We start from the raw sequence: 138,600 nt of genomic DNA, 5'->3' as shown, positions 1-138,600 counted from the left end.
GGAAGGGAAGGAGGTAAGGCGGGGGGATGGAGAGGGGGATGAGGGGAAGGGGAAGGAGGGGGCTCAGTGTGGGAAGGCCTCCTGGAGGAGGTGAGCTCTCAGTAGGGCCTTGAAGGGAGGAAGAGAGCTAGCTTGGCGGATGGGCAGAGGGAGCAGGGCATTCCAGGCCCGGGGGAGGACGTGGGCCGGGGGTTGATGGCGGGACGGGCGAGAACGAGGCACGGTGAGGAGATTAGTGGCAGAGGAGTGGAGGATGTGGGCTGGGCTGGAGAAGGAGAGAAGGGTGGTGAGGTGGGAGGGGGCGAGGTGATGGACAGCCTTGAAGCCCAGGGTGAGGAGTTTCTGCCTGATTGATTGAATATGATTGAATGATTAAATATGATTGAATGAATTCCCAAGCCTGTGCTCTGTCCTCTAGTCCAGGCTGCTAGTGGGTGCAGAGCACTGTACTAAGCGCTTGGGAACCAGAGTCAGCGTGTGGGGGGTTGGAGCGCTCTGAGGGGAGGAATCTTTCATTTGAGGGGGTAGTTTGGACTTGTTCCAGAGCGTAGCCCGGCCTCTCCCAAATGCTACGAGGCAGAGCTGTGCCCTCTACACCCCATCAGGGTCTGGGTACGGCCCCTCCAGAGAGCATAGCGAGAACACCCAGTCCCAGCCAACACCGGGGCAGGAACTGGCGACCCTTCTGTTCCCTAGCGCACGGAGGACTTCGTGGCAGGACAGCAGGTGACTGGAGATGATAGAGTTAACTCTGGCTCTTATTGACTGGCTCTTTTAGACTGTGAGCCCACTGTTGGGTAGGGACTGTCTATATGTTGCCAACTTGTACTTCCCAAGTGCTTAGTACAGTGCTCTGCACACAGTAAGCGCTCAATAAATACGATTGACTGATTGATTATTGGGTCAGAAACAGTGTGGTTTAGTCTTCGTGGAAAGAGCCTCGGCTTAGGAGTCAGAGGTCGTGGGTTCTAATCCGAGCTCCACCACCTGTCAGCTGTGTGACTTTGGGCAAGTCACGTCTCTGGGCCCCCGTTATCTCATCTGTAAAAATGAGGATTAAGACTGTGAGCCCCCCGCGTAACAACCTGGTTACCTTGTATCTACCCCAGGGCTTAGAACAGTGCTTGGCACATAGTAAGCGCTTAACAAATACCATCATTATTAGAAGCAGCGTAGCTCAGTGGAAAGAGCACGGGCTTGGGAGCCAGAGGTCACTGGTTCTAATCCCGGCTACTCCACTTGTCAGCTGGGTGACTTCGGGCAAGTCACTTCACTTCTCTGGGCCTCAGTTGCCTCATCTGTAAAATGGGGATTAAGACTGTGAGCCCCATGTGGGACAACCTGATCACCTTGTATCCCCCACAGCGCTTAGAACAGTGCTTTGCACATAGTAAGCGCTTAACAAATACCATCATTAGTATTATTATTATTATTCTCTGTGCCTCACTTACCTCATCTGGAAAACGGGGATTAAAAGTGCGAGCCCCATGTGGGACAACCTGATTACTTTGTATTCATTCAATCGTATTTATTGAGCGCTTACTGTGTGCTGAGCACTGTACTAAGCGCTTGGGAAGTACAAGTTGGCAACATATAGAGGCAGTCCCTAACCAACAACAGGCTCACAGTCTAGAAAGGGGACTGTACTCCAGCGCTTAGTACAGTGCCTAAGAGTAAGTGATTAAGAAATACCATCATCACCATCTTAAGATCCACGGTGCCAGCCGGGCAAAGCTTGGCAGCCTTCAAAGGCCGGCCCAGCCAGAGAGGCTGCTCCCGCATCTCACCTCACCTGCTTGGCAGGGACATGTGTGTCCGGGATTAGTGCACCCCATCAAGAAGCAAGCGGGCAAATTCCAATTCTCGGATGACTAAATTGGATGCCCATTCCAGCCCTGCCCAACCCAGCCCAGCCGGGCCCTCGACTGGAGAGGCACGATAATCTCGGGGAAGGGCCACTGGGTTAGACATCACAATAACAATAGTAATAATAATGGAATTTGTTAAGCGCTTACTCTGTGCCAAGCACTTTTCTAAGTGCTGGGGTAGATACAAGGCAATCAGGTGTCCCACGTGGGGCTCACAGCCTTCATAAATAAATAAATAAATTCTATTTATCCTGACGACTTGACGCCTATCCACATGTTTTGTTTTGTTGTCTGTCTCCCCCTTCTAGACTGCGAGCCCGTTGTTGGGTAGGGACCATCTCTATATGTCGCCAACTTGTACTTCCCAAGCAGTGCACACAGTATGCACTCCATAAATACGATTAAATGAATGAATGAATGAATCCCCATTTTGCAGATGTGGTAACTGAGGCACAGGGAAGCGAAGTGACTTGCCCAAGGTCACCCAGCAGACAAATGGCGGAGCTGGGATTAGAACCCATGACCGCTAACTCCCAAGCCCGGGCTCTCTCCACTGAACCACATTGCTTCTCATAAGGTCTGGAGAAGTCCTGGCTAGGCCAGTCCTCTGATCCTGGAGGAGAATCTCAGCTCTGCACCTGGAAAATGGAAGGACCGATTCCCATCTTTGTTCACTCACTCATTCGCTCGTATTTATTCAGCGTTTACTGTGTGCAAAGCACTGTCTTAAGCACTTGGGAGAGTACAAAATAACAATAAAAAGGCACATTCCCCACCCACAGTGAGCCTCCAGTCTAGAGAGGGGCTTACAGTTTGACATGGACATACCATGGGGATTGTGTGTCTGGACATGCTGAATCGCTTTCTCTATTTATTTTAACTGTACATATTTACTATTCTATTTATTTTGTTAATGATGTGCATCTAGCCTTAATTCTTGGTTCTGATGATTTTGACACCTGTCTACAAGTTTTGTTTTGTTGTCTGTCTCCCCTTTCTAGCCTGTGAGCCCGTTGTTGGGTAGGGACCATCTCTATATGTTGCCGACTTGTACTTCCCAAGTGCTTAGTACAGTGCTCTGCACACAGTAAGTGCTCAATGAATACAATTGAATGAATGAATGAATGAATGAATGTTCTCAAGAGAAGCAGTGTTGCCTAGTGGAAGGAGCCCGGGCCTGAGTTCTAAGCCCAGCTCCACCACTTGCTTGTTGTCTGACCTTGGTCAAGTCACTTAATTTCTCTGTGTCTTAATTCCCTCATCTGCAATAGGAACCCTCGTTCCCCCTCTCCATCCCCCCATCTTACCTCCTTCCCTTCCCCACAGCACCTGTATATATGTATATATGTTTGTACATATGTATTACTCTATTTATTTATTTATTTATTTTACTTGTACATATCTATTCTATTTATTTTATTTTGTTAGTATGTTTGGTTTTGTTCTCTGTCTCCCCCTTTTAGACTGTGAGCCCACTGTTGGGTAGGGACTGTCTCTATGTGTAGCCAATTTGTACTTCCCAAGCGCTTAGTACAGTGCTCTGCACATAGTAAGCGCTCAGTAAATACGATTGATTGATTGATTGATTGATTCCCAAGCGCTTAGTACAGTGCTCTGCACACAGTAAGCGCTCAATAAATACGATTGATTGATTGATTGATTGATTGAATTCAGTACCTGGGCTCCTTCCTACTTAGAATATGAGCCCCATGTGGGACCTGATGATCTTGTATCTACCCCAGCGCTTAATACAGTGCTTGACACATAGTAAGCGCTTAACAAATACTATTATAAAGATGATGATTATGATGATGAGCCCGTTGGATCAAGGCCCCACTGTGGGCGAACCGAGTGGTGTTGTTTCCCACCTTCTCGCCTCATCCTCCCCCTCATCTCCATCGCTATTTATTGAGCATCTTCAAGCGGAAGAGGGAGCCTTGGGAGACACCCTTCCAATCCATCTCGGGGGGGATGGAAGCAGAACAGCGACACAACCCTTTCCACATGAAGTGGCTTCAAAGATGCTTTGCTGTTGAAGTTATTTTTGCTTCAGTAACTTAGCCCAGAGGGAACAAATGCAGAATGGAGATCAAAGGCCTGGCCAGTGCCCATGGCAAAGAAAGCGCAGTGGAGAAGGAAGGGAGAGGGAACAGGGAGGGCAGGAAGACGAAAAGGGCAGAGAAAGATTCCTGGGAAGAAAGAGGAAAATGGCGGGTGGACAGCACTGCTGTGCAATGAAAATTAGTTGGTTTGTTGGTTTTCCTCAGTGGATCAACCGATCAATCACATTTATTCCCCTCCCTTCCCCACAGCACCTGTATATATGTTTGTACATATTTATTACTCTATTTATTTATTTATTTATTTATTTGTTTTACTCGTACATATCTATTCTATTCATTTTATTTTGTTAGCATGTTTGGTTTTGTTCTCTGTCTCCCCCTTTTATTCATTCATTCATTCATTCATTCAATCGTATTTATTGAGCGCTTACTGTGTGCAGAGCACTGTACTAAGCGCTTGGGAAGTCCAAGTTGGCAACATAGAGAGACGGTCCCTACCCAACAGTGGGCTCACAGTCTAGAAGGGGGAGGCAGACAACAAAACAAAACATATTAACAAAATAAAATAAATAGAATAAATATGTACAAGTAAAATAAATAGAGTAATAAATATGTACAAACATATATACAGGTGCTGTGGGAGGTCGGGTGGAATAGTAATAACAATAATATTCATTCACTCATTCAATCGCATTTATTGAGCGCTTACTGTGTGCAGAGCACTGTACTAAGCGCTTGGGAAGTCCAAGTTGGCAACATAGAGAGACAGGCCACAGGGAAAAGCCAACTGATTTTATCCAAGCTACTCACTGATTCATTCTTTTAGACTGTGAGCCCATTGTTGGGTAGGGACTGTCTCTACATGTTGCCAACTTGTGCTTCCCAAGCGCTTAGTCCAGTGCTCTGCACACAGTAAGCGCTCGATAAATACGATTGATTGATTGATTGATTGAGTGCTTACTGCATGCAGAGCTCTGTATGGAGCAGTTGGGACAGTGCAATGTAATAGAGTTGGTGGACACTTCCCCGGCCCACAAGGAGATTGCAGCCTAGGAGGGGTGAGTTCTAATCTCTAAACCTTACTGCTTCTCTGAGAATCAAAATCTGATCTGTTGCCAATTTGTACTTCCCAAGCGCTTAGTACAGTGCTCTGCACATAGTAAGCGCTCAATAAATACGATTGATGATGATGATGATGATTGCCGTGCATATGCAGGAGGGGTCTCTGACACCTCTCGAACCCCTCCTGCCCCCTCCTTTGCAGTGCGGTGGGTCAAATCAAACCAAATCAAAAATCAAATCAAAATCAAATCAAACATCTCCCGCCTCTCTGAGGAGGAAATATTCCCACATCCTAAAATTCCCCCAAGCAGCCGACAGCGTGGACTCCCCGTTTGCATTTCACTTTGCTGGGAAAGCTGAACTTTGGCGTTATAAGGGCATTTAAAGGCGTGGTGGGCGTTTGCTTCTAAAACGTTTGCTGCAAAAATGATGAAATTGTTTAGCGGCTTTCACGGAAGCTCGCGGAAAGTGGTGGTGCAGCGGTTTGTAGGAAAAGAACCACTGAGGTGTTTGCTGTTTCTTGCCTTGCTGTTCCTATCATCATCATCATCATCATCAATCGTATTTATTGAGCGCTTACTGAGTGCAGAGCACTGTACTAGGCGCTTGGGAAGTACAAATTGACAACATATAGAGACAGTCCCTACCCAACAGTGGGCTCACAGTCTAAAAAGGGGAGACAGAGAACAAAACCAAACATACTAACAAAATAAAATAAATAGAATAGATATGTACAAGTAAAATAAATAAATAAATAAATAAATAGAGTAATGAATATGTACAAACATATATACATATGTACAGGTTCCTAAGAAAAGCAGAGCTGATTAAGTTAATTTATGGGCCAATGAAAGAGGGGAGCATAAGTATTAAGATGTCGCAGAGAAGCAGTGTTGCCTGGTGCATAGAGCCACGGGCCTGGGATTCAAAAGGACCTGGGTTCTAATCCTAGCTGTGTGACCTTGGGCAAGTTACTTCACTTCTCTGGGCTTCAGTTCCCTCATCTGTAAAATGGAGATGAAGACTGTGAGCCCTGTGTGGGACAGGGACTGTGTCCATCCTAATTATATCTACACCAGTGCTTAGTACAGTGCCCGGCATATAGTAAGTGCTTAACAAATGCCATTAAGAAAAAAAAATTGTGTTCTAGAAGACTAAACCTCAAAGCACCAAATTACGAAAATCTTTTTTCTCTCTCTGTTCATTTAGTTCTCACTCGGAAACCTGCAACCCTTGGGAAGCCAGGGCTAGAGGTTATAGGGCTGGACTTATTCTCAGGTTATTTAGTTGTTTTTTATGTCTGAAGTTTTAGTAGTGGTAATATTCAATGATATTTATTGAGCTCTTTCTGTGTGCAGAACACTGTACTGAACACTTAGGAGAGTCCAACAGACAGCCCCTGCCCACGAGTCTAGAGGGAACACAGTAGTAACAAAATTATTGAGCTCCCATTAGGCATGCAGCACTGTATTGAGCGCTAGGTAAAGTACATCACAAGTATGACATATAATAATAATTATTAATAATTGTGGTATTTCATTCCATTATATTTATTGAGCTCTTACTGTATGCAGAGCACTATACTAAGTGCGTGGAGAGTACAATTCAGCAACAGAGACAATTCATTCATTCATTCATTGTCATATTTATTGAGCACTGACTGTGTGCAGAGCACTGTACTAAGCGCTTGGAAAGTACAATTCAGCAATAAAGAGAGACAATCCCTGTCCACACAGGGCTTACGGTCTGGAAGGGGGAAGACAGAATCAAAACAGGTAAGCAGGCATCAATATAAATAAATAAAATTATAGATATGTGTACATCAAAACAAGTACACAGACATCAATATAAATAAATAATTATACATATATACATAAATACATAAGTGCTGTGGGGTGGGGAGTAGGGGGGAAGAGCAAAGGGAGTGAGTTGAGGTGATGCGGACGGAAGGGAGAGTTTAGGAGACAATCCCTACCCAATAATGGGCACACAGACTAGAATAATAATGGCATTTGTTAAGCACTTACTATGTGCCAGGCACTGTACTAACCGCTGGGGTGAATGGAAACAAATCAAGTTGGACACGTTCCCTGTCTCACGTGGGGCTCCCAGTCTCAATCCCCACTTTCCAGATGAGGTAACTGAGGCCCAGAGAAGTGAAGTGCCATGCCCGAGGTCACACAGCAGACAGGTGGAGGAGCTGGGATTAGTACTCACGACCTTTTGACTCCGAGACTCGTGCTCTTCCCCCCAGGAGCTTACACGGTTGCCACTGATCCTGGGGTTCACTTACGAATTAGTATGTGACTGAACAGGTAGCTGTGAAACTCACTGTGCTCCCCGTACTGTTTGCGAACAAAGACAGATGGCCTGGGGGAGAGAGCACGGACCTGGGTTCGAATCCAGCTCTGTCACTTGCCTGCTGTATGACTTTGCGCAGGTCGCTTAACTTCTCTGGGCCTTGGTTCCCTCTGCTGTAAAATGGGGATTAAAGACCTGTTAATAATAATAATAACAATAATAATGGCATTTATTAAACACAAAGCACTGTTCTAAGCACTGGAGAGGTTACAAGGTGATCAGGTTGTTCCACAGGGGACTCACAGTCTTAATCCCCATTTTCCAGATGAGGTAACTGAGGCACAGAGAAGTGAAGTGACTTGCCCAAGGTCACACAGCAGACATGTGGGGGAGCCGGGATTTGAACCCATGACCTCTGACTCCAAAGCCCGTGCTCTTTCCATTGAGCCACGCTGCTTCTCAATACCTCTTCTCCCTCCTACTTAGACTGTGAGCCCTGTGTGGGAAAGGAACTGTATTTGCCATCACTTAGTATAATAACCGACATAGATTCAGAGTTTAGAACAGTGCTCAGTGCTTAGAACAGTGCTCAGCGCTTAAGACAGTGCTTGGGACATAGTAAGTGCTTAACAAGTGCCACAATTATTATTATTATTATTATTACTCTAATAATAATTGTGGCAATTATTATTATTATTATTATTACTCTATAATAATAATAATAATAATTGTGGCATTTGTTAAGCACTTACTAAGTTCCGAGCACTGTTCTAAGTATTCTAATCCCTGGGGTAGATGTAATAATAATGATGGCATTTATTAAGCCCTTACTATGTGCAAAGCACTGTTCTAAGCGTTGGGGAGGATACAAGGTGGTAAGGTTGCCCCACGGCGGGCTCACAGTCTTAATCCCCATTTTACAGATGAGGTAACTGTCAGCACTTAGAACAGTGCTCAGCGCTTAGAACAGTGCTTGGCACATAGTAAGTGCTTAACAAATCAATCAATCAATCAATCAATCATATTTATTGAGCGCTTACTGTGTGCAGAGCACTGTACTAAACGCTTGGGAAGTACAAGTTGGCAACATATAGAGATGGTCCCTACCCAACAGAGGGCACACAGTCTAAAAGGGGGAGACAGAGAACAAAACCAAACATACTAACAAAATAAAATAAATGGAATAGATAGGTACAGGTAAAATAAATAAATAAATAAATAAATAAATGGAGTAATAAATCTGTACAAACATATATACACATATACAAATGCCATCATTATTATTGTTATCGAGTAGTAATAATAATAATAATAATTGTGGCATTTGTTAAACACTTACTAAGTGCCGAGCACTGTTCAAAGCATTCTAAGCCCTGGGGTAGATGTAATAATAATGATGACATTTATTAAGCCCTTACTATGTGCAAAGCACTGTTCTAAGCACTGGGGAGGATACAAGGTGATAAGGTTGTCCCATGGGGGGCTCACAGTCTTAATCCCCATTTTACAGATGAGGTAACTGTCAGCGCTTAGAACAGTGCTCAGCACTTAGAACAGTGCTTGGCACATAGTAAGTGCTTAACAAATGCCATCATTATTATTATTATCGAGTAGTAATAATAATAATAATAATAATTGTGGCATTTGTTAAGCTCTTACTAAGTGCCAAGCACTGTTCTAAGCATTCTAAGCCCTGGGGTAGATGTAATAATAATGATGGTATTTATTAAGCACTTAGTACAGTGCTCTGCACATAGTAAGCACTCAATAAATACGATTGATGATGATGATTAAGCCCTTAGTAGGTGCAAAGTACTGTTCTAAGCGCTGGGGAGGATACAAGGTGATCAGGTTGTCCCACGGGGGGCTCACAGTCTTGATCCCCATTTTACAGATGAGGTAACTGAGGCACAGAGAAGTGAAGTGACTTGTCCAAAGTCACACAGCTGACAAGTGGCGGAGCCGGGATTTGACCCTCCGACTCCAAAGCCCATGCTCTTACCACTGAGCCACGCTGCTTCTCTCTCTATAGATATCTAGATATAAGGTAATTAGGTTGGACAGAGCCCCTGACCCACGTGGGGCTCACAGTCTTGACCCCCATTTCACAGATGAGGTCACCGAGACCTAGAGAAGAGAAGTGACTTCAAATCACACAGCAGACGTGGCGGAGCGGGGATCAGAACCCCCATCCTCTCACTCCCAGGCGCTTGCACTTAACAAGGATGATGATTCTTATTATTGTCGTGTTGAGTCTGTTGTGTGAACATCCCTGTTGTTGATTTCAGTTTGCTTCATGATCATCATCATCAATCGTATTTATTGAGCGCTTACTATGTGCAGAGCACTGTACTAAGCGCTTGGGAAGTACAAATTGGCAACATATAGAGACAGTCCCTACCCAACAGTGGGCTCACTGTCTAAAAGGGGGAGACAGAGAACAAAACCAAACATACTAACAAAATAAAATAAATAGAATAGATAGGTACAAATAAAATAGAGTAAAAAATATGTACAAACATATATACAGGTGCTGTGGGGAAGGGAAGGAGGTAAGATGGGGGGGATGGAGAGGGGGACGAGGGGGAGAGGAAGGAAGGGGCTCAGTCTGGGAAGGCCTCCTGAAGGAGGTGAGCTCTCAGCAGGGCCTTCATGATGCGGTCGGAGCTTAGAAAATGATGCCCCTTTCTCAATCGGCCAGTCAGTCAGTGGTATTTATTGGATGCTTACTAGGCCTTGCTTGGGCGAGTACAATGGAGTAAGTAGACACGAACCCTGTCCTCAAGGAGTTTACAATTAAGTGGGAGAGACAGACGTGAAGATAAATTCCGGGTAGGGGAAGTAACCGGGCAGAAAGATTTCCACGCCAGTGAGGTGGAGGTGGGCGGGAGGGTGAGTACTAGGGGGTGTGGAGGACTCAGTTGCATCCGTGACACAGTGGGGCAGGAAAATAGGGTGGGGAAATGAGAGATTAGTCAGGGAAGACTTCCTCTTTGGCTTGCTGCATGCCAGGCTGGCCTGTCTGCTGCCAGGAAAACCCATTTTACAAATGAGGTAACAGGGACAGAGAAATTAAGTGACTTGCCCAAGGTCACACAGCAGACGAATGGTGGAGCTGGAATTAGAACCCAGGTCCTCTGTCTCCCAGGCCTGGTCAAGCAAGCAGCGTGGCTTAGTGGAAAGAGCCCGGGCTTGGGAGCCAGAGGACATAATAATAATAACAACAATAATAATGATAATAATAATAATAATAATAATAATAATAATAATAATGACGGCATTTGTTAAGCACACCCGCCTCTTCCCTCCACCCCGGCCTCTTCCTCCTCCTCCTCTTTCTCTTCCTTCTCCTCCTCTTTCTCTTCCTTCTCCTCCTCCCTCCTCCCCTTCCTCCTTCTCCTCCCCATCCTGATCTTCCTCCTCTTCTTTCTCCTCTTCCTCCGTGCTCCCGCCTCCTCTACTTCTTCCTGATCTTCTTCCTCCTCTTTCCTTTCCTTCTCCTCTTCCCCCTTTCCTGATCTTCCTCCTCCTTTCTCCTCTTCCTCCCTCTCCCTCCCTCCCTCCCCTCCTCTTCCTGTTCTTCCTCCTCTTCTTTCTCGCCAACTTGTACTTCCCAAGCGCTTAGTACAGTGCTCTGCACACAGTAAGTGCTCAATAAATACGATTGATTGATTGATTGATATGTGCAAAGCACTGTACTAAGTGCTGGGGGGATACAAGATGATCAGGTTGTCCCACATGGGGCTCACGGTCTTAATCCCCATTTTACAGATGAGGTAACTGAGGCTCAGAGAAGTTAAGTGACTTGCCCAAGGTCACATAGCAGACGTGTGACAGAGCCGGGATTCGAACCCATGACCTTTGACTCCAAAGCCCGTGCTCTTTCCACTGAGCCACGCTGCTTGGCTCTGCCACTCGTCTGCTGTGTGACTTTGGACAAGTCACTTCACTTCTCTGGGCCTCAGTTACCCCATCTGTAAAATGGGAATGAAGACTGAGCCCCAGGTGGGACAATCTGATTACCTTGTACTTACCTCAGTGCTTAGAACAGTGCTTGGCACATAGTAAGTGCTTAGCAAATACCATAATAATAATTTTATATTTTATCTTTAATTACGGATCATCTATTGCTTGGAAAAAGAAATGTGGACATATTATTGTATGCAGAAACTAGAAATGGATGAACTTCGTTTGAACAAAATCACTAAAAGATGCCGAGCAGCTGAATCTAATTTATTAAGTTTCTATTAATCAGAAACAATCAGAGACGAGGTTATATTAGTTGGGGAACTGAAATTTGGTTAACGAGTTTTAAATAAGGAAATGTAATAGTACAGTGAAAATGAAATGATATTAAATCGCTAAAATTTGACAGCAGCAGTTATCAGTCACAACGGCGTCTTGCCATTTAAAAAACGTGATAGTGTTGAAAAGGATATAAGCAGTTTTCACCAGTTTGTCACTGCAAAAGGAATTCAGGAACCAAAACGAGTGATGTTTATAATTAACTAAAAATAGTAAAAGCACATTGGAACAAGTTAAGTAAACAAGAAAGCTACTGTGTAATTATGATAGGAAATATGTCTTGTTAAACACATTGTTTAACTCTGCATCTTCTTTATAGCCAGTTTTTTAATTCAGAATCTTGTTATTCCCCCTTATTCTTTATTTCTCTTCAGCTGGATAGCTGTAATAATAATAGTAACAATAATAACGATTACAGTATTTGTTAAGCGCTCACTATGCGCAAGGCACTCTACTAAGCCCTGGAGTTGACATAAGCAAGTCATGTTAGTTACAATCCGTGTCTTACATGGGACTCACAGTCTCAATCTCCATTTTACAGATGAGGTAACTGAGGCCCAGAGAAGTCAAGCGTCTTGCCCAAGGTTACACAGCAGACAAATGGCGGAGCAGGGATTAGAACTTCAAGCGATACACCTACAAGGAAGTGAATGGGAACAGACTAGATTGGAGTATAAAGTAGGTACTAAATGTTTTTGCCGACATAAGTGTCCGAGTAATATTTTGCTGTAACAGGCTCCTATCTGAACGAAATTCCACAAATGTTATCTAGAAGATAGGCATCAAAAGGTATTTGAAAGGACAGAGAAGTTATATATAGCAATCAAATTGAGCTTGAGAAATATTACATTTCAGTGATAAATATTCCAATAAGTGTACAATGAACTTTAAGGAAGAACATTCCTACAATTTGCCGGAATCAAAGCTGGATGATGCAGTTTGGGTGTTCAGTGGAAAAAAACAAGAGGATAAAGGGGTTAGGTGGGAAGTTATATTCCCACACTCCCTATCCACAATGAGCTTATAGTATAGAGGGGGAGACACAGAGTTATATAAACCGATAATTTATTTCAAAAGAGTACAATAAAACATACCCCCTATCCACAATGAGCTTACAGTCTAGAGGGGGAGACAGACAGTTATATAAACCAATCATTTATTTCAAAAGAGTACAATAAAACATACTCCCTATCCACAATGAGGTTACAGTCTAGAGGGGGAGACAGACTTTTATATAAACCAATAATTTATTTCAGAAAAGTACAATAAAACATACTCCCTATTCACAGTGAGCTTACAGTCTAGAGGGGGAGACAGACAGTTATATAAATCAATGATTTATTTCAAAAGAGTACAATAAAACATACTCCCTATCCACAAGGAGCTTACAGTCTAGAGGGGGAGACAGACTTTTATATAAACCAATAATTTATTTCAAAAAAGTACAATAAAACATACTCCCTATCCACAATGAGCTTACAGTCTAGGGGGGAGACAGACAGTTATATAAATCAATAATTTATTTCAAAAGAGTACAATAAAACATACTCCCTATCCACAAGGAGCTTGCAGTCTAGAGGGGGAGACAGACATTTATATAAACCAATCATTTATTTCAAAAAAGTACAATAAAACATACTCCCTATCCACAAGGAGCTTACAGTCTAGAGGGGGAGACAGACAGTTATATAAACCAATCATTTATTTCAAGAGTACAATAAAACATACTCCCTATCTACAATGAGCTTACAGTCCAGAGGGGGAGACAGACAGTTATATAAACCAATAATTTATTTCAAAAGAGTACAATAAAACATACTCCCAATCCACAATGAGCTTACAGTCTAGAGGGGGAGACAGACAGTTATATAAACGAATAATTTATTTCAAAAGAGTACAATAAAGCATACTCCCTATCCACAATGAGCTTACAGTCTAGAGGGGGAGACAGACAGTTATATAAACCAATCATTTATTTCAAAAGAGTACAATAAGACATATTCCCTATCCACAATGAGCTTACAGTCTAGAGGGGGAGACAGACATTTATATAAACCAATCATTTATTTCAAAAGAGTACAATAAAACATACTTCCTATCCACAATGAGCTTACAGTCTAGAGGGGGAGACAGACAGTTATATAAACCAATCATTTATTTCAAAAGAGTACAATAAAGCACACTCCCTATCCACAATGAGCTTACAGTCTAGAGGGGGAGACAGACATTTATATAAACCAATCATTTATTTCAAAAGAGTACAATAAAACATACTCCCTATCCACAGTGAGCTTACAGTCTAGAGGGGGAGACAGACATTTATATAAACCAATCATTTATTTCTAAATAGTACAATAAGACATACTCCCTATCCACAATGAGCTTACAGTCTAGAGGGGGAGACAGACAGTTATATAAACCAATAATTTGATTCAAAAGAGTACAATAAAACATACTCCCTATCCACAATGAGCTTACAGTCTAGAGGGGGAGACAGACATTTATATAAACCAATAATTTATTTCAAAAGAGTACAATAAGACATACTCCCTATCCAGAAGGAGCTTACAGTCTAGAGGGGGAGACAGACATTTATATAAACCAATCATTTATTTCAAAAGAGTACAATAAGACATACTCCCTATCCACATTGAGCTTACAGCCTAGAGGGGGAGACAGACATTTATATAAACCAATCATTTATTTCAAAAGAGTACAATAAGACACATTCCCTATCCACAGTGAACTTACAGTCTAGAGGGGGAGACAGGCATTTATATAAACCAATAATTTATTTCAAAAGAGTACAATAAAACATACTCCCTATCCACAATGAGCTTACAGTCTAGAGGGGGAGACTGACATTTATATAAACCAATCATTTATTTCAAAAGGGTACAATAAAACATACTCCCTATCCACAAGGAGCTTACAGTCTAGAGGGGGAGACAGACAGTTATATAAACCAATAATTTATTTCAAAAGAGTACAATAAGACATACTCCCTATCCAGAAGGAGCTTACAGTCTAGAGGGGGAGACAGACATTTGTATAAACCAATAATTTATTTCAAAAGAGTACAATAACACATACTCCCTATCCACAATGAGCTTACAGTCTAGAGGGGGAGAAAGACATTTATATAAACCAATAATTTATTTCAAAAGAGTACAATAAAACATACTCCCTATCCACAATGAGCTTACAGTCTAGAGGGGAAGACAGACATTTATATAAACAAATAATTTATTACAATAGAGTACAATGCAAGACACTCCCTATCCACCATGAGCTTACAGTCTAGAGGGGGAGACAAACATTTATATAAACAAATAATTTATTTCAGTAGAAGCAGCGTGGCTCAGTGGAAAGAGCACAAGCTTTGGAGTCAGAGGTCATGGGTTCGAATCCTGGCTCCGCCACATGTCTGCTGTATGACCTTGGGCAAGTCACTTAACTTCTCTGAGCCTCAGTTACCTCATCTGTAAAATGGGGATTAAGACTGTGAGCCCCCCGTGGGACAACCTGATCACTTTGTAGCCTCCCCCAGTGCTCAGAACAGTGCTTTGCACATAATAAGTGCTTAACAAATGCCTACATTATTATTATTAACACACTCCCTACCCACAATGAGCTTACAATCTAGAGGGGGAGACAAACATTTATATAAACCAATCATTTATTTCAAAAGAGTACAATAAAACATACTCCCTATCCACAATGAGCTTACAGTCTAGCGGGGAAGACAGACATAATTTAGAATGAACAACTAATAGATGTGCACATAAGCGCCATGGGGTTGAGGGGGAGGAGAATATCAAATGCTCAAACGTTACAGATCCTAAGAGGACAAATCAATCAATCAATCAATCAATCGTATTTATTGAGCGCTTACTGTGTGCAGAGCACTGTACTAAGCGCTTGGGGAGTACAAGTTGGCAACACATAGAGACAGTCCCTACCCAACAGCGGGCTCACAGTCTAAAAGGGGGGGGACAGAGAACAAAACCAAACATACTAACAAAATAAAATAAATAGAATAGATATGTACAAGTAAAATGAATAAATAAATAAATAAATAGAGTAATAAATATGTACAAACATATATACAGGTATATACAGATGATACAGAAGAGAGATGGAACCGGTTGAATGAAGGCATAATCGGGGAAGGCCTCTTGAAGGAGATGCGGCTTAATAAGGTATTGAAAGTGGGAAGTGTGGTGGTCTGCCATATATGAAGGGAAAAGGGGTTTCAGGCCAGGGAGAATATGGGAAAGGAATCAGCGCTGAGATAGGGACAATTAATTAATTCATTCAGTCGAGCGCTTACTGTGTGCAGAGCACTGGACTAAGCGCTCGGGAAGTACAAGTTACAAGTACAAGTGACCAATCCCCCTCGTTCCCCTCTCTATCCCCCCATCTTAACTCCTTCCCTTCCCCACAGCACCTGTGTATATGTATATATGTTTGTACATATTTATTACTCTATTTATTTATTTTACCTGTACATATCTATTCTATTTATTTTATTTTGTTAGTATGTTTGGTTTTGTTCTCTGTCACCCTCTTTTAGACTGTGAGCCCACTGTTGGGTAGGGACCGTCTCTATATGTTGCCAACTTGGACTTCCCAAGCGCTCAGTACAGTGTTCTGCACACAGTAAGTGCTCAATAAATACGATTGATTGATCCCAGTGAAAGCCGATGGGTCTGAAATGAACAAAACGGCCTCAGGATCTCAAACCGACGGGCCCACCAATACTTCCTCCCCAACCCCGAAGGGAAGGCGCAGCCCTTCTCCCAGTGGCTCGTCCTCGGTTCCGTCCCGAACCCTTAAATCAGAATCTCCAGGAGTCAGAGGAAAAAGAGTCTCTCCCGTCCCCGCAAGTTCCACATCCTCCTTCAGATCATTCCGTATCGTTGGCTTTTGGCTCCCTTTTTAAAAGCTGAAGATGATCGGTGGTCAAAGAAACAAAATGACGTTTTAAAGAGGTCAAGAATGTTATGGTAGAACTACATCAAGTCTGCGGGTGAAGCTAGAACTCTGATTTCTAGTATGTATCCTTGTATGTAGTATGCATTGCTGTATCCCCCCAGCGCTTAGAATGGTGCTTTGCACATAGTAAGTGCTTAACTTACTTATTAACTTACTAAATACTACTCTATTTATTTATTACTCTATTTATTATTACTCTATTTATTTATTTATTACTCTATTTATTTATTTATTACTCTATTTATTTATTATTACTCTATTTATTACTCTATTTATTTATTATTACTCTATTTCTCTATTTATTTATTATTACTCTATTTATTTATTTATTTATTTATTTATTGCTCTATTTATTTATTTATTTATCAGTCTATTGATTTATTTATTTATCTTACTGGTACATATCTATTCTATTTATTTTATTTCGTTAGTATGTCAGGTTTTGTTCTCTGTCTCCCCCTTCTAGACTGTGAGCCCGCTGTTGGGTAGGGACTGTCTCTATGTGTTGCCGACTTGGACTTCCCAAGCGCTTAGTACAGTGCTCTGCACACAGTAAGCGCTCAATAAATACGATTGATTGATTGATTCGCAAGAAGCAGTGAAGGAGAAGAAAGGTCAGCGGCAGCCAGGCCGTGGGGAATGGAAAGGCGCAGTCATATTGAGAAATAAAACAAATCGGTGTCAGAGTCCACCGGATGCTCCGATGCACGTGCGGAAAGCGACACGTACAAAAGCTGAAATGCGAGAGTTGAACTAATTCAGAAAAAGATGAACAGCTTCCGCAAGCAGGAGCGGAGAATGGGATTTGTGTCGGGGAAATTGCTCCCTCGGCTTTGGACAAGTGGCCTGTCTTTTTCCAGGAAAGGTAGTTCTGTGTTGGCCTTCTCTGCACCACGTTTGACTTTTTAAACTTCAATCCAGGGTCGTTCAACCTTCTGGACTGAAGAGGCCTGTTCTTTTCAGTTGATTTTCGTGTAGACGCTGTTCCATCATTCTGGTTATTTCAGGAGCCCTTCTCTAAACCTTCTTTAGCTCTATTGTGTCCTACTTGTGAATACACACAGACACACAAACACACACTCACATATATGTACATATCCACTTATGTATATAAAGAAAAGAGCACGAGTGGAAAGAGCACGAGCCTGGGATTCTGAAGGACCTGGGTTCTAATCCTGCCTCCACCGCTCGTCTGGTTTGTGATCTTGGGCAAGTCACTTTACTTCTCAGTGGCTCAGTGGAAAGAGCCCGGGCTTTGGAGTCAAAAGGCCAAGGGCTCTAATCCTGGCTCCACCACTCGTCTGCTGTGTGACCTTGGACAAGTCACTTTTCTGTGCCTCATCTGTAAAATGGAGATTGAGACTGTGAGCCCGCTGTGGGACAGGGGCTGTGTCCAACACGATTTGCTTGTATCCACCCCGACGCTTAGTACAGTGCCTGGCACATAGTAAGTGCTTAACAAATACCACGATTATATTATTATTATTATTATTATTATTATTATTATTATTATTTAAGGGTCAGCAGCCAAAGGGAGCTTCTAACTCCTTTCTGTGTTCCCATTCATTGAGGAGGGAAAGGGAAGACACGTTCCCCAAGAGATCGCTTCATCGTCCCCCGAATACCCATGCAAGACCCTGTGACTTAGGTCTCTGTATTAGTGTTTACGTGCATCCAATAATAATAATGATGGTATTTCTTAAGCGCTTACTATGTGCAAAGCACTGTTCTAAGCGCTGGGGGGATACAAGGTGATCAGGTTGTCCCATGTGGGGCTCTCAGTCAATCCCCATTTTACAGAAATACATGTCTACTCACCAGTGTGGGATCTGAGCTGTCTCTGATGTTGGAATTTTGGATGAGGTCAAGCGCTTAGTACAGTGCTCTGCACACAGTAAGCGCTCAATAAATACGATTGATGAAGGGAGAGCATATTATGGGTAGGGCCAAGTTTAGCCTGCACGGGGTCCTGAAAGCTAGATTAATTGTTTTTTAATGAGTTTGGACTAGTCTAGAGCCAGTGCTGAAAGTTAAAAAAAATAATTCAAACCAGAACCTTGGCAACACACATAAAAATAATAATAATGGTGGCATTTGTTAAGTGCTTACTATGTGCAAAGCACTGTTCTAAGCACCGGGGAGGATATAAGGTGATCAGGTTGTCCCACGTGGTCTTAATCCCCATTTTACAGATGAGGTAACTGAGGCACAGAGAAGTTAAGTGACTTGCCCAAAGTTACACAGCTGACTTTGAGCCGGGATTAGAACCCATGACCTCTGACTCCCAAGCCCGGACTCTTTCCACCGAGCCATGCATACCCGCCAGTCAAGTGACTGGTGGGTTTTCAAAAGTGGCAGGGTGGCAATCAGCCATTAAAGATGGAGGGAGAGGAATAGAAAAAAAAAAAGGATTCAAATACCATAAATCTCGGCCAAGGACAGTGTTTGTTTATTGAAACCGTCTGTACCACACTAAGCGATTCGATGTACTTGAAATAATCACGATCTCTCTTAATTGTGACCACACGAAGCCATAATTTGTGATCTCTCTGAATGCTACAATTACTGCAAATGCTGCAAATGTTTCCAAACTGCTACCCTGAAAAGCGTTCGCAGTTTTATCTTTCTGGCTGGAACGAATTCTATGAAGGGATGTAAAAATCATCTTAGTCAGTGTGTTTTCTTCTCTGGTTATTTTTAATTTTTTTATGGTATTTGTTAATTAATCATATTTAGTGAGAGATTACTGTGCGCATAACACTGTACTAAGAGCTTGGGGGAGTTACAATGTCAAGGAGTTGGTAGAAATGTTTCCGGCCCACAGCGAGTTAGCGTTTACTATGTGTCAGACACTGTTCTAAACTTTGGGGGAGATACGAGTCAATTAGGTTGGACACAGTCCCTGTCCCCTATGAGGCTCCCAGTCTGAGAAGAAGGGAGAACAAACGAGGAAACTGAGGCATAGAAAAGTTAAAGCGACTTGCCCAAGGTCACCCAGCAGGCAAGTATTGTAGCCGGGATTAGAACCCAGGTCTTCTGACTCGTCCCGCTGTTGGGTAGGGACCATCTCTCTATGTTGCCAACTTGGACTTCCCAAGCGCTCAGTACAGTGCTCTGCACACAGTAAGCGCTCAATAAATACGATTGAATGAATGAATGAATGACTCCTAGGCCTGCCTTCTTTCCACCAGGCCAGGCTGCTTCTGTAAATTGAAGAATATTTTTCTCATCGTCACCATCGTTATCAGTATTTATTGAGTTCTTCTGCGAGCAGAGAGCAGCAAGTACTTTGTAACTTACGATAAAAATAGAAGACACTGTCCCTGTCTTGGAGGAACTGACAATCGAATATGGAAACAGAGGGCGACAAGTGCTAACCACAAAAGAAGCAAAAAATAAATGGAAAAATGACTAAACAGACTAAATTAACTGTGAGATATATATCAGTTATATATATATATCATATATATATATATGAGTACTAAGTGTGGGGAAGGGGATGACCTCCAACTTGTAATAATTGTAATAATAATAATGACATTTATTAAACGCTTACTATGTGCAAAGCACTGTTCTAAGCACTGGGGGGGTTACAAGGTGATCAGGTTGTCCCACGGGGGGCTCACAGTCTTAATCCCCATTTTACAGATGGGGTAACTGAGGCCCAGGGAAGTTAAGTGACTTGCCCAAAGTCACACAGCTAACAAGTGGTGGAGCCGTGATTTGAACTCATGACCTCTGACTCCAAAGCCCGGGCTCTTCCCACTGAGCCGTGCCCTTCAAGGCCCTACTGAGAGCTCACCTCGTCCAGGAGGCCTTCCCAGACTGAGCCCCGTCTCTATATGTTGCCAACTTGTACTTCCCAAGCGCTTAGTACAGTGCTCTGCACACAGTAAGCACTCAATAAATACGATTGATTGATTGATTGCTCTCCCCCTCCTCCCCCTCTCCATCCCCCCACCTTACCTCCTTCCCTTCCCCACAGCACCTGTATATATGTATATATGTTTGTACGTATTTATTACTCTATTTATTTTACTTGTACATATCTATTCTATTTATTTTATTTTGTTAATATGTTTTGTTTTGTTGTCTGTCTCCCCCTTCTAGGCTGTAAGCCCGCCGTTGGGTAGGGACCGTCTGTATATGTTGCCAACTTATACTTCCCAAGCGCTTAGTACAGTGCTCTGCACACAGTAAGTGCTCAATAAGTACGATTGATTGATTGATTGATTAATCCCGGCTCCGCCACATGTCTGCTGTGTGACCTTGGGCAAGTCACTTGATTTCTCCGGGCCTCAGTTCCCTCATCTGTAAAATGGAGATTGAAGCAGTGAGCCCCATGTGGGACAGGGACTGTGTCCAACCTGATTGTCTTGTATCTACTTTAGCACTTAGAACAGTGCTTGGCACATAGTAAGTGCTTAACAAATACCATAACTATTATTATTATTATTATAGATTAGCAGATTTGCTTGGGAGGAGTAACGTGTGCGAGTTTGTGCCTCAGTTACCTCATCTGTAAAATGGGGATCAGGACTGTGAGCCCCAAACGGGACAATCAGTCAATCAATCAATCAATCAATCAATCGTATTTATTGAGTGCTTACTGTGTGCAGATTGCTGTACTAAGCGCTTGGGAAATACAAGTTGGCAACATATAGAGACGGTCCCTACCCAACAGTGGGCTCACAGTCTAGGAGGGGGAGACAGAGAACAAAACAAAACATATTAACAAAATAAAATAAATAGAATAGATATGTACAAGTAGAGTAATAAATAAATAAATAGAGTAATATATGAGAGTCTCTATATGTAATATCATCATCAATCGTATTTATTGAGAGCTTACTGTGTGCAGAACACTGTACTAAGCGCTTGATAATATAATACAATATAATATATAATACAATACAATATAATATATAATATAATATAATACAATATAATATAATATACAATATAATATAATATAATACAATACAATACAATATAATATAATATAACATAACATAATAATGTAATATGTATAATAATGTATATATAATATGTATAATACTATAATATGTATATGTATAATAATGTAATATATAATATAATATAATGTAATATAATATAATATAATATAATATATAATATAATATAATATATACAAATATGTAAATATAATAAATATGTAAAAATAATATATGTAAATGTGTAAATATGTATTATAATATCAGTCTCTATATGTTGCCAACTTGTACTTCCCAAATGCTTAGTACAGTGCTCTGCACACAGTAAGCGCTCAATAAATACGATTGATCGATTGATTGATTGATTAATAGAGATCGTGTCCAACCCAATTTGCTTTTATCCACCCCAGCGCTTAGTACAGTGCCTGGCACATAGTAAGCACTTAACAAATACCATCATCATCATCATCATCATCAATTCAAAAATCAGGGGGGACCATCCCCCACCATGGGCCCTGGTCTCTAGAGAGAATGTTGGAGATGTTGGAGGGTCTAATCCAACCCTGAGCGTCGATATCTGGTAGGGGCAACCATCACATAGTACCACTTTGGGAGACGGAGTCCTGGGCAGAATGACCAGTAACAGTACTTTTTATGTTCTTAGGATAAGTCGAGGGGAAAAAAGAAAAGTGGAATACCAAATTTAGGCAGGTGTCACTAGGGCTCCTTGGGAAATGATAGGCAAAGAAATAAATAATAAATACCTGAGAAATTGCTGCTCAAATACCTTCCCAATTTAAGAAGATAATTAGAGCACCACAAAGTGAAAATATTAATCTTTCAACCCTCTTGCATTCTTCATTGGCCACATGAAGACGTGCTACAGAATTTTGTCATCTCAATTTGTAAAATCATCAGCAGCCAAAAGGATCCAATCTCGGGAAACGGATTGCCTTTTCCTTTGGGCGTGGAGGTTGTCGGGTAATTTCAGTTAGTTCATTTCTCCATCCAATTATTGAACTGAGAGAGCAGTTGTTTATCTGTTCATCTCATTAACCCTGGAGTTTCCGCCAGATTTTCATCCCTCCCCCTTCTAGACTGTGAGCCCGTTGTTGGGTAGGGCCCGTCTCTATATGTTGCCGACTTGGACTTCCCAAGCGCTTAGGACAGTGCTCAGCGTGGTTCATCATCATCATCATCAATCGTATTTATTGAGCGCTTACTATGTGCAGAGCACTGTACTAAGCGCTTGGGAAGTACAAATTGGCAACACATAGAGACAGTCCCAACCCAACAGTGGGCTCACAGTCTAAAAGGGGGAGACAGAGAACAAAACCAAACATACGAACAAAATAAAATAAATAGAATAGATATGTACAAATAAAATAAGTAAATAAATAAATAGAGTAAAAAAACATGTACAAACATATATACATATATACAGGTGCTGTGGGGAAGGGAAGGAGGTAAGACGGGGGGGATGGAGAAGGGAACGAGGGGGAGAGGAAGGAGGGGGCTCAGTCTGGGAAGGCCTCCTGGAGGAGGTGAGCTCTCAGCAGGTTCAGTGGGAAGAGCCCGGGCTTTGGAGTCAGAGGTCATGGGTTCAAATCCCGGCTCCGCCACTTGTCAGCTGTGTGACTTTGGGCAAGTCACTTCACTTCTCTGGGCCTCAGTTCCCTCATCTGTAAAATGGGGATTAAAACTGTGAGCCCCCCACCGTGGGACAACCTGATCACCTTGTAACCTCCCCAGTGCTTAGAACAGTGCTTTGCACTTAGTAAGCACTTAATAAATGCCATAAAAAAAATACGATTGATTGAATGAATGAATGAATGAATGAATGAATGAATCTCCACTGACCCTGGTTGGTTATTTGGTAATTAAAATGATGCTTCCCCTCCTCTTGGGAAGAGGGCAAGGCCAAGGGATTAGAGCAGTAGGGGGGGGAACCAGGATGGCATGGCCTAGTGGGAATAAAGCACAGGTCTGGAAGTTAGAAGAACTATTTTCTAGACTGTGAGCCCGTTGTTGGGTGTGGACCATCTCTACATGTTGCCTATTTGTACTTCCCAAGCGCTTAGTACAGTGCTCTGCACACAGTAAGTGCTCAATAAATACCACTGAATGACTGAATTTAGTCAGGGAAGGCCTCCTGGAGGAGATGTGCCTTGAATAAGGCTTTGAAGGTGCGAAGAGTGATGTCTGTCAGATACTGAGGGTGGTCCAGGCCAGAGGCAAGACTTTCCAAGCGCTCAGTACAGTGCTCTGCACAGTAAGCGCTCAATAAATACAACTGAATGAATGAGTAGCCAGCGAGATTGAGCTCCAGTGAGTAGGCTGGTTGCTTCTCTTCCGCGGCCGGACTTTCTGGGCTTCTGGGGTTTTCGCAGCTTGTTCGTTAAACGCCTTCACCCGTGGGGAGGCAGGAATGGCCGGCAAGAGGAAATGAAAATCAAATCAGACCCCGCGTGGGTGGGACTCGTTAAGCGTTCTAGGAAAAAGCTTGTGATCGTAAAAAGCTTGAGAGGGATGAGGTTGAAACCAGGAGCAAAAATGTGGTTTCTGAAATTTGCGGTGACTTTCCTTTATCCTTAACTTCTCTGTGTCTCTGTTACCTCATCTGGAAAGTGGGTATGAAGACTGTGAGCCCCCCTCCACCCCATGGGACAACCTGATCACCTTGTAACTTTCCTCAGCACTTAGAACAGTGCTTTGAACATAGTAAGCGCTTAATAAATGCCATTATTATTATTATTATTATTATGATGATGATGATGATGATGATGATCCCTGTCCCTCCTTGGCAGCACTGACGGTTGGTTACCATTTTCTTCAGTGATACCCAAGACCACGTTAACGAAGCCCATTCCAAACCTACAACAGTTGTACCGTTGTGGTGCTATCCTTGTGTAGTTAGTTCATTCATTCATTCAATCAATCGTATTTATTGAGCGCTTACTGCATGCAGGGCACTGTAGAAAACACTTGGGAAGCACATATCGGCAACATATAGGCAAACCGGCTAGTACAGTCGTGCCCTGGTTAGGACAACCCTGAAGCAGCGTAGACTAATAGAACAATCTCCAGCCTAGGAGTCTGAGAACCTGGGTTCTCACCCCACCTTGGGTGAGTCACTTAACTTCTCTGTGCCTCAGTTTCCTCAACTGTAAAATGGGGATTTGATACCTGTTCGCCCTCCTAGACTGTGTGCCCTAGGTGGGACAAGGGACTGGGTCCATTATGAGAAATTTCGATCTACCTCAGCGTTTAGTACAGTGTTTGACACAAAATAAGCACTTACATATCATCATCATCATCATTAATCGCATTTATTGAGCGCTTACTGTGTGCAGAGCACTGTACTAAGCGCTTGGGAAGTACAAATTGGCAACAGATAGAGACAGCCCCTACCCAACAGTGGGCTCACAGTCTAAACGGGGGAGACAAAACCAAACATACTAACGAAATAAAATAAATAGAATAGATATGTACAAGTAAAATAAATAAATAAATAGAATAATAAATATGTACAAACATATATACATATGTACAGGCACTCAAAGAGTTTTCTACACTGAGAAGGCAAGATTATTTGTGAATTTTAAAATGTGACACATGGCTATTTTCCAGGATTCAAGTTTAAAAATGGAAAATATCATAATTATTAGTAGCATTCTCCCACGAGGGATGGAGGCCAGGTGCTGAAATTGCCTTCCTTATGTTCAAGTCAGAGCTTGGTTTTTTTTTTTTTTGTGCTTGGCTTAATGGATAGAGCCAGGGCTTGGGAGTCCGAGGTCGTGGGTTCTAATCCCGGCTCCGTCACTTGTCAGCTGTGTGACCTTGGGCAAGTCACTTCACTTCTCTGTGCCTCGGTTACCTCATCCGCAAAATGGGGATGAAGACTGTGAGCCCCACGTGGGACAACCTGATCACCTTGTATCCCCCCAGTGCTTAGAACAGTGCTTGGCACAGAGTAAGCGCTTAACAAATACAAACATTATTTTATTATTTTAAATGGTATTTCTTAAGTACTTACTGTATGTCAAACGCTGTTCTAAGAGCAGGGGTAGGTGTGCGGTAATTTGGTAGGTTGCACGAAGTCATCATCAATCATATTTATTGAGCGCTTACTGTGTGCAGAGCACTGTACTAAGCGCTTGGGAAGTACAAATTGGCAACATATAGAGACAGTTCCTACCCAACAGTGGGCTCACAGTCTAAAAAAGTCTACGAAGTCCCCGTCCCATAAAGGGCTCACAGTCTAAGTAGGAGGAGGGGAAAAGTATTTAATCTCCATTTTAATCTCAAGGCCCTACTGAGAGCTCACCTCCTCCAGGAGGCCTTCCCAGACTGAGCCCCTTCCTTCCTCCCCCCCTCGTCCCCCTCTCCATCCCCCTCATCTTACCTCCTTCCCTTCCCCACAGCACCTGTATATATGTATATATGTTTGTACATATTTATTACTCTATTTATTTATTTTACTTGTACATATCTATTCTATTTATTTTATTTTGTTAGTATGTTTGGTTTTGTTCTCTGTCTCCCCCTTCTAGACTGTGAGCCCACTGTTGGGTAGGGACCGTCTCTATATGCTGCCAAATTGTACTTCCCAAGCGCTTAGTACAGTGCTCTGCACACAGTAAGCACTCAATAAATACCATTGATTGATTGATTGATTGATTTTACAGTTGAGGAAACCGAGGTTCAGAGACGATAAGTGACCTGCCCAAGGTCATACAGCAAGCAATTGGCAGAGCTGGAATTAGAACCCAGGTCATCATCAATCGTATTTATTGAGCGCTTACTGTGTGCAGAGCACTGTACTAAGTGCTTGGAAAGTACAAGTTGGAAAGCACTGGGGAGGTCACAAGGGGCTCACAGTCTTCATCCCCATTTTACAGATGAGGTCACTGAGGCCCAGAGGAGTGAAATGACTTCCCCAAAGTCACCCAGCTGACAAGTGGCGGAGCCGGGATTTGAACCCGTGACCTCTCACTCCAAAGCCCGGGCTCTTTCCACTGAGCCACAAGTCCTTCAGCTCCCAGCCCCGCACTCTGCCCACTAGGCCACAATGCTTCCTAGCTTAGTGCTATTGTTTACACGATAAAAGAGCTTAACAAATGACTGCCCCGATAATAAGGAAGCCGAGTTGAGTCAGCGGCCGGGAAATTTTAAGAGCAGGGAGGAAGTGAGTATTTTCAAAAAAGGGGAGAGGGGAGGAGGTTCACGGGGCAGACAGAGGGATGAGATTTCAAGAGCATCATCATCATCATCATCAATTGTATTTATTGAGCGCTTACTGTGTGCAGAGCACTGTACTAAGCACTTGGGAAGTCCAAGTTGGCAACATATAGAGACAGTCCCTACCCAACAGTGGGCTCACAGTCTAATAGGGGGAGACAGGGAACAAAACCAAACATACTAACAGAATAAAATAGATAGAATAGATATGTACAAGTAAAATAGAGTAATAAATATGTACAGACATATATACATATATACAGGTGCTGTGGGGAAGGGAAGGAGGTAAGATGGGGGGATGGGATGATGATGATGATGATCATCATCAATCGTATTTATTGAGAGCTTACTGTGTACAGAGCACTGTACTAAGCGCTTGGGAAGTCCAAGTTGGCAACATATAGAGACATATAGAAATGGAATAGATATGTACAAGTAAAATAAATAAATAGAGTAATAAATATGTACAAACATATATACACATATACAGGTGCTGTGGGGAAGGGAAGGAGGTAAGATGGGGGGATGGGATGATGATGATGATCATCATCTACACTCTGCTGCCCGGATTATCTTTGTCCAGAAACGCTCTGGACATATCACTCCCCTCCTCAAAAACCTCCAATGGCTACCGATCAATCTGCGCATCAGGCAGAAACTCCTCACCCTGGGCTTCAAGGCTGTCCATCACCTCGCCCCCTCCTACCTCACCTCCCTTCTCTCCTTCTACTGCCCAGCCCGCACCCTCCGCTCCTCCACCACTAATCTCCTCACCGTACCTCGCTCTCGCCTGTCCCGCCGTCGACCCCCGGCCCACGTCCTCCCCCTGGCCTGGAATGCCCTGCTCCCTCTGCCCATCCGCCAAGCTCGCTCTCTTCCTCCCTTCAAGGCCCTGCTGAGAGCTCACCTCCTCCAGGAGGCCTTCCCAGACTGAGCCCCTTCTTTCCTCTCCCCTCGTCCCCCTCTCCATCCCCCCGTCTTACCTCCTTCCCTTCCCCACAGCACCTGTATATATGTATATATGGTTGTACATATTTATTACTCTGTTTATTTATTTATTTATTTTACTTGTACATTTCTATCCTACTTATTTTATTTTGTTGGTATGTTTGGTTCTGTTCTCTGTCTCCCCCTTTTAGACTGTGAGCCCACTATCGGGTAGGGACTGTCTCTATGTGATGCCAATTTGTACTTCCCAAGCGCTTAGTACAGTGCTCTGCACATAGTAAGCGCTCAATAAATACGATTGATTGATTGATTGATTGATCATCATCAATCGTATTTATTGAGCGCTTACTGTGTGCAGAGCACTGTACTAAGCACTTGGGAAGTCCAAGTTGGCAACATATAGAGACATATAGAAATGGAATAGATATGTACAAGTAAAATAAATAGAGTAATAAATATGTACAAACATATATACAGGTGCTGTGGGGAAGGGAAGGAGGTAAGATGGGGGGATGAGTAATAAATAGTACAAACATATATACATATATACAGGTGCTGTGGGGAAGGGAAGGAGGTAAGATGGGGGATGGGATGATGATGATGATGATGATCATCAATCGTATTTATTGAGCACTTACTGTGTGCAGAGCACTGTACTAAGCGCTTGGGAAGTCCAAGTTGGCAACATATACTTTACTGTGTGCAGTAAATATGTACAAACATATATACATATATACAGGTGCTGTGGGGAAGGGAAGGAGGTAAGATGGGGGGACGGGGAGGGGGACGAGGGGGAGAGGAAGGAAGGGGCTCAGTCTGGGAAGGCCTCCTGGAGGAGGTGAGCTCTCAGTAGAGCAGATGGGAGACCTTATCTCGAGAGACAGCCAAGGAGGAGAGGTTTGACGGGGAGGCAGGAGAACGTAGAGAAGGCACAGGTTGTCTCTTGGGGGGAAAACTTCCCATCCGAAGGCCTCGTCTCGCCAACGAAATAACAAGCGAAGTCATTGCGGGTTAGAGAGGGAGGAAGTTGGGACACCAAAGGCTTCAGAAGGGAATTGAACGTTTGGAGCCAGCGGTGGGGGTGTTGGCAAGACAATCAGCGACAGAGAAGTAGCTTCATGTTCAAACGGATCAGACGGCGACAGAGAAAGAAAAGGCAAGGAACCACACAGATCTCCTACCAAGCCGAGAGAAGAGACGCCACCAAAAACCACAACAACAGTTGACTCAACCACCCACCCAACCCAGAAGGAGGAGAGCCCACTGCGAGCTCTCCTCACAGTTCGACTGTGAGCCCACTGTTGGGTAGGGACCGTCTCTCTATGTTGCCAACTTGTACTTCCCAAGCGCTTAGTCCAGTGCTCTGCACACAGTAAGCGCTCAATAAATACGATTGATTGATTGATTGATTGAGAGCCTCTCCCCGTCCAGTTGGCCTATGAACGGATCATATGAGCAGCAGCGTGATGTGCATATAGCTATAATTAATAATAATAATAATAATAATGTTGGTATTTGTTAAGCGCTTACTATGTGCCAAGCACTGTTCTAAGCGCCGGGGTAGATACAAGGTGATCAAGTTGTCCCACGTGGGGCTCACAGCCTTAATCCCCATTTTACAGATGGGGTAACTGAGGCCCAGAGAAGTTAAGGGAGTTGCCCAAAGTCACACAGCTGGCAACTGGCAGAGCCGGGGTTTGAACCCATGACCTCTGACTCCAAAGCCTGTGCTCTTTCCACCGAGCCACGCTGCTTCTCTATAATTCTGTTTGTTCTGACGATTTTGACACCTGTCTACAGGTTTTGTTGTCTGTCTCCCCCTTCTAGACTGTGAGCCTGTTGTTGGGTACGGACCGTCTCTATATCAATCAATCAATCATATTTATTGAGCGCTTATTGTGTGCAGAGCACTGTACTAAGCGCTTGGGAAGTCCAAGTTGGCAACATAGAGAGACAGTCCCTACCCAACAGTGGGCTCACAGTCTAGAAGGGGGAGACAGAGAACAAAACCAAACATATTAACAAAATAAAATAAATAGAATAGATATGTACAAGTAAAATAAATAAATAAATAGAGTAATAAATCTGTACAAACATATATACATATATACAGGTGCTGTGGGGAAGGGAAGGAGGTTAGATGGGGGGGATGGAGAGGGGGACGAGGGAGAGAGGAAGGAGGAGGCTCAGTTATATGATGCCGACTTGTACTTCCCAAGCGCTTAGTACAGTGCTCTGCACCCAGTAAGCGCTCAATAAATACGACTGAATGAATGAATGATGTTGTGCAGGTCATCATCATCATCATGAGAAGCAGCGTGGCTCAGTGGAAAGAGCCCGGGCTTTGGAGTCAGAGGTCATGGGTTCAAATCCCAGCTCTGCCAATTGTCAGCTGTGTGACTCTGGGCAAGTCACTTCACTTCTCTGGGCCTCAGTTCCCTACCCAGAGACAGTCCCTACCCAACAATGGGTTCACAGTCTAGAAGGGGGAGACAGACGATAAAACAAGTAGACAACAAGTAGACAATAGTCGATACTACCAGAATAAATAGAATTATAGCTATATACACCTCATTAATGTTTCCTAAGGCCTGGGGACTTTCCATAGTCTTCTTTAATGGGTTCTCCCCTCTAAATGGCTGCAGAAAAAGGAAGGGGTTGGCTGCCTTCACCCGAATATTTGTGGAAGGGGAAAAAGATGGAATCCTTATCCACAGTTGCCACCAAGAGATGATGGCAACTCTAAATCCTAAATCCTGGCAAGACTAAATCCTCATTCCCTCCTCTCTCACTCCCTCCTGCATCACCTCTGCTCTTGGATTTGCACTCTTTATTCATCCCATCCTCAGTCCCACCGCATTTCCATACATCACCGTAATTTATTTATTTAAATTAACGTCCGTCTCCCTCTCTGGATTGTAAACTCACTGTGGGCAGGGAACGTGGCTACCAACTCTGCTATAATGGAATCTCCCAAGCGTTTAGTACAGTGTTCTGCACACAGGAAGCACCGAATAAATATGGTTGATTGATCGATTGAAAGAACCCTGTCTACAAAGGAATCAATCAAAGAATCTGGTCCTGCAAAATTGAGCCTCCCAGAGGCTTGAGATGGATTGAGGTTTAATCACCTAAAAATGGTGTTAAACAAAATTAGGCGTTATTACCACCCGTGCGTTCCTTTTTTTCCTCGAAAAGAGGTTGGGATTACATGTTTTTTTCATTTTCTGATGATCTCCTTTCTCATGCTTTCATCCAGTTGTATCAGCTAATGAATCTCTTTTGTCAGGATGTAATTTTTCCACAATCGGGCTTTTAAAAACCTGTTATTTTGGCAAGATGACGAAGATGTGTGAAAATTTCTCATTTAAAATTTCTCCCAAGTCTACGTCACCCCCAATCCTCACAGCCCAAAGGAACTTGAGCAGGTAAAGGGAAATAAGGCAGTGCGACCCAATGAAAGCCATCTGCGGACCCTAAGCGATGACTAAAATCCTCAGCCTCACCTGTTTATTCCGTTTCTTCGGCTGTGGGTGTCGAGTAGAAATAATGATGGCATTTATTAAGCGCTTACTATGTGCAAAGCACTGTTCTAAGCGCTGGGGAGGTTACAAAGTGATCAGGTTGACGTAGCAGATGACGTAACTGAGGCCCAGAGAAGTGAAGTGACTTGCCCAAAGTCACACAGCTGACAAGTGGCGGAGCCGGGATTTGAACCCATGACCTCCGACTCCAAAGCCCGGGGTCTTTCCACCGAGCCACGCTGTTTCTCTACTGTACTAAGCACTCAGTAGGGGTGAAGGACATGATTTCTTCCCTCATGGAGCTTATAGTCTAATTTAGTAGACCCAAGCTGGCCTCTGGCTCTTGGAAGGGAAAGTGTTTGGAGACCACATAAGGAACTTTGAGAATAATAATAATAACGGTGATATTTGTTAGTGCTTCTTGTGTGTCAAGCATTGTACTAAGCACTAGTACACAGTAGGTGCTCAATAAATATCACTGAATGATTGATTGATTGACTGTGAGCTCGTTGTAGGCAGGGAATGTTTTTGTCGTTGAATTGAACTCTCCCAAGCGCTTAGTACTGTGCTTTGACCGTAGTAAGCGCTCAGTAAATATCATTGAGTAACTGATGGCTGTGAGCTCGTTGTGGCCAAGGAATGTGTCTGTTCAATCACATCAATCAATCAATCGCATTTATTGAGCGCTTACTGTGTGCAGAGCACTGTACTAAGCGCTTGGGAAGTCCAAGTTGGCAACATCTAGAGACGGCCCCTACCCAACAGCGGGCTCACAGTCTAGAAGGGGGAGACAGACAACAAAACAAAACATATTAACAAAATAAAATAAATAGAATAGATATGTACAAGTAAAATAGAGTAATCAATACGTACAAACATATATACAAATATACAGGTTGTCTGTTGTCTCTCCCACGAACTTAGTACAGTGCTCTGCACATAGTAAGCTCTCAATATTCATTCATTCATTCAATCGTATTTATTGAGCCCTGACTGTGATGATGAGGATGGTATTTGTTAAGCGCTTACTATGTGCAAAGCACTGTTCTAAGCAATGGGGAGGTTACAAGGTGATCAGGTTGTCCCACGTGGGGCTCACAGCCTTAATCCCCATTTTACAGATGAGGGAACTGGGGCGCAGAGAAGTGAAGTGACTTGCCCAAAGTCACCCAGCTGACAGTTGGCGGAGTCGGGATTTGAACCCATGACCTCTGACTCCAAAGCCCGGGCTCTTTCCACTGAGCTGTGTGCAGAGCACTGTACTAATCAATCAATTGTATTTATTGAGCGCTTACTGTGTGCAGAGCACCGTACTAAGCACTTGGGAAGTACAAGTTGGCAACATATAGAGACGGTCCCTACCCAACAGCGGGCTCACAGTCTAGAAGGGGGAGACAGATAACAAAACAAAACATATTAACAAAATAAAATAAATAGAATAGATATGTACAAGCAAAATAGAGTAATAAATACGTACAAATATATACATATATACAGGTGCTGTGGGGAAGGGAAGGAGGTAAGGCGGAGGGATGGGGAGGGGGAGAGGAAGGAGGGGACTCAGTGTGGGAAGGCCTCCTGGAGGAGGTGAGCTCTCAGCAGGGCCTTGAAGGGAGGAAGAGAGCTAGCTTGGCGGAGGGGCAGAGGGAAGGAGGGCATTCCAGGCCCGGGGGAGGATGTGGGCCGGGGGTCGACGGCCGGACAGGCGAGAACGAGGTACGGTGAGGAGATTAGTGGTGGAGGAGCGGAGGGTGCGGGCTGGGCTGGACAAGGAGAGAAGGGAGGTGAGGTAGGAGGGGGCCAGGGGATGGATGGACAGCCTGGAAGCCCAGGGTGAGGAGTTTCTGCCTGATGCGCAGATTGACTGGTAGCCACTGGAGATTTTTGAGGAGGGGAGTAATATGCCCAGAGCGTTTCTGGACAAAGATAATCCGGGCAGCAGCATGAAGTATGGATGGAAGTGGGGAGAGACACGAGGATGGGAGATCAGAGAGAAGGCTGGTGCAGTAGTCCAGGCGGGATAGGATGAGAGCTTGAACGAGCAGGGTACTGGTTTGGATGGAGAGGAAAGGGCGGATCTTGGCAATGTTGCGGAGCTGAGACCGGCAGGTTTTGGTGACGGCTTGGATGTGAGGGGTGAACGAGAGAGCGGAGTCGAGGATGACACCAAGGTTGCGGGCTTGTGAGACGGGAAGGATGGTAGTGCCGTCAACAGAGATGGGAAAGTCAGGGAGAGGCTGCAGATTCGTTCATTCATTCAATCGTACTTATCGAGTGTTTACTGTGTGCAGGGCACTGTGCTAAGCTCTTGGGAAGTACAAATCAGCAACATGTAGAGACGGTCCCTACCCAAGAACTGGCTCACAGTCTAGATCTTGGCACATAGTAGGCCCTCAATAAATTCAATGGAGTGAATGAATGAATGCAGAGCTTTGCACCCACCAGCTGCGCAATAAATACGGAGGAGCAGCGTGGCTCAGTGGAAAGAGCCCGGGCTCTGGAGTCAGAGGTCATGGGTTCAAATCCTGACTCTGCCAATTGTCAGCTGTGTGACTTTGGGCAAGTCACTTCACTTCTCTGTGCCTCAGTTACCTCATCTGTAAAATGGGGATTAGGACTGTGAGCCCCTGTGGGACAACCTGATCACCTTGTAACCACCCCAGCGCTTAGAACAGTGATTTGCACATAATAAGTGCTTAATAAATGCCATTATTATTATTATTATTATTATGAATGAATGCAAAGCTTGGCACCCAGAAGGAGCTCAATAAATACGATTGAATGAATGAATGCAGAGCCTTGCACCCAGCAGGCGCTCAATAAATACGGTTGAACGAATGAATGAATACAGAGCTTGGCACCCAGCAGGTGCTCAATAAATACAGTTGAATGAATGAATACAGAGCTTGGCACCCAGCAGGCGCTCAATAAATACGGTTGAATGAATGAATGAATGCTGAGCTTTGCACACAATAGATGCTTAATAAATACGGTTGAATGAATAAATGAATGAATGCAGATCCTCGCACACAGTAGGTGCTTAATAAATACGGTTGAATGAATGAACACAGAGCAAATACGATAGAATGAATGAATACAGAGCTTGGCACCCAGCAGGCGCTCGATAAATATGATTGAATGAATGAATGAAGGCAGAGCTTGGCATCCAGCAGGAGCTCGATCAATAGGATTGAATGAATGAATGCAGAGCTTGGCACCCAGCAGGCGCTCAATAAATACGGTTGAATGAATAAATGAATGAATACAGAGCTTGGCACACAGTAGGTGCTTAATAAATACAGTTAATGAATGAATGAATGAAGAGCTTGGCACCCAGCAGGCGTTCAATAAATACGGTTGAATGAATGAATACAGAGCTGGGCACCCAGCAGGTGCTCAATAAATACAATAGAATGAATGAATACAGAGCTTGGCACCCAGTAGGTGCTCAATAAATACGGTTGAATGAATAAATGAATGAATGCAGAGCTTGGCACACAGTAGGTGCTTAATAAATACGGTTGAATGAATGAATACAGAGCTTGGCACTGAGCAGGTGCTCAATAAATACGGTTGAATGAATTAATACAGAGCTTGGCACCCAGCAGGCGCTCAATAAATATAACAGAATGAATGAATACAGAGCTTGGCACCCAGCAGGCATTCAATAAATACGGTTGAATGAATGAATGAATGCTGAGCTTGGCACCCAGCAGGTGCTCGATAAATACGGTTGAATGAATAAATGAATGAATGCAGATCCTGGCACACAGTAGGTGCTCAATAAATACGGTTGAATGAATGAATGCCGAGCTTGACACCCAGCAGGTGCTCGATAAATACGGTTGAATGAATAAATGAATGAATGCAGATCCTGGCACATAGTAGGTGCTTAATAAATACGGTTGAATGAATGAATACAGAGCTTGGCACCCAGCAGGCGTTCAATAAATATGATAGAATGAATTAATGCAGAGCTTGGCACCCAGCAGGCGTTCGATAAATACGGTTGAATGAATGAATACAGAGCTTGGCACCCAGCAGGCGTTCAATAAATATGATAGGATGAATGAATACAGAGCTTGGCACCCAGCAGGTGCTCAATAAATACGGTTGAATGAATGAATGAATGAATGAATGCCGAGCTTGACACCCAGCAGGCGCTCGATAAATACGGTTGAATGAATGAATGAATGAATGCAGATCCTGGCACACAGTAAGTGCTTAATAAATACGGTTGAATGAATGAATACAGAGCTTGGCACCCAGCAGGCGTTCAATAAATACGATAGAATGAATTAATGCAGAGCTTGGCACCCAGCAGGTGCTCAATAAATACGGTTGAATGAATGAATGCTGAGCTTGGCACCCAGCAGGCATTCAATAAATACGATAGACTGAATGAATGCAGAGCTTGGCACCCAGCAGGCGCTCGATAAATACGGTTGAATGAATGAATGAATGAATGAATGCAGATCTTGGCACACAGTAGGCGTTTAATAAATACGGTTGAATGAATGAGTACAGAGCTTGGCACCCAGCAGGCATTCAATAAATGCGGTTGAATGAATGAATACAGAACTTGGCACCCAGCAGGCGTTCAATAAATACGATAGGATGAATGAATGCAGAGCTTGGCACCCAGTAGGCACCCAATAAATATGGTTGAATGAATGAATGCCGAGCTTGGCACCCAGCAGGCGCTCGATAAATACGGTTGAATGAATGAATGAATGAATGCAGATCCTGGCACACAGTAAGTGCTTAATAAATACGGTTGAATGAATGAATACAGAGCTTGGCACCCAGCAGGCGTTCAATAAATACGATAGAATGAATTAATGCAGAGCTTGGCACCCAGCAGGCGTTCGATAAATACGGTTGAATGAATGAATACAGAGCTTGGCACCCAGCAGGCGTTCAATAAATACGATAGACTGAATGAATGCAGAGCTTGGCACCCAGCAGGCGCTCGATAAATACGGTTGAATGAATGAATGAATGAATGCAGATCCTGGCACACAGTAAGTGCTTAATAAATACGGTTGAATGAATGAATACAGAGCTTGGCACCCAGCAGGCGTTCAATAAATACGATAGAATGAATGAGTGCAGAGCTTGGCACCCAGCAGGCGCTCAATAAATACGGTTGAATGAATGAATGCCGAGCTTGGCACCCAGCAGGTGCTCGATAAATACGGTTGAATACGGGGGAGCACTGTACTAAGCGCTTGGGAAGTACAAGTTGGCAACATATAGAGACGGTCCTTACCCAACAGTGGGCTCACAGTCTAACAGAGTTACAGGGTGATCAGGTTGTCCACGTGGGGCTCCCAGTCTTGATCCCCATTTTGCTGATGAGGTAACTGAGGCCCAGAGAAGTTTAGTGACTTGCCCAAAGTCACACAGCTGACAAGTGGCAGAGCCTGGATTTGAACCCATGACCTCCGACTCCAAAGGCCTGGCTCTTTTCGCTGAGCCACACTGCTTCCCCACCTGATTCTTCTATCTCAGTTCTAGACTGTGAGCCCACTGTCGGGTAGGGACCGTCTCTCTATGTTGCCAAGCGCTTAGTCCAGTGCTCTGCACACAGTAAGCGCTCAATAAATACGATTGAATGAATGAATGAATCTACCTGGGGGAGAACTGCCGAGAACCAGGGACGGGAAAGGCAGCGGAAATCACCCCAGGACCTGACTTGACAGGGAGCACTGAGCTAGAAACTGGCAAGATTCTCTAGTGTGATTCCTCCAAGGTGAAGGCACCTGTATATATGTATATATGTTTGTACATATTTATTACTCTCTTAATTTATTTATTTTACTTGTACATATGTATTCTATTTATTTTATTTTGTTAATATGTTTGGTTTTGTTGTCTGTCTCCCCCTTCTAGACAGTGAGCCCACTGTTGGGTGGGGACTGTCTCTAGATGTTGCCAACTTGTACTTCCCAAGAGCTTAGTACAGTGCTCTGCACACAGTAAGCGCTCAATAAATACGATTGATTGATTGATTGATTGAATGAATGAATGAACGAATGCAGATCTTGGCACACAGTAGACACTTAATAAATACGGTTGAATGAATGAATACAGAACTTGACACCCAGCAGGCGTTCAATAAATACGATAGAATGAATGAGTGCAGAGCTTGGCACCCAGCAGGCGCTCAATAAATACGGTTGAATGAATGAATGTCGAGCTTGGCACCCAGCAGGCGCTCGATAAATACGGTTGAATGAATAAATGAATGAATGCAGATCTTGGCACACAGTAGACGCTTAGTAAATACGGTTGAATGAATGAATGCATGCACGCAGAGCTTGGCACCCAGCAGGCGCTCGATAAATACGGTTGAATGAATGAATGCCGAGCTTGGCACCCAGCAGGCGTTCAATAAATACGATAGAATGAATGAGTGCAGAGCTTGGCACCCAGCAGGCGCTCAATAAATACAGTTGAATGAATGAATGTCGAGCTTGGCACCCAGCAGGCGCTCGATAAATACGGTTGAATGAATGAATGAATGAATGCAGATCTTGGCACACAGTAGACGCTTAGTAAATACGGTTGAATGAATGAATGCATGCGCGCAGAGCTTGGCACCCAGCAGGCGCTCGATGAATACGGTTGAATGAATGAATGAATGCCGAGCTTGGCACCCAGCAGGCGCTCAAAAAAGCGATAGGCGAATGAATGAATGAATGAATAAATGAATGAATGCATGCGTGGTAGCAGGGCTTGGCACAGAGTAGCGGCTGAAGGAAGGCGATGGAATGAAAGGCGGCAGATATGATGGGGGGGGGGGAGGGGCGGGGAATCCCCCGGCCGGGCTGCTCCTCCCGGCAGGCCATTCCCAAACGCTCGCCGTCACGGGGTTTCCCGGCTCCAGCTGCTTCTGACGTCACGGCGCGGGATCCCCGCCCCCCGCGAGCCCCCGACGTCACGCCCCCTTCCCCCCAGGCCACGCCCCTTCAGGTCACGCCCCTGCCCAATCAGACAACGTCCTCTCCCCTCAGACCGCGCCCCTGCCCAATCAGATGACGACCCTCTCCTAAAACCACGCCCCTCCCAAGCGGACAACGTCACTCTCTCCTCAGACCACGCCCATCCCCCCTTCAGGCCACGCCCCTCCCAATCAGATAACGTTTCTCTCCTCAGGCCGCGCCCCTGCCCAATCAGATAACGCCCTCTCCTTGAACCACGCCCCCTCTCCTCTGGCCACGCCCCTCCCAATCAGATAACGGCTCTCTTCAGGCCACGCCCCTGCACAATCAGATAACGCCTTCTCTCCTCAGCCCACGCCCCTCGCGGTCAGATAACGTCACTCTCTCCTCAGCCCACGCCCATCAACCTTCAGGCCACGCACCCAAGCAGACGTTTATCTCATCAGGCCACGCCCCTTCATCTTCAGGCCACGCCCCTCCCAATCAGATAACGCATAACCTCAGACCACGCCCACCTCCCTTCAGACCACGCCCCTCCCAAGCAAATAACTAACTTCCTCAGACCACGCCCCTTCCCCTTCAGGCCGCGCCCCTGCCCAATCAGATAACGCCATCTCTCCTCAGACCACGCCCCTCCCAACCAGACAACGTCACTCTCTCCTCAGACCACGCCCATCTCCCTTCAGGCCACGCCCCCACCCAATCAGACGACGTCATTCTCTCCTCAGGCCACGCCCCTTTCCCCTCAGAACACGCCCTCAGCCAATCAACGTCCCTCTCTCCTCAGGCCACGCCCCCACCCAATCAATCAGGCGACGTCCTTCTCTCCCCGGACCGCGCCCCTCCCCGTGGCCACGCCCCTTCTCAATCAATTCAATTCAATCGTATTTATTGAGCGCTTACTGTGTGCAGCGCACTGTACTAAGCGCTTGGAAAGTCCAAGTTGGCAACATCTAGAGACGGTCCCTACCCAACGGCGGGCTCACAGTCTAGAAGGGGGAGACAGACAACAAGACAGAACATATTAACAAAATAAAATAAGTAGAATAAATACGTACAAATAAAATAGAGTAATACATAATAGAGAATAGAATAGTATAGAATAGAAAAATAGAGAAGCAGCGTGGCTCAGTGAGCATGGGCTTTGGAGTCAGAAGTCATGGGTTCAAATCCCGCCTCCGCCAATTGTCAGGTGTGTGACTTTGGGCGAGTCACTTCACTTCTCCGGGCCTCAGTTCCCTCATCTGTAAAATGGGGATGAAGACCGTGAGCCCCCCGTGGGACAACCTGATCGCCTTGTAACCTCCCCAGCGCTTAGCACATAGTAAGCGCTTAATAAATGCCATTATTATCATTATTAAATACGTCCAAACGTATACAGGTGCCGTGGGGAGGGAACAATCAGACAATTTCACTCTCTCCTCAGGCGACGCCCCCTTACCCTCGAACCACGCCCACCTTCATTCAGGCCACGCCCCTTCCTAATAATAATAATAATAATAATAATAATAATAATAACGTTGGTATTTGTTAAGCGTTCACTATGTGCAAAGCACTGTTCTAGGCGCCGGGGGGGATACAGGGTAAAGAGGTTGTCCCGCGTGGGGCTTACAGGCTTGACCCCCCCATCCCCCCATTTTACAGATGAGGTCACTGAGGCCCAGAGAAGCGAAGTGACTTGCCCAAGGTCCCACAGCGGACCAGTTGGGGAGGGGGATTCGAACTCGCGCCCTGGGCCTCCCCAGGCGGGGGGGCTGCTCGCCCCGAGCCCCGCGGCTCAGAGCCCGCCCCCTTCTCCCGTCGGGCCTTGCGCGCGGGGCGGGGCCCCCGCCCCCCGCCCCCCGCCGCGTTGGCCCCCGGCCGCCTCCCGCCATCTCGCGAGACTTGGGGGCGAAGATTGCGGATCGGGCCGGCGCCATTTTGGGACGGAGCGCGGCCGTGGGGGGGGGGAGGGAAAAGCGGCAAGGGGGGGGGGGGATTCAAAGTCCCCACGGCCTCCGAGCGGGACCCGGGCGGGCGGGCGGGCGGGCGGGCGGACCCCCGGCGGCGGAGGATCCCCGGAGGCGGACAGGCGGCGGACAGGCGGCGGCGGCGGCGGCGGCGGCGGACCCCCGGGCCCGGGCCCCGTGCCGAGGGAGGAAGGGAGCGAGGCGCGCGCGGAAGGTAAGGCGGCCGGTCGGCCGTCGGTCGGTCGGTCGGACGGCCGGGCTCTCCCCCTCTCTCCCCGGGGCCCCGCCGCCGCCCTCCGTCCCGCCCTTCCCTATCCCTATCCCTATCCCTATCCCGACGCCGCCCGAGGGCCCCCGGAGGCCTCCCCGGTCCCTTCCCTCGGCCCGCTCCGCGACGCCGTTTCCCCTCCCCCTCCCCGGCGGACACGGACACACACACACACACCTTCCACAGGCACGCGCACATACACAACTCCCCCCACAGACACACACACACAGACACACCTCCCGCAGGCACGCGCACATACACAACTCCCCCCACAGACACACACACATGCAACGCCCCCCTACAGCCCCCCGTCACAGGCACGCGCGCGCGCACACACACACAAACAACCCCCCCCAGACACACACACAACCCCCACAGACACACACCCCTCCCACACACAACCCCCCCCACAGACACACACATACACACACACACAGACACACCTCCCGCAGGCACGCGCACATACACAACTCCCCCCACAGACACACACACACACACACACAACACACAAACACTCCTCCCGCAGGCACGCGCACATACACAACTCCCCCCACAGACACACACACACACCCTCTCCCGCAGGCACGCGCACATACACAAGCCCCCCACAGACACACACACACACACACACACAGACACACCTCCCGCAGGCACGCGCCCATACACAACTCCCCCCACAGACACACACACATGCAACGCCCCCCCACATCCCCCCGTCACAGGCACGCGCGCGCGCACACACGAACAACCCCCACAGACACACACAACCCCTCCCACACAGAACCCCCCCTACATACACACACATGCATACACACACAGACACACCTCCTTTAGGCACGCGCACGTACACAACTCTCCCCCACAGACACACACACATACAGCGCCCCCCCCACAGCCCCCCGTCACAGGCACGCGCGCGCGCACACACAAACAACCCCCCCCCAGACACAACCCCTCCCACACAACCCCCCCACAGACACACACAACCCCCCCACAGACACACACACACACACACACAGAGCCCCCCCACAGAACCACACACACACAGAGCCCCCTCCTCAGGCACACACACACAGAGCCCCCCCACAGAACCACACACACACAACCCCCCCACAGACACACATAGAGCCCCCCCCTCAGGCACACACACACAACCCCCCTACAGAGACACGCACACACAACCCCCCCCCAGACACACGCACATACACAACCCCCCCCACAGCCCCTCCACAGACACCCCCCCACCGACACAGGCGCGCGTGCACACATACAACCCCCCCACAGACCCACGCAGACACAACCCCCCCCCACAGAGAGACACACACAGACACAACCCCCCCACAGACACACACACACACAACGCCCCCAGACACAGCCCCCCCCACCCCCCCCAATGTTTTGTCGCCTGTCTCCCCCTTCTAGACTGTGAGCCCGTTGTTGGCTAGGGACCGTAGCTAGATGCTGCGTGCCCTGCACACAGGAAGTGCTCAATAAATACGACTGAATGAATGAATGAGTGAATGAATGAATGAATGAATGAACCCCCCCGACAGACACAGACGCAACCCCTCCACCCCGACACACAAACACAACTCCCCGTCCACACACACAGATGCAACTCCCTCAGCCAAACCGGACGTCCCCCTTCCATGGCCTCCTCCTCCTCCTCCTCCTCCTCTTCCTCCTCCTCTTCCTCCTCCTCTTCCTCCATCTCCATCATCATAACAATCACCGCGCTGTTCGCTCACCGCTTACTAGATGCCCGGGGCTCTGTTCTAACCGCTGTGGGAGGTGCACCCATAATCAGCTCTGTACTGAGAGCTGGGGGAGATGATAACACTAAGAATGGGGGTGTGTGTTAAGCGCTTACTGTGTGCCAAGCTTTGTACTAAGAGCTGGGGGATATACGGTAATAATAAGTGTTTCTTGAGCAAGAGCTGGGGGGTATGCAGTAATAATAAGTGTTTCTTAAGCACTTACTCTTGTGCCCAGCTCTGTTCTAATTGCTGGGGGAGATACGCTGAGGGCCTTCCCAGACTGAGCCCCTTCCTTCCTCTCCCCCTCGTCCCCCTCTCCATCCCCCCATCTTACCTCCCTCCCTTCCCCACAGCACCTGTATATATGTATGTATGTTTGTACATACTTTTTTACTCTAATTTATTTGTACATATCTATTCTATTTGTTTTATTTTGTTAGTATGTTTGGTTTTGTTCTCTGTCTCCCCCTTTTAGACTGTGAGCCCACTGTTGGGTAGGGACTGTCTCTAGATGTTGCCAGTTTGTACTTCCCAAGCGCTTAGTGCAGTGCTCTACACATAGTAAGCGCTCAATAAATACGATTGATGATGATGATACGCTAATAGTCATGGTGTTTGTTAAGCGCCTAGTGTGTGCCGAGCGCTGGGGGAGATACACGAAAGCCCCCCTGCCCCTTCCTCACCCCCACCCGTCCCCCTTCTCCCAGCCTAGAGCTCCCCTTTCTCTCCCGACCACCCTCTAAAGCCCCCCCTTTCCCTTTTCCTGCCCCCCACTCCCCAAAGCTCCCCTTCCCTCTCCTGACCCCTTTCAGCCGCTTTTCCCTCTCCCGATCAGTCGGTGGTATTTGTTGAGTGCCTTTTGTGTGCAGGGCACTGTACCAAACACTCGGGAGAGGACAATACACCAGCAATACACGGCGCTGGGGAGGTTACAAGGAGATCAGGTTGTCCCATGGGGTCCTCGCAGTCTCAATCCCCATTTTCCAGACGAGGGAGCTGAGGCCCAGAGAGGTGACTTGCCCAAAGCCACCCAGCTGACAATGGGCAGAGCTGGGATTCGAACCCCTGACCCCTAAGCCTGTGCTCTCTCCACTGAGCCACGCTGCTTCTCTAAGCCACTTAGAGAAGGCTCTGTTTATTTTATTTTGTTAGCATGTTTGGTTTTGTTCTCTGTCTCCCCCTTTTAGACTGTGAGCCCACTGTTGGGGAGGGACTGTCTCTATATGTTGCCAACTTGGACTTCCCAAGCGCTTAGTACAGTGCTCCGCACACAGTAAGCGCTCAATAAATACGATTGATGATGATGATGAATACACCAGTAAACAGACACATTCCCTGCCCTAAAGGAGCTTACAGAGTAGAGGGAGCAGACGGTCCCTCTAAACCCCCTAAAACTCCCCTTTGCTTCCCTGACCCCTCCGCCTCCTCTTTGCTTTCCTGACCATTTAATCAAGGGTACTTTTTGAGCACTTACCGTGTGCAGCGCACTGAACTGAGCACTTGCAGAGTGAGGCCTAGGAGTCAGAAGGTCATGGGTTCGAATGCCGGCTCCACCACTTGTCTGCTGCGGGCGAGTCATTTCACTTCTCTGCGCCTCAGTTCCCTCGTCTGTAAAATGGGTATGAGAACGTGACAGGGACTGTTTCCAACCTGATGTGCTTGTATCCACCCCAGTGCTTAGGACAGTGCCTGGCACATAGTGAGCGCTTAACAAATATCACAGTAATAATGATGATGGTGTTTGTTAAGCGCATACTGTAAGTGCTGGGGCAGGTACCGTTATAATGACGGCGTTTAAGTGCTTACTGTGTGCCAAACACTGTACTAAGAGCTGGGGTCCATACACAAATAACGATAGTGTTTGTTAAGCACTTACTGTGTGCCCAGCTCTGTTCTAAGCGCTGGGGTCGATACAATCGTAATGATGGTATTTGTAATACGACTGCTCTTTTAGACTGTGAGCCCACTGTTGGGTAGGGACCGTCTCTATATGTTGCCAGTGTGTACTTCCCAAGCGCTTAGTACAGTGCTCTGCACACAGTAAGCGCTCAATAAATACGATTGATGATGATGATGACTGAGTGAATGACGGTATTTGTAAGCGCTTACTATGTGCCAAGTGCTGGGGTAGATACAGGTAAGGGGGTTGTCCCATGTGGGGCTCACAGTCTTCATCCCCCTTTTACAGATGAGGCAGAAGGAAGTTGTCCCACAGCTGACAAGTGGCAGAGCTGGGATTAGAACCCACGACCTACACGACTCCCAAGCCCGTGCTTTTTCCACTAGGCCACGCTGCTTCTCTAACAACAATAATAATAATAATTATAATAACGGCATTTCTTAAGCGCTTACTAGGTGCCAAGCACTGTTCCAGGTGCTGGGGTGGATACAAGGTAATCGGGTTGTCCCATGTGAGGCTCACAGTCTCCATCCCCATTTTACAGATGAGGTAACTGAGGCCCAGAGAAGTGAAGTGCTTGCCCAAGGTCACACAGCAGACATGGGGCAGAGGTGGGATTAGAACCCACGTCCTCTGGCTCCTAAGCCCGGGGTTTTGCCACTAAGCTGCTCTGCTTCTCTTCCCTCGACCCCCTCAGTGCAATTTCTTGGAGCTGGGGGGGTGCAGGGAGAAACCTCCCCGCCCCCCTCGCATTTGCAGCGCCCGTAGAAGTTGACCTTGACAACGCAGCGCTTCGCAGAGGCCATGCTCGGTGGTCTTTGGGGTCCCCTTCCTCTTCTTTGTACCCCTCCGCCCTTCCAAGGTCCCTCGCTACCTCGTTTTCGTAAACCTTTGAGGGGTCTCCAAGCTTGAAGGCTCCTGTTTTGCTCTCTCTCAAGCACTGCAAATGTAAACACAAGTCCTCAGGCAGAGATGTAACTCACTAAAAAAAAAAAAATAAAAAAATAAAACTCCTTCTGAATAATCACAGTTCAAAATCAATAAACACTCCCGGCAGTAACTTCCGCGTCGGTTCCTTTCGGTGTGATAGAATCACTTTTCCCCATTGTCGTTTGTTGTGCCGCGAAGATAAAGAGTCAGTTCAGTAATGATTTTTCAGCCCTCTAGTTTTTCTTCCATTCGCTTTTAACTTGTAGATGAAGCTTCCGGTGACGCTTTGCTCTGAAACTTACAGTTTACGAAAGATGTCCTTTTTTCTTCCCTTCTAGGTTATCTTGTGTGAAACGCTCTGCTAATTTGGAGTGAATTTCTCACGATCACGATGGCCCTGCTCGGTTTCTGACCCAGAAGTTCACTAGAAATGTCAAGAAACATCTTAGGAGGGATTTGAAACGGTGGACATTTCAACACTACCGCAGAAATTCAGGCACCTTTTCTTCAATACGTTTTGCTTCTTAATGGATTGTGTAACAGGTTAAAGTAGTTCAGTTGTGCAGAATTTTGCTGGTTTTTTTTTTCCTCCAAGTTAATACTGTCACACGACCCGTAAAATGTTTGATTTGTGATTTCAGTAGTTTAAACAGTTCCAAAGTACTGTTTAAATATCACCAAAATTTCGTGGCAGATATTTTTACGTATATATCTTAGGTATTTTGATGTCTGTCCTCGTTTTGCAATGGGATCTCGTTTCTAAATGAAGAGATCTTAGATCTCAGTGTTTTCTTTTTCCTCCTCTCTCTCATTTCAGTGCATTGAAAATGTTGCTGTTAATCAGCAATGTGGTGGTATTGAGATAGCTCTTACTGTTTCTCTGTATATATGCTGATGCTTAGGAATGCCCTTCAATTCCGATGTGAAATTTTTTTTGCTTTTGCTTTTTGTGTCATAAAACGGATATTTATTTCACCTGGAGTGGATGCTCGCCATAGTGACATGTACGAGGAATAAAAAAGAAGAGCGACTCTGGAAGATTTCGCATTCTTAGCTCTGGAATTAGCTTTATAAATCCTGTAGAACAAATGGATGGGTAGCTGACTTCAAGTAACTCTATGTCAAATAGCCACAGGTCAAGTACCTTCCTGGAACTTGGATATTACTACAAAGGATACAAAATAAACAATCAAACTGGAAAACACAGAAGATTACAGAGGAAAAACTAACACCTTCCTGTGCAGTCCCATTGGATGTTGTAAGTATTATGTGCGAATCAGTGTTCCTTTAAGTAAAATCAGTGTTCCTTTAAGTAAGCCCTCAAGGATGAGTGAGAAGGTAACCTGTATTTTATGTTTTTAGAAACCTTTCAGAGTCTTTTGTAGTAACCCTGGATTTTGCTTTGAGTTCTGTTAGTCGAAACAGTACGAAAACCACCGTCCCCACTCAGTTGTGGCAAGAAAAACTCGATTTCAGGGGGAAGTGTTTGACGTGAATAGTCATGATAGAGGGATGAGGGAATTTGGGACTGTTTTTAACTTTTGGTGTTGAACGAATGCTTGCGGAGTCAGAGGGCAGCCTTTGTTTACATCCACCACCAACACCTCTCTTCTGAGGTATCCTAATGTGCAATTATGCATTACAAGAAACGTGTTGTGCTTAAGATTGACTGCATTCCTCAACCTAAGCTAAATGCATTTAAGCGTTTTGATTGAGGTTGTCTATTCAGAGGCTATTACACGTTTGCATTAAACATTAGTTTTGCGCCGTCCGCTAGTCCGGCGATCCATGAACCGAAGGCAGGTACGAGCCTTTAAAACGTGTACTAGTCTTCTAATTAAGACCCTCAGAGAAACGAGTTTAATTGAAAATACATTTCAGAAGGATTTATTTGTAGGTTTATTTCTAAAGGAAGCAACTATTGTCTCAGAGAGGAACTAAGATGTAACAGATGAGCAGACTCAAAACCCGGCGCTAACTTTTACAGACTACCGTTGTGTACAGCTTTCGCCCCTCTGCAAGTTCACCCTGACCCAAGTTTCGAAAGAGGTCGAAATGATGGTAAAAATTGGGTCAACTTAAATGGTTATGAAAAAGCCTGCTCCCTTTGTAAAAAGGAACATACTTCGTCTAGTAACAGATGCCCGGAGCCTGATTTGTGCCCAGCCTTGCTGGGACTCAGCCCTCTGGGGACCTTTTCCCTGCCGGGCACCCGTTCCCGAGCCGGGCACCGCTGAGCATGGGGTCGATTGGTGACAAGGTTGTTTGCGAGGTTGGAACTGGCAAGGAGCCGGGAATTTCCAAAAGCTGCAGATATTAGGGCTTCCCTTGTCAAGCCCCCCCAGGAGAGGAGATGGTGCCATCTGTGGAAACGGTGCTGGTGGGCCAGTTTCAGCACCCCCAAAACCTCTCCCAGGACAAATTAAGGGGTGCACATAGCTGAGACCAAGCATGGACCCTGCAGAAAGGTCTTTGGATGCTTTAGCGCTGTCTTTTTTTTTTTTTTTTAATGACATTTATTAAGCACTTACTATGTACAAAGCACTGTTCTAAGCACTGGGAAGGTTACAAGGTGATCAGGTTGTCCCACGCGGGGCTCACAGTCTTAATCCCCATTTTACAGATGAGGTAACTGAGGCCCAGAGAAGTTAAGTGACTTGCCCAAAGTCACACAGCTGACAGTTGGTGGAGCCGGGATTTGAACCCATGACCTCTGACTCCAAAGCCCGGGCTCTTTCCACTGAGCCACGCTGCTTCTCTTGCAGGGAGGTGTGGCCTGCATGTTGCCTTGAACAGGGACTGTGTCTGTTTATGGTTAGATTGTACTCTCCCGTGCGCTTAGTACAGAGCTCTGCTCACCGTAAGCCCTCAATAAACACGGTTGACTGACTGAAGGAATTCTACCGTGTTTAGTAGTGCCTTTTATGTAGGTTATGATTTTAAAGTTTTCTTGTGTTTGCCTAAGAATGTCTAAATTGGTCTTACCCAGAGTTTTCTTTCAGCCGTATCACGGTACGCCTTCATACGGGGCATGGCTCACCACATAAGGATCAAAAGCCCATTCCCAGCTTCTAAACCAGTGAAACTAATGGGTTTCAACAAATCAATTTATTTGCAGGTCTTTTTGAAATGGCAGTTCAAGCTCCTTTGGCCAGACTATACCCCTTTGGTTTAGCCAGCAATGCACCGCAGCCCAGGAGATGAGTCCTGCAGAACCCCTTAGTAGGTGTTAAGAGCATCATCTCAGTGTGGCCCCTAGGTCATTTTAGGGTGGTCCCTCTAGCCTGTAATCCGCTGTGGGCAGGGAACGTATCCACCAACCCTGTTATTGTACTCTCCCAAGTGCTCAGTACAGTGCCCTCTATAAAGTAAGCACTCAATAAACACGATGGAGTGATACCACTTAAGCCGTCCTTGCGACACCGGTAACAACTTGAGCCTCATTGTAGCCGTGACACGAGGTCAGAACGGGGTGAGGTGAAAGTAGGGGGCCAGGAGAAGTTGTGGCAGGGGTGCAGAGAAGGGTGGTGCTTACGCTCTCCTCAGCCCACGACCCCCGGCATAGTCAGAGCCAAGAGTGCGACACTGGATAAGGATCCAGGCTTGTACTGAGGCCGAAGGTTTCTCTGCAGGAAGCACTGTGCTGTGAAGGTGTTGACCTCAGTCAGAATCAAGCAGTGGTGTTTATGGAGCGCTCACTGCGGGCAGAGCAGCTTGGAGGAGTAAAACACAGCGGAGTTGGTAACCCTTGAAGAGGAGCGTTGGTGGGGTGAGGCTGAGAGGATGAGGATTGCTCACTGTTGTGCCCTGCATCTTTCTGTGTTTTTTTGTGAGCTTTTTTCCCCCACCTCCTTTTCATACCTTTCGCTCCTTCCCCTGACTCTCCCCAAGTGAGCGTCAGTCCAGTAGGGACTTACAAAGAGGGCTGTGGAGCTAAGAATGTGGAAGCCTAAGTTTAGAAAGCCGCCACAAGAATGTGGAGCAAGTGGCCATAGCGGTGGTTTGTTTTGTGAAACACTAGGAGATTTTTCCAAATTGCAGAATGTCTTAGCTAGGGGACTCTTTCTTAGCTAGGGGACTCTTTTTTTCCCCCTTCACCCTCTGGTTTCCAGTATAGATGAAATGTCGTGTCTTTTCTGTGCCTCATGTTGTATTCAGTGTCTGTTTTAGATGCTAGGTACCCTACCCTGATTTGTGTGAGTCAGATTTAGCCTGTGAGCCCACTGTTGGGTAGGGACTGTCTCTATATGTTGCCAGTTTGTACTTCCCAAGCGCTTAGTACAGTGCTCTGCACATAGTAAGCGCTCAATAAATACGATTGATGATGATTTGGTCTAACTTGTGCTTAGGCTGTGAGCCCCATGTGGGACAGGGATTCTGTCCAACTTGATTATCGTCTATCTATTTGACTACTTAGTACAAAGCATGGTACACTTAGTACAGAGAAGCAGCGTGGCTCAGTGGAAAGAGCACGGGCTCTGGAGTCAGAGGTCATGGGTTCAAATCCTGGCTCCGCCACTTGTCAGCTGTGTGACTTTGGGCAAGTCACTTAACTTTTCTGAGCCTCAGTTACCTCATCTGTAAAATGGGGAGTAAGACTGTGAGCCTGATCCAAGGTTGTCACGGACAACCTGATCACCTTGTAACCTCCCCAGCACTTAGAACAGTGCTTTGCACATAGTAAGCGTTTAATAAATGCCATTATTGTTATTACAGAGCTCAAAGCAGTACCACTTTAAAAGAGAGAGCAGAAATCCAAACCCCAGCAGCCATTCAGCCCAACATTTTGTCTCTGACTGTGGCAACAGGTTGGAAACACTGTTTTGGAGCAAACTGTTAAACAGTGGGTAGGGTCAGTCAAGGAAGGAAATTTATACCTGGCCAATAACCCACTCTGCAGAACCCATGTTTCTCACAAAAGAGTCTGGGCTGGGCCAGGCCATCACCAACATTATCTCAGTGCCTGGGGGTCGTGGGGACCTACAGCTTAGTGAGTGCTCGGTTTAGAAGGTCCTGGAACCTGCAGAGCACAAGATTTAGTCCTTTTGGAAATCTCAAGAACTTTGCCCTTTTACAGTATTATTGCAGCATTATTTAAGCTGCCTTGCAAATTTAAATTTTAAATGTCACCTGTCCGGAAGCTTTTCTTTATCCCTAGTTCACAATCTTTCCCTCCGCCCCTCTGTTTTTCTAGTCGTAACAAAAATGAAATGAACCTTATTTATTTCCCACCTGGCATAGTACTTCCTTGACGAGTAGCTATTTACAAAGATCATTAATCCTGGGCAGAGGAGAGAAGCAGTACAATGTACAGAAAGAAACGTAAGTTTTTCCAAGCCTGACTTGTGATAGCCATCAGTGAAATTAATCTGCAGGTCTGATTGAGTTCCCTGGAAATGATTGCGATATCACAGAATCAGGATGACTTCACGGCAATGAACCCTGACCATGATAGGGATTTCTGTTGAGGAGTTTCTCTGATCTTTACTGTTTTCACTCCCCTCAGCATGTTACTTTTGGTCCCTGTCCTACTTTAGGGCGATTTTGCCCCCCACCCCCCGTCTGTTTAGCATCAAGGGAAGACCTATTCCTGAAGGAGTAGCTAGGCAGAGCCGTTCTGATTTAGCTAGTAAATGCATCGTGACTTTTTTCTAAAAAAAATCTACTCGTACTATCTTAAAATATGTTAGTTCATCTTTTGTTTTACGCAAGCCCAGGTAGATCTGGAGTTTTGGATAACTGACTCAGAGCTGGGCTGCATAAAAAAATGGATGTCTGGAAATAATAATAACGATGTGTCAAGCACTGTTCTAAGCTCTGGGGTAGATACAAGGTAATCAGGTTGGACCCAGTCCCTGTTCGACACGGTTGCTCGCGATCTTAATCTCCACTTTACAGATGAGGTAATTGAAGCAAAGAGAAGTGACACAGTGCTGGAGTCAGTATTAGAACCCAGGTCCTTCTGAGTCCCAGGCCTGTGTTCTGTCCAGAAGGCAAAACAAGGGTTCCTCTAGTTTTCCTGGGCCCAGAGGTAGAGCGGATCTGACGAGGATTAGTGGCTTTTGTGCTTGATGTAGAGGAAAATTGTTGGAGGATTATTCTGCAAATCCTCATAGACAAGATGAGAGGAAGAGAAATGAAGGGCTAAAGCACTGTAGCCTGAAAGCTGTTGTCCTGTAGTTTTTTGCAGTGCACTTTTAGAGGTCAGTAGTTATTAAAAATTTGGCTGCCTGGAAAAATGTGGTCACTGATTAAACTGCTAACCAGGAAAGCAATTTTTCAATTGGCCAAATACAGCTTTTTTTAAAACAATGTCTGCCACAGAAGTCTATATTTGAATTGAGTGGGATTTTAAATTTTAAATTTTCTTGCAAATGGAAAAAGTGGTGGTAAAGTGACTACTCAGATCAATGAAACTAGTGATCATGGAGCCACAGAGAGAACCTAGCATCATGACTCAGTCTCCCTCTCAGATGAGACTACACAACGAAACCTAGAAGTTGCATTTAGAATATATGAGATTAAAGTGAATGGAGAGAATATCAAGGGAAAGGGCTAGTTTATCCTCGTCGTCATTGGCATTACAGTCTAGCCTCTAGACTGTAAGCTCATTGTGGGCAGGGAGAGTATCTGCTAACTCTGTGGTATCATACTCTTCCATACCCACTACTGCCACCAGAATTCATTACTGCTGTCCTTTTCATCCAGCCACCAATCTTTTTTTTTCAAGTGGTATTTGAAATACAGTCTAATCATGTTGGACACAGTCCATGTCCCATGTGGGGGTTCAGTCTTATTCCCCATTTTGCAGATCAGATCACTGAGGCCCAGTGAAGTGACGTGCCTAAGGCCACACAGCAGACAGGTGGTAGAGCTGGAATTAGAACCCAGGTCCTTTAGACTTCCAGTCCTGTGCTTTATCCACCAGGCCATGTGGCTTCTCCATCGCCATTAGAAAATATGCTTCTTGCGGCAGGAAGCATGTCCCGTCTCTGTTTTGGGCTTCCTGGGGGCTTAGTAAAGTACATCGCATGCGGGGACATTTAAGCAAATATTACTATCGATCAGTGGTATTTACTGAACGCTTACTGTGTGCAGAGCACTTTTCTAAGCACTTGAGAGAGTCCAGTATAACAGAGTTGGTAGTCATGTTCTCTGTTCACAACGAGCTTATAGTTTAGGGGAACTATTTGTTTGCATTCTAGTGTCCTCTCACCATATAGTACCACCTGATTCCCTATTTTCTCATTGCTCCCTTGGGTGGAACCAAGGAAGGTTGTTACTGTTGCCCTGTCATCATTTACATGGCCATATCTTAGAGGCCACCCATAGGGCTGAAGTTCAAAGGGCATATGCATGTTTTGTAGAAAAGGTACCCATGTGATTATGAGTTCTGCTAAAACTCATTTTTAATGGTTATAGAAATGGCGTTTTAATCCATAAGCATGGGGGAACAAATCAAAAGATTTTGTACGTACATTATTTTCTCTTGTCTGTGACAATTGTATGTATTTTAGTAGGAATAGTGTTAAGTGTTTACAGAGTGCAGGGCATTGTTGTAACTGCTGGGAAAAAGTCCCTGTCCCTCAAGGGGCTTTGCTGTCAAGGAATCTAAGCAAGGGTCGAAGGTGAACTGGAAACAGACGTATCAGGAGGAACGAAACATCAGAATAGCATAAGGGATAAGGATAAATACTCAAAACACAGAATAAAAACGAAAGTCAACAGGGAGCTGTGAGAACAGAATTTATCATGATTCAGTCCATAGCAATGGCTACTTCCCAAGGTTTGTGAAGCCTCATGCTGCAAGTGCTGGTCCCTTTCCCCCCGGGGTGGTCGGAAGCAGGACGGGATGGGGAGTCAGAAGGTCATGGTCTCTAATCCTAGGCCACTTGTCTGCTGTGTGGCCTTGGGCAGGTCACTTCACGTCTCTGGGCCTGTCACCTCATCTGTAAAATGGGGATTAAGACTGTGAGCCCCATGTGGGATAGGGACTCTGTCCACCCCACGATTTGCTTGTCTCCACCCTAGCGCTTAGTACAGTGCGTGGCACATAGTAAGGGGAGGGAAGGGCAGTTCAGCCAGTTGTGGTGAGTGGCCTGGCAGCATGCAGGGAGGCAAGGCGTGGAAAAGCCAAAAGTCTCATGTCCAGAGAGAGCCTTTGGTACCTCTTGTCAGTAGACTTTGCACCTGTTTCAGCTTTGAGAAGTTAGGGGTTTTATGCTGTGTTTTATAATGGAGAAGCATGGTGGTGTTGTTAACAAAGTACTCGAAAAGAATCGGTAGTCTGCCATTGGCAGTAAATTGTTCAGTAATGCTAATTTGTCCCATCAGAATTTTACTCTAGTGTTTATGGCACCAGTCTTGACTGTGAGCCCACTGTTGGGTAGGGACTGTCTCTATATGTTGCCAATTTGTACTTCCCAAGTGCTTAGTACAGTGCTCTGCACACAGTAAGCGCTCAATAAATACGATTGATGACGATGATATTAAGGTCTTGGTAAACCTTCAGAAACTTATGTATTTTTCTGATGATGCTAATAATTATCGTGGTATTTGTTAAGCGCTTACTATGTGCCAAGCACTGTTCTAAGCGCTGGGGTAGATACAAGGAAATCAGGTTGTCCCACACGGGGCCCAAAGTCTTCATCCCCATTTTACAGGTGAGGTAACTGAGTCACAGAGCAGTTAAGTGGCTTGTCCAAGGTCACACAGCAGACAAGTGGCAGAGCTGGCAGTAAAACCACTGTCTTCAGAGTCCCAGGCCCGTGCTCTGTCCGTTATTCCATGCTGCTTCTCTAACGTGCCCCGGAGGTTGACCTGTTTCTTCTCCTGTTGTCTGTATTGTGTATTAGCAGCTGAGATAAGACTTGTTAAGCGGTAGCAGAGCCCCAGTTGGGCTAAGGATATGTTTTTACTAATGGCATAAGGAATTGGAAAGTACACCCTGACCTATTGCTTCAGTTATCCTCTTAATATGCCCTCTGTTGCAGTGCTGCTTCAGTGCGGTCACAGCGATTCAGGTGCCAGCTACCAACAGAATAACTGAGTAATAAATGGCCTCATTAAAAATTTCATTAAAGTATTTACCCAGATCCCGTCAGCTTCTAATCATTCATCGTTAGAAGCCCAATTTTAAAAAGATGTATCCACCACATTGTTCTACTCGTGATAGTGGCTGCAAAACTTAATCGGTGAGAGTACTTCCCTGCCACATCCTCTTTCGCTTTCGTTTTCTCGTCTGCTTAATTTATCTCCGTGCAAATAGCATTTGTAAATATTTCTGGAGTTTCCAGTCAGTCACTTAGTGGCATTTATTGAGCACATACGGCGTGCAGAGCGCTGTACCAAGCGCTTGGGAGAGGACAGTATAACAGAGTTGGTAGAACTGTTCCCTGCCCACAACGAGTTTACAGTCTGGGGGGAGCTTTGATCAACAGCCCCTAGTTCTCCAGTAGCACCGCGGTTGTGTGCTTGTGAAACCTCACATGCAGGAAAGCTCACGCTCTAAAATTTTCTTATTCTGACTCCAACCCCAAGAGCACGTGCACTCAAGCAGTTTGCCAGTTTTGGCCGATTGAGCCTGGACCGGCTTGTGTCCTCAGGAAATACTTGCTAATTCTTGAACCATTTTTGAGCGAAAACAGGCATTGGAAACTGGTTGTGGGAGGACCTTCCTTCAGGGTAGGTTCACTGTCCAAGGGACACAGTCCATGTCCGGACTGTCCGTGCCCTTCTTGTTGTGACGGGAGGGGGAAGGGCTGAGAAGTGGATACGCAAGCCAAGTAGATTCTGGCCTCGATCCGGCATTGGTTTGATCTTGGACAGCGAACCAGGCTTGGAATATCCTGCCCTGCGGTCACAGTCGCATTTATTGAGTGCTTAACTGTGTGCAGAGCACTGTACTAAGTGCTTAGTCGTGACTGGAGGTTGTTCAGCTCAGGTGTGCCAGCCTACCAACTTATCAGGCAGCACATCTGAACGGATATTCCCCCCAAATGACAAAGGCTGGCAATCATTTAGCTTGTGCGTCTCGCTCAGACAACTGATATGGAGATGTGTTAAGATCAGTTCACATCCAATCTTTGCAGCAAGGGATATTTTTCCATTTTCCAGGCTTTGTAGTTTTGTCAGTTGGCCACAGTTAAGGCCATACCAGAAAATCTACCTACTCTTGTATGTGGGATCCAAGGAGGGCGTCCTAAATTGATTTTAGCCCCATTTCAGTTTTCAAAAAGGCAAAATCCACGTATAATGCATTACAGATACATAGAGAGGCAGCGTGGCTTAGGGGAAAGAGGGTGGGCTTGGGAGTCAGAGATCATGGGTTCTAATCCCAGCTCCGCCACTTATCAGCTGTGTGACTTTGGGCAAGTCACTTAACTTTTCTGTGCCTCTTACCTCATCTGGAATATGGGGATTAAAAACTGTGAGCCCCATGTGGGGCAACCTGATTATCTTATATCTTCCCCAGCACTTAGAACAGTGCTTAGCACATAGTAAGCGCTTAACAAATACCAAAATTATTATCTCCAGTGAACTGGAGGGATTCCAAATCCTCAGATCCAATCCCCTCAGGAGGCATCAATTTTAAAGGTAAAGCCTCATAACCTTATAACTATTCACATGCAACTCTTCTGCTGCTCTCATCAATCCATTCCATTCCACTGTCAGCAGAATAGCTTTTTTCTTTTTATCTTACCCCCCAAATGATCAGATGGATAACTTTAAAAATATCGTATATTTAAAAATAAGGGGAAAGGGGATGGCAGGGGACAGAGGAGGAAGGACACAGTAAGCACACAGTAAGCACTCAATAAATACGATTGAATAAATGAATGAAGGAAGACCCTGCTATTTTCCTCCCGCACATCTATTGCCAGTCGGAGTAACGTTCTGGACTCTTTTCATTGACTCCTTCAGACATCTGCTCAGTCTCCATGGGAGAAAGGACACACTAAACCTGCTTATTAAGAAATGCTTCATTCAAAAACTTACTTTGCGATGTCACCACCGTACTTTGCAGGTACTCTCCCGAGTGCTTAGTACAGTGCTCTTCATACAGTAAGTCCTCAGTAAATAGCATTAATTCATTCCTCTACTTGGGGGCTCAGTCAGGTACTACACTGATGCAGGAACTGTTACGTTTACTGGAATAAAGCCACTTGAATTCCCCTCACTCTCCCTCATGCTTGGTGTCATTTTAGTGACACTTTCCCAGTGTGGCACCCTGGCTTACTCCCTTTATTCATCCCCCCTCTCCCAGCCCTACAGCACTTATGTACACATCTGTAATTTATTTCTGTCTATTTATTTATTATCTCTATTTATTGAGCACTTAGTGTGCAGAGCACTGGGCTAAGTGCTTGGAAAGTACAATACAGCAATAAAGAGAGAATTTATTTATATTGATTTATTTATATTAATGTCTATCTCCCTTTCTAGGCCGTAAGCTCATTGAGGGTAGGGAATGTGTTTGTTACATTGTTGTATTGTACTCTCCCAAGTGCCTACTATAGTGCTCTGAACACAGCGCGCAATAAATGCTATCGACTGATTTACTGACAATTATATAGTGCTTTGAGGGTGCAGGTGGAATCAGTTTGTGAATCAGTAGTATTTATTGGGTGGTTTATTATGTGAGGCCTTTCCCAGAGGGGTTACTGTTCCACTGAGCATATCATGGCACCGACTTTTCCAAGTTTTAACCCCAAGGGGAAGAGCTCATCTGATTTACTCCCAGGGACACTGGAGAACCTTTCCAGAGATAATCATCATCAGAGAGACAGTGCCTCCCTCACTCCTGGAAAGATCTATCACTCCAACTGGGGGAGTCAAACATGGTGAACAAGGAAAGGGAAGACTCAAGTTGCCTTTCCATAGGAGTGCCTCTCCTCCTGGCATTCCTTCCTATTTTAGGTACCTGAAATAATAATGTTGTTTTTTGTTAAGTGCTTACTAAGTACCAAGCACTGTTCTAAGCGCTGGGATAGATACAAGGTTATTAGGTTGTCCCACTTGGGGTTCACAGTCTTAATCCCCATTTTACAGATGAGGTAACTGAGGCACAGAGAAGTTGTGACTTGCCCAGAGTCACACAGCTGACAAGTGGCAGGTGAACTGATTTGCTTGTATCTACCCCAGCGTTTAGTACAGTGTCTGGCACACAGTAAGCACTTGCATGCCACAATTATTATTATTTCTATTATTAACAGGGGAGGTAGCCCACACTCCCACCACCAGTGAATGGTAGCTGAAGTTGCTATAAGCTTGGCAATTGCTGAATGGTCAAGCCAAGGGATATAAAGGCCAGGGACCACGTCAGGGCTATGAAATCTCAAGTTTGTGGGGGCCAGATGAGACAGCTGGGTTCAGCGATGGGTGAAAAGAAAAAGGATTCAATCGTATTTTCAATCAGTTGTACTTGAGTGCTTACTACGAATGGTCCTAAGCACTTGGGAGAGTACAACTTAACAGAAGTGAAATATAGTCTGTTTGGCTCACTGTGCACTACTTTTTAATCAATTCAGGTTAAAAATGATCTAGTTTATTTTGACAAAATTTCACTTATTGGGTATGAAGGAAGGAGTAAATTGACCCCTTTGAGGGGATGAATTATCTTTAGGCCACTTGGTAATAATAATAATAATAATAATAATAATGATGGCATTTATTAAGTGCTTACAGAACAGAACAGAAAGCACTTTTCTAAGTGCTGGGGAGGTTATAAGGTGATCAGGTTGTCCCACAGGGGGGCTCACAGTCTTTAATCCCTGTTTTATAGATGAGGTAACTGAGGCTTAGAGAAGTGAAGTGACTTGCCCAAAGTCACACAGCTGACAATTGGCAGAGCTGGGATTTGAACCCATGACCTCTGACTCCAAAGCCCATGCTCTTTCCACTGCGCCATGATAAATTACACCTTCTAGGAGTTTAAAGGTTGCCCTTGTAGACACAAAGAATGAGTGCGTCAATGAAGTGTGAAATTTACTCCAGTCTTTGTGAAGAGATGTGGTTCATTAAACACTCAATAAGATATGACTTGGCATTATTTTTCTTTAAATTGTTTTAAATGGTTTATCTCGGTTGACAATTACTTAAGGGTAATGTAACTTAACTCTTCCTTCAAAAAGACAAAATTTCATGTCTGAAACTTTCATTATTTTATGTGCTTAAAATGAAAGCTGTAAGAATCTGTCTGTATTTACCCCTCCAGGTCTTCATTTTTTAAAAAATTGTATTTGTTACGCACTTACTGGGTGCCAAGAACTTACTAAGCTCTGGGGTAGATGTAAGAGAATCACGTTGGACACAGTCCTTGTCTCACATTGAGCTTACAAGTCTTTATCTCTATTTTACAGATGAGGTAACAGGCACAGAAAAGTTAAATGACTTTCCCAAGATCACACAGCGGAAAGGTGGAGGAGCCAGGATTAGAACCCAGGTCCTCTGACTCCTGAGCCTGTGCTCTTTTCACTAGACCACACTGCTTCTCAATACTTCTCAGTGCTTCTAACCGTTTAATGTCCTTAATAATGATGAAAAGGAAATTGATAAATTCTTAGTTGAGTTAAAAGGAGCAATGAGGCAGATATAGGAAGAAGCAGATTATTAGGAAACATTTTAGGAACCCTTTAAAAACATGTTATTTGTCTTCCTTGCTGTTATGATGGTTATTAAAAGCACTCTTTTCAGTCCCCAGCTGGGTGTGGCTGGGTGAAAAGAATTATATGAGTATCCGTCCTAAGAGCTTATGGTTTCAGGCTGATAATAAGTGTATGAATCAAGTTCATTCAGACAACTGAGCAAACATTGCACTCAGTTCTGCCAGATCATGTGTGTTTACTACACATCTTGGCTAGAACGCTGTGTTGAAATAGGGAATATTATTCCGACAATGCAAGCCTTTCTGGATTCAGTGCAGTACGATGTTACACTGAATGGTTGTGTGGAAATGCACATGCTTGTGGCATTGGACGTGGTGAGCCCTGTGACAGGAGATTTCCTTACTGTGGGGTTTTGCAAGAAGACACGGCCCCTGTGTTTCAGGAGAACAGGGGGTATTTACCCTGGGCATTTTGTAGTTTGGAAAGCAAAGGCGGGAAATCCAGGAATTCCATGTTTAGGAAGCCACCTTGGGCCATAATAGGGTGTTGTCAGTCAGTATGGTTAACTATTACCAGAATCCAGGGAGGAGGAAAAGGTTGAAATGTAGGTAGAAGATGAGTAGAGCTCTGGACTGCAAAGGTGGATTTGGGGTTTCGTTGATTGAATGTATTTAGTGAAGAGCTGCTGACTCAAAAATTTCTTCTCAGATTTCTTTTTGGGAGATGGTGATGATAATGGGTTTGTTCACCTTGATGGAGGTTGGAAGTGATTGCTTTGTTATAGCAGCGGTCCAGACTGCTATTGTTTTGTGTAGCACAGGCTAGGGAACTTAATGCATTTATATATATGTGTTCTCTTTACCCCCAAAGAAATAGTTTTTGATTTTGTAAAATTAAAAATTGTTCTACAGCACCCTCCACCTATAAACACACACCCCCGCACCCCTCCCCCAAATCTTTGCAAGCCTCTCTGCTGGCCTGAGGCCAGGGAGATAGGAAGCTTTTCCTCTGAGGTAGACCGGCCCCAACTTCTGACAGGCATCACTTCCTGAGCCAGTGCCTTTAGGATCCATTATTTTTCCACTTCCAAAGCAGGATAAGTTAGAAAATCCTTTATTCCCTCACCTATATTTTGAGACCTGTGTGTGAGGGGCAGATCAACACACGCTTACTCCTTCTGTTTGGCATGACTAATTTGGGGATACCCTTTTGCAAAGCCTGCCCCAAATCCCCTTGTCCTGGATCCAGTCTGTGCTCTCAAGTGCTGTGCCTCATTTATGTGTTGAACCCTGGGGAATGAGTTGGGAGTCTCGGGGGAAGGGAGCACTCATAATTGCCCTGACCCATTGCCTCACGATGGTTCCTTCTCTCCTCATATTCTATTTTGGGCATGTTTCTCCATTTTCTGCCTCAGAACACCTGAGAAGGTGTCTTTCCCCCTCTTTTGGCTGCTTCGGGAGAAGGGATGGGCACCCATGTCTCTCACTTCTCATTCATTCACTTTCAATCACATTTATTGAGCGCTTACTGTATGCAGAGCACTGTACTAAGCACTTGGAAAGTACAGTTCAGCAATAGAGAGGCAATCCCCACTCACAATGGGCTTACAGTCTAGAAGTCTTCTCCTTAAGATGAAAGCAAAAATAAAAACTCTACTTCCCAATACTATTTTCCTGCCTCTCCACCCACTTGTGAAAGTAGCAGCACTGCAGATAAATGAAAATCAGGTAGGGCACAGTCCCTGGCTCTCAGTCCTAGCAGGAGAGGGAAACGGTATTTAATCCCCATTTTACAGATGAGGTGGCTGAGACACCGAGAAGCTAGGCGGCTTACCCAAGGTCACACAGAAGGCAAGTGGCGGAGTTGAGATTGGAACCCAAGTCCCCGACCCCTAGATCCCTAAGCTCTTCCTTTCCCCTCACTTTACACTTCAACTTAGAGAAGCAGCGTGGCTCAGTGGAAAGAGCACGGGCTTGGGAGCCAGAGGTCATGGGTTCTAATTCCGGGTCTGACACTTGTCAGCTGTGTGACTTTGGGCAAATTACTTCACTTCCCTGGGCCTCAGTTACCCCATCTGGAAAATGGGGATTAAGACTGTGAGCCCCACGTGGGACAACCTGATCACCATGTATCCCCCCCATCGCTTAGAACAGTGCTTTGCACATTGTAAGCGCTTAACAAACGCCATTATTATTATTAACCCAGGAAATTATGCCTTTTCAGGAAGGCTTCATGGACAGAGATTCATGCATTTAGCTTGTAACAGCCCCTCTGCTCCTCCATTGTCATTTTGTGAGAGTTCATTCATTCATTCATTCATTCATTCAATCGTATTTATTGAGTACTTACTGTGTGCAAAGCACTGTACTAAGCACTTGGGAGAGTACATCAAAAGAAACATGTTGGAGTTGTGGCCATGATCCGCTTGAAAGTGTATTTCTTCTGGGCAAGCAATCAGTCACGGGTCAGTACACTTATTTCTTGCAAATCCCTGGCACAGATTTTCAGGCTTGTTGGGGGAAGGGGTAACCAGGAGGAAGAGAGAAGTGGACAAGCCAGATGGTGTGGTCCAGCCGAAACAGGGTGAACGTTTAGAAATTTAAGTGCTCATGGTCATAAGTTGAGATGTCTGAGGTAGAGGACTGCTCATTCCCCGAATAGTTACCGGGCAGGGGAAGAGATTACAGGTACGACTGATGTGCGGCCTCGGTTAAGACTCAACTTCTATCTGTCTTATAGCAGGAGGGAGTGGCCCGGTGGAAAGAGCACACAGGCTTGGGAGTCAGAGGACCTGGGTTCTATTCCCAGCTCCGCTACGTACCTGCTGGATGACCTTGGGCAAGTCACTTAACGTCTTTAGGCCTCAGTTTCCTTATTATTATTATTATTGCTATTATTATGACTTGACCAGTTTGAAGAGCCTGTTTAGGACTGCTCCAGATTCCTCCCAGGCAGAGGGGTGGAGGTGCAGGGTAGGCAGTGGAAGCAGTTTAATTTTCTGTCAACACCCTGGGTGTGCCGTGACTCTGGGTACTGTGGGGTGGGTTGAAGGCCCCTGGGGCTGGCTGTGGGCAGTTAAAAGCCACCACAGGCAGAAAAGCACAGCCGCTTCCCTCAGTAAGTTGGCATTCCAGATCTTTTCAGTAGTGTGGCGGTAATCACTCGAGGGTCTAAAGCTGGCCCATGGACCCCATTTTGCCCACTCCTGTTGTAGAACAGGAAAATAGGGGAACGATGCTTTTGATCAGATGATGAGGCTGAACGTCCTGTACTCTGAAGGGCGTGACTGATTCACATACCTAGGATTCATTAGGGCAGAAACATAAGAACCTAGAACACAGTCATGATGGCTGTGTGTCGGCAATACCTTTGTACCAAATAACCCCAGGTAATTGAATATACATTCTCTAAAATATGCGCGAGTCAAAACTCAGTCGTTTTAAATGCCCTGATAATGACTTCCTAATGAAAACCGCAAAGGTACCTGTCTACCTACAGATATATATCTACCTCTCTGTGTGTATGTCGTCTGTTTCTGAAGAAGATGGCATCGAAGGGGAAAGAGTCACCTTTGGGTGTTTATGTGGATGATAAGCTAATGTGGGATGTACAGATTTGCCCACCCCGTTCACACACAAAGGCTGGCCTTTGTTAGGCCGTTGTTTTGGTTGTTCAGGATGCTTGATGCTGCTTTTGCTTTGCCTCTCTGCCTCATGATCCTCTTTCAAGCCCTGTTCAAAAAGAAACATTCATTTCGTTTTTGATTGTAATGCTCCTTGCTGTTCTGTCACAGTTGATTCCCAGTTTTCAGCCGAGATAAAGTATTGTCTGAGGCTTTGTTTTACTGAAGTTCCCTTTGTTCACCTTGCTTTTGGTTTCCCAATTTCCGTTCCGCTTTCAGAAGCTCTTTGGCTCTCCTGCCGTCCTCTGTTCTTGCAAAACGAGACTGACATGAGCACAGCTAGGGGACTGACTTTGTTCCAAGACTTGGTGGTTTGTTATCCTGTCTTGTCACTTGATATTAAATATGGTCAGTAAATGTCCCAGATGGGGCTGCTTTAAAGAGGTCGGGTGTGGCGTCTGAGGGGTGGCTGGATCATGAAACCAGGGCCTTCAGCTGAACCTTATGCCTGATACCATCATGTCACCGCACACTTAACAGTTTCCCAAAGGATGTGCTGGCATTTTCATTCTGATTTTTCTACATTCTTTTCTTTTATATCATTGCTTCGGTGCTGCCTAGGTAACACAATTCTGTGATTGCTCTCAGCTCCATGAGGCCTGGCTAAACCTTTGTGGGGATGGTTTCCCGCGTGCGGATTGACCCATTCGTTAGGGTTTCCTCCACCTTCCAACTTTTCATCAGCCCATAGAGCCTGGTTGGTTTAACAAAGCGATTTACAGTCATTTACATGTATTTCTCCTTAGGAATGTGACTTTCTGGCGCCGAGGTGTGCATATTGCCATTGTTGAGGGGCGGAATTTAGGACTTGGGGTGATGCTCGTGGACTCGTGAGAGGTGGAAGAATTTTCCAGAGAAGCTTAAACCTATTTCAATGCCTAAATCCTAGTTCCTTGTTACAATCTCCAAATGAACTGTGAAGAATAAATTGAACAGGTCTGGGCGCGCTGTTCTTTCCTGTTTTAGCCTTTTGGCCGTGGGGCCCCCGCCCCTCCCGCTCTGACATAGCTCTTCATGCCATCGTGAAGCATCGTGAAGCTCAAATTTGCTGAGTGATTTTCAATCTGATCCACTGGTGGTGGGTGCCCAGTGTTTTCATTCTTTCATTCAATCGTATTTATTGAGCGCTTGCTGTGTGCAGAGCACTGTACCAAGCGCTTGGGAAGTACAAGTCGGCAACCTATAGAGATAGTTCCTACCCAGCCACGGGCCGAAATTCCGTCACTCCGGTGCTCTTTATTGAGCGCTTTCTGTGTGCAGAGCCCTGTACAGGCGCTTGGGAAAATGAGTAGACGGGATCTGTGCCCACAAGGAGCTTACAGTCTACACGGGGAGACAGACATGAAAATAAATTACCGATAGGGGAAAAGACAGGGTATAAAGATATGTACACATAAGTGCTGTGGGATCTGTTCTGAAGTCACTTTGGCATTCTGGAAGAATCTGGTTTTTCTTCAGTAGCTGGGCTTGAAGAGCTCTGGTGAGGATAATGACAACAGTGGAGAGAAGTGAGTGATCTTGATGGTTGCTGTGATCTTTCTTCCTGAAGTTGGTGATGCTAGCGGCATCTCTTTGGTGGTTTGATTGTTGAGGAAATGGCTTGGTAAGCTCTGAAGCTCTGTAGATGCTAGCAGATGCCAGAGGGGGTTCTATCATGTCTAGGTGCTGTGCCACTTTTCATGACATGGACTGTAGTTTTTGTTAAGAACTTACTATGTGCAAAGAACTGTACTAAGTGCTGGGGTAGATATAAGATAGTCAGGCCCCACATGGGGCTCACAGAGCAGGGAATAGGTATTGAATTCCCATTTTACAGTTGAGGGAACTGAGGTCCAGAGAAGTGAAATGACTTACCCATGGTGATTTTCTCAGTCATCCTCCTGCTTAGATGGTGAGTCCCATGTGGGACTTGGTTATCTTGTATTTACCTCAGTGCTTAGTACGGTACTTGGGCACAGTTATCAGTTGGGATTCATTCATTCATTCAGTCGTATTTATTGAGCGCTTACTATGTGCAGAGCACTGTACTAAGCGCTTGGGAAGTAGGATGTGAGCCATGGCCCTGCTTTTTGGCGGGTATCCTGTGTTTCCCATGTACTCTTCTTCCGTATTCTCCGAAAGACACCATCTATAACTGCAGTATTGTCGCCATCTTTTCAAGATGCCCTCCTTGTCTAAATGAGGCTGGAATCATCTTCATCTGTCAGAGATGTTGCAGTAGCATGTACTGGGTCATTAAGGTCCTTTAATAATATGTGGAAATTCCTTCATTTATAAGTTATCTGTGGAGACTGCGATCACTTCCGCTCTGGTAGCCCACCATCTGTTATGCATATTTGGAAACTAGACTTTCATATCGTGCTGTAGGTTGCTGTCAGCCTTTCTTTGGCCTGAGTCAGGTGCTGCAAGCAGTTTTGGTGCAGGGTTTGTTGGGCTGCAACTAGTCTGTTTCTGAGTGATTTTTCATTCGGTCAGTCCTGGTGACTTCATCCGGTCAAGCCACATGGCTTGGTGGCTGTCTAACAGGCAATATTCTGGAGAAGTAGCAGAGAAGCAGGATGGCCTAATGGGTAGAGCATAGCCCTGGGAGTCAGAAGGACCCGAGTTCTAATCCCAGCCCTGCCACTTGTCTGCTGAGTGACCCTGGGCAAGTCACTTAACTGCTCTGTGCCTGTTACCTCATCCACAAAAATGGGGGGATAAGACTGTAAGTCCCATGTGGGAGGTGGATCGTATCCAATCTGATTAGCTTGTGTCTACCCCAGAGCTTAGGGCAGTGCCTAGTACATAGCAAGTGCATAACAAATACCATATGCATGCAAAAAACGAAAACTTCCCGCTGGTTGTTTACAGTGTGGGCTGTGATTGGGCTTCCTCGAGGCTGCTGAACTGTCGCCACAGAGCTCCCTGTCTTCTCTCGCCAGGAATTCTGCATTTAGCCGACTTGGTGGCTGGATGGAGGCCACATTTTGATGTGATGGCGATAAAGTCAGCGTGGCTAGGAGCTTCTCGCACACACTATTCCAGCCCACATTTTAATGCAGTGGTGATGAAGTCAGAGTGAGCTTGGAAATTCTCCAGTCATAGTCCAGCCCACATTTTGGTGCAGAGGGGATAAAGTCAGCAAGAGCTTGAAACTTCACGGACACTAGTCCGGCCCACAGTTTGTTCCACACACGGCTGCTGTGTATGCCCTGGCACCCTCTGACAGTCTACGAGTGCACTGTGAGCACATTCAGGATGTTTTACTTTCTTTTGGGTAGTGCTGGTGATCACGAGATGGTACTTGGCGCATCCACTCTTTGGTCTGCGGACTTTTTTTTTCCCCACGTTCGGACATTGGAACCAACTGGAGCGTTGCAGGTACCAACTGAATCAGTTGGTCGGTTGTCGGTACTCCCACAGTGAGCACTGGAACTTTGCAGAGTTGCTCCTTTTGTTCACTCCAGGGGTGTGTGCTTTTGTTTGAGGGGCAGGTGTGGCATTACCGGGTAGCCTCCTGTGCTTTGGGATTGGTGTGAAAGACTGTACAAATGGCTGGCCGGTTGATGGCAAAACCAGCTTTTCAGGAGCTTGATCTCTTGATCCGAAGAGGACTGAGCTCCTCATAGGAAGCTATATCCAGGGCCTGTCACCTAACGGACTGGTTTCACTTAGCGCTGGGATGTGAAGTCATATCTGGTCAGCTCATGTGCTGAAAATGCCCCGGGAAAGGACTTTTCCTCTTCATCACAGAGTGTCCTGATGTTCCGTGTCGTGTCGAACATCTTTGTGTGATTTCTGTTTTCAAGCTCTACAGGTGAGCCTGGTAGAGTTTGAGGGAGGCAGGCAATTTTTAGGGATGCCTTTCTTCCCAGTTCTTCCCATTCCAGTGGAGCAGGGCGTTCCTTCCTAAATCCAGCTGCCTAGATGTCACACAAGCTGCCAAATGACATGGTTGTGTTTGAGAGACCAGGAGACCTGTATCCCAAACTGCCAACTTATGTAGGACGGTAGTAGGAAAGTGGTAAGGAAAGGCCTTTAATGTACATTTTTTTCCACTTAAGATCTTCTTAAGCAGCAGCTTGGTTGTAGGGGAAAGAGCACAGGCATGGGAATCAGAATATCTGAGTTCCAGTTCCACCACTTACCTGCTCTGGGACCTTGGGCAAGTCACTTTAACGTCTCTGTACCTGTTTCCTCATTTATTCTCCCTCCTGATTAGACCTTGAGTCCCACGTGTCCAACCTGGTTAACTTGTATCTACTCCAGCTCTTAGAACAGTGCTTAACCCACAGTGAGTGCTTATCAAATACCACAGTTATTTCTAGGTTTCCATTTTTTGAAGGCTTAACTGAACTGTTCATACCTTTTTGTTTGACGGGATTGTTCTTTAGGACATTTTTGGGTTGCTTCTGGTAGAAGCATCCGTGAGACGGCATGAACTTGTTCCAAGGCACCGAAGCAAGGCTGTCACTTTGCCTTGTGAAATTGGTGTGCCATAGTTGGGGGTCTTTGGGTTTTTAACCAGCCTTGGGAGTTTGCTGCTCTTTCTAGCTTACTGCTTTGGCCTGTGCTTGCTTCCTTCCACCTCATGTGTTCTTTGGGCCTCCACCTTGTTAATCTTTATTTCCTCATCTGTCTGGAGTCCTAAATCCTTCTTTTTCTTCAAATGTTTCCATGCAAAATGAATTAGAAGAAAATCACCAACCGGGGTGATAACAGACCTTTCAATTTTGGCAACTTTAAACAGTGCTGACTCTTGTCTCTACCAGGGAAACAAAGCTAATGAGAGTCTATATTGTCTGTAGAAAGCATTTCAAGCTGTTCTTATTTCTGGATGCATTTATCTTAACTTGGTTGCACTTTTCTTTCATTTTTGTGCTCTCAAAGCTCTGTTAGAGTCGTTATTAAGTGGTGTGGAAATAGCCATATTTTCCATAGTTCGATTCTGTTAGAGTCGTTAAGTGGTGTGGAAAGCATGTGGAAATAGCCATATTTTCCACAGTTTGGTTCTGATTTTCCTTTTTTCCCTTTAGTCATTTTTGGGGGCTGTTTCTGCAGGGGTTCATTTGTAGGCACATTAGTGAAAATTTCCAGAACATTGAGTTGTTAGGATTTCCTGAGAAAAGTTTTCAGGTGAAACTTTTTGAGGCTTTCCTTCAAATACAAATGTCCTGACTGCAATATTCCATTCTCATTTTGAAAAATATGTTACTTGTAGGACTATTTTTAACTTGAGTTAAAAAAATATTTTTTTTCATTCTGTGAAGTCAGAAGAGTTCAAATTTTGAAGGAAAATCTGTTAACTATGCTCTAGATAGAATAAAATTTACATAAAAAATGCCATTTCTGGGTCTAGCTGAGTATTCTGGCTCCAGTAATAGTAACAGTAGTAGCACTAATGATAGTAAGGGCTTATGTAAAAAGCACCATGCTGAGTGGTGGAGAAAATACAGAATGATTAAATAAAACCCAGTTCCTGTCCCTCTTGGCTCATAACCTGTGGGAAGAAGACAGATACCAAAAAGAATGAGTGAGGTTGAGGAAAAAATAGCATGTCGAGTATTTATTAAAATGCATACCACATCCTACATAAGTACTGCAGTAGATACGAGGTGAACCGAACATGGTGGCTAAATAGGTGCGAGGATTTTAGAGACAGCTACTGGGAAGGAACAGGCTTCAAAGAACCGCTGGCCTAGGCAGGTGCCATTCTGAATCTTGGTGACTCTCAGGTTTGGAATCAATCAATCAATTGTATTTATTGAGCGCTTACTGTGTGCAGAGCACTGTACTAAGCGCTTGGGAAGTACAAGTTGGCAACATATAGAGACAGTCCCTACCCAACAGTGGGCTCACAGTCTAAAAGGGGGAGACAGAGAACGAAACCAAACATACTAACAAAATAAAATAAATAGAATAGATATGTACAGGTAAAATAAATAGAGTAATAAATATGTACAAACATATATACATATATACAGGTAGCTTTCGGGTCGTGTCAGAGGCTTGGAATGAACAAGATGAGGAGTCCAGCTTCAAAGGTTTGGGGGCCATTGCCCCCGTTGCCTCCCGTAGAGCGAGCAGCTCTGCCCACAGAGCAGCTGCTCCATCTCCACAGGCCCCATTGTGTCCTCTTCAGGATGTGGTGACCAGATCCATGTGCTCGTGTACCGTGATTTTAGGGAGCGTCAAACCTCTGCCTTTTTTTTGGTATCCCACACCTGATGATGCCCAGGATTTGGTTGGGCTTTTTGGCCGCTCCTTCATGTTGGCTCGAGATTGTGAAGGAAGTCATCAATTAGCCGAGGTCACGTTCCCGGCTCAAACCTCTGCAGAGTGCGTTTTCAGCCTATTCACCTCCCCACTGAAGCCTTCCTACAGTTTATCCCTGTCCGATTGGCAGTTCTCCGCCTGGACGTGCTCAGAGGCACCTGCAGATTTAGAGCGCATTCGCTTTTCCAGAACTTTGTTAAAAGATTTCAACTGGAGCCAGTCCTTGGTAGTGGAGTTAGTGATCTCATTAAGTTCTGTGTTGCTGATGCAAATCTTTGGTTGTATGTAGCCCTGCCCACGTATACATAACTTTCATTTTCCTTAGGCTTATTTTCAGTATATTACTGTGCTTATGCTGTAAAATGACTCATAGCCATCTACGTGTCTTTTATCTGTTCCTTAAATACAGTTAGCAACATATAGCAAGCAGTTCCCATTTGTTGAAAATGTCTTGACACCTCCCCTCCCCACCAGCCTACCAAATCATCAGGCAGGTGATTTCCTTTCATCTCTACACGTCAGCTTTGGGTAACCCAAGTTAAACCTTTCAGGAAACTCATTTCTTCAAAGGTAGTTTTGCCATTCCTGATTATTAAGTGGGTGCAGTTTCAGAAGTGAAATAACATTTGTTGGTTGCCAGGTATCCTTTGGAGGGATTTTTTAAAAAGTGTGGTATTTGTTAAGCATTTACTATGTGCCAGGCGCTGTTCTAAGTGCTGGAGTAGCTACAAGCAAATCGGGTTGGACACAGTCCCTGTCCCACGTGGGCTCACAGCCTTAATCCCCATTTTACAGATGAGGTAACTGAGGCACAGAGAAGTGAAGTGATTTGCCCAAGGCCACATAGGTAGAATTATGGCTCTGCTGGTGTGGAAATCGGTAATGTCATTGGGTAGAAGAATCACCATAAACACAAAGATTTTGGTCACGAGAAGCATCAATTACGACTGACTAATTTGCTTTGGATTTTTAAGGTGGGACAGATCAGAGAGGGCTGAAAGGAAGTATGGTAATGCGTAGTAATAATCTTTTCTTTGGGGGACAAAAGACCGTATCTGTGCTCCCATCTGGGAAACCATAGCCTGTGAGGAATACGTCAGCGGTTAAAGTTACAGCTGGGAGAGCCCTCAACTCCGAGCTACTGATGGTCATTAATGTTCGTATATATCGCTTTGCCAGAAGCAGGCTGGCACAGTACCCTGGATTTGGGGCTGACTGCATATGACTGATTGATTTGAAGATCAGCTTAAAACTGGAGGTGGATATAAAGTGATGGCTCCCCTCCTTGCCTCTGCTGACGGGACGTGGCTCCTGGCACGGCCTCTGGGGTCGATCCGGGCCCTTCCCCCGGCAGCAGGGCGAACCCTCTGTCATCCCTCCCCACCCCGTATCATCCCTGCTCGCCGTCGCCATCGAGAGCTGCGGTGTTTAGGTTAGAAATTTTTTTTTAAAAAAAACTTTTACTCCTGCCTCAATGTATTTTGTCTGTGTACTTCTTGAGTCCAGTCCCTCATATGGGCAGACTACTTTTTGAGTGATGAAAAAAAGTTTCAAGGAGGTCTCTTAACCTGTTGATTTGGGCCAGTTGGCCGGAGGACCCAACTCGTATTGTGAAACTAACTTCCAAATCCGATGTTGGATTATCAGATGTGGTGCATAGAATAGGTTGAACGAGACCCCCACCTGATAGTAATAGTACTGCATTGGTGATGGGGAAAGATAAGAAAGTCCCATGCGGTTCTATATGGCCAGTCCTATCATCTTGGGGTAATTTTAGGACTTCATTGAACCTCTCAGATCAGCCAGTTCCATAGGTTGAGAGAGTTTTTCAGGGGTCTGAGCTTTACATCCCCTTCTCGCTTTCAGTCACAGGGCTGGAGCACATCCATTGTTCCTTACTGCTACTACTACTACTACTACTACTACTAATGGCATTTATTATGTGCTTACTATGTGCAAAGCACTGTTCTAAGTGCTGGGGAGGTTGCAAGGTGATCAGGTTGTCCCACAGGGGCTCACAGTCTTAATCCCCATTTTCCAGATGAGGTAACTGAGGCCCAGAGAAGTGAAGTGACTTGCCCAAAGTCACACAGCTGACAATTGGCGGAGCTGGGATTTGAACCCCTGACATCTGACTCCAAAGCCCATGCTCTTTCCACTGAGCCTCACTGCTCACTAGAGATTCCATCACCCTCTTCAACTGTGGTGGTCACTCCATTAGATTTTGAAGGGCGGACTCTTCTTCTCCCACCACCTTCTGTGTCGCCCTTGCACTTGGATTTACTCCCCTTTTTCACAGTCCCTCAGCCCCACAGCACTTGGTGTACGTATCCGTAATTTATTTATATTAATGTCTGTCTCCCCCTCTAGACTGTAAACTCGTTGTGGGCAGCAAATGTGTCTTCCACCTTTGTCATATACTCTCCCAAGGGCTTGACACCTGTCCACATGTTTTGTTTTGTTGTCTGTATCCCCCTTCTAGACTGTGAGCCCGTTGTTGGGTAGGGACCATCTCTGTATTCATTCATTCAGTCGTATTTATTGAGCGCTTACTGTGTGCAGAGCACTGTACTAAGCGCTTAGGAAGTACAAGTTGGCAACGTATAGAGACGGCCCCTACCCAACAACGGGCTCACAGTCTAGAAGGGGGAGAGAGACAACAAAACAAGTCATGTGGACAGGTGTCAAATCATCAGAATAAATAGTGGAGAGAGCACTAGTACAGTGCTCTGCACACAGTAAGCGCTCAATAAATACGATTGAATGAGTGAATTACCGTGTAACCTCCCCAGCGCTTAGAACAGTGCTTTGCACATAGTAAGTGCTTAATAAATGCCATCATTATTATTATTATTAGTACGGTGTTGTGCACACAGTAAGTGCTCAGTAGGTACGGCTGATTGATTGACTCCCTTGTTGGCAGGTTAAGTGGACTTCTCGAGGCCTCTTCTTCAGTGTAGTAGGGGGACTAAGGAGATTGTTGAAGTAGTGGTGTCACCTCTTTTGGTTTTTTTCCCAGACTTTCGAAACACCTAAACTTTTCATTAATATGGCGGACCTGTATATGGCGGTCGGTCCTTCCGTGTGGTGGCCATTTGCATTCAAAGATGGGGTTATCGATGGTGAGATTTATATCGGTCTTTTTTTTTTTACAGTTTTCAGGAGTGCTTGAAGTCCTTGGTTTTTGGTTTTATTTGTTGCCTCAGATCTTTTCATCCTTGTTGTGGGGGATCGTTTCTTTGCTCTGAGGTTCGTGATGTTAGCTTTGATAAGTATGTTTTGTAAGAGTTAGAAGGAATTGCCAAGTTTTGATGTTCCATTGCTTCTTTGCTACAGTAAGGAGCTCTTTAATCTCAGAGTCATTCTCATCAAACCAGTCCTGGTATTATTGTCTTATAGCCGTGGTGACCATCCTAATGGCTGTACCCTGGTAGACAGTATCTCATTGAGATACTCGTTTGCTGGTCACGTTGGTAGAGGCCGATGTAATTTCTCGCTTTAATAGAGGGCTTTGTTGCAGCCACAAAGCTTCAAACAATATCTTCATTCTCCAGGAGTTGGTCATTCAGCCACCTGGGGAATTTGGATACCACTTTTTCATTAGGCCAGAGTGTGGAATGATCTAGATATCCTTACCAGATAGTGGCAGGAATGGAAAACACCCTTCAGGTTTTATTCTCAGGCAGTGATATAATCCATCAAGTGTCTTCGCGTAGATTTGTGCATCAATGATGTATTTCTGTTACCCTGAAAGTATAAACTACGATGTCGGTGTTTATACAGTGGGGTTGATCCCGGGTTCAGTATAGATATTTTTGTTTGTTGAATTCTAACTTGTCTGACTGACTGGCTTATTTTCTTTAATTTTCTGTGTCTCCCTTTACCTTGTGTTAGATTGAGAGTCCTCTGGGGCCAGGGACTAAGAGCTGAATTGACTTATCTTGTAATTGCCCCAGGGCTTAGTGCAGTACGTAGCATATTACAAGTTTTTAATAAGTGTTAGTAATGATTTAGACAAGTAATCCCCATGGCCTAGTAGATAAAACGCATGGCCCTGGGAGTCTAAAGGACCTGGGTTCTAATCCTGGCTCCACAACTTGTCTGCTGGGTGACCCTGGGCAAGTCACTTCACTTCTCTATGCTTCAGTTCCCTCATCTGTAAAATGAGGATTAAGACTGTGAGCCCCATGTGGCATGGCGACTGTGTCCAACTTGATTAGCTTGTATCTACCCCAGCACTTAGAACAGTGTTTGACACATAATAATAATAATAATGGTATTTATTAAGTGCTTACTATGTGCAAAGCACTGTTCTAAGCACTGGGGAGGTCACAAGGTGATCAGGTTGTCCCACGGGGGGCTCACAGTCTTAATCCCCATTTTTCAGATGAGATAACTAAGGCCCAGAGAAGTTAAGTGACTTGCCCGAAGTCACACAGCTGACAAATGGTGGAGCCAGGATTTGAACCCATGACCTCTGACTCCCAAGCCTGGGCTCTTTCCATCAAGCCATGCTGCTTCTCAAAGCACTTAACAAACACCATTGTTGTTATTATTATTATTACTCCTATTTATCAGTGGTGGTGTACTTTTTGTTCCTGTACTGTCATCTCTTGAAATGCAGAAAATTCCATTAAACTGCATTTGGACTCAGCAATCCTTGACGGTTGCCTAAGTGAAAATGGAGGATATTCTTTGTAATTGAAAGTATGCCCCCTATAAGGTTTTCCTTTCCCTGAAAATTCTTTGCCTTGAAGACTTTGTAATTTATTTTCTGCAGCTTGTTAGCTTTCAGTTTTGCCTGTTATCATTTTTTTTATCTTTTACAGGGCTGGTCATAAAGCATAATGATGAAATTATTCAGTTTATTACTTTTCTCTATCATACTTTGTCAACTTTCCTCCTTTATAGTTTGAGGAAAGTATAGCAGCGTAGGTTTATGGTACTGTTACTCTTAGCTCCCATTAGATCGCAAGCCCGTTGAGGGTAAGGAACGATGCCTTTTGCTTCTGGTGATCTACCAAGTGCTTAGTACATTGCTGTGCACACAGGCACCCAGTAAGAAGCATTGAAATGCTGTTGATTGCACCCCACTTCTCCTGCCCCTCAAATTAACTTTATAGGTGAACCCTGTAATATGACCATGGACTGTCCCAGAAAATATGGTTGTATCACGAGTGGTGGAATGGTCAGACTGTCTATAGCTTTACATGCATATCAACAGTAGTAGCTTGGGCTCTGACTAAAGTTCAAACAACAACAAATAATCCGGGCATGTGGGACAGGAGAGGACTAGAAATATGGGGGAGGCCTCAGGGTTTGAGGGCGTAAGGAAAGACACAACGTCAAGACTCAGAGTAGGTATGTTGAAGTCCATCAACAAACAGTGTAAGATATATCCATGGGATGCACATTTTGTGGGGTTCTGTTTGAACTACTGCTGTAGTATTTCTCAGGAAATATGGTGGTAGTCATGCAGAGGTTTGGTGGCTGTTGGACTAAATGTTATAAATTTTTCCAATGTAGGACTTAAAGTAGCTTTCCATATTATGAGCCTATTTCTGGCACTTCACTGTTTTATTCGGAGTAGCAAGAGCATTTAACCTGTTAATATTCCAAGAAGGTTTCTGTGTAGTCTTCTGAGTGAATTTAGGAATTTTTCCCTTGTTTCAGAGACTCCAGTTTGACCAGCTGTTGTTATGGTTGATGAGGACTTCCCCATTCTGTATATCTTCTTTATTTTTTCCAGAGGTTTTCATGTTTTCTTAATGGTATTCACTGATTCCTTCCTGTGTGAAGAGCACTGTGCTAATTAAATGCTTGGGAGAGTTCAGCAGATTAGGCGAACATGATTCCTGCCCTCAGGGAGGTTCGTGCCGCTTGGAGGATCTGACATTCCAAGTTCTCATGGAATCCAGGAAAATATACTATGTGAGGGCACTGATACCCACCCCGACCCCACAGTATTGCGTATTTTTTTACAATCTTAGGCATCTCGGTGTTGTGTCGATGTCGGATCAGTGGATCTGGGGGTGGAGTCGATGAATGTCTGTTAAACGTTGGATAACCGCCTTCCAGGGACCGGAAACCTGAGGCCCAGCAAGACCCAACCTAGCTCATCCTAATCTCAGGCCTAGTGGGGCCCAATACTGGCCCCATCACTAGTGAACACTACAGAAATCTGAAGAGAGGCCTCGCCGGAACAGGAGGAGATACAGACTCACATCTGCGAGCCATACGGTGGCACTTACTATGTTATTTTAGAAGAAATGTTAGGGGTATTGGATGGTTCATCCCTAACCGGAGGACATCCATAGCTGCTGCCTCCAAGCATCCCGTTGTGGTGCCTATTTAGAGACCAGATATCGGGTTGGATGGCCCGTTGGGGTGACACTCAAGGTTTTGTAAGCTGTTGAACAGAATTGCCGTTTCCCCCTCCAGACTGAACAGAATTTCTTCCTGTGTACAGTAAGTGTCCTTGCTGAATTCTTGTGCATCCACAAGCAAGAAATTCCCCCTCCATCCCTCATCAAATTGGGATAAATTGTCCTGTGAGACTTTTAAGAAACTGGCTAATTCTGGTCTGATTCTACCGGCTTAGAATATTGGCTGGAGCAGAACTGTTTCGCCTTTTAAATTTACATAGTTAATTTGCATTTTGGTAAGCCCTCCTTTCCTTTGACTCCCTCTTGCATTACCCTGACTTGCTCTCTATTCATTCTCCCCTCCCATCCCCGTATCTGTGTTTATATCAATATCTGTCTCCCCTCTCGACTGTAAGCTCGTTGTGGGCAGGCAATATGTGTGTTATATTGTCCTCTCCCAAGCGCTTAGTACAGTGCTCTCCACACAGTAAGTGCTCAATAAATACGATTGATTGTGGAACTATCTTGCGAGAGGTAGAACCTTTGTGAGCGGAACCCAGCCGAGGACCATAGCATTTAAATCTGTCGTGGATCTGAAATAAGGCAGACCCGAACTGAAAGTGGGTTGGGGTTAATTTGTAGTTAACGGACCTAGTTAATACTAGGCTAAGGGGAGTTAGGCCTGGGAACTCTAGGTAGGTTTTTCTGTGCAAAATTCCAGCCGCTGGACAGAAGCAAAGCAAATCTGTGTTAACATCAGTATATTTGTTATTTTTTTTTTGTAAACACTTGAATTGCTTTAATCCACTGTGAAACTTAAATGTAAGGAAGTTTTATGTTAATGTACCTCATTGTCCAGGAAGAGCGGAGTTTGTGTATTCTTAAACCCTAGTCAAAATATTACTGATCAGCCATGCACGATGTCGTCATAATACAGAAAATTATTTTTAGCATTTCAATCCTTGGCCCAAGGCACAGATCTCTAGTGACTATCAGGGCTGTGAAACCCAGCACTGTAGCCTGAAAGGTGGATAGGAACAAACCTTAAAATGGGTAGTATTTTAAATTGACCTTCCCTTCCTTCTTCTCCACCTCCCTTTCTCCCTCCATCCTTTCCTTCCCTCCCTCCCTCTCTCTTCCTCCCTCCTTCCTCCATCCCTCTTAACTTTGCTAAGCGAGTCTTTCATTTCCTTCCCTCCTTTCCTCCTTTCTCCACCTCCCTTCCTCTCTCTCCCTCTCTCCATCCCTCTTAACTTTGCTAAGCAGAGTCTTTAATAGGCTCTTGGTCCTGAGACATGCCATCAAAAAATGTGTTTTTGGGGTGTTTCCCTCTACCCCCTCACCAGAATTCCTGATATCTCCATGGCAGCAGGTGTTCAGCTTGTGCTGTCGGTCACCTGGGTTCCTGGCCCGGCTCTCCGGGATTTTCGGGCATTGGCAGGCTTTTTATTGTGCCCCCCACCAGGGTCAGGCAAGTCCTCCTGCTGATTCCATCTGCACTCCTGCTTCCACCTTCTCCACCTGTAAAACCGTTCCTGTTTTCTTCAGTGTCACTTCCTCTTTCCTGCCTAGGCCTCTGCCCTGGTCTCTCTTCTCTGGTCTGGCATGACCCCCGCCAGGGTCGACCATTGTCCTTGCACGTTAGAGCCCCGGGAGGGGATTGTGCTTACGCCTTAATGATTCTGCTTAGATTTTATTTGCCAAGTAGGCCACAAGAATTCTAATATACACCACCTAATACGATGCCGTGTTGGACGTACTGTTTAGCTGCTCCGTCACAAGAGAAGCAGCAAGGCCTAGTGGTTAGAGCCCGGGCCTGGGAGTAAGAAGGACCGGGGTTCTAATTCCAGCACTGCCACTTGTCCGCTGGGTGACTTTAGGCAAGTCACTTCAATTCTCTGGGCCTCAGCGACCTCATCTGTAAAATGGGGATTAAGACTTTGAGCCCTATGTGGGACAGGGAATGCGTCCAACTTGATTAATTTGAGTCTATCCCACTACTTAATACAGTGCTCTTAACAAATACCATTAAAAGCAACAAGGGACAGCCTTTCTGTGGGTCCACTGTGGCTGGGACCGTGGCTTCCGCAGTTTCTGTTTTCATTTTGGCCTTTTTGGTCACATACTCATAAGTGAATTTCACTGTCAGTAGAATCTTCCTCAGATACCGAGGACAGCTATAGTGGGTTTAGTCATCTCGTGCGAAAGATAATATAATTATATATTTTTGGCCAAGGGAATTTTCTCAGCCGGCTAATTGCATCATGTGATCATCACTGGAAGACCAGAGAATAGATTGCTTTAGGCAGTTCAGACGAGAGTCCTGAAGAACTTCATTGTCAGTGTAATGTAGGGTTTTCCCGCCTAAGGGGCTCACCCTTATGCCAAGCAGTTGTACTTTGGTTTTCTGTCTACCACACTGAGGGAGTGAATCATAACTAATACTTCTCCAGCTATTATCTGGCCCAGCTAAGCTGTAGGAAAACGTCTCTTTAAGGCCAATCTCCCTGGGAAGGCCCAGGAGGCCTCTCCTTTCTCTTGAAGGCATCGGATGCCTGGCACCCAGGGAATATGGGAATTTGTGCAGTGCTGAGGACCCCCCTGCCCCCTCCCTTCCCTCAATGTGAGGTTTCCAGGAAAGGGATTACCTAGTCCATCAGTGGTGGGAGTCCGATAAGCTTTGGGTGATGGGTGGGGGAGTTGCCGCCTCCTCCCTCTCCCTACCTCTATTACCTGACCTTGCCAGAATCACTAAACAGCTTTAGTGATTTCCTTTCCTTCCCTTGCTCCCTCCTTCCCTTCCTTCTTCTCCACCTCCCTTCCTCCCTCCTTCCCTTCCTTCTTCTCCACCTCCCTTTCTTCCTCCATCCTTTCCTTCCCTCCCTCCGTCTCTTCCTCCCTCCTTCCTCCCTCCATCCCTCTTAACTTTGCTAAGCAGAGTCTTTCATTTCCTTCCCTCCTTTCCTTCTTTCTCCGCCTCCCTTCCTCCCTCTCCCTCTCTCCATCCCTCTTAACTTTGCTAAGCTGTCTTTCATTTCCTTCCCTCCTTCCCTCCTTTCCTTCTTTCTCCGCCTCCCTTCCTCCCTCTCCCTCTCTCCATCCCTCTTAACTTTGCTAAGCTGAGTCTTTCATTTCCTTCCCTCCTTCCCTCCTTTCCTTCTTTCTCCGCCTCCCTTCCTCCCTCTCCCTCTCTCCATCCCTCTTAACTTTGCTAAGCAGAGTCTTTAATAGGCTCTTGGTCTGCACCTAAATGGGAATACGCCCATCAGCCCGAAGCAGCCTCTCCCACTCCTTGACTCATGGATTCCCTCTGTGGGAGAATACCTGTTCCTCAGCTTCTCGGTGGATCACCAGAGCTGCCAACTACATGGGGTGATGGAAGGGATATTTTTTTGACAAAAGATTTTCCCAAGTGATGCTAATAACCATACATTTTATTTTCTTAAAAGCAACTTAAAACGGCATCCTTAGTTTTTAATAGGTGACCTGTTTTCTAGGAGAGGATCGAATTAAAGGTAGTCACTTTGCTTAGCGGTGGACAGAGCTATGATCATTATTTTTCCTCTTGGGTTAATTAGGTTACGCGGGCCGGTTTGGAGAACATATAGGATTATCTGATGAGTTGCACGTGGCAAATGGGATTTTGGTAATACGTGTTCCTAAAGCTGAAAGTGTTTTAAAAACAATTAAGTCACTTTGGATTTGTGAAACCCATGATATTTAAAGCATTTACTTATTTGCTCTGCTTTCATTTATCTTGAACAGGTGTTCGATAGGATTGATAGATATTAAAATGTGTAAGGAGCCCCGATAAATGATTTTCATTGGCGGTAATAATTGAAAGGGAGGTTATGACAGAGCGTATGATAACTTCTGGCCGAGAGTTACAAGTCTCAATTATAACGCCTTCCTTTTCTAAATGACAGGGACTTGCCATGAGGTGTTGAAGCCTTGTTTCCCCGAGTTGGAGAGACTGGACCTAAATGGCGCAGCATGACTTTGCTCCAGCCTGGCTTAATTTTCCTACTCCACCATCATCAACAAAGGTACTCTTTCCTCTATCCTTTCTGTAGTCCTATAAAGGAACCCCAGCTATCTCCTTCTGAAGAAGACTCCCTAATTGGGCCAAAAGGTATTTAATTAAAAGACAACTCAGTTTGAAATCCTCTTCATTCGATCTGGGATATATTGGGTTGCTTCTTACCTCAAGTGACAGTGCCAGGTTTTGTGCTTTCCACCTCCAAAATAACCAAAGCTTCTCTGTTTTCAGGGGGTTGTTATTTTGATTGGGGTTGTTTTTTTTTTTTATTTGGCTTCCCCTTTGGCTTTTTTTTTCCTGTAGGCATTTTCCTTTCTGCTTCCGATAATGCAGTAATAGTTGTGGAAAATGGTTGAAAGTGGTAATGCGGGATAGTTTTGTGTGTGTCTTGTTGTTGGGTAGGGATTGTCTCTTTCTGTTGCCAGCTTGTACTTTCCAAGCAGTTAGTACAGTGCTCTGCCCACAGTAAGCGCTCAATAAATACTATTGAATAAATACAATTGAATGAAATAATTGAAGGGAATTGAGAGATTCACCATGGAGAGAAGCATGTCCAAACATTGTGCACTTGGAACTGGTACAGAGAGGGTACTTTTGGGGGAAAGAGGTCACCGTGGAATGAGGTTTGCTTCAGCTCTGGTCTGGGGATCATTTCTAGACTCTCTCCTGGCTCATGTGGCAAGATTTTCTCTGGCTGGGTAGGTAGCCTTGCCCTTCCCTCCCAAGGCTACTTCTGGGTTCCCAGTGGTGGACCGCATTTCACTTCCTCCTTCTGTCGGAAAGGACCCAACACTCCTGCCTTCTATATGCTCCAAGATGTGGCAGTGATGAGGTAATTCCAGCAAAAGGATGTGTTCAGTTGGACAGAACAGAATATGCCATCTTGTCTTCTTTTAAGTTTGAGGATAGCTCTAAAAAAATGAATTATGTGAACAGGCTTTCAGGATCCTTCCAGTTTGGTGAGAGTGGGGTTTTTCATCTTAAAATGCCTCTTTAATGCTACAGACCCTACGTACTGCATACTAAATTTATTCTCATCGTCATCTCTCTTAAATTGCCCAAGTTTTTTTTTGGGAAAGCAGACTTCTGACAATCATTGCTTGTCATTTGTACCCCATGTTGTTGCTGTCTGTGGCTAGACTGTGAAAAGGAAATTCCCAGCTGAGTTTCTCCTCGTCAGCTCTCCCTGGCCAAGCTCAAATGAAGTATGATGTTAGTTGAATTAGGGTCACGTAGCCAAGCCAAATGTAGAGTTCAAGGTGGAATTTGGCTAAATTCCTGAAGGAGGGCCCATTATGAGTTGTGAAAGCAAAAGTCAGGGCTGTAGAGGGAAAAGTTAAGAATGGTTGATGAGCCATTACCGAACATTAGGATCGATGTCAAAGAGGGCTTGTTCCTCCAGGCATTCTTTTATCACTGTTAGCAGTGGGTAGCAGCGATAGAACACGGGCCTGGGTGTCCGAGGACCTGGGTTTTAATTCCAACCCCGCCACTTGTCTTTTCTGAGACCTTGGGCAAGCCAGTCAACTTCTCTGGGCCTCAGGTAACTCATCTGTAAAATGAGGATGAAGACTGTGAACCTCCTGTGGGACATGAACCGTGTCCAACCCCATTAGCTTGCATCTGCCCCAGCGCTTAGAACATAGTACCTGGCACATAGTAAGCACTTAACAAGTCCCTCCGCAAATCCACCAAGCTGGCTCTCTTCCTCCCTTCAAAGCCCTACTGAGAGCTCACCTCCTCCAGGAGGCCTTCCCAGACTGAGCCCCCTCCTTCCTCTCCCCATACTCCCCCCATCCTCCGCCTTACGTCCTTCTCCTCCCCACAGCACCTGTATATATATATATATATATATGTTTGTAAATATTTATTACTCTATTATTTATTTTACTTGTACATATTTATTCTATTTATTTTATTTGGTTTATATGTTTTGTTTTGTAGTCTGTCTCCCCCTTCTAGACTGTGAGCCTGCTGTTGGGTAGGACCGTCTCTATATGTTGCAAACTTGTACTTCCCAAGTGCTTAGTACAGTGCTCTGCACACAGTAAGCGCTCAATAAGTACGATTGAATGAATGAATGAAATACCATAAAATAAAAGAGACAGAATGTTGGGTTGGGTGGACCATCGACCTATCCCAGTAATGGCATTTCATATGTCCCTCTTAAAATAGTATTTCATGCCAGAAAATCTTGGAGCTCTGGGTATTTGCCCAGGGCTGCTTGCTTGGCTACAATTTGAGTTTTTTTTTCCCATCCATTAAGAAATACCTTCCTATTTGTCCCTTGTGAACACAGCAGTGGCTTCGCATGATTTGTGGACCGGGGCACCTTTCCCCTTTGAGTTTTCTCATCACCCTGTACGATTCAAAGAAGAGTGAGTGGCCCCACTGTTCTGTCTAGTGCCAAATCACAGCAGGAAGATAGGTTGTCCTATGAAAGCGTGAAGCCACCAAATCAATACAAGGGGGTGAACCAGACACGATCTGGATCCTGCCTGAGGTTCCGTGAGACAGAATTTTTCCCACCCCGGCAGTCAGCCAACTGATAGAGCCTGCCTATTTTAATCCTGCAGCCACCTCCCCTTGAAACCGTACCCTCCCTTCCCCCGACCCCTGTGCCACATTGATGGTATATTCATTTCATATGTGATAGACTTGCAAATTTGTTAAACACACCCATTAACCTCGAGGTTTTATACTTTCTGGTTTGAATTCTGATCCAGAAGGTTATCTTTATTTTGGAACAAAACCCACAATTTACAGTACGTTTTGGGACTCCGGGTATTAATTATGGTCCTACAATTAAATATCTGATCTTTAACCATGGGATTAGCTAGTCATGATCAGCGTGCTTAATGAAATTCATCTATACGCAGCACCATAATAGAACATGAACAGTTCAGTCACATACACGTAACACACACTGGGACCTATGTAATTTAACTCGTTAGATATTTTTAGACTGTGTATCTCATTTGTGAAATTCATACAAAGAAGACTAATCAAATTTGCCAAATTCTTTCATACTTAGTCCCGTTATAATGCATTTATTAACCAGAGGGCTAAATATGTACATTCCTCCACTTAAGATGTTTTGAATTATGAGGAACTTTAGCTCTCTCTATGCTACCTCCCTTATGTATATAATAGTAATAATGGTATTTGTCAAGCGCTTACTATGTACCAACCATTGAACTAAGCATTGGGGTGCGTGCAAGCCAGTGGGGTTGGACACAAGCCCTGTCCCATATGGGGCTCACAATCTCAATCCCCTTTTTACAGATTGAGGTAAGTGAGGCACAGAGAAGTGAAGTGACTTCCCCAGGGTCACAAAGCAGACAAGTGGCCGAGGTGGGATTAGGTCCCATGACCTTCTGACTCCTGGCCCGTGCTCTATCCACGATGCCGTGCCGCTTCTCTATACATGTAACCCATATCTCTGTAGCTTGCACACTTGTTGGGAAGGTGACCACTAAGGAAAACGTTTCATAATTCACGTAGAAAAAAACCGGGCGGTGCTCGCTTAGTTGGTGTCAGTAGATGCCTCACATCCAAGCTGTCACCAAAACCTGCCGGTCTCAGCTCCGCAACATTGCCAAGATCCGCCCTCTCCTCTCCATCCCAACCGCTACCCTGCTCATTCAAGCTCTCATCCTGTCCCGTCTGGACTACTGCATCAGCCTTCTCTCTGATCTCCCATCCTCGTGTCTCTCTCCACTTCAGTCCATACTTCATGCTGTTGCCCGGATTATCTTTGTCCAGAAACGCTCTGGGCATATTACTCCCCTCCTCAAAAATCTCCAGTGGCTACCAATCAATCTGCGCATCAGGCAGAAACTCCTCACCCTGGGCTTCAAGGCTGTCCATCACCTCGCCCCCTCCTACCTCACCTCCCTTCTGTCCTTCTCCAGCCCAGCCCGCACCCTCCTCTCCTCTGCCGCTAATCTCCTCACCGTCCCTCGTTCTCGCCTGTCCCGCCATCGACCCCCGGCCCACGTCATCCCCCGGGCCTGGAATGCCCTCCCTCTGCCCATCCGCCAAGCTCGCTCTCTTCCTCCCTTCAAGGCCCTACTGAGAGCTCACCTCCTCCAAGAGGCCTTCCCAGACTGAGCCCCTTCCTTCCTCTCCCCCTCCCCCTCGTCCCCCTCTCCATCCCCCCCATCTTACCTCCTTCCCTTCCCCACAGCACCTGTATATATGTATATATGTTTGTACATATTTATTACTCTATTTATTTTACTTGTACATATCTATTCTATTTTATTTTGTTAGTATGTTTGGTTTTGTTCTCCGTCTCCCCCTTTTAGACTGTGAGCCCACTGTTGGGTAGGGACTGTCTCTATATGTTGCCAATTTGTACTTCCCAAGCGCTTAGTACAGTGCTCTGCACATAGTAAGCGCTCAATAAATACTATTGATGATGATGATGATGATAGATGCCCCGCCTTGAGATACGATGAATGTGCCGTGACCCCTTGCAATCGATCGGCGATCGAATTGTCACCCCCGAGGGCGACAGCCGTAACTGAGCAACCCCACTTGACTGTGCTGCTTCCTGGGTTGCAGGAGGCCTGGTCGTGGAGAGGGCACCTAGTGAACCACCGGCCCCCTGGGCCGCGCTGGCCACGGTCCTCCCTAGTGCCTCGACCTGGGTTGCGGGGTGCAAGCCCTCTCGGGGGTGGGAGCTGCCGAAGACCCGTCAGAATTCACATCCTGCAAGTGCCAAGCCTCATCCAGGTCTAATCTAGTTGCGGGAGGTCGACAAGCTATCCCAGGAACAAGCCACCCATTTCAGCAACTCAGGAAGCAAAGAGGACCCAGATCCCCTTGGGCGGCAATGCCAAGCCGGGCATTTAGGAGGTACGGGATACACAATCCCTTCCTTGGAAGATAGCACCAGGGGAGGGTTATTTAGGTTTCCACCTCCATGTGAACCCTCAGGACCAGGGTGCTTAAACTGTGGAGGCAATTCCCATTTATTTTGGTCCCAAGCTCCCTACTCCTAGCCCTTCTGTTGAGGTTTTTCCACTCTCTGCAAGATCAGAAAATGTGGCAGAGAAGGTTCAGTAAGCTTTAAGCTCTAGAGAGGGCATGACTGGGTGAAAAGGGCCAGGATTCTGCTGCCAGCAGAATTCAGGGACACTTATTGCAGGTCTGGCTTTTTCCCCGAATAATATACTTTCCAGTCAAATAATAGAGTGGCAGGGAGAAGAGCATTGAGGGGAGGTGAAAAATTGGAGGAACTGGAAGAAAAAAAGAGGGAAAAGCACGGAGAAAGAATGAAAAACGCAGGGCAAAAAATTTCTGAAACTTCTGCTTCTTCCACTTGCACCCGGCCCATTTCAGTATTTCACATCCCTTTACGTTCCAAATGTAAGGAAAGTGCCTTATCTGACCTTTTGAGGCCTTCAGTTTTGGATAGGCTATTTTTTTCCTGTGCTGTTGTACCTTCTTTACTCTTTCCACTCCACACCCTCCCCCAATCCTTTAAAAACAAGCAATGAAACTGGAGCTGTGGTCTGTCCGGCGTGAGCGGGGGAAGAATTCCAAGGCAGGGAACAGTGTGAACGAGGGAAGGATGGCGTGACGGTCAAGGACGAGAGTGTGATTTATATGTTTGCAGATTATTAAATTCTGTATTTCTCAGTGCATATTGTGCATAATACCTAGCAATGGGAAGAGACCCAGGGATGCCAACCCCCGTTCCTTTAGATGGGTCTTCTTGTGTCCCGAGAATGCAGATGCAAAATCCAGTTCCCACTGCCGACCACATCCTAGGACTCTTCCCTATTTTCCTCATGGAGAGCAAGGAGGAAGCCTTTCTTACACCTCCAGTTCCTACCGCCTCCCCAGCAAAAATGAATTAGGTTTGGGTGGTGGGGGGGGGTCCCATCACAGTGGGCAGGGTCCCCTGGACAAGGTGGATCTCTAAGAACTCACACCTGTTTCTCTCCCAGAATATTTCTGTGGTGCTTGCTAGGTGGGCCCTTAGACCTGGTCTGGCATAGATCCTGTCTACTAACTCTATTGTACGTATTCTAGTCAGTCAGTTGTATCTATTGAGCACTTATTGTATGCTTAGCACTTACTGCTCTTAGCACTTGGGAGAATGCGCTATAACAGAGTTGCTAGTTTAGTTTACAGTCCATAAAAAATCCTAAGTACCCAATACAGTGCTCTCAACGGAGTGCGGTGGGTGAGGAGTTTGGTTTTTGAATTCCCCCCAAGTTGCTCATTATCCCCACTCTCGGATTTGATGTAGCCTGATCAGCGACCAAAGCCAGTAGCTCCTCGGAGCCCAACAGTAGTTCCTCTCCCTCTCCTCCCTCTCCTCCCTCTCCTCCCTCTCCTCCCTCTCCTCCCTCTCCTCCCTCTCCTCCCTCTCCTCCCTCTCCTCCCTCTCCTCCCTCTCCTCCCTCTCCTCCCTCTCCTCCCTCTCCTCCCTCTCCTCCCTCTCCTCCCTCTCCCCCCTCTCCCTCTCCTCCCTCTCCCTCTCCTCTCTCTCTCCCTCTCCAGCTTGCCTCAGAAGGGATCCCAAACAAGCCGTAGGCAAGAGAATGTATGCTCTCCTGAGGTCCTCCTGCAAATTTGGATGGGTCCTTAACTGAATAGTGGCATTGCACCATCTAGGACCAAGCCCCAAACCCAACTCCACACGCACCGCACTCTGATTGTGTGGAGAGCACTGTATTAGGTACATAGGATTTGCTACAGACTGTAAACTAGAATAGCAACTCTATTATATTGTACTTTCCCAGGTGCTTAGAATAATAATAATAATAATAATGGCATTTATTAAGCACTTACAATGTGCAAAACACTGTTCTAAGCACTGAACAGTGCTCTGCACACAGTAAGTGCTCAACAAATGCAACTGACTGATTAGAATACGTACAAGAGAATTAGTAGACAGGATCCCTTCCTTCAAACATCTTATAAACTGTGGGAAAACATGTAAGAGAGATTTCTGACCATTTTAATTATTATTTTAAGATTCCCTAAATACTTCCTATTCTCTAAATGCTTCCTTTCAGTGTGTTCACACAGACTCCTTCTCTGGGGGAGACTAGCTTGGGAATATCGACTGCCTCAATCAGTTGTTCACCTGGATATAGGCTCCTGTGCTAAAGGCTGAAGAACGTTTTAAACTGGGGAGGCAGCTTGATTTAGCAGTGGACAATGCAGAGGTCGATGAGTTAATCGCATCTCCTTCAGAGGAATCGTCAGTCAGTGACAGTTCAGTAATTCAGAGCATAATTGCAGTGACAAAATAGATGAGGATAATAGTGCCTCCCTCCTGCCAGCCCAGATTTTGGGATTAAAACGTCTCACATCAATTTTTGAGAAAGTAGATAAATCTGTAAATGTAATTGGAACAGAGGACCCTAATGGAGAGAGGAGTTTAGGGAGATGTGCAAAGGTGTACAGGAGTTGTCCTGCTAAAAGTACTTTAGGAAAGGCAGCGGTTGCTGTTCATCTGAAATTGGACAGATTCTTTGCTGAAGTTGAGCAACCACTAGCACAGCAGAACAAACTTCTATTGTTGTGTTTTCGGCAAAGCTTCATAACCTTATATATTAGAAAAGCAGCATGGCTTAGTGGAAAGAGCACAGGCTTGGGAGTTAGAGGTCGTGAGTTCTAATCCCGCTCTGCCACTTGTCAGCCATGTGGCTTTGGGCAAGTCACTTAACTTCTCTGCCTCCGTTACCTCGTCTGTAAAATGGGGATCAAGATTGAGCCCCAAGTGGGACAACCTGATAACCTTGTATCTATGCCAGCACTTAGAACAGTGCTTGGCAAATACCATCATTATTATTATTATATTGCAGCTTATTTACAGTTATGCTTTGAATTACTCTAAGAAGATTAAGCCATAATTTAGTGATGTTTGTCAGAGTACAGCACACATAAAGGAATTCATTTCATACTACTCTCCTAGAGTTTCTGGAACACGTAGTAATTTATAGCCTGTAAGTCCACGAGGAAGCACACCCCAAGGTGCTGGCACATTTTCAAGAAACTTAATCCTACCATCTCATAGGGTAGACATGTGCTGCTTCAGAAGCTCCCTGCTTGCCAGACTGACTGGTGTGGAATGAAGCAGGGGTTTCATACAACTTCCAGCCTCCCTCCTACAAGAGGGGGAAGCGGTTTTTTGATTCAGAACAGTCAGCCTCACCTTCTCCATCCCAAGGAAAGTGACAGAGAATTTATGTAGTAAAATAGGCAGCATTTAGGAAAACTTTAAAAATAATAAAGTGGTTAAAAATGTCTTACATTTTTTCCAGATTGTAAAATCCTTTAGAGAAGTGATCCTGTCTATTAACTCTGTTGTATGTATACGAATCAGTCAGTTATATATTTTTGAAGCCACAGCACTGTTCTAAGCACTATAACAGAATTGCTAGTCTAGTTTACAGTCTGTAGTAAATCCTAAGTACCTAATACGGTGCTCACCACACAGTAAACACTCAACAGATACCATTGCTTGGCTTTTTGAAAAGCAGCAAGGACCGAAGATCAGCTTGTGGTCTGGTGTGATTGTGACTCCATTCTGATGTTTGTGTTCATCCACTGGCAACTGTTGTGCCCGTTAGAGTGAGAGAGAGGGTCTAGCCATGTGGTTGGAAATTCAACTGGTCTTGGATTCTTTTCACTGTCCCCGTGTGATCTTGGGAAAGTTATTTGATTTTCCGAGCTGCATGAAGTAAGATCAGTGCTTTCAGACTTCCTCCTGAACTCATCAGGAGCATGAAGAAGATATGCTTGCCAAGTGCTTTTACTTTTTTCTTTGGTTCCTTTAATCCCAAATGCGATTCGGGTCATTTCATTTCTTTCATCACCTGAACATCTCGCCATGGCGTCTTTCGAGTGCCCAAAACATTACCCCATGGTTCTTTTTAATTGCACTTTGTTTCCAGGAAAAACATCATTTTGTATTTTAGTAGAGATTGAATCTGTCCGGAAGGTGCTTATTAAATTATTTCTTCAGTATAAACAATATGAAGAAAAGAGGACCATTTGTGTGTGTTGCCGAGACTTCAGTTAAAAATGAGCAGTAGAAATAATTCTCGTGGCAGAGCACTGCTTAGTGTTGAGGCTCTTGAATCTTAGTGTATCTGAGTTTGATTTGGCCGGGGGTCCTGAAGTGTAGAGAAACAGCGTGGCTTAGTGGAAAGAGCACAGGCTTGGGAGTCTGAGGATGTGGGTTCTAATCCCGGCTCTACCACTTGTCTGCTGTGTGACCTTGGGCAAGCAATTTAACTTTTCTGGGCCTCAGTTCCCTCATCTGTAAAATGGGGATTAAGACTGTGAGCCCCGCATGGGACAACCTGATTACCTTGTACCTGTCCCAGACCTTAGAACAGCTAGGTACATAGCACTTAACAAATACCATTATTATTATTTTCGGTCCCCTTTTCTTTCAGTTCTCTCTGCGTTCTGAAAACACTGCCAGATTTGCTTCATTTCTGGCAGGCTATCCATGCCTGCCTCTTTCTCTGAGCGCCTTCTTCTCCGCTCTTCCTTTTCTTCCTCGCCTCCCAACTTCTAGCAAAAGAGCTGATGTCACAACATTGAGTTTGCTGGCTCTGGCTCGTTCTGGAGTCTGTGTGGCAGCTTGCGGGGACCTTGGGTTCCTCCTCAGGATCCCCTCTGAACCTCAGATGTTCCAAAGGGTCTGGGCTAAAATGGGGTGGCTCCATTGCCTTTTAATTCTAGTGGAGTATATGAGCCCACTTGAAGACATCTAGAAGACATTCCCAAGCCCATCAGGATCCTGGGGAGAACACCTGTGTTGCGGGGAGAAGGTCCCCCAGTGCAAGAAGCAGCATGGCTCAGTGGAAAGAGCATGGGCTTTGGAGTCAGAGGTCATGGGTTCAAATCCCAGCTCTGCCAACTGTCAGCTGTGTGACTTTGGGCAAGTCACTTAACTTCTCCATGCCTCAGTTCCCTCATCTGTAAAATGGGGATTAAAACTGTGACACCCCCGTGGGACAACCTGATCACCTTGTAACCTCCCCAGTGCTTAGAACGGTGCTTTGCAATCAATCAATCAATCAATTGTATTTATTGAGCGCTTACTGTGTGCAGAGCGCTGTACTAAGTGCTTGGGAAGGACAAGTTGGCAACTTCTAGAGACAGTCTCTACCCAACAGTGGGCTTACAGTAAGTGCTTAGCAAATACCATTATAATAATACTCCAAACCCAGGGGCCAGTCTTGGGGTCAAGCAGCCTTTGGTGCTCTTGCCTGCTGGCTGAGTCCCATCCTGTGGGCCACTCTCTGCGGCAGAAATAAATCAGCACAGTGCTAAACAGTAGCCACAGGAGGCAATAGGTAAAGAATAGCTTGGGTACGAGCCTCAGCATTTCTAAGATGTGTTGGGCTTATTCACTCCTTTAGAAAGCACTGAAATCGCGCCAAACTTCCAGTTTTGGCGGGGTGGAGGGGCTTGGTATGAAAATTTGAGGAAAGCGAAGATGATTCATTTTCTGGCCAAGTACGAAAAAAGGTGAATAGAGTTTGAGCCCCATCATGTGGCAAACGTTTAAACTGCATGTCGGTTAGAGGTGTAAATCTCGGAGTAACTTATTAAGCAAACCGATCCATCAATAGTTTTGGAGTCCTAACTACTCCCAGAGAACCGTATTACATGCTAGAGAGAGTGCAATAGAGAGTATAGTCAGTTCCTCCTAAAGACATGAGAAGCAGTGTGGCTCAGTGGAAAGAGCCTGGGCTTGGGTGTCAGAGGTCATGGGTTCTAATCCCGACTCTGCCACTTGTCAGCTGTGTGTCTCTGTGCCTCAGTTACCTCATCTGTAAAATGGGGATTAAGCCTGTGATCCTCAAGCGGGACAACCTGATCACCCTGTATCCCCCCCAGTGCTTAGAACAGTGCTTTGCACATAGTAAGCGCTTAACAAATGCCATTATTATTATTATTATTATTATTATTATTATTACCTTTGCCTTCTAGGAGCTTGCAGTCTAGTGGGGGAGATACACAAAATAGTTTACCAGTAGAAGGAAAAAGACAATGGAAGAATGGGTAGATGAATAAATAAGTCCTTAAATAGTAAAGCACATAAAGCATGGCAGAAGTGTTTCCAGTCACTGAAAGTGCAAATATGCTGAGGTTATACTTGGGACAGTGTGACCTGGGGCGAAGATCATTTATTGGGAAGTGCCATCTGGGAGGCATTTTGAAAAGCACCCTCAGGAATCTCCAAATTAGGAGGGCCAGGCGTTTCTCTTTGCCCTGACTGTTCCCATCAGCCACACCTAGCCAGGGGTGGTAAAGACAAGCTGTGTCCTTAGGGTGATATCTGTAAATTGGGAGGTAGGGAGGATAGCAAAGTTCCCAATTCAATCTGGATCCTACGTGTTTCTGAGATCTGAGGTGATGAAAGCGGTAGTGCCTTAACATCTACATCTAGTCCTTTGGAGAAATTTTATCTGGAATACTTGGGCGGCAGACTCAGGGAACAGAAGGGATGGCTGGAAAAGAGAAATAGATAGGAACAACTGTCATCTTGGATAAGGTAGCAGCAGGAAGTGGTTATCCAAAGGTGTAGGTCAGGACGTATTGTCATCACTCATTCCATTGCCATCAGAGGGCCAGAACTCCATAGATAACTTCAGAGCTTGCTTTGGACAAGAGAGACAGACCTTGGGAAATCTGATTGCTAAAATACTTTAGGCTCTGAAATCACTAGAGGAATGACTTTTTAAAATGTTATTTGTTAAGCGCTTACTATGTGCCAGGCACTGTGCTAAGTGCTGGGGCCCACAGGCTTAAACGCCATTTTACAGATGAGATAACTGAGGCACAGAGAAGTGAAGTGACTTGCCCAAGGTCACACAGCAGATAAGTGGCGGAGCCAAGATTAGAATCCAAGTGCTTCTGATTTCCAGGCCTGTGCTCTATCCGTTAGGCCACGCTGCTTCTCAAAGAATAGAAAACTAGAGAGGCAGAGTGAGGACAAGGAAAAGTGGTTTGTTCCTCTTAGGGGGAGTATCCTTGGTGCTGTTCAGCAGTGGTGTCCTAAGAAGGGGATAATCTGATCTGGCATGGCCATTTTTATTTTTATTTTTTTTAATAAACTTCAGTAACATCAGCAGTTTGGACTGTTAGAAGTCGAATCAGAAGTGTTTACAAGTGATTTTGGACCAGTATCTGGCGTAGGTATATTTATGCTTTAGATGACAGATCAGAATAAGTCACTTCATGACTACCTGTAGTGGTGACTTCATTACATTTGGGCACAAAGCCCATGTTGGTAGGGTAACCATCGTCTCGCAAGGCAATTGGGTAATTAGTCTCTCATCCACATCGGTGAAAGGCATATTAAGATTATTAATTTGTTATTGCCATCTCTTCAGATTCACTGTTGGCGTCACGGTTGTTAATTGGCACCCATCTGTCTGATTACTACGCTTGACTTCTATACTCACAGTCTGATCCCCAAACTCACTTCATAGAATATAACAGGGACATTTTATTGCAACCCAAAGGAACAGCACCAGCAGAGAAAAATTTGTTTTTCCTTCAAAATAGTCTTATGTGAACAACCCCCGAACACATAGACAAGAAATTTAAGCTTTTCAAATTTAAGCAAGAAACTTTGGTTTCAAACTGTTTTTCCACCCTGGCTCCTGCCAAAATCTGTCATTTTTCCCCTTCAAAGCCACTGCATTATTGTCCCTTTCCCTCAACTGCTTGGCACATAGTAAGTGCTTAACAAACACCACCACACCAAATCCTCATAATCTCTGAAATGGACTGCTAAAATTCTCTGAAATGGACTCCTAGAAATCCCTCCTCATCAGGCTCCTTGTCTCTGGCACCGTTCTCTTGCAACCCATTTTCCATGTTAGAAGTGGTAGTAGTAATAATACTACTACTATTAGACTGTAGACTATAACTACTAGACTTCTAGTCTGCAAGTTTGTGGGCAGAGAACGTGGCTACTAACTCTTGAATTGTACTCTCCCAAGCATTTAGTTTAGCGCCCTGCACACAGTAAGTGCTTAATAAATGCCATTAATTGATAATCTAGACTGAGAGCCCAGTGTTGGGTAGGGACCGTCTCTATACGTTGCCAACTTGTACTTCCCAAGCGCTTAGTACAGTGTTCTGTGCGCAGTAAGCGCTCAATAAATACGATTGATTGATTGATTGATTGAGCACTTATTGTGTGCAGGGCACTATATTAAGCACTGGGAAAGAGTATACAAGTGCTAGACATGGACCCGGTTCCCTGAGGGACTCATAATCTATGAATAGAGACACATTGGGAGCAATGGGACAGAAATACATTAATACCGCATAAGGTACACGATACGAAAAAACTAAGTAGGAAGCTGTGGCTGTAGGAGCAGAATTTTAGACTCTTCGTGATTTAAAGTCCACAATATACCCGTAGCCACAGCAGTGGCTACCAAAGCCTCTCGCTTCCCGAGGTTTGAGGGAGGCCTCGTGCTGCAGGTGTGGTTCTCCTCTCCCAGCACCCTCCCAGGGTGGTGGAAAGCAGGGTGGAACAGAGCATCGTCAATGGTGCAGCGGGGAGCCACCGCCAGTTCCCCGGGATGCAGGATGGCTGGTGCACAAAGCGTGCCGGGGCCAGGCGAGAGTTCTTCAGCCGTGGTGGAGAGGGGCTGAAGGCGGGCTAGGGAGGCGAGGCTGCAATTGCCAGACGTTTTGGTCAGCTGGAGGTGAAAGGAGTCCAAAGGTGCACAGAGATGTTTCTTGTGCCTGACCTGTGGCACACAGCACTTTCCCCAGGGGCAGGCAGTGAGTTCCTCAGCCGTGGTGGGCGTTGAGGCCGAGATTACCAGCAGCAGCACCACCTTATTGCCATGGCAGTGACTTTCCTTGGCTGCTTGTCACTCACACAGATGCCCATTCCAGTCGGTGGATGGGGGCGATCACCTCCACAACCTTTTGAGCTTAGACCCCTGACTTGCCCATCTCGGGTCTCAGGAAAGGTCCAAAATGGCACCATCTTGGCAGAAAAACAGACAGAAAAACTGCAACCGTCAGACAAGCGTGGATTTGCTCCCCGGCCCTGAGGTGATTTTCAACGCATCTTGTTTATGACTAAAGTAAAACCCCTGGTCTAATTTTTGGATTGAAGTAAGGCTGGCCATCAAGTAAAAGCTCCTAAGACTAAGTCGCTCCATTCTGGGGTTTTCCCGACTAGACACTTTGGTAGCAAAAACAACAGCAAAGCACAATCGGCTGAAAACACGCAAAGATGACAATTAACTGCTGAAATTCAAGGATAGGGACAGCTTCAAAGGACAGCCTTTTGCCAATCTGGAGAAAGTTCATGGTGTCCACGCACTGGAGCAAGCTGGAGCATATCTATATGATATGAATACATATCTATTCTACTTATTTATTTTATTTTATCTATTTATTTATTTATTTTATTTTGTTAGTATGTTTGGTTTTGTTCTCTGTCTCCCCCTTTTAGACTGTGAGCCCACTGTTGGGTAGGGACTGTCTCTATGTGTTGCCAATTTGTACTTCCCAAGCGCTTAGTACAGTGCTCTGCACATAGTAAGCGCTCAATAAATACGATTGATGATGATGCTGATGATGTCAGCTCGTTGAAACCCATCCGCTCCTAGTTCTCATTCCTCCTCCTCCTCAAATCCCAGTCCCCTCTTTGCCCCCGAACTTGCCATAACTGGTCAGTTCGCTCTGTAGAAGTTCCAGTAGCTTCTCGCTACCGAGCAAATTCCTTATTCTCAAGTTTGGGTTTTTCAGCTTTTAAAAAGACGTAATTTGGTGGGTAATTATTGGCTTTTATTATTCATTTCTTTGGATTGGGGAAAGATCTTCCCTTTGCCTCTGGAGCCTCTTCAAATTGTGTGACTCCCATTAAGACTTTCCTTAGTAAAAATGAGGTGGCTTTGGTAGCGTACGCATTTTACCTCAAACTTTCTCGTACATACTAAACCAAGAGCAGGAGTAGTTATACTCCTGCAGTATAGCCAGAGTTGTGGGTTGGGAATCTGTTTCGGGGTTTAATGGGGGAAAACTCATCTAGCAATATATAAACTCATCTGTCTTGTAGCTACAAAGCTGGGGCAGACATGGAGAGGGGGGATGAGATCAGGCAGTAGAAGACATAGTTATAAAGGGAAGGAATCCAGAAAGAGAAGCCACAGGGATAAGAGGCATGAGAGAGGTAGGAAAACGGGAAAAACGATACTGAAAGTCAGAGAAGTCTCCACAGAAAGAGAACAGATAGCTATGATGGGGAGAAGCACTATCTTTTCCTAGAACCACAAACTATATTAATGATCATATGTTATATCTAGAGCAAGAAGAAACTTCTTGCTTGCTGGGATTCACTTTTTGGAATGAGGAAGTCTACTTCCACGCATTCAGGGTTTTTCTGTGGAGCTGCCTCAAAATAAGTTGAGCTTTATTGAATTCAATTTGTTGGTTTGGGGGCACATCCTTAACAGTTCTTTCAGCCATGTGAGAAGTTTGAGCGGAAAATGAACACAATTGCTTCAAAAATTTGATGTCTTTTGTGTTTGTGGCACTTTTCAAAAGCTGAATGTTAAAAAATATCATAAATTTTTCTGAGGTAAACGCCATGCTTATCCAATTTACCAAGAAAATTTAAATTAATTTTCCCTTTAAAATGGCAATATTAGTCTGTAGTTTGACAGTTCATGTTGCTAGTGGACAAGTTTTAAAAATTTTCCCAAGTTTTTCTACCTGAATGATGTAATACTTACTATATGTTGGATGTCTATTTTGTTGAGTGACATGGGTTTTCCACCCATGTGTAGGATTTGTTAAAATTTCTTAGGTGATCCTGATACTCTAAAGGTGAAAAAGAAAGGAAAAAATAATTTCGTGTGTGATACTGCCTTTTTGTGCATGTTGTTTGTTTTACTACTTACAAGACTTGAATAAACAAGAGGTGAAATTCAGTATTTAGAAGGGAGACTAGTTACATGGTCAACAAACATCTTTATGAAATCAAAAATACATTACATTTTAAATAGCACAATAACTATGGTGCGTTCAATTCCAGTTTCATTCTCGCTGTTAAAATTTTAAGCTAATTGTTATCCTAAGTGCTTATGTTTTGACGTTTTGAAAAGTCATCTAAATTTTTAGGAGGGAAAAGCAGAGTGAACCCTGACAATAATTTATATGCTTATTCCAGTCATCGCTGAATTTTGAAAAGCATTCTGAAAACTTTCCGTGGGCAGAGAATCGCTATGATGTTAATCGTAGACGGCACAACTCTTCAGATGGCTTTGATTCTGGTGTTGGACGTCCCAATGGAGGTAAAATTTCCTGAAGGATATCTTAAAATCTATTTAGGTTTTTTGAAACAAAGTCTGGCTACGTCTTCTTGCCGGATCTCAGCATTCATTCTTCTTTCTTGTGGTTTTGTATACTCTTTTCAATCAATCAGTCATATTTATTGAGCACCTTACTGTGTGCAGAGCATTGTAGCAGTCACTTGGGAGAGTACAGTCTAACAGTCGTCTCAGCCTCGGTGTGGTAGTAATTGTTTTCCCTTATGCCCAAAGGTAATTTTGGAAGGAAAGAAAAAAATAGTTGGCGGACACATGGCAGAAATGGTACTGAAAACGTAAACCACAGAGGAGGCTACCATGGTGGAAGTTCCCGTTCTCGTAGCAGCACTTTCCACTCTGGAAAAAACCAAGGATTGCACGAAAACAACGCCCCCAATAATGAAACTGAGAAAAAGGAAGATAAGGAAGAACGCAAAAAATTTGAGGCCGAGGATTTTGTAAGTTGTTTTGTCTCTATAATACAAACCAGATTTCATTACTTCCGCAAGTGCAGCTTACCCATTATGCCGAGGATTTTGTAAGTTGTTTTGTCTCCATAATACAAACCAGATTTCATTACTTCTGCAAGTGCTAAGTTACTTCATGAAATTTCATGCAGCTCATCTTGTTCAGAGATTCCCCCTTTCCATAGGTAAGAGGTATATTAGTATTTGGTCCATTTAATGGATTTTAAAAATCCTTATATGTAGAGGTATTTTCTCTTCTTAGAGATCCCACCTGTGATTGTGAGTCTCAGTTTTGAAGTTAGTTTTCCCGAACTGTTTGGAGGGCAAACACTGTAGCGTTTTTCAAAGTTTTGTCTTACCTGTTGTTAAATGAAAACTTTTGTCTTTTAATAAAATCAGTGTTCTTTTCCTCAAGTGCCAGCTGTACCCTTATTAACACAGGTGTTCATTTTTCAAATAAGGCCAATGATAAACAGAGAAATGCAGTTTTTGGTGAGAAAATGAATAGCCGTAATTGATATTTCCAATCATTTTTACCTAGTTTAGCTTTCTACATGTACTTTCCCTTCGATTTCTGCGTGATTGTCATTGAAGAAAAAGAAAAATAATTTTCCACCATTAACTTAAGTTTAAAGGGAAATATCTTAGAGGTGTCAGAGTACCTGGTATTACATTATTTCGAAAATGGTCATTTTCAATCTGAGCCATCATTTCTAGATTTTGCGGGAGACCAGCAGTGTGACCATAGCAAGAATTATTTAAGCTTATCAAAAAACGAGATTCAAGTTGCAAGTTTTGGAATTTGCTATTGAGGACAGTTCACCTGGTCTTGGATTAAAACCTAGTTGGACAAAGCATATTTTGAAGGACTTCTGTAGTGGGGCATAGTCTTGAGTCCCAAGTTATGTTATTCAATCAATAGTAATTATTGAGCACCCATTGAAGGTAGAACATACCTCAATAAGTACAATAGATGAGTACAATAAAATTAATAGAAACAATTAATTAATTAATTAATTTTAATTTCTATTAAAATTAATAGAAATAACTGAGACCTCAAGAATTTTTCAGTGTTGCAGGGTGGAGACACTAAATAAATTACATATAGGAGGAAGAAGTTAAAAGGCATATATAGATAGATACATGAGTTAGTTAAGAGGGTATATCTGTAAGAAAGGTTATTAGTACTTAAATGCATAAGTAGAGCAGAAGAGCTGAACAGGTATTGGGAGGGATATAAACGAGGGAATTAGAAATTAATTGGGAAGGCTTTCTGGAAGAAATTGGAAAATGGGGAGACCAGGATATAAACAGAGGGGATTAGAAATTAATTGGATAAGGACTCCTGGAAGAAATTGAGTTTCCAAAGAGCTTTGAAAACAGGGAGAGCAAGATTCTGTCAAATTTATAGGACGAGGAATTTCAGGTAGTGGGGTTGGGATGTGAGCAAATGATTGGTGTTGGTAGAGATGAGAACAAGGTACCGTGATTATACTAGCGTGAGAGGAGCAAAGAGTGCTCATTGGGGTGTATTGGAAGAAGAGAGCAGGTAAGCAGGGTGGAGAGGACCAGTCGACCCCCTCAAAGTGAGGGGTAAGGAGGTTCTGCTTGATATGGAGAGGCATGGCCGAACCATTTTGAGGTTTTTAAGGAATGGGGAGAAGTACGCAGAAAGACTTTTTAGAAAAATGATCTGGGCCAAGGGCGGGGTGTGGACAGACTGGAAAGGGGAGAGACTAAAGTTAGTGAAGAGGCCGTTGGGATAGTCATATTGGCATATGACAAGTACCTGGACCACCTTGGTAGCCATTTGGAAGGAGAGGAAGGGACAGATCCTGGGAATGTTACGGACAGTAAAATAATTATGGTACTTGATAAGCATTTACTCTGTACCAGCACTCTTCTGAGCCCTGGGGCAGATACAGGTTATTCATGTTGGACACAGTCCCTGTCCCACATGGGACTCACAGTCTCCATCCCCATTTTACAGTTGAGTTAACTGAGACACAGAGAAGTTAAGTGACTTGCCCAGGGTCACACAGCAGACAAGTGGTGGAGGTGGGATTAGAACCCAGGTCCTTCTGATTCCCAGGCCATGCTGCTTCTCACTGGATGAAAAGCCGAAAAGATTTGGTAACCACCTTAAAATGGACGTCAAATGAGAGCAAGGAGTTAGACAATGCCAAGGTTGCCAGCCTCAGAGGCAGGGAGACTAGTGGGTGGTATTGTGAACCGAGGTGAGAAACTTAGGCGAAGGAGACTGTACGGAAGGGTTGGATGAGGAAGTTAAGTTTTGGACCTCTCGAGGTTGAGGTGCCAGATAGTCATATAGAGCAATCCTGGAGGTAGGAGAAACCGTGAGATGGTAGAGAAGGAGACGCCTGGGCTAGCAAGGTAGATTTGAGAGTCGTCTGCTTGGAAGTGGTACTTAAAGCCACGGGAGTAGATGAACTCTCTGGAGGAGTGAGTTTCAAGTGAGAAGTGAAGATGATCCACAACAGGCCCTCGAGGAACACCCATAGTTTAGGAGTGAGTGATGGGGACGGTGGGAGGCTGACAGAAATTCACTCCTTCCTCTGTTCTACGTGAAAATTTCATTGGGAATTCAAATTCTTTTTGGAGAGCAGCAAAGATTCCATTTGTTCTTTTATCAATGAGTGTTATTACTGTTCACGCAAGCTAAGCATTTCAATGCTTCTTTTCAGCCATCTTTAAATCCTGAATATGAACGAGAACCAAACCAGAATAAATCTTTAGCGGCAGGTGTGTGGGGTAAGTGGTTTTCTTTTTTTTTGAGCTATATTTTTAGTAGATAAACTGTTGAATTTCTTCAGGTTAAAAACACAGTGCAGCAAATGGGCAGAAATTCTTTCTCTTTTTCATGTACCTGTCTTCTCAGCGGCATTGTTTGAATCAGGCTTCTTTGGTCTTTAGAAAATCAGACTTGGTTTTTTGAAGAGAAATATTGCCTACAAAGTGTGACTTCCTAAGAACTTTGCAAAAGTTCCAACCAGTTTAAGCTTGGCTGTATTGAAGTGATGACTAATTTTTGTCTTTATTTTTTGTAGAGGACTTAAATTTTGTGAGAACAAAAATATGTAAACCATTTTAAATGAGTGATTTGTAGTTTGCCAATTTTAACTAGAATTGAACCATATGTAACCAAAATTTTGTCATTTCCCAAGCGCTTGAATTTCTAATTTTATTGCATTCTAAAGGTTTATATCCTTAGGTAATAGTCATGGTACACTGGACATTTGGGGAAAGGGATTTTAGTTGGAAAAATTTACCTGGTAAATTAATCAGTGGTATTTAATTGAGTGCTTACTGTGTGCATAGCACTGTACAAAGTCCTTGGGAAAGTACAATATATGAGAGTTGGTAGACATATTCCCTGCCTACAGCGAGTTTACAGACTAGAGACGAGCTTACAGTCTAGAGGTAAATGGCATTTTATCACAGAAGTTTTTGTCTGATCTTATGCTATGCCGTAGTTATGGTTTCTGAAGACAACTTTTTATAGCAATCAGAGCTAAACTGACAATAATTTAGCATTGTAGAAGAATGAACGTTGTTATGTGCTGTATTGTGAAGGAAAACAGATAGCAGTGTTTTTTAAAGACTCCAGCGGAAATGTAGTGATGGAGTTGACAATATCCAGTTGTAGGATTCAGCCTGCTAATGCATTAGAATGATTCATTGTGGCCTAAGTATTGCAAAACAAAATCTATTCTTAACCTGGTTTCAGTGTCAAACGATGCTTCCTCTAGCTTCATCTCTGGGCATAGCCAAGCAGAGGAGTGAATAGGGGTGGGTTACTCTTGTTGCCAACATCGGTGTTGTGCTGTTAGACACCTGAAGTGACGTCTGCATTAACAGTAATGTGTGTGAAGAGGCTGTCACTCCGACACAACCATGCCAAGGATCATGAGGTCGGCAGGGGCCCGGGCTGGTTCAGAAGTTGCCAGAGAAGAGGGAACTGGCACTTAGCACTGGGATTGGTGATGAACTGGGAGCTAGTTGGGAGCAGGAGGTTGGTGGGGAATTTGGCTGGGAGAAGGCAGATAATTGAGGAGTGTGGAACTAGGGCACAGAGTTGGAAGTAAGCCTGCAGCCAAGTTTGAGAAGGAGGATTGGTGACAATCCATATATTTATTGAGCGCTTACTGCGTGTAGAGCCCTGGACTAAACGCTTGGGAGAGTCCAGTACAACAGAGTTGGTAGACACATTCCCTGCCCGCAATGAGCTTACATTCTAGACCTCTTTTGCCTATAATTGAAGACCATTTTATTATCTTACACTAATTGCACTTTAGCTTCTGTAAGTTTGTTCCAATGCACTTGCACAATTTCCTTATTTTTGTCTTGAGGATTCTGACCCGACGTTCACTTTTTGAACTTTTTCCATATGCTTTTTTGGTCTCTGGAAGGTTTTGCTAACTTGGCATCTTGCTGCCTTTCTTGTCTTCCCTTTGCTCAAGTCTTCTTTGTTCCTAAGCTTCCTAAGCCTGGAGATTTTGTCTTTTAAAAGAGCAGTTAGCTTTCTTGGATTCCATCTAGACCTTCCTTCCATCAGGTCCTTTGCATGTCCTAAGCCCTTTATCATTTCCAGTATGTTGCTGACTTACCTCTTTCCCTTCTTTTAAGATCTTGACTGTGATCTCTCACCAAAGTTTCCATGTACCTTTGAATCCCCCAATCAATTCCTCCCATAGTAAGGATCAAATCAAGGGCACCTAATCAATGCCTCTATTTTGTACACAAGAAAATTGTCTCCAGGGTGATCCAGAAAATCTGTTTGCTGACCCGGGACTCACCGGCTTGCTCTTCCTATAGATTTCGGGGTATTCATAGTCTCCTACTGTCTTCTTATCGTGACCTGTAGCCACTTTGTTGAATTGACCAAAAAAGCCTTTGGCTTAAATGGCTAAAATAGACTCCTCCATCTTTCTCTTTAGCCCAGAATAACTTCGTTTATTGGCCTCCTTCTGTTTGGTAGCAGTCTCAGCAGGTATAGTTATCCTTGATGTACAAGGCAGGCCCTTCCTTTTCCCTTTCTCTCTTTTTGGAACAACTTACAACTTGTATCAATCAATTAATCAATGGTATTTACTGAGCACTCACTATGTGCATAGCAGCATAGTGAGTGCTTGGGAGACTCCAATACAGCACAGTTGGTAGACACGTTCCCTACCCATCTTATCTTGCACTCTAGTCAAGAGTGGTTTCACACTATATCACATTGTTTCACATAAATTTCAGTAAGTTCCTAAACTGAGATGTCCAGGTTTTCTGTGTATTTTCCATGTCCCCGGAGGCCCCTTCTTTTGCCCTTCATCCCTTGACATCCTCACTAAAGTTTTTCAAGCTTTCCCTGGGGTTCAGACCACCCCTGCCCCATAAGAGCGGACAGTGTCTTAAGTTATATGCCGAGTAGAACTCTCTCCACCCAAACTTTCCCGTTCCCGAGTGATAGCCCAGTTACTCTTCATCTCGGTTAATTTGGAAGTTTCAATTACCTAGAGAAAATATAGTTTCGATTCTAGGCATGTGAAAATGTATAAATGCACACTGTGAAATAGTTTAAGTTCTCCTGTTTCTCTGCCTTGGCATAGCCAGGTTCCAGTTAAATTCAGTAAAGGGGAACAAAATTGGTTGGCGCTGGTCAATTTTATTATCTGACAAGATGAACTAATGTTTGTGGCACCTCTTTTCCTTTCTTTTTTTGTTTTTTGAAGTTCAAGGAATCTTGCTTGGTTTTAGTCATTTTAATTGCCTTGCTGAAGGCAAAATTTATATATAGGTTCTTTGGAAATGGATGGACAAATTGTTATAGGAAACAGATGTATTGCGTTATTAAAAGCATCAACTACCTGCCCTTTGTTTGCCCAGAATATCCTCTGAATCCTAAATCCAGAGCTCCAAGAATGCTCGTCATTAAGAAAGGGAGTACAAAAGACTTGCAGATATCTGGATTCCCGGTAGGAGGAAATCTTCACTCTCAGCCAGTTAAGAATGGGACTGGCCCAAGTGTTTATAAGGGCTTAGTCCCTAAGCCTGCCGCTCCCCCTTCAAAGGTAAGTTTCTGCTCTTTCCGTACGGTAAAGATTAAGTTGCATTCTGCTGCCGGTGAGGGAATTTTGACGAGCTAGGCCTATTTGGTAATGTATGAACTGGACTGACTAGTTTAAGGAAAGTGACCCAGCCATCCCAAATAAGCAGTGCACAATCTTCCACGGGGGAGCAGTTCATCTTTCCCGCCCCGATACTCATTGTGAATGACGCGGTGTTTCTCCAGTACGGCCGCGGGCCTTGCAAGAGAGGATCTCAGGTGGCGGTCCGGAAAGTCGGGTCCCTAGCGTGAGTGGAGAAGATGCTAGTGAGGCCTGGTGGTCGTAGGGGAAGGTGGAGCCTGACCTCTGGAAAGGGGCAGCCCGGCAGAATGGTGTTTGGAGAGAAACTGGTGTATGCATTTTCATCATCCTTAAATTGTCCATCCTAACCTACCTCTTCCCTTTCTAGGCGGAATCCAGTTGTCTCAAAGTTTGACATTTGGTCAATCTGCTAAAAATGTTCTTGTGTGACTCGATATGTAACTGTTAGTTAACTGACAGAACCGCTTATTTGCAGTGCGAAAGAAGGTGTATTGGGTGCAGAAATAGCTGCATTAGCTGAAATATTTTACGTAAATACAGAAAAAATGCTAGGCTTTGGACCAAATCGCCTTAGCCATGGTTTATTCTTTAATGTTTGAGTATTGGATAGCGAACATAGTATGACATGAATGCAAGTACAAAATAAGGCAAAAGTAATGTCTTTTGCAAAAAATATGTAATTAGTTGAGGGGTAGGTAATTTGTTACTTGTTGAAATGCCTTAGTCTTTCACTGTCTTCCAGAGAACTTTCTTCTAGCCAGTAATTGCATTTTGTATTTTGTTTTATTTAGCCTATACAGTGGAAAAGCCAAACTAAAGAAAATAAGCTTGGCACTCCTTTTTCTCACGAGTCAGCCTATGGCATTGGCAATTTTAATTCTTTCAAGTCAACAGCCAAGAATTTTAGTGTATCACCAAATTCTGTGAAGGAGGTACAGTAACATTTTTATCCTTTTGGGAAACCCTTTATAACTAATAGAATCGAAACCACAGGATTTCACTAAATGGTAATGGGAATAAGCGGATATGAATACAAAATCCCTTGAGAGTTTTTTCGGGTGTTTAAAAACAGAACAGATATATTATAAGCCATTTTTGAATCTTTTCTGTATGGAAAGTCCTGCCAAACTATTTTGTAATTTGTGGAAAAGGAATCATTTTTGGAGGATACCACAGAGGAAAAGAACAGTTTCATTGTTAAGGCGTTTCTAGTTCTTTGAGATGTCCCACAGCCACATTTTAGGCTGGTACCTGAAAAATAGCTTAGGTGTTCAATTGGGTAAAGTATGCCATTCCCCTGTTTTCTTTATTCTGTGCACTAGCTAATAGGTGTTTCTAACCCAACCATTTCTCTCTGTTTTCGTCTTTTTTTTCTTTTTCCATTAGTGCAATCGCTCAAATTCCTCTTCTCCTGTTGACAAACTTGGTCCGCCTCGTCTAACCAAACTGACTCGAATGCGTACTGATAAGAAGAGCGAGTTCTTGAAAGCATTGAAAAGGGACAGAGTGGAGGAGGAGCACGAAGATGGAAGTCACGTTGGACAGGAGAAGGTAGTTTGACTTACAAAGCATCTTGTGGCTGTGACTTAAAAAAAAATGTCCTTTTCATTCTTCCAGTGAATCATAGATTTCCGGAATCTCCCACATGCTGAGAGAGGACATTGAGGCCTCACCACAGGCCTGCTCATCACCTGTGGCCCCCAGAGTCATCCGTGGTGGTCCACAGTCCCTTTCAGACACCAGGATTTTGGTGTGCACTGTTTGAAGTCTGTTTATGGACTTCCTGACCATGCATTATTTAATGCTCATCCAGGGTGATGCGTTTGCTGGGGTTTTCAGTTTCTTCTGGCTCTGACCTGCCCAAATATGCACAAGGGGTGCAATCTCTCTCACTTTGGGTTGACTCTCTGCTACCCAGTTAGTAGCGGCAGTCCCCATTCCTTGCCGATTCTCTCCCCGGTCCTTGTTGTCATCCACTCCTTCATTCAGTTCATTCGGTCGTATTTATTGAGTGCTTACTGTGTGCAGAGCACTGTACTAAGCGCTTAGTACACCCCCAACACCATTCTCCCCATATTACTGGGTAAGAGACCCCAGGAGTTTTCCAGTAAATAGCACATTCAGAATTCCTCCCCCACACAGAAATTCCTGTGAAAGTGTAACAAAAAGGTACAATGAAATACTAGGCAGCATTTCTTCAATTTTTAAGGCTTCCTACATGACTCTCAAGTTCCAGGCAACTGTCTACTGAACAGTGATTAATTTATTATCATCATCATCGATCGTATTTATTGAGCGCTTACTATGTGCAGAGCACTGTACTAAGCGCTTGGGAAGTACAAATTGGCAACATATAGAGACAGTCCCTACCCAACAGTGGGCGCACAGTCTAAAAGGGGGAGACAGAGAACAAAACCAAACATACGAACAAAATAAAATAAATAGAATAGATATGTACAAGTAGAATAAATAAATAAATAGAGTAATAAATATTCAATGTAATATTGTATTGCTTTTCAAAACCCACCTGTTTCACCACTCAGGTTCTCGAGGTTCTAAGGTAGAAATGATTACTGGTCTCGTTTTAAAATGATGGAGTCTGTGGATTTTGTTTCATAAAGAGGTTAGGTACAAGGTGGCATTCTTCAGTGAGAGAGTTGTCCAATCATTATTTTTCACTCACACACTTTCACACCAGAATCTACATTCTATGATTATCCATGATTATCTATTATCCATGATAACTCTAGAAAGTAGGAAATGCGAACTCCATTTATAGTTGCAAAAACTAAGTGGCACAAATTAAAATTAGGAATTTCCTAGTCCCAAACCACTTCCTGAGTGAAAGAAGATAGGTGTCCCTTTACCAAGGGTTTCTCACCACTCCGTATTCTGGGGCAGGGATCGAGGGGAGGGAGAGCCCTTTCTAGAGAGCGATAGCAATCTGGACCTTCATTTTACAAGCTGTGGACAGAAAGGAGTGTGAACATTCCTTTTTCGTTTAGTGCTACCAATGCCAAGAAGTATTTGAAGTAGTCTGTAGCCTCCCCATCTTTGAAGTTTTCCTTCAAAGGAAAGTTTGGGTGTATCTCAAATTGGGTAAGAGTGTGTGGGAGAATTTCATGGCAGCTTGAGATGAGATTATTTAGGTTTCACTTCTCCCTCTGTACCTTATTGATAATCATCATAATAATAATTATGGCATTTAAGCGCTTAATCTGTGCCAAGTACTCTGTGAAGGACTGGGGTAGATACAAGTTCATCAGGTCGCACAGGGGGCTCACAGTGTAAGTAGGAGGGAGAAAAGGTGTTGAATGCCCGTTTTGCAGATGAGGGTTCTGAAGCGCAGAGAAGTTGCGACTTGCCCAAGGTCACACAGCAGACAAGTGGTCGGATCTGGGATTAGAACCCAGATCCTCTGGCTACCAGGCCCACGCTCTTTCCAACAGTCTTTGTGCTTCCCGTTTGTATAACGAAGTGCAAACAGAGAATCTTGGCAATTTTTTCCTTACCCACTACTCTTAAAAACTTCTCCTGAGCCAAACCTTTGAATACAGATATATTTCCTAATAGTTACGCGGAGCAAGGTTGGGCCAGTTTAGCAAGATTGTGTGCAGAAAAAGGCTCTTTCTGTTTTATAGATAAGATTACATTTTTTTCTGGGGACGTATCACTATGTCCAGAGCTGCTTGGAGGACACTCTGATAAAGGGGCCGGGAGCTATGCTGCTCTGGCTGAGAATATGTAATTATTGTCATTATTATAATTATTCTTTCTACTAATGACATTTGTTAAGGATCACTAGGTACTAAATCCTGGAGAAAAACACCAGAAGATCAAATTAAGGCCTACTCCTGAGTTTACAATCTAAGTAGCGGAAGACAGCCAACAGAATAGTATCATTTAAATGCAGTGAAAATTTAAAATCACAGAAAAATATTATTCCTAGTCAGAGAATCTGTAACAAGACTGGAGGTGCAGCCGCTTTTGCACACAGTAAGCGCTCAATAAATACGATTGATTGATTGATTTTGTTCTCTACCCACCCAAACAACGCTGATAGGAATGGAGAGCAAAGAAAATGCGGCAGTGGCCAAGGGCATCAGCGTGACCTAGTGGATAGAGAGCACAGACCTGTGCAAGTCACTGAACTCTTCTGTGCCTCAGTTACCTCATCTATAAAATGGGGATTAAGATTGTGATTGTGAGTCCTCTGAAGGACAGGGACTGTGTCCAACCTGATTAGCTTGTACGTACCCCAGTGCTTAGCATAGTGGCTGGCACAAAGTAAATGCTTAACATGCCCCCATAAAAAAGGGGGCATGGTTTTGGCAAGAAAGCAAGTTCCCAGAGAAAAAAATTCCAGGAAAATGAGATTTGACTAAATCACTTTCAGTTCGGCACTCCAGCTCGGAATTGGTTTTAAGGAACACTTCGTTCTGCTGGAGCTTGTGTTTTTATTGTACATTTTGAGGAGTGTTAGAGGAGCCAAGTACATCTCCCAAAGAAACGGTCGTGTGCCTGGCGATAGACACGGGGTGACTCTCTTACCCATGAGTGTTCCTTTGATGCAGAGCTGTGCAAGAACACAGCCCCGCTTTCTAGGAGAATTGGGGTGTTTTCTTGAGGCAGAGCTCTCATTTCAAACCCCGGCCTTAGGAATTGTCATTCCGATGACACTTTTGCCAGAATGCATTTGTGAATGCGCTACTTGTTCTTTGTAATTTCCTATTCGACCTGCTTAATACCTACTTTTGATTCTTTAAAAACAGGATGACGAGTCATTTAATTTGCATAACAGCAACAATCCTCACCACGAGAGAGACATAAACCGAAACTTTGATGAAAGTGAAATTCCTCAAGAAAATGGGAATGCTTCAGTGATTTCCCAACAGATCATTCGGTCGTCCACCTTCCCTCCAGCAGATATACTTTCAAGTTCACTCGAGGCAGAGCACAGGTTCGTATTATTCAACGTGCGTTCTCGGTCAGGATTTTAGTAGCGTACAGTAGTTCATTTGGATCGACTAGCAGACAGATTCAGAAGTGTGAATCCAAGTATCCTTGCTTATTTTAGTGTTCTATCCTTTCCCCTGTAGATCTTTCTATGCCTTGAAAGCTAGAAAGTTTAGATTTAAAGAGTCACTTTGTGGTGGATTAAAGACCCAGTTGAATTTCTTCTGTCTTACACACTTTTTGTATTAAGAATCCGTCCTTGACCTGAAGAACAGGCTGGACTGTGGATTTGGGCCAGAATCACCAGAGATACTTTTTAAATCTTTGGCATTTTCCTCGTCACATGTAGCTCGTGTTTCCAGCCACATTAGGAACTTCATTCAAGGTTCAGTCCAAAACTAGAGTCGTCATTAGCTTCTGACTAGGTGAGCCAAGGAACAGCGATTCATTCATTCATTCAATAGTATTTATTGAGCGCTTCTGCCTTTTAACTTTCTGTGCCCTGAATTAGAGACCTAAGGGCACTTGCCACTAAAATGTACTCAATGAACCTTTAGTTCTGTGACTCCCTATGCCTGTTGGGCTAAGAACGTGAAAATTCAAGGCCACCTAATTACTCCCTCCATAAATTCTCCAGACACTCAGAGGTGCTCACCGCTCAATATCTTTCTAATAATTAAAAGGGCAGAGCTGCTGGAGCTATGTCTAAGAATCAAGGCTGATGCGGAAAATCACCTCCAGAAAAAGGTGTTTTTTTGCATAGTTTCACAAAGGGCATGCAGAAGCCACAGATTTTGAAGTGAAGTTCCTTGAAGGATCTTTTCAGCCTGGAGAAGAATTGCTCAGAGCAGGCATCGTGAGAGAGGAAGCTATTGGATTAATTGAATCTTGGCTATGCTTAAGTAGCAAAATAGCTTGCTACCTGGTCACCCTCTGGCAACCCTTCTAGGCCTTCCCTTGGCTTATTATCGGTATCAAACCTCAGCCACTTTTCTGTCAGCTTCATATTATGCTTTATATATTTGTTTCCGTACCCAGCATTTGTGTGATCAGTAAATCATTGTCACATTTATTGAATCAATCAGTTCCATTTATTGAGTGCTTACTATGTGCAGAGTGCTGTACTTAGCTCTTGGGAGAGTACAGTACAACAGAATTAGCAGACACGGTCCCTGTGCTTTATGACCTTACAGCCTAGATTGGGGGAGACAGACCTTAATATGGTTAAATAAATGGATGAGCATATTTGGTGTTTCTCTGTCTCTGCCGTTAGAGTGGAAGCTCCTTCTGGGCAGAGAATGTGCCTTGTGCCTCTGTTTTTTTATAGAAAGTAGTTAGTACAATGCACTGCTAGGCCTCCCTGGGCAGACCGTCCATGAAACCCCCAAGGAGAAACTTTATCTGTCTTCCCTTTCCCCTTGGAAAAGGCACATTTTGTCTTTGTAAATTTCTCCTACTATTCTCCCAATGATCTGTTGGCCGATAGCGCTCTTATGCCAGGGCATGTCGCATGGCCCTGCATGGTTTTGGTCAGGTTCCCCTTTTGGGTTTTCAGCGTACCCCTTCTGGGTTTCGTTTCCTCCCTTCATCGCTTGTCATGGTGAGCACTACGCTTGAGCGAGTTCCAGTCCTCACAGATTCCAGTGGCTTCTTCCTCTCCACCCTTTACCTGCATTGGTAACTGGCTCTGCCTGCCTGTCTGTCTGTGTGGATGTGTACATGTGACATGCACCAATGAAAAGCATAATTTTTTTGTTTTTTGTTCTGGGGAGAGAGGAACTAATTTATGTGGGGTTGCAATGGATGATAGGGACAGCAAGCAAATGTGTTTGTGGAGAGTGTCTTAATGTGGTTCTTCATGTGGCATTTTTGGGGAATACTCTAGATTTTTTTTCTCCCTTGCAGTCATTGTAGAAGTGTAGATTTCCGCATCTAAAGTTAGAACTTTTCCTAAAATGCAGATCCTCTTGTAGCCATCTTGATCCACATGGATGATCCCCATCTTCAAACAGAGAATGGGTTTGATAATCCAAAGGCACGACAAGGATAATCATCATTTGGGCTTATATTGCTCAAAGACTTTTTTGTGTGTGTTTGTATAATGTATCTATAAATAAGGAGGGTGCTTTCAAAGCCAGAGGTGCTTAGGGTACATTTCTGTTAAAGGATTAGTGAGTAGTATTGTTCATCACTGCTGCCACCGACACCTGTTGTGAGGATAATGGCTGGTATTTCTCTTCCACTGGTTGACTTATATATAATTCAACCTCTTTCAAATGTATTGTTTTACGCCGTCCTGCCTTTCCCTATTGCTTGCATTTGGAAAGTAAATTAGCCCAGCCTTCTGAATGAGTACAAAAGTGGACATAGCCCACAGAATTGTTTTTACTAGCTCATTGTCCATTTCCATCACCCTACCCTTTTCCATCCTTCCCTGGCTAATTTTTTTGGACAGGCAAAAGCCTGGAAATAAATGAAATGAAGTCAGTATTTCAGATGTTTGTGTGTTGCACCAGTTAAAGGAGAACAGTAAATTGTGTTTGTGAATAATCTTTCTGGAGCCACAGGTGAAGTGATTAATACTGAAAGATCAGTTTCTCCCTGTGATAAGATATTTAACTGTCAGCATCACATCATAATCAGTAGCACTTTTGGAGGGTCTACTGCAGGCAGAGCACTGTACCAGGTCAAAACAACCTTCAAGAACCTGAGGAATTAATGCAGGTGGAGACAAGCACAGATTCGTTCTGGGGCAGGGACAGCTGTATATGAAGCTGGAGTGTACAACATGATCAGCACATGGGAGATTAATATGGGAAAAGTAATTGAAGGAAGTGGATTTTAGCAAAGAGTTCAAGGAAGGAAAGAATGAAAGAGAAATGGGAGGGTTAAGTGGTTGAAGTAACATGAGCCATACCTTGGAAGTGGGGGAAGTTCAGAAGAGGAAGACATTTTATAAGTAAAAGTCAGTGATGGTGTTAAATTCAGTCACCATCTGCAACTGTTAAATATTGAATCATATTTGTCGTCCATTGTTTTCATTGACCCCTGCTTCCAACTTCAGTACATTAGAGATCCTGGAAAAGCAGCAGCATTTTCTGAAAGCCTCAGAACTAGAAAATAGGAAGGACGTTCTGGACAAAGGACAGCAGAAGCACTGCTGCTCTGTTTTTTTTTTTATGTTGATCAAGCGAGTTTTCTCAAGTATTTTTCTGTGACAGTTGGCCCTTCCACCAAGGCACCTGGACCGGTTGTTCTGTCTAGCCCTGGACTGAGTCACAAAATTAATGTTAGACATTCCCTCAGCAATTTCAAGACGATTTTTCACTCCTAAGCGTAAATTCAGTAACCGTGGGAACGTCAGTATGTGGTAGCGCATCTCCAGCTGGGCACGAGTTACGTGACATCTGTTTTTTCTGCCAAGCAGGCGATTGTCTTGTACTTTAAAGTCACGACTTTTTGTGATCTGTGTTTGTGTTTTCAGGTTGTTAAAGGAGATGGGTTGGCAGGAAGACGGTGAGAATGATGAAACATGTGCACCACTTACTGAAGATGAAATGAGGGAGTTCCAGGTCATTAGTGAACAGGTATTAACCGAGAGGCATGAAGTCATTCATGACTGCATTTACTTGTTTGTTAACAAAGCATAACCGAAAGGTAGCAGGACTACTTAGCCTGATGGACTGTGACAGTTTTTTCCCCCTTTGGAGCAGCAGATAGGAGAGAGAGTTGAGGCTCAAGAAGCGAGCTTTCAGGGGTAGGATCTTCACTCGCACGACACTAAAGAATTAATAACTGTGGTCCAGCGTAGCCGGTCGCTTCCATTTTCACTGTTTACTCACCAAGAAAGTTACACTTCGTTGAAAGAGTAAAGGGCGCATTTAAGTGTTCATTCATTCATTCATTCAATCGTATTTATTGAGCGCTTACTGTGTGCAGAGCACTGTACTAAGCACTTGGGAAGTACAAGTTGGCAACATATAGAGACGGTCTCTACCCAACAGCGGGCTCACTGTCTAGAAGGGGGAGACAGACAATGAAACAAAACATATTAACAAAATAAAATAAATAGAATAGATACGTACAAGTAAAATAGAGTAATAAATATGTACAAACATATATGCATATATACAGGTGCTGTGGGGAGGGGAAGGAGGGGGCTCAGTCTGGGAAGGCCATACAGTTCATATTCGACCAAGATACGAATGCAAATATATTGTTCCCGTAATGACACCTGAACAAAATCAGCTTCTGACATTAATTTGAGAAGGGACGCTGCAACTGTGCTTTTAATTTGTAATCTTGAGTTTTATGCAAGTACCAAAACAGCTCGTCTAAATAGATTCAGCTAAGCAGGTGGAGTTAAAGCAGACTATTCCACAAGGAAAGGACCGGTGTAAAAAAGAATGCGCGTCATAATCTGAGTCAGCAGATTAGGACCCTGCGTAATTCCTAGGTTAGGGATTCAGCTGCCTAATCTTGGAGAGTGGAATTGAGCAGAGGGCACCAAATGTGGTGTCAGCGTAGCACACAGTTTCCCAGCTAAGGAGTGGAGTTGGAGGGCTAGGGAAGGGGAGGGAGAGTCCAGGTTTGGTCCTGAGATGGACTGGAGGGTAGGAAACGGAGATGCAGAAGCAGCATCAGCATTTGGGAAAGCTGGGTTTCCAGAGTGCAAGGCAGCCTGAAGACAGTCGGGATGAAACAGATGAGGCAAAGAGCTCGCTTCAAGATGGGGTAGCATTCACTGGGTTCGGGAAAGTTTGAGGCTGAGGATTTATTCTGAGAGCCAGGGAAGATCCCTGGAAGTAACGGTGAGTGCATGTATGGGTAGTAGACAGTTTTAGGCAGTGAACTCCCGTAGCCAGACGTCATGGCCCTGATTTTTCAGCTCCGAGAGATCTCCCGGTACACCTCTTCCAGTGACCTGCCCCACCAGCTTGGAAGGAGACTGAGAGGCACCCTCCTCCTGAATCCAGGACTGTGGAGAAGGGAGGAAGCCGTCCGGGTCCGGTTTCTCACCACCGAGCCCCCGGCATCCTTGGTCTCTGAGCTAGGGACCAGCCAAGTCTAGCCCCCTTCCAAACCAAAGCGCAGGTTTAGCTGATGCAGGGGAGGTGGCCCGGTCCATTCATTCATTCATTCATTGTCGTATTTATTGAGCGCTTACTGTGTGCAGAGCACTGTACTAAGCGCTTGGGAAGTACAAGTTGGCAGCATATAGAGATGGCCCCTAACCAACAGTGGGCTCACAGTCTAGATGACACCTGGAGGGCTGTCACCTGCCTCACTTCCCGGCCTGTGATCCAGGCAGTGGCGGGTTTGGTGTAGATCGAAAAAAGGTCAGTGATTCAAAATGAGGTGGGACCCGTGTCTTTTGGAAAAACCGACAGCTTGCTGGACAGATTCGGATGGCTTTTTACCCCACTTTGTGCTCCCTACTCGGCTAGATGAATGAATTTCTCCCTAGATGCAGGGAGTTCAAGAGCTGTTCTAGACCACAAGGTTCCATCTAGTGGACTGCAGTTATTCATTCATTCATTCAGTCGTATTTATTGAGCTCATACTGTGCGCAGAGCACTATACTAAGCACTTGGAAAGTACAATTCGGCGACAAAGAGAATCCTTACCCAACAACTGTCCAGAAGTGGGGAGACATCTGCAGCTGGAATTCATGACCCTCCCTCATCACCTGGCTTCAATCCAGGAAGGATACCTGTAAGATTTAGCTCAGGCTCACCATTTATCAAGAAAAAAGATTCAGGACCTTGAGTGGAAATTTTCATTTTTAATAATCAATCAGTGGTATTTATTGAGCGCTTACTGTGGGCAGGGCACCATACAAAGCGCTGGGCTGACGGTTAGGGTTGTTTGTTTTTGGAGCAAGCGGCTGGGAATTTTCAAGTTATTCACTGAGACCCCTCCTGTTTTATATTTCAGCTGCAAAAAAATGGCCTCCGAAAAAATGGCATTTTGAAAAATGGCCTGATCTGTGACTTCAAATTCGGACCGTGGAAAAACAGCACTTTCAAACCCACTATTGAGAATGATGACACAGAGACAAGCAGCAGCGACACATCCGACGACGACGACGTGTGACTTCCCTCACAGCTTTAGAAGCGTTAGCGTGATACATCTCATACCGTTCGGGGGTGAATTGTAAAAACGAAGAACTCTCATTTATGTAGTAAAATGCCCCGTTAGAAGAAGATTCTTTGGGGACTTCTTTACGAAGAGAACCAAGAATGTTGTGTTGGGCCGTGTTGAACATTACTATAATTTCTTTGTAAATGAATGTTGTAGAAATGAGGACTTTGGTTGACTCTCTTCATCACTGCAGCATTTCTCTGACTAGCAATGTGACGATGTAACAAATGAGATTGTTTCTCATTTAATAAAAAATGTGTCATGTTTTGCAAAGCTTCCGTCTTAAAATGTCGAGGTCTTTCAGCAAAAAAGGGCAACTTAACAAACACTGTTTCGCTTGCAGTCATATTTCTTTCTTACAATGAAAATCCTCAAGGCCACTTTGTACGCTAAAAAATGGACAATGTAGCATGTTGGCTAAAATTGGAGCAAGTGCACTAAAACTTTTTTTTCCTCAACTGAGCTGTTGTACTGTTCACTTTTTGAAACATTGCTCTTTAGCCGTTTGTAGTGCAGTAACTGTTAAAGGAAAAGACTCTCGCCATACTTAAGATTTCTAGGTTCGATCGGAAACCAAGAGCTTTAGGTGGGTACGCTGCAAGACCCAGGATTTTCAGAGTAGATAATAAGAAAGAATATTGTGGGAAGAAATACAGATTTTGATAAATTACTACACGCGCAGAAAAGCTGACTGACTGGATCTGTCCACTACCCGGAAAATAAAACTGGATTTTCAGAATGACGTCTCCTTGCCTAGCGTCTAAGGTATTAGCCTGTAAAACATAATAGGCTTCATCCTCCTAAATTAAAGGACAAATGGAGCGTGGTCATCAGAGGAAATTGCTTTTGGAACGGAGGAAGATATTTTGAAACGTCATACCTTTGTCCATAAATGCGGATTATTTTGCTGAACAGATGTTTCTCTTAATTTCGTGGCTCATAGGTTCTAATCCCGGCTCTGCCACATCTCTGCTGTGTGATCTTGGGCAAGTCACTTAACTTCTCTGAGCCTCAGTTACCTCATCTGTAAAATGGGGATGAAGACTGTGAGCCCCACGTGGGACAACCTGATCACTTCCCCAGTGCTTCGCACATAGTGCTTAACAAATGTGATTATTATTATTATTATTAATTTCACATTAATTTTAAGCTTTTACAGCTTTTTGTTCCTTTTCTTATTAGCCGTCTTCATCTTTTTTCCTTAGCGCTGAATGATATTCCAATTATTGGTAGCATGTCTTTTCTGAGCATAAATATTTTAGCTGTATGGTAGTTTTTCTACCCAAGTTTTGTTTTTGTAAGGGTTAGTTTTTCAGAGGAAATTTTGGTCTTCTAAAACTAAAGAGCCGGGCTGACTTCTAATTACGGAGAAATTTTTACAAAATCTTCAGAAATCGGAAAGCGAGATCACAGTGTGAAATATGCTTTATTATGTTAGGTGGGTTATCCCTGTTGAACGGGTCTTCCAAAGGATATAGGTTCAGGGCTGAACTACATTTCAAAATATTAAGTTACGGCAAGGCTCGAAGAAACTTCGAAGGATGTTGTTTAGACTCCCTTTTATCCCTCACTCTCTCCACTTCTGGTGGGTAGGATTAAAAACGAAGCTTAGCGCAATAGTTTTCTAGCTTGTTTTTAAACCTTCTGTAGTGTTTCAGAGGAGAAGGCCCTAAATTCCCCAGTTAATGCCTTGCAGGGACTCAATCTCTTTAGAATAGCCCCAACCCTATTAGTTCGTGACTAAACCACATCCTGTTTGGTAGTAAGTAAATAAAGGATAAAACTGCCGTCATTGATTTTGCCAAAGAGTTTGATTTAAAAGATCCTCAAGAATGAGGCACTTGGCTCGGTGGAAAGAGCCCAGGCTTTGGAGTCAGAGGTCATGGGTTAAAACCCTGGCTCTGCCAATTGTCAGCTGTGTGACTCTGGGCAAGTCACTTCACTTCTCTGTGCCTGTTACCTCATCTGTAAAATGGGGATTAAGACTGGGAGCCCCCCGTGGGACAACCTGACCACCCCAGCGCTTAGAACAGTGCTTTGTACATAGTAGGCGCTTAATAAATGCCATCATCATCATTATGATGTTATTTCAGGGATGTAAGACTCCCCCTTGCTTGACGCAATGCCATTGCTCAAATTTGTGGTTATAAAAATGGTATTATATTCAAAGTGTTAATTGCCACATCTGCATTTTTAGAGTCACTTATTAGCCCATAAGTCTTGCGGAATTTTCCCTTGTCCCACATTATTTCTGAAGGCATCCTCAGATCTGACTGATGGGGGCAGGGAGTATGCCTGCCAACCCTGTTGTACTCTCCCAAACACTTAGTACAGGGCTCTGCACATAGTAAGCATTCAGTAAATGATGATCATCATCACATCCTGTGAGGACCCAGTTTGGACTTTTCTCCCTCAAAGTCGTAAGGATTAAATTGTGGTTTGGGTTTGGGGCCCAATTCTTCTAGACTGTGAGCCCACTGTTGGGTAGGGACTGTCTATATGTTGCCAACTTGTACTTCCCGAGTGCTTAGTACAGTGCTCTGCACACAGTAAGCGCTCAATAAATACGATTGATTGATTGATTTTAGGGTCACAGAAGCAACCCACCTACCTCGTTACCCGTCAATATCATTTAAGCGAATGCCATTTTGTAAACTTCTGTTCACCAACTTTCAGGGGAGCCAAACATAGGTTCAGGATTAAGATTAGAAAAGCTGAGGAGGCCTCACTGTGAGAAAATCACTACTTAGGACAGGGGAGTGGAATATTTCAGGTGCCGTGAAGGATTATAGGGTCATTGGGGGAGCACTGGGCGTCTGTACAGGAGAGCTAGTCTCTCCTTGGTGGATTTGAAAAAAAAAAAAAAAGAAAAATTACTTGAATTGCTTTATTCCCTGCACTTTTGCACTGATTTGCTGCTGCTTCCGCCTGTTGGTTCTGATCGTGTTTTACTGTAGTGTGATGTTCTAGAGTGCTTTTCCTTTCTTTCTGTGCCCTTAACTTTGCTCTGGCCTCCCATACAGCCAACACCTCTTCACCCCTCATCCAGCGGGTCAGCACAGCGGAGGTCGGATGAGTATATGGTATCGTCGGCTGGCCGTGATAGTACTTTCCCACCTGTTCGTTGGAGACCTACAAGCTCAGTGGCGTAGAAGAGGGCTTCGGCTTGGGGAATTAAAACCGGAGAGTCAAGGATGCAAGATGAGGAAATAGGACTCAACTGTGGTAGTGCTGCTGGTTCTTTTAAGGGGACCCCCCACTTCTGGGAGTGAAGTGGCAGGGTGATGGTGGTGTGCGTATGCTGGGGGGAAAGAGAAGAGCCGATGACAAATAGAGCGGAAGATCTCGACGACCTCCATCCTTTCCTCGCTTCCTCCGGGTGGGTGGTTTGAATCAACAGGGACTGACTCAATGCCACAGCGTGTGGCTCACTAAATAGAATTCGTAGTTGATGTGAAGTGGAAATCAAGCCTCGAGGTGTGGGGTTAGGCGTACAAGACTTTATAATTTAATAATGCCTCCGTTCTCCCTTCGAGGACATACAGTGCTTTCCTTCCTCTTGCCAAAGTGGGTTCTTTTGTTGCAGAGTTAATGTCCTTTTAATGCTGTTTTCTTCGACACTGGAGAATACCAGAGATGCAGAGGCAGGGGTAATGGCAGCTTTCAGTTGATTGGGTATAGTGGAATCAACTCTCCTTAGGCTAATAATGTTTGTGAGCGTTGTATTGTAAATGGACTGGTTAGGCAGGAAGTTGGCTGAGGGAACAGTGAAAAGAAGACAGTGTTCTTAATCTTTTTTATTTTTTCCAAAGTTAAAAATCTAAAGAATTTCCCCCACGAAACCTGGGATGTGGTTTCTGGTAAATGCTTGTATCTTGATGATGGCTCTTTGAATTAGCGGATTGCTTCGTTAACCAGGACAGATCGCCCTTTCTGTGTTTTGGTTTCTCCATTTGCAAAGTGAGTGTAGTGATACCAATCTTCTGCCCTGGAAATGCTGAGAGGGATAATATGTTTATCAAAATTTTCACCGTTAAGGAATACCAAAACTTAAAGTAGACTGCTTATCTGAATGGTTGGTGAAAGGAATACAGACAAGATTACACAATAGTTGGATTTTGTTTTCATCCCACTCTTGGGGATCAGTGCATATTCATTTTTGATTCAGTGCATTTTGAATAACGTAAAAAAGCGTAATTTCTGCAGGGAGGCGGGTTACCTTTTTCTCTGTTATTTGTTTGAGATTATATGAAGCCCACATTTTTGTTTGAAATAGAAAAGCGCACGTTGAACAAATATGGGGAGGTGATTTTATTTGCCTTCTAAGTCTAATTACGTATTTTTGTCTCTGAGCTCCAAAGGCAAGCCTGACTTTTATTTCTTCAGCTTGGTGAGCACTAGAGACTGTATTTGCCATCTTAATAAATGACACGCTTTCCCCCACCCTTTGTTTTCTGTCTCCCCCATTTAGACTGTGAGCCCGCTGTTGGGTAGGGACCGTCTCTGTATGTTGCCAACTTGTACTTCCCAAGCGCTTAGTACAGTGCTCTGCACACAGTAGGCGCTCAATAAATACGATTGATTGATATTACATGACCCCCAAAACCTAAACATTAATCTTAATTACTTAACTATATAAGCCATCTTTTGTTTAATCAGCCTCATTTGAACACCCATTGTATAAACATTGTTTATTTTAGTATTTGCTCACTATGTACCAGATAATGCAGTGAAGAGACTCTTTGTCCAATAACAGTGTCTATTTTGGAATGGCATCTAAAGTGCACACATATCCATCTGGATAACAGGCATTACAAATAAGTCTTGTCTGTTTAAGTGACTTGTTTATCCCTTGCATACAAGCCCGTCAAGGGCGGGGAATGAATCTGTTTATTGTCGTACTCTCCCAAGCACTTAGTCCAGTGCTCCGCACACAGTAAGCGCTCAATATGATGGAATGAGTGAATGGTATTTATTGAGGGCTTATTGCATGCAGAGCAGTGTACTAAGAACTTGGGACGGTGAACACAAGTGTTCTTCACCCGCAGGGAGTTTACAGTCTAGGATACTCGGTCAGGTGAGCACTGAAGACTATTTTGAGGCCGCTGACTATTTCTCCGACTGGTCTGGTGAATCAAAGGGGATTGGGAAGAGAAGGTGGATGAGTTTATTTTTTTATCCAGCTATCTTCCGCTACAGCCTGGATCAGCCCAGCAACACACCCTGGGCTGCTGGGCCTGATTAGGGTGAGGGGGAACCCACCTCCCATCCCCTCATCCTATGTGCTGACACCCATTAGGACCTTCTCAGAACATGTTGGCTTTGCTGCCTGTTTTATGGAGGTAATAATAGGAATTATGGTACTTTTTAAATGCTTATTGTGTGCCATGCTCCGTTCTGAGCACTGGGGTAGATACAAGTTAATAATAATTTTGGTATTTGTTAAGCACTTACTATGTGCAAAGCACTGTTCTAAGCGCAGGGGAGGATACAAGGTCATCAGGCTTCTTATTTATTTTACTTGTACATATTTATTCTATTTTATTTTGTTAATATGTTTTGTTTTGTTCTCTGTCTCCCCCTCCTAGACTGTGAGCCCATTGTTGGGTAGGGACTGTCTCTATATGTTGCCAACTTGCACTTCCCAAGCACTTAGTACAGTGCTGTGCACACAGCGCTCAATCAATCAATCAATCATATTTATTGAGTGCTTACTGTGTGCAGAGCACTGTACTAAGCGCTTGGGAAGTACAAGCTGGCAACATATAGAGACAGTCCCTACCTAACAGTGGGCTCACCGTCTAGAAGGGGGAGTCAGAGAACAAAACAGAACATATTAACAAAATAAAATAAGTAGAATAAATATGAACAAGTAAAATAAATAGAGTAATAAATACGTACAAACATATATACATATATACAGGTGCTGTGGGGAAGGGAAGGAGGTAAGATGGGGGGATGGAGAGGGGGAGGAGGGGTAAATACGATTGACTGATTGATTGATTGATCAGGTTGCCCCAAGTGGGGCTCCCAGTCAATCCCCATGTTACAGATGAGGGAACTGAGGCCCAGAGAAGTTAAGTGACTTGCCCAAAGTCACACAGCTGACAAGCGGCGGAGTTGGGATTTGAACCTGTGACTTCTGACTCCCAAGCCTGGGCTCTTTCCACTGAGCCACACTGCTTCTCTAATCAGGTTGGACACAGTCCCTGTCCCCTACAGGGCTCAGAGTCTCAACAGTGCTTGGTACATAGTAAGCGCTTAACGAATACCATCATTAATTAATACCATCATTAATCCCCATTTTGCAGATGAGGTAGCTGAGGCCCAGAGAAGTGAAGTGACTTGCCCAAGGTCACAGCAGACAGCAGAGGTCTGTTCTAATGGCTGGGAAAGTGATGTGCCCAGCACAATTTATCTGTCTTTATATATAAGCCTTTATATATACAGGCTTTACCTGTATATATGTTTGTACAGATTTATTACTCTATTTTACTTGTACATATTTACTATTCTATTTATTTTCTTAATGATGTGCATCTAGCTTTATTTCTATTCTGATGACTTAACACCGGTCCACGTTTTGTTTTGTTGTCTGTCTCCCCCTTCTAGATTATGAGCCCGTTGTTGGGTAGGGACCGTCTTTATGTGTTGCCAACTTGGACTTCCCAAGCGCTTAGTACAGTGCCCTGCGCACAGTAAGCACTCAATAACTACGATTGAATGAATGAATGAATGAATGAACATCCTCAGGGGTAAGGCAGGTGGAAGAGGCCTGGAGCCTGCGGGAAAAAGTCCATCATCATCATCAATCATATTTATTGAGCGCTTACTATGTGCAGAGCACTGTACTAAGCGCTTGGGAAGTACAAATTGGCAACATATAGAGACAGTCCCTACCCAACAGTGGGCTCACAGTCTAAAAGTGGGCTCACAGTCTAAAACACAGTCTAAAATAGTCCATGTTGGACTATTTGGTTTTCTGCCCACTCTCATTATTAACAATGGTATTTACTGAGCGCTTATTAATAATGATGGCATTTGTTAAGCGCTTACTATGTGCAAAGCACTGTTCTAAGCGCTGGGGGGATACAAGGTGATGAGGTTGTCCCACGCGGGGCTCACAGTCCTCATCCCCATTTGACAGATGAGGGAACTGAGGCTCAGAGAAGTGAAGTGACTTGCCCAAGGTCACACAGCAGGCGTGCTTATTATGGGCAGAGCACTGTGCAATCCAACAAAGTTGGCGGACGTGGTCCCTGCCCACGGCGAGCTTGCACTCTACCTGTCAGTCGGCTTTGAACTTCATGGTTCGTGTCCTTACTGCTTGGATGTTACAAGTTTAAGGAACTGACTGGAAAAAATGTGAATCTTTAGGGTGCTGATAGAATAAACGTTTTTGCTGATTTACTACCTCATTCTAATTCCTCGATTTCCCAGGGCCAAGGGGAATCAACAAGGCCGGGTTGTTGGGGTAATGAAGTCAGTCATGAGTTTCAACCATTTACTTTAGGGTGTGGGAGAGATTCAAGGAAGGAAATTAGATTCAATTAGAAGGAAATTACCTTCTACCACTCTTAGTCGTAATTCTGTGCGGTGTTCTTATAATAATAATAATAATACTGGCATTTATTAAGCACTTACTATGTGCAAAGCACTGTTCTCAGTGCTGGAGAGGTTACAAGGTGATCAAGTTGTCCCATGTGGGGCTCACAGACTTCATCCCCATTTTACAGGTGAGGTAACTGAGGCCCAGAGAAGTTAATAATAATAATGGCATTTATTAAGCGCTTACTATGTGCAAAGCACTGATCTAAGTGCTGGAGAGGTTACAAGGTGATCAAGTTGTCCCACATGGGGCTCACAGACTTCATCCCCATTTTACAGATGAGGTAACTGAGGCCCAGAGAAGTTAATAATAATAGTGGCATTTATTAAGCGCTTACTATGTGCAAAGCACTGTTCTAAGTGCTGGAGAAGTTACAAGGTGATCAAGTTGTCCCACGTGGGGCTCACAGACTTCATCCCCATTTTACAGGTGAGGTAACTGAGGCCCAGAGAAGTTAATAATAATAATAATGGCATTTATTAAGCGCTTACTATGTGCAAAGCACTGTTCTAAGTGCTGGAGAGGTTACAAGGTGATCAAGTTGTCCCACGTGGGGCTCACAGACTTCATCCCCATTTTACAGGTGAGGTAACTGAGGCCCAGAGAAGTTAATAATAATAATGGCATTTATTAAGCGCTTACTATGTGCAAAGCACTGTTCTAAGTGCTGGAGAGGTTACAAGGTGATCAAGTTGTCCCACGTGGGGCTCACAGACTTCATCCCCATTTTACAGGTGAGGTAACTGAGGCCCAGAGAAGTTAGTAATAATAATGATGGTATTTGTAAAGTGCTTACTATGTGCAAAGCACTGTTCTAAGCGCAGGGGGATACAAGGTGATCAGGTTGTCCCACATGGGGCTCACAGACTTCATCCCCATTTTACAGATGAGGGAACTGAGGCCCAGAGAAGTTAATAATAATAATAATAATGGCATTTATTAAGCGCTTACTATGTGCAAAGCACTGTTCTCAGTGCTGGAGAGGTTACAAGGTGATCAAGTTGTCCCACGTGGGGCTCACAGACTTCATCCCCATTTTACAGATGAGGTAACTGAGGCCCAGAGAAGTTAATAATAATAATGATGGTATTTGTTAAGTGCTTACTATATGCAAAGCACTATTCTAAGCGCAGGGGGATACAAGGAGATCAGGTTGTCCCACATGGGGCTCACAGTTTTAATCCCCATTTTACAGATGAGGGAACTGAGGCCCAGAGAAGTGAAGTGACTTGCCCAAAGTCACACAGCTAAGTGGCGGAACCGGGATTTGAACCCATGACCTCTGACTCCAAAGCCCGGGCTCTTTCCACTGAGCCACGCTGCTTCTCTAGAAACTCTTGGGAGTTTTAGAACCCGAAATGTAGAAAGGGTAGGGATGTGTGTCTGGATGTCGGTGATTAATCCAAATATTTTTATTATCCTCTGAAATGCCGAGTGTATTTTTGATACGATCAATTTAGGCGTCCTCCAAATTCAGCGGGGAAGGCCTTTAAATCTCTGGTGCCACCAAGTGACAAAATTGTCGACGGCAACTTTAGAGGGAGACACAGGGAGAAAGTTGTGTGTTGTGTATGTGTGTGTGTGTCCTATGACTTGAATATTTTGCTACCAGTGGCCAGGATCTTGGACATATAGGGACAGTGAAAAAGGCCTGCTTTTAAAATGGTCATTGTTAATAAAAGTGGCGTTTAAGTGCTTATTATGTGCCAGGCACTGTATTAAGTGCTGGGGTAGATACAAGATAATCAGGTTGGATTCAGTCCCCGTCCCGCATTCAATCACTGAGCGCTGCCTGTGTGCAGTCTGAATCCCCATTTTACAGATGAGGTAACTGAGGCACTGAGAATAATAATAATGATGGCATGTATTAAGCGCTTACTATGTGCAAAGCACTGTTCTAAGCGCCGGGGAGGTTACAAGGTGATCAGTTTGTCCCACGGGGGGCTCACAATCTTATTCCCCATTTTCCAGATGAGGTAACTGAGGCCCAGAGAAGTGAAGTGACTTGCCCCAAGTCACAACAGCTGACAACTGGAGCCGGGATTCGAACCCATGAACTCTGACTCCAAAGCCCGGGCTCTTTCCACTGAGCCGCACTTTTAAGTGACTTGCTCAAGATCGCACACAGCAGACAAGTGGTGGGATGGGATTAGGGACCGTCTCTCTACGTTGCCAACTTGTACTTCCCAAGCGCTTAGTCCAGCGCTCTGCACATAGTAAGCGCTCAATAAATCCGATTGACTGAATGAATGAGTGGGATTAGAACCCAGGTCCCCTGAGTCCTAGGCTCTTGCTTTTTCCACTAGGCCACTGCATAGCAGCATGGCCTACATGTAACTGAGTGACCGCTCCTTGCTGTGTGCTAGAAATGATAATTATTTTCTGTAAAGATTTCCACTTTGAGAGACTGGGTCCTGATATTATTGATAATAATAGTAATAATAATAATAATAATAATAATAACAACAATGGCATTTATTAAGCGCTTACTATGTGCAAAACACAGTTCTAAGCGCTGGGGTGGTTACAAGGTGATCAGGTTGTCCCACGGAGGGATCACAATCTTAATCCCCATTTTCCAGATGAGGGAACTGAGGCACAGAGAAGTGAAGTGACTTGCCCAAAGTCACACAGCTGAGAATGGGCGGAGCCGGGATTTGAACCCATGACCTCTGACTCCAAAGGCCGGGCTCTTTCCACAGAGACACGCTGCTTCTCTAGTATAGTGCCATGCACACAATAAGCGCTCAATAAATACCACCGATGGATAGTACGCCCGTAAAATCTGCCTCCTTTGCCACCTGCCTGGCTAAAAATTTCAACTTGCTCCGATGTGAGTATAGAAGTTCGGTTTTCACTTTAAAAGAGATGAAATAAGCAACCAAAAGGACAGGAAATAACTCTTTCCTGTTTTTAATGTGGGTCAATAGCGAGTGTCAACAAAGTATCCCCTCTCAAAAAATTCTCAGGGTACTACTGCTTAAACAGCACCAGAATGTGCACCATTAAAACTAGGTATCTAACTATAAATATTCCCACCAAAATCATTCTGGGAAATGGTTAGCAGAGACTAAAAAGGACTTAAAACAACACTTTTACCATAAACCCAGAGTCCTATTTCCATAGTTTATAGTTGCATTTCAAAGAACGAGCAATTCTCTTCAAAATCTTTTTAAATACACAGAATTTAGTCCTCTATTTACCCCCAATGATGCCCTATTGCTCCATGTAATTTTAAACTCCAGATCTGCCCTGCGGCCTTTGCTTAAGGGGGGCAACACGTCTCCTCCTTGCTACTTAGAGAAGCAGCGTGGCCCAGTGGAAAGAGCCCGGGCTTTGGAGTCGGAGGTCATGGGTTCAAATCCCGGCTCTGCCAATTGTCAGCTGTGTGACTTTGGGCAAGTCACTTCACTTCTCTGTGCCTCAGTTCCCTCATCTGGAAAACGGGGATTAAAACTGCGAGCCCCCTGTGGGAAAACCTGACCACCTTGTAACCTCCCCAGCGCTTAGAACAGTGCTTTGCACATAGTAAGCGCTTAATAAATGCCATTATTATTATTATTATTATTATTACTTGCTGAACTGGTCACTGATACAATTGCTCCACAACAATATGCAGCTCTAGCACCTTTATTTTTCCCCCGCACTGGCCAAAACCCGAGAAATAAAGAGAAAGTTAAATGGCTTCTTTCCAGAATGAGAAAATAGCGGCGTATCCTAGGAATTTGTGCGAGAACTGGTCATTTCTAGGGAAGCGGCATGGCTTGGTGGTTAGAGCCCGAGCCTCGGAGTCGGTGGTCGTGGGTTCTAATCACTTGTCTGCTGTGTGACCTTAGACAAGTCACGTCGCTTCTTCGGGCTTCAGTTCCCTCATCTGTAAAATGGGGATTGAGACCGTGAGCCCCACGTGGGACAGGGACTGTGTCCAATCCGATTTCCTTATAATAATAGTAATAATAATAAGGATGATGATGGCATTTATTAAGCGCTTACTATGTGCTAAGCACTGTTCTAAGTGCTGGGGGAGGTTACAAGGCGATCAGGTTGTCCGATGAGGGCACTGAGGCCCAGAGAAGTGAAGCGACTTGCCCAAAGTCACACAGCTGACAAGTGGCGGAGCCGGGATTTGAACCCATGTCCTCTGACTCCAAAGCCCGGGCTCTTTCCACTGAGCCACGCTGCTTCTCTTGTATCCATCCCAGCGCTTAGTACAGTGTCTAGCACAGAGAAAGTGCTTAACAAATACCATTATTATTATTATGAAGGTGTCAGAAGTAACGTTCAGTGAAATCTTGAAGTTTGCTAATCATCAGTATTTATTGAGTGTCTACTATGGGCAGAGCATTGTATTAGGTGCTTGGGTTCATTCAGCGTGGCCCGGTGGAAAGAACCTGGGCTTTGGAGTCAGAGGTCATGGGTTCAAATCTCGACTCCGCCAATTGTCAGCTGTGTGACTTTGGGCAAGTCACTTAACTTCTCTGTGCCTCAGTTCCCTCATCTGTAAAACGGGGATTAAGACTGTGAGCCCCCCGTGGGACAACCTGATCGCCTTGTAACGTTCCCAGCACTTAGAACAGTGCCTCGCACATTCGTTCATTCAATCGTATTTATTGAGTGCTTACTGTGTGCAGAGCACTGTACTAAGCGCTTGGGAAGTACAAGTTGGCAACATAGAGAGAGAGTCCCTACCCAACAGTGGGCTCACAGTCTAGAAGGGGGAGGCAGAGAACAAAACAAAACATATTAACAAAATAAAATAAATAGAATAAATATGTACAAATAAAATAGAGTAACAAATACATACAAACATATATACATATGTACAGGTGCTGTGGGGAGGGGAAGGAGGTAAGGCGGGGGGGATGAAGAGGGGGAGGAGGGGGAGAGGGGCACATAGTAAGCGCTTAATAAATGCCATTATTATTCTCAACGTGGTTCAGTGGAAAGAGCACGGGGTTGGGACTCGGAAGTCATGGGTTCTAATCCCGGCTCCGCCACTTGTCTGCTGTGTGACCTTGGACAAGTCACTTAACTTCTCTGAGCCTCAGTTCCCTCATCTGTAAAATGGGGATTAAGACTGTGAACCTCCCGTGGGACAACCTGATCACCTTGTAACCTCCCCAGCGCTTAGAACAGTGCTTTGCACATAGTAAGTGCTTTATAAATGCCATCATTATTATTAATAACAAGATGGTCCCTGGTCTCAAGGGGCTTACAATCTAGTAGAGGAAGCAGACAGATAAAATTTGAACACGTGCAGAGAGAACAAGAGTTGCCAAACAAAATCTGAACCAAGAAAGGACGGTTAAACGGATAAACATGAATTTGAACAGGAGCTGACAGGTGGGAGAGTCGAAAGCAAGGTATGGTTAGAATTTAGCATAAAAGTAGTGAAGAAGCAGAAGATAGAATGGGAGAAAATAATAATAATAATGGCATTTATTAAGCACTTACTATGTGCAAAGCACTGTTCTAAGCGCTGGGGAGTTTACAGGGTGATCAGGTTGTCCCACGGGGGGCTCACAGTCTTAATCCTCATTTTACAGATGAGGGAACTGAGGCCCAGAGAAGTGAAGTGACTTGCTCAAAGTCACACAGCTGATAAGTGGCGGAGCCAGGATTTGAACCCATGACTTTTGACTCCAAAGCCCGGACTCTTTCCACTGAGCCACGCTGAAGCAGAGAGGCAACTGGTAGAGAGCCTTGAACCCAATATTTCTCTTTGACGTAGAAATTAGGAAGCAGCTGGAGGTTTTGAGATGGGGGACTGATGCTTTCTCGAAAGCTTTTTAGGAAAATGTTCCCATTAATATTTCTGTGGCTGTTGCCTCTTCTACTATACTACTACTAAGGTAAGCAGCGTGGCTCAGTGGAAAGAGCAAAGGCTTAGGAGTTAGAGGTCATGGGTTCGAATCCCAACCCCGCCACTTGTCAGCTGTGTGACTTCAGGCAAGTCACTTCTCAGTGCCTCAGTTACCTCATCTGTAAAATGGGGATTAAGACTGTGAGCCCCACGTGGGACAACCCTGATTACCTTGTATCCCCCCCCCTCAAGTGCTTAGAACAGTGCTTGGTGCATAGTAAGCGCTTAATACCAACATTAATATTAATACATCGGTGGATTTGGAGGTGAGGAAACAAGGAAGGACCCTGAAATCCACCTGGGATATAGTGAGGTCTTGCATTAAGGTGATGGCTCTAAGGGTGGAGAAGAAAGGACAGATTCAGGAAATATTGTGAAGGGAAAATGGGGGGAGAATTAACGATTGCATGTAGGGGGTAAAAAAGGAGTCAAAACTGATAAATGGATTTGCAAAGTTCAGGGACAGAGGGGACGGCAGTGGGTTTGAGCTGGGAAATAAAATAGAAGGAGTAGGTTTAGGAGGGAAGTTGTGTGTAATTTGTGCTGTGTATTGGGTTTAGGGGACAAACCAAACAACCAAAACAACAATAAAACAAACCAAAAAAACCCCCCAAAAGACCTCCCCCTTCTAGACTGTGAGCCTGTTGTTGGGTAGGGACCGTCTCTATATGTTGCCAACTTGTACTTCCCAAGCGCTTAGTACAGTGCTCTGCACTCAGTAAGCGCTCAATAAATACGATTGAATGAATGAATAGTGAGCGCTTAAGAAATATCATAAATACCATAAAAAAGGAAGAAATGGAGGAAGAAGGGAAAGGTCCGCACAAGTCCCGTCCACAAAAAGACTGGGAGCCCTTTGTTGGGTAGGGACCGTCTCTGTATGTTGCCGACTTGTACTTCCCAAGCGCTTAATACAGTGCTCTGCACACAGTAAGCGCTCAATAAATACGATTGATGATGATGATGATGATGATGCTCTGCACACAGTAAGCGCTCAACTGGGTTCTGGTCCCGGCTCTCCCACGTGTCTGCTGTATGACCTTGGGCAAGTCACTTAACTTCTCTGAGCCTCGGTTCCCTCATCTGTAAAGTGGGGATAAAGACCCTGGGCCCCACGTGCGACAGCATGATCACCCTGTATCCCCCCAGCGCTTAGAATGGTGCTTTGCACGTAGTAAGCGCTTAACAAATGCCATCATTATTATTATTATTTTAAAAATGGTATTTGTTAGGCGCTTGCTACGTGCCGAGCGCTGTTCTGAGCTCTGGGGTAGGTACTTCCCAAACGCTTTGTACAGTGCTCTGCACACAGTAAGTGCTCAATAAATACGATTGAATGAATGAATGAATTAGACTGTGAGCCCACTCTGTTAGACTGGGAGCCCACTGTTGGGTAAGGACCGTCTCTATATGTTGCCAACTTGTACTTCCCAAGCGCTTAGTACAGTGCTCTGCACACAGTAAGCGCTCAATAAATACAATTGATTGATTGATTGAATACGAGCTCATCAGGTTGGACACTGTCCGTATCCCAAGTGGGGCTCACGGGCTTATCCCCATTTTGCAGATGAGATGACCGGGACGCAGTGAAGTGACAGGCCCATAGTCATCATCATTATCATCATCAATCGTATTTATTGAGCGCTTACTATGTGCATAGTCACAGTAGACGGGTGGCGGAATTGGAATTAGAACCCAGGTCCTTCTGACTCTCTGGCCCTGGGATCTATCTATTATTATTATTATCATCCTTTCTATCCCTAAGCTACACTGTTTTTCTATTTTGTATGTACCCCAATCCTTAGAACAGTGCTTGACACACAGTAAGGGCTTGCCCCAGACTGAGCCCCCTCCTTCCTCTCCCCCTTGCCATCCCCCCCTTCTTACCTCCTTCCCCTCCCCACAGCACCTGTATATATGTTTGTACAGATTTATTACTCTATTTTACTTGTACATATTCATTCTATTGATTTTATTTTGTTAATATGTTTTGTTCTCTGTCTCCCCCTTCTAGACTGTGAGCCCGCTGTTGGGTAGGGACTGTCTCTATATGTTGCCAACTTGGACTTCTCAAGCGCTTAGTACAGTGCTCCGCACACAGTAAGTGCTCAATAAATACTATTGAATGAATGAGTATATATATATGAATATATATATGTGTATGTATGTATATATGTTTGTACATATTTATTACGCTATTTATTTATTTTACTTGTACATGTCTATTCTATTTATTTTATTTTGTTAGTATGTTTGGTTTTGTTCTCTGTCTCCCCCTTCTAGACTGTGAGCCTACTGTTGGGTAGGGACTGCCTCTATATGTTGCCAACTTGGACTTCCCAAGCACTTAGTACAGTGCTCCGCACACAGTAAGCGCTCAATAAATACGATTGAATGAATGAGCATATATACGTGTATATATGTTTGTACATATTTATTACCATATTTATTTATTTATTTATTTATTTATTTATTTATTTATTATTACCGTATTTATTTATTTATTTATTTATTATTTATTTATTGCCGTATTTATTTATTTATTTTACTTGTACATATCTATTCTATTTATTTTATTTTGTTAATATGTTTGGTTTTGTTCTCTGTCTCCCCCTTCTAGACTGTGAGCCCACTGTTGGGTAGGGACTGTCCCTATATGCTGCCAACTTGTACTTCCCAAGCGCTTAGTACAGTGCTCGGCACACAGTAAGTGCTCACTAAATACGATTGAATGAATGAGTATATATGTATATATATTTATATATGTATATATGTTTGTACATATTTATTACGCTATTTATTTATTTATTTTACTTGTAAATATCTATTCTATTTATTTTATTTTGTTAATATGTTTGGTTTTGTTCTCTGTCTCCCCCTTCTAGACTGTGAGCCCGCTGTTGGGGTAGGGACTGTCTCTATATGTTGCCAACTTGGACTTCCCAAGCGCTTAGTACAGTGCTCCGCACACAGTAAGTGCTCAATAAATATGATTGAATGAATGTGTATATATATGAGTATATATGTATATATTTATATATGTATATATGTTTGTACATATTTATTACTCTATTTTACTTGTACATATCTATTCTATTTATTTTATTTTGTTAATATGTTTGGTTTTGTTCTCTGTCTCCCCCTTCTAGACTGTGAGCCCACTGTTGGGGTAGGGACTGTCTCTATATGTTGCCAACTTGGACTTCCCAAGCGCTTAGTACAGTGCTCTGCACACAGTAAGCGCTCAATAAATATGATTGAATGAATGTGTATATATATGAGTATATATGAATATATTTATATATATGTATATATGTTTGTACATATTTATTACTCTATTTTACTTGTACATATCTATTCTATTTATTTTATTTTGTTAGTACGTTTGGTTTTGTTCTCTGTCTCCCTCTTCTAGACTGTGAGCCCGCCGTTGGGGTAGGGACTGTCTCTATATGTTGCCAACTTGTACTTCCCAAGCGCTTAGTACAGTGCTCCGCACACAGTAAGCGCTCAATAAATACGACTGATTGATTGAGTGAGTGAGTGAATGAATCAAGAAGATGGAATGAATGAATGAAAGGACCAGCTTGCTCTTTGTAATGACAGCAAGTGGCCGCTAGAGGGCAGCAAGTGACCAGCGGGAGCCGCCGGCTCCCAGCAGATCCAGTTGGGCCACATTTGCAGTGAAAATCGTTTCTCCCAAACCTTTGGCTTTCTTTTTTTTTCTTTGCAGTGAAAATCGTTTCTCCCAAACCTTTGGCTTTCTTTTTTTTTCTTTGCAGTGAAAATCGTTTCTCCCAAACCTTTGGCTTGCATTTTTCTTCCTCTTGCCCCAGCCCAAATTTCTCTATGCTTCTCCCTCGTCCCCCTATCCATCCCCCCCATCTTACCTCCTTCCCTTCCCCACAGCACCTGTATATATGTATGTATGTTTGTTCATATTTATTACTCTATTTATTTATTTTACTCGTATATATCTATTCTATTTATTTTATTTTGTTGATATGTTTGGTTTTGTTCTCTGTCTCCCCCGTTTTGGACTGTGAGCCCACTGTTGGGTAGGGACTGTCTCTATGTGTTGCCAATTTGTACTTCCCAAGCGCTTAGTACAGTGCTCTGCACACAGTAAGCGCTCAATAAATATGATTGATGATGATGATGATGCTTCTAGTGAGGCCCAAGTGTGAAGTTGGTAGTGCCCTTCAATAAGAATAACAATTGCGGCATGGTCTAAACACCATGCCAACCTCGTTCACTTCAAGTTTATCCTTTCCTGCCTTAACTCTTCCCTCTCCTCTGCCAGACAAAACTATTTCTCCTCCCTTATTGACACCCATGCCCATCATCCCCGTCAGCTCTTCCGTACATTTAACTCCCTTCTCAGGCCCCCTGTTCCTCCCCCAGCTCTTCCCTCACCCCCAACGATCTGGCCTCCTACTTCATTAATAAAATTAAATCCATCAGGTCTGAGCTCCCCAAAGTCACTCCTCCCCTTCTCCATCCCCCCGGCTCTCAACCCTCTCCGCTACTCTCCCACCCTTCCCAGCGGTATCCTCAGAGGAGATCTCCTCCCTCCTCTCAAGTGCTACTCCGGCCACCTGTGCTTCTGACCCCATTCCCTCTCATCTAACGAAATCTCACGCTCCGTCCCTCCTCCCCTTCCATCTTCAACCTCCACTGGTTCCTTCCCCTCTGCCTTTAAACATGCCCACGTCTCCCCCATTCTAAAAAAAACCCTCTCTTGATCCCACCTCCCCTTCTAGTTATTGCCCCATCTCCCTCCTACCACTCCTTTCCAAACTCCTTGAACGTGTCGTCTACACGCGCTGCCTCGAATTCCTCAACGCCAACTCTCTCCTCGACCCCCTCCAATCTGGCTTCCATCCCCTACACTCCACGGAAACTGCCCTCTCAAAGGTCACCAATGACCTTCTGCTTGCCAAATCCAACAGCTCATACTCTGTCCTAATCCTCCTTGACCTCTCAGCTGCCTTCAACACTGTGGACCACCCCCTTCTCCTCAACACGCTAGCCAACCTTGGCTTCACAGACTCTGTCCTCTTGTGGTTCTCCTCTTATCTCTCCGGCCATTCATTCTCAGTCTCTTTTGCAGGCTTCTCCTCCCCCTCCCATCCCCTTACCGTAGGGGTTCCTCAAGTGTCGGTTCTTGGTCCCCTTCTGTTCTCGATCTACACTCACTCCCTTGGTGAACTCATTCACTCCCACGGCTTCAACTATCATCTCTATGCTGATGACACCAAAATCTACATCTCTGCCCCTACTCTCTCTCCCTCCCTTCAGGCTTGTGTCTCTTCTCCCACTCCCCCAGACTCACCGGAAAAGGAGGAGGTGTCGGTTTCCTTCTCGCCCCCCAATGTCGCTTTCGCACTATCCCTCCTCCCCCTTCCCTTTCCTTCCCTTCCTTTGAAGCCCACATTATTCGCCTCTACCACCCCCTCCAGATTCTTGTAGCCGTCATCTACCGCCCTCCGGGCCCCACTTCCAACTTCTTTAATGACTTTGACCCCTTCCTCACATTCCTTCTCTCCTTCTCCATGCCCACTCTGATCCTCGGAGACTTCAATATCCACATGGATATCCCTAACGACTCCTCTGCCGCCCACCTTCTATCTCTCCTTGACGCTGCCAACCTCTTCCTCCACCCCACCTCACCCACTCACCAACTTGGTCATACCCTCGACCTCATCATCTCCTACCGCTGCACTGTGTCCACCCTCACCAACTCTGTGATCCCTCTCTCTGATCATAATCTTCTCACCTGCCTCCTCACTCACACTCCTTTCCCCTGTAAATCCGTTTTACTCCCTCACAGAGATCTCCGCTCTCTGGACCCCACCCATCTTTCGGAGCGCCTCACACCCCACCTCGCCGCCCTCTCCTCTCTACCCAGTCTTGATGATCAGATTACTGCTCTCAACTCTACCCTTTCTACTCAGCTAGACTCGCTCGCTCCCCTTTCCCTTCGCCGCTCTCGCACCACTAACCCACAGCCCTGGATCACTGCCACTGTCCGCCTCCTTCGCTCTTATGCTCGAGCTGCTGAACGCTGCTGGCGAAAGTCTAAACACCATGCCAACCTCGTTCACTTCAAGTTTATCCTTTCCTGCCTTAACTCAGCCCTCTCTTCTGCCAGACAAAACTATTTCTCCTCCCTTATTGACACCCATGCCCATCACCCCCGCCAGCTCTTCCGTACATTCAACTCCCTTCTCAGGCCCCCGGTTCCTCCCCCTCCTCCTTCCCTCACCCCCAACGATCTGGCCTCCTACTTCATTAACAAAATTAAATCCATCAGGTCCGACCTCCCCAAAGTCTCTTCCCCCCTTTCTCCAACCCCCCGGCTCTCAACACTCTCTGCTACTCTCCCATCCTTCCCAGCGGTATCCTCAGAGGAACTCTCCTCCCTCCTCTCAAGTGCTACTCCGGCCACCTGTGCTTCTGACCCCATTCCCTCTCATCTTATGAAATCTCTCGCTCCATCCCTTCTCCCCTCCTTAACTTCCATCTTCAACCGCTCACTCTCCACTGGTTCCTTCCCCTCTGCCTTCAAACATGCCCATGTCTCTCCCATCCTAAAAAAACCCTCTCTTGACCCCACCTCACCTTCTAGTTATCGTCCCATATCCCTCCTACCATTCCTTTCCAAACTCCTAGAACGAGTTGTCTACACGCGCTGCCTAGAATTCCTCAACAACAACTCTCTCCTCGACCCCCTCCAGTCTGGCTTCCGTCCCCTTCATTCCACGGAAACTGCGCTCTCAAAGGTCACCAATGACCTCCTGCTTGCCAAATCCAACGGCTCATACTCTGTCCTAATCCTCCTCGACCTCTCAGCTGCCTTTGACACTGTGGACCACCCCCTTCTCCTCAACACGTTATCTGACCTTGGCTTCACTGACTCCGTCCTCTCCTGGTTCTCCTCTTATCTCTCCGGTCGTTCTTTCTCAGTCTCTTTTGCAGGCTCCTCCTCCCCCTCCCATCCTCTTACTGTGGGGGTTCCCCAAGGTTCAGTGCTTGGTCCCCTTCTGTTCTCAATCTACACTCACTCCCTTGGTGACCTCATTCGCTCCCACGGCTTCAACTATCATCTCTACGCTGATGACACCCAGATCTACATCTCTGCCCCTGCTCTCTCCCCCTCCCTCCAGGCTCGCATCTCCTCCTGCCTTCAGGACATCTCCATCTGGATGTCCGCCCGCCACCTAAAGCTCAACATGTCGAAGACTGAGCTCCTTGTCTTCCCTCCCAAACCTTGTCCTCTCCCTAACTTTCCCATCTCTGTTGACGGCACTACCATCCTTCCCGTCTCACAAGCCCGCAACCTCGGTGTCATCCTCGACTCCGCTCTCTCATTCACCCCTCACATCCAAGCCGTCACCAAAACCTGCCGGTCTCAGCTCCGCAACATTGCCAAGATCCGCCCTTTCCTCTCCATCCAAACTGCTACCCTGCTCATTCAAGCTCTCATCCTATCCCGTCTGGACTACTGCACTAGCCTTCTCTCTGATCTCCCATCCTCGTGTCTCTCTCCACTTCAATCCATACTTCATGCTGCTGCCCGGATTATCTTTGTCCAGAAACGCTCTGGACATATTACTCCCCTCCTCAAAAACCTCCAATGGCTACCGATCAATCTGCGCATCAAGCAGAAACTCCTCACCCTGGGCTTCAAGGCTGTCCATCACCTCGCCCCCTCCTACCTCACCTCCCTTCTCTCCTTCTACTGCCCAGCCCGCACCCTCCACTCCTCCACCACTAATCTCCTCACTGTACCTCGCTCTCGCCTGTCCCGCCATCGACCCCCGGCCCACGTCATCCCCCGGGCCTGGAATGCCCTCCCTCTGCCCATCCGCCAAGCTAGCTCTCTTCCTCCCTTCAAGGCCCTGCTGAGAGCTCACCTCCTCCAGGAGGCCTTCCCAGACTGAGCCCCTTCTTTCCTCTCCCCTCGTCCCCCTCTCCATCCCCCCCGTCTTACCTCCTTCCCTTCCCCACAGCACCTGTATATATGTATATATGGTTGTACATATTTATTACTCTATTTATTTATTTATTTATTTATTTATTTTACTTGTACATTTCTATCCTACTTATTTTATTTTGTTGGTATGTTTGGTTCTGTTCTCTGTCTCCCCCTTTTAGACTGTGAGCCCACTGTTGGGTAGGGACTGTCTCTATGTGATGCCAATTTGTACTTCCCAAGCGCTTAGTACAGTGCTCTGCACATAGTAAGCGCTCAATAAATACGATTGATTGATTGATTGATTGATTGTGTCTCCTCCTGCCTTCAGGACATCTCCATCTAGATGTCTGCCCGCCATCTAAAACTCAGTATGTCCAAGACTGAACTCCTTACCTTTCCTCCCAAACCCTGCCCTCTCCCTGACTTTCCCATCACTGTTGACGGCATTACCATCCTTCCCATCTCACAAGCCTGCAAACTTGGTGTCATCCTCGACTCTGGTCTCTCGTTCACCCCTCACATCCAATCCATCACCAAAACCTGCCGGTCTCACCTCCGCAACATCGCCAAGATCCGCCCTTTCCTCTCCATCCAAACCACTACCCCGCTCATTCAATCTCTCATCCTATCCTGACTGGATTACTGCATCAGCCTCCTCTCTGATTTCCCATCCTCCTGTCTCTCCCCACTTCAATCTATACTTCACGCTGCTGCCTGGATCGTCTTTGTGTAGAAATGCTCTGGGCATGTTACTTCCCTCCTCAAAAATCTTCAGTGGCTACCAATCAACCTACGCATCAGGCAAAAACTCCTCACCCTGGGCTTCAAGGCTGTCCATCCATCCCCTCGCCCCCTCCTACCTCACCTCCCTTCTCTCCTTCTTCAGCCCAGCCCGCACCCTCCACTCCTCCGCCGCTAACCTCCTCACTGGGCCTCGTTCTCGCCCGTCCCACCGTCAACGCCCACGTCCTCCCCCTAGCCTGGAATGCCTCCCTCCACACATCTGCCAAGCTAGCTCTCTTCCTCCCTTCAAAGCCCTACTGAAAGCTCACCTCCTCCAGGAGGCCTTCCCAGACTGAACCCCTTCCCTCCTCTTCCCCTCCTCCCCCTCTCCATTCCCCCTGCTTTACCTCCTTCCCCTCCCCAAAGCACCTGTATATAAGTTTGTACATATATATTACTTTATTTTACTTGTACATATTTACTATTCTATTTATTTTATTTTGTTAATATGTTTTGTTTTGTTGTCTGTCTCCCCCTTCTACACTGTGAGCCTGCTGTTGGGTAGGGACCATCTCTATATGTTGCCAACTTGTACTTCCCAAGCACTTAGTACAGTGCTCTGCACACAGTAAGCACTCAATAAATATGATTGAATGAATGAATCTTTCTCTAGCAACCTTCCTCTAGCTCAGAAACTAGCTTCTCCACCTCCATAATTTTCCATGGAAGTAGTTGTGATTTTCACCTTATTCATGACAGGAGGTTCTGGACATCTCCAAGACCAGATCCACGCTGCAGGCTAAGGAAATCAATCTCATGACTGACGTGGAGAAGATAATGATCAGAAGTCTGAACTGAAGCACCAAGTGGCCCTACATCTAATAACTGTGGTATCTGTTAAGCACTCACTATGTTCCAAACACTCTACTTAGTGCTGAGGTAGTTACAATAATAATAACAATAATAATAATAATGGTATTTGTTAAGCGCTTACTATGTGCCGAGCACTGTTCTAAGTGTTGGGGGGATTCAAGGCAATCAGGTTGTCCCACGTGGGGCTCACAGTCTTAATCCCCATTTTACAGATGAGGGAACTGAGGCACTGAGAAATTAAGTGGCTTGACCAAATTCACACAGCTGACAAGTGACAGTGGCAGAATTAGAGCCCACAACCTATGACTCCCAAGCCCGTGCTCTTTCCAATGAGCCACACTAACCAAGTGGGATTTGGTCCCACTCTAAGGAGAGGGAGAAGGGCTATTAAATCCCCATTTTGCAGATGTGGGAACTGAGGCCCAGAAAAGTGAAGTGATTTACCCAAGGTCACACAGCAGGGTAAATGGTGGAGCTAGGGTTAGAACTCAGGCCTTCTGACTGACTCACTTTACCTAAAAATAACAAATAATTATGGTATTTGTAAGCACATAGTACATGTCAAGCACTGATCTAAAATACAGGTAAATTAGATTGTATCTACAAGTAGATATAGGTTAATATGGTCGGTCCCAGTGAAGTAAAGGATTCCTTTGCAACAGGTTCCCTATCCTGAAGACTCAGGATTGAAGCTATTCCATTGACGCTCTTTCTCCTCCTCCTCAACATCTTCCTCATCATAATTCCTCCCTGGTGGAATTAGAGAAGCAGCATGGCTCAGTGTAAAGAGTGCGGGCTTTGGAGTCAGAGGTCATGGGTTCAAATCCTGGCTCCGCCAATTGTCAGCTGTGTGACTCTGGGCAAGTCACTTAACTTCCCTCATCTGTAAAATGAGGGTTAAGACTGTGAGCCCCAAGTGGGACAACCTGATCACCTTGTATCCCTCCAGCGCTTAGAACAGTGCTTCGCACATAGTAAGCGCTTAACAAATACCATTATTATTATTATTATAATGATGGTATTTGTTAAGCGCTTGCTACGAACCAGACATTGTACTAGGTGCTGGGTTGGTGTCACCCGGGCATGGGTTCATTCGGGAATCATCATCAATCGTATTTATTGAGCACTTACTGTGTGCAGAGCACTGTACTAAGCGCTTGACGGCGCGGTGAGAGAGAGAATGGGGACAGAAAGGCCGAGTTTTATACAAGATTTATTCCGCAAGACGAATTGAATTCTTTGATTGTTTTGGACATGGTGAATTGAGCTTCCCTTTTGGGAGGAATATGATTATTTAATGATATTAGAGCTTCCCTATCGGGAGAAATATACTTATGCGTTACTCGTGTTTGGTGAAACACCCACGAATGCTTCCCACCTGGGAGGAATTCACTTATGCCTCGTTTGCACTTGGCTAGGCATCCAGCTCCCACCCACGAACGCATCCCTCTTGGGAGGAATTTATTTCTGCGTTCCACCCTGGAGGCTCAGCACCCTAGCTTCCAGCCCCCCGAGCGTTCAGAGGACACTCACCCATCCCACGGCTCCTCGTTTGTCGCAAGCAGAGCGGGCATCCCCGCTCTGGGCAGAGGTGACTCCGCAGCCGGCTGCTGCCACTCATCATCATCATCAATCGTATTTATTGAGCGCTTACTATGTGCAGAGCACTGTACTAAGCGCTTGGGAAGTACAAATTGGCAACGTATAGAGACAGTCCCTACCCAACAGTGGGCTCACAGTCTAAAAGGGGGAGACAGAGAACAAAACCAAACATACTAACAAAATAAAATAAATAGAATAGATATGTACAAGTAAAATAACTAAATAGAGTAATAAATATGTACAAACATATATACATATATACAGGTGCTGTGGGGAAGGGAAGGAGGTAAGATGGGGGGATGGAGAGGGGGGCGAAGGGGAGAGGAAGGAAGGGGCTCAGTCTTCTTGATCTACTGCCCAGAAGGTCAGAGGCCTGAGGGATTTATTACCTGTGCTCCTAGTACAGTGGCTGGGACATTTTAAGTGCTTAAACACCATAAAAAAAATACCACAGTTGTTGTTATTGAAGGCCACTACCAACTTCACATGTGGACCTCACGAGAGGCGTAAGGAAATTTGGGCTGTGGCAAGAGAAAAAAAATGATAATGATATTATTAAGATTGGTAGTTTATCCAATCTCTGCCCTCCCCCCTCCTCCATGCTTAGTTTGATTGGCACAGGGGCGAGGGACACCTTCTGTATTCCCGGCTTGGGCTGTCAATCTAGCAGTTTTGGTTGCGGGCGTTGTATCCCACCTGCATTTCCGAGTTTGGGTAGCCACGGGATAACATTTGACCTTGAGATGGCGGGTACCCCAGTTCACCTTGGGACAAGTCGACACAAGCAATCAAGTTGGACACAGTCCCTGTCCCATGTGGGGCTCACAGTCTCAACCCCCATTTTACAGGTGAGATTCTGTAATTAATAATTCTTTTTTCTGTCCCAGGTCTCTCTCAAGATACCTCATAGGGCTATTTAT

At 44.8% G+C, this 138,600-nt stretch overlaps 1 protein-coding gene across 1 annotated transcript; it reads left to right on the top strand.

Moving 5' to 3' along the window:
* Positions 1-40,344: 40,344 nt before the first annotated feature.
* GPBP1 (GC-rich promoter binding protein 1) lies at positions 40,345-113,491 on the top strand. Its single transcript, XM_038759114.1, has 12 exons — positions 40,345-40,375; positions 45,355-46,274; positions 78,855-78,974; positions 95,169-95,292; positions 95,542-95,765; positions 98,480-98,546; positions 101,667-101,851; positions 102,721-102,861; positions 103,316-103,480; positions 106,702-106,889; positions 110,370-110,472; positions 112,823-113,491. The coding sequence occupies exons 3-12, from the start codon at positions 78,912-78,914 to the stop codon at positions 112,979-112,981; spliced, it is 1,419 nt and encodes a 472-aa protein (XP_038615042.1). The 5' UTR covers positions 40,345-40,375; positions 45,355-46,274; positions 78,855-78,911; the 3' UTR covers positions 112,982-113,491.
* Positions 113,492-138,600: the final 25,109 nt, after the last annotated feature.

Source organism: Tachyglossus aculeatus, chromosome 17 (assembly GCF_015852505.1).
Source record: "Tachyglossus aculeatus isolate mTacAcu1 chromosome 17, mTacAcu1.pri, whole genome shotgun sequence".
Taxonomy (NCBI): Eukaryota; Metazoa; Chordata; class Mammalia; order Monotremata; family Tachyglossidae; genus Tachyglossus; species Tachyglossus aculeatus.
Note: the sequence above shows the minus strand (reverse complement) of the source record. Positions and strands in the feature narration are given on the sequence as shown.

Bases quoted from the DNA above. Each gene is read 5' to 3' on its own strand.
- GPBP1 (XM_038759114.1), top strand. From the start codon at position 78,912: ATGGCGCAGCATGACTTTGCTCCAGCCTGGCTTAATTTTCCTACTCCA. The intron at 106,890-110,369 runs GTTCGTATTATT...TTGTGTTTTCAG, and splicing joins TCACTCGAGGCAGAGCACAG to GTTGTTAAAGGAGATGGGTT. The intron at 110,473-112,822 runs GTATTAACCGAG...TTTATATTTCAG, and splicing joins TCCAGGTCATTAGTGAACAG to CTGCAAAAAAATGGCCTCCG.